Genomic DNA, 125064 nt, shown 5'->3' with positions numbered 1-125064 from the left:
TGACTGTTGGATTTGATGTGTTGGACTTGCTTGAACGGAGCTAGTAAAATACATCTTCAAATTATAGCTGTCTTTGCGAGCGGGAAAGATTTGGAGAATCTTGTGTTCTGATCGTCTACCAGAGTATGCTAGTCGCCGGATCGCCGACCAACATGAATTCATCTAAACTGCTGCTCGCTTGTTCTACTTCATGGCAGGTGAAGGCTCGAAGTTGCTAAGTTAAGCTGAAAGAAAATGTAATTTCTGACAGTTGAGTGACTAGGAACGAATCAGTCAGAAATTACTATTCTGATGGCACGATTGAGAGGTTTTAGCATTCTCAGGGGAGAGTTTTGAGTATTTAATGTTTTAGCGGGGAATATTAATCATTCTAGCTCAGTCAGTCTTCCTGTTTGCTGTCAACAATTTAGTTAAATTTTTTCTATGGAGTATGGGTTTCTTTGTTCCTCTTCCCCGAGGTTCCGTGCCACTGCATTAGATGGGGAATACGTTTCCACATAATTTTTGGCCACATCTAAGAGTGGTTTTTTAGTGGTTTTTCGTATCTGGCGTGGTACACTTAATTTTTCAAGCTTTTCAAGTTAGACTTGCTAGCATGTTCTATGTTGTAATAAGTATATGTTACGTCACATTGTTGTTGTCGGATGACTGACTGACCATTCCTCAATAAACTATTTCACATTGAATGTTTCGTGATAGTGTAGTCAGAATTTAAACATGATGTATAAGAAGTTCTCTCAAGAGAGAATTGAAAGCACAGAAATATGAAATGACATAATTCATATCAGGCGAGGGGATCGGTAAACATTTATCCCTAGGGGGATGGGAGGCGATAAATGATAAGTGGTTCCTATGCGCAAGTTTTTTTTAATGATTCTTTAAATAGATATCACGGAAAAAAGTTTCAAAATGTAGTTTGGTAATATGTGCCACGTCCTCTCCACCGTAAGAAGAGTGAAAAAAAGCCCTTGCCCTCCGTGATACGTCATGCAATCGTGACTCAGTACCGCGCACAAATAACAAAATGATTTTAAAACAGTGGATCCTTCACGAAAAATGTCCGAGATGTGAAGTATCCGTAAGTGTAACTTGCCGTCAAAAGATACCCGAAACTTTTCTTGCATTTTGATGCAGCACCTGAACTGAACAATCAAAACAATCAAAAACAATCAAAAACAACCAAAAAATTTTCATGCAGCTCAACAATTTAACCCACAAGGAGTGACTGGCATCTAATTTCTCCTTATAATATCATACATAAGATCAAACTTAAAGGTCAAGAGGAAAGCGGAAATGATTAGCAACTGACGAAGCTCTCGATGGTTAATATACAAATTCTTCTTATCAGCACTTTGGGAAATGTAAAGAGAACAGTATGGAGAATATGCATAATGAAGTTAGGGTGTACAGGGTTACGAAAACATAACCTCAAAGCAAGTTTCACCTCTTGTAGTCTCCTTCGCGGCCGTTGTTTACCTCGTCACGCAACGCGCTCTCTCCTGCGTTGCGTGACGAGACCAAAAGTCACTGTTGCGTGAAATGCTTTCATGTTGCAACACAACTCCAACTCTGCTCTCAAAATCTTCAATACCACACTCGGCAAAGCGTCACGTAGTATTGAAATTTCTCGTTCATCGTAAGTGAACTCGTGCAGGTAAACCCCGATAATTCCCTCACCGAGTGCGTTAATCTGTAAATAATGTATGGAAAACTTGCAGTCGTGCGGTTCTGAGAGAGGCCACAGACGAGCAAGATTGAAAATCAAACTGTACTTTAACTTCAAAGAAAGTACCAAATCTGATGGTACTTGAAATGGTTCAAATTTGTTACTATAAACAGATTAACATTTGCAGTAGCTTGTTACTGCTAATTTTTAAACTGATCCAATCCTCGCATCTCAAAAAACATCGCTGCAAGATTAACTGTATCGAAAATTATACCGTGTTAAATGTACAAAATAGCATGTTACAGAATGTGCTAACTATCACAATAGGACATAGTTTGCCATTAGTGGCTTTAATAAGAAGCGTTTCTGACTTTAAGTCATTAAATTTCGAATATATTGCGATCCAACGTCAGATGGATCTTCCTCATTCTCTTCTCGACAAGTTGTTTGCATTGGAGAATATACTCGTGTCTCTCGTGAGCGAGTTGCGCGGATGCCTTACACACTTTCCCTACTACGTCTGCCGAGACAGTAGTAGTTATAATATAATAATAATATTTATTGGCTTTTATTGCGCAAATATCAATCCAGGAAAAGAAATTTTCATCTGCGCATGACATTGACTTAGCAAAATTCTATTCGATAAAAATGTTCGATAGAAGCAACTCCATCAGCCTGGGCAGAGTACGCCTTAGTGAGAGTCATCGGCATGACAATGAACAGCTGGGAGGTGCTTTTCGACGACATCAAAAAAGTGCGCTTGCATAAACTGTAAAGAGAAGTAGATCAAGACACGAGCCCTGAGGAACGCCATGCCGCAGGTCAAACGGCGCCCCGAACTGAGACTTGCTTGATCGGAACCAGTCAAGGGCAGTACCATTCAAACCAAGTTTTGACGATAATCTGTCAAGGAGAATGCTGTGATTAACGGTATCGAAAGTAGCACTGAGATCAAGCAATGGAAGGATAGTAACGTACTGCTTGTTCATTTTTTATAGAATATCGTTCGCGGTAACTTTTAGAGGTGCTGTTTCAGTGCTGTGATTTTTTCTATGAGCAGACTGCGCAACTGGGTGTAAGTTATTACTAACTGGGTGTAAGTTATTACTAACCAGGTGACCATGAATCTGATTGAAAGCATCCCTCTCAATGAGTTTAGACACAAAAGACAAGTTACTTATGGGACGGAACATCTTAAAGATGACATCAAGACCGGGTTTCTTTAACAATGGAAAAACTAGAGCTTCTTTCCAAATGTCGGGAAAAGGTCCGGAGTGCAATGAATTGTCGATGATTTTTGTGAGAACTGGGACGAGATCCTCACATTTGCTAACCAATGTGGATGGCATAGGGTCAAGAGAGCAGGATTTAAGGGCTGCGTTCTGGATAAGCTGTTTAACATCTCGAACTGATAGCATCATAAATGTAGGGAATGATGGCACAATCTCATCAAGAACAGCAGACGGAGCGTCATCTTCTGAAAGTGAGTCATTCTGCTGAGCAGCAGACGGAGTGTCATCTTCTGAAAGTGAATCAGTCTGCTGAGCAGCAGACTGAGTGTCATCTTCTGGAAGTGAATCAGTCTGCTGAGCAACAGACTGAGTGTCATTTTCTGGATTTGAATCAGTCTGCTGCTCGGTGTCAAGCTGCGTTCGGATCGCATCGATCTTCTGAACAAAGTATTTCCCCAAATCGTTAGAGAATGTTCTACTGTCCAGATTAGGTGGGAGACGTGGGTTATAAGGTAAATTATAATCGATCGTATGACTTCCAAAGATAGCAAATTCATAGCTTGGTTATAAAACAGGTGAGAACTTCAATCAAACTCATTCGCAGCGCTCCCTTGTAACTGTTTTACAGCATTAAAAGAGAAAATTCCCATTTAATATTCGCTATACCAACCGAAAATCCTTGAGTAAAATGGAGCAATTTTTCAATGTTTACAACTGTAATAAAACCTAGCTCACAAAAATTGGCATTGCTCAGGGCATTCATAATTAAGTATATTGGGAAGTCTCCTTCAAATTTGTAGTTATTAATTTATTCCTTTTCCTGTTTGTTCCATTATTAACTAAACACTATTTATAGCGGTAGATACAGTAGAAACCCGCGATATCGAATCTCCTGCTAACTCGAACATGAGCCCTTTTTACCCTGAATTAAACCTTATTTTTCCTGTCATTTACCATCAGCAAACTCGAACTCGGTGTATTTGGACTCCCCGCCAAATCGAAGTAATTTTATTTCCGTCAGCCCAAATTTATCCTAGTATCTTAGACTTAAAGTAAAAACGACAGCCGACAAACGTCAAAGTGTCAGAACTTGGCTGATGAAATGGTCCATGAACTTAACAGATGTCCAACCACATTTCTTGGAATAGACAACATGACAAACGGCTACCATGGAAAATAAGAGAAAAAGTTTACCTAAGATAAAGTAAATAGAGATGTGTTTGGTTTTTTAAGAGCGTGGGACTAAGTAATAATTGGAGTTTCTATAGGGGAACGATTTTTAGGCCTTCAGATCTTGCGCTCCGATGTTACACCAATGAGCCACAGACTATGATGCCCAAGTGTGTTACAGGGTTCGATGAAAAAATACATTGTCGGGAAATTTGGTGTGTTATTCATACAGTGAGACATTATTTTAGATACCTAGCACATGTTTCTGAAAAAGTCAATAATTACTTAATCTTCTTTACTAAAAGCTATCGAGGATCTCTTAATTAAGATGTCTCTCCCAATGGGAAAGAACTTGCAATGGGTTGAGTTCACCAGTCACCCATTGTCTCGTAACGTCACCGTGAGAGAGATGTCAGTAATTAAAGCTCTCTGATTAGTCTGCATTATCCGATATTAAACTCTGATCGCCGAATAGGAGTTTGCAGACTTGAAGAAACCCCTACGGCGACAACAACGAAAACGTTCCGAAAAAAAATTCAATTGGCATAACAGCTCTGCATGTGCGTTTTAAAACTTTGTACACTTTCTGGCCGTCCAGAGCGAAACAACGTCAAAACAACAAATTTAACGTAGTCTGAGAACGAGAGCCTTGACGGTAGATCATTCACTTTTCCACTTTAAATTCAACCCTGCATTTACATGTGTTGCTGAAGGTAAAATCTAGTTACACTTAAGACTGTTAACATATCGAGCTACAAAGATGAACATAGTACTGGGCACTAAGTCTAACAATACAAAGCCAGTAAGGAACCAAAGTGCGGTCAGTTTGCTCGAAGACCTTCAAGGGGGAAAAGAGAGGACCCTGGAAACGAGGAGTATGCTGAAACGAGTTACGTTACTATAGTCGTCATTCGTCTAGGGAAAGAGAAAGGTTGAGATTTACACTAAGTGATTCGTTTAAACTCTCCAGGGCGTCCATGAACTGAATGTTAGTCTTGCGGTCATCTTTTTAAAGTATCAAATGGAGAGGACTCTTGGACCAATAGAATAGAGTGGACTAGGAGATCAAAAGTGAAAAAGTTGCAGTTGCACTTTGGTGAGGTTCACATGAAGTGCTTGGACAGTTTGGCTGTTCTGTAATCAACTCGAAGTTGTACAAACTGTTGTAAAACAGCTTTGTCTAGCGTTGCCTAAAACAAAACAGGAGGAATAGCGGTAAGTTTGATGTACAATATTTACGTGAAGGTTTGGCATCGAGCTCCCTTGTACACGAGGAGTATATCCTGCTAAAGTCATATAAATCTATCACAGTCCTAAGAAAGCGAATTCAAAAATTCCCTTCTTACAGCGTTTTAGAGATTCCTGGGTAACTTAACCATTCCAAACTACATTCAAACGAGCTGAAAAGTCAACTGTGACCATTACCATTAACTCTAAACTACTTCTGCAGTTTCAAGTAAGCACTACACGAGCTTCAGGAAGACATATCAGAAAGATTTTTCAAACTTTTGAATACCAAACCGAAAACAGAGTTGTTCATTCACATACTTACCAATTGCTCTTCTGAACAGACTTGTTTCAGGTTTTCTGGTTGGACGACTAATAAGTTCGTGAGCGAGTATAACTTGTCAAATAATTTGACTAACAGGGGGATCTAATGAAAAAATAAAAAGGATCAAAATTATCATTTACTTCACAGGGCTGGGTTGTAAAAAACGACATCAATTAAAACTAATCAATACAGGGTTGATGTAAAGTTTTGAGTAAGTTCAGTAGCTTTGCACGCAGCCCCACAATTTCGTTCCTGTTTTCTTCGTTCAGACTTGCACTTTGATAAAACCCCCTCGAGAGTAACCGTCCATACACCATTTTATACATGAAGAATCAAACATCATAACGTTTACTCCAGTACTTACCGTCTTTCGAACAACCGGCCCCTTGGAACACAGAGGCGCACTAGAATGCACAACGCTATATAACATGTCTGAACAACAATTCTCCCCCAAAACATTCATTCTATAGGATGTGGGAGGCTAGGAACACTGTAGTGGCCTGAGATTAAGGCGTCAAAATTCAGAACGAGTTGTCACTGGGTACGTTCTGAAACGGGGTAGTTAAATTGCCCTCTGTTCATCCTGTTCCACTTCAATAAGGAGAATAAATGGGGACTGAAAAGCCAACAGGCTAACACGACAGTACGAATACTTTTAATTACCTTGAACTCCTTGATACAGCTCCTGTACTCGCTTATATCGCATATTGCCACCATTCCTCCTAAAAAAAAGACACGACAATGAACACAAAGCTCACTTAAGTAGCCATGACAAGTGTGTGTCTTTTGCAATAAGAACGAGTGAGGCGCGTTCTTCGAGCTAAGAAGAGCATGAAACGAGAAAACGTCAAACGTGAAACGAAACGAGCGTGAAACAAACATTGTTTACCTATTGAAGTGTATTGAAACTGTTGTAGATGTTCAAACACCTGACGGTGAATTCGTGTGCCGAATTCTGTGAGAACCGACTCCAAGTTCTTTCCATCCATCGATTCCTGGATGAACTTCCGCTGGGAATAAATGAATTCACAAGTCTTGGCGCACGCCTGTCAACACACAACAAAGAAACATTAATAACACACGAGGATAGCAGATGAAACGTACTGCATTTAATTATAGATCCTTTGTATTGTCGAAAAAGAAGTACCACAAAAGTGAAAAAAGACGTTTGCACCAAGGGGAACTGACGACCACTTTTTCTTTTTATTCTGTTGCAAAGTTTGACCAGATCGCTGAAGCGTACTTTGCTACCAAATCGTATGGCGTTTGCAGAACATCTTCTGTGTGAAGGGATGTTTTAAGGAACAACACGAACTCACTGCTCACAATCCCCAAAGATCAAAGTGGACTTCTCACAGATGAAAATGAACGGATACGTCTATGACCTAAACTCTTTACACCCTAACATCAGTATGCACATTCTCCATACCGATCTCTTCACATTTCCTAGGGAGCCGACAAGGAGAATTTGTTTGACAATCAAGAGCTTTTTTAGTTGGTGATTATTTCCTTTATTCTTGTGACCTTAATGTTTGATTCAGGTGTGATATTGTAGTGAGAAATTAGATGCTTGACACTCTTGGGAGGGAGGGGGGGCTGGGGGTGGTTATGAGTTAAAATAGCCTTTAACCCTTCTCCTCTATACCCAGATCTCGCGCGGTCAAAAAACCCAATGGAACCTCCGTAACCGCTCTCCAATAACTACTGATGATGAGTTTTCTTTACACTTTACAGCTTTGATAACAATTCAGTACCGTCGTCCTCTCCACAAGTCCCACTCCATGTTCTTCAGGTCTAAAATCTGATTTCTTCTGCTCTGTTGACAAAATATTCTTAATCCAACCTGACATTGACGTGAGAATCCTGCAAAACACAGTGGTATGATTGGTAACTGATCATAAAACTCAACGTCTTCTTTCTTCAAAATATATATCAATTCACTGCTAAGCATATAGGAAACGATAAAATAAATTTACAACAACTAGCCGAAAAACTAAGATGTAAATAAGTACAGCGTATTCGGAAGCACGACAAACTTTCAAAACAGGAGAGAGAGATGGGGGGGTGCAAAACACAGAATATAAGATGTCTTAACTTTCTCGGGAGTGAAAAGTTATACTCAGTGAGTGTACTAATGTAATTTTACTAAGGTTCTCAGAAAGTTTCGGTATCACTGTAAGCTGATATCCATGGCGAGTGGGGAAACGATTTGGCGACTTAAGTTGCAGAGTGAGTCGAAATAAACGTCCATGGCACATGTGACATAACTCCTAGAAGAGCAGATACCCTGAGATTAAAGAGAAATTACATACATATGTATAAGAACACTTGATTCTCGAAGTGAAGCCTAGAAACTCTATCCACGATCCTCGAATGTTTCCAGAAGCAAAGTTCGTGTTAAGATTATCAACTTAAAATTTAGCGATAATGCAGTTTACGGTGTAGCCTGTGCCAGGGATAAAAATACAAAAACCTTACCGGTCTATACCAGAGTCCAGTTTGCTTTCCATCATTTCCATTATTGCCTTCTTCTTTCGGACGCATTCGGCATAAACTGGCGAAGATCTGTGCAGAGGTTCTCATAGCGTTTTTAATATTGTAAACAATGACATGAGTGCGTTTAACGGAAGGCATTAAGTTGAGATCTGGTTTAGTGGGTAAAACTAGTCGAATCCGCAAACAAAATTCATCTAGGCATCCATTTAACTCGGTGACTTCTCAATAGAGCAATTTTAAATTGAAATTCGACAAATATCCGAGCATTGGTATTGCTATACTTCGCTCGATGATGATTCAGAAACTCGTACCACTCTCTCAACCAATCAGATGCAAAATTAAAACCAATCACGACTTGGTCACCCGCGTTTTCCCGCGCTGTAAGAAGTTTACTTGTTTTTTCCTTTGAGTTCTCATTGGCTCCTAAGAGTCTTTTCTTCCTTAACATTGGCAGCTGTGATTAATTTTGTTTTCGTTTTCTAACACTCAATCGGAAAGCGCTCTGACACATCAAAATGTTAAGAGCCATAACTTTCTATTAAACCGCTAGCTGGCACTTGCTATCGAGTTTGATGTCGTAAAACCTCAAACTACCTTCAATATTGTGCATCAAATACTCACGCGACTAGTCCTATCACACAGTCCGTGAAATGTTTCTCAAACAGATGAAAGATGGCATTGGCTTGCTCAGACACTTTGAAAAACAGGCTCTCCGGCGGTGCCTTAGGTTCCGCTGAGGGTATTGCTACCGAATAAAAAATTGGTTTTAAACTTTTATTAAAAGAGGGAGCCAAAGGAGACTTGGAGCAGTGAAGCAATTGCTTAAGAATCCATTTAATTCTTATCTCTTTCATAAAGAGGCACATGCGAAATAAACTCTGCGACAATTGTCTTGCTCAGCAACCCATGACGTAATAGAGGCCCAGCTTTTTTCCCCACCGCTTGGTAATCTTTTTGAACAATTAGTTCAACAAGTTCCCACAAAAAAAGTATTCTTGACTTTCTTTTGCGGAAACCGGGTGAACAGTTGTTTGTGAACAGCACGATGAGGTTTCGACGCGCGGCCATGACAATTTTCGATCGGTTAAGTTACTCTTTGGAATATCAAACGCGGTTGAATATGAGTAATTTATACCAACTATGGTCCCATCACTTGACGATCTCTTTGAAGTAACAGGAGCTGCATACAATGGTATTTTTAACTTAAACAATTTTCGTTTTCGAAAACTAAAGGAACACTCTTTTTTGGAACAGTGGTTTGGCGTGTCGGCCAAGTTATAATCATAAACGTGGCGTTCGCAATTGAATTTTTGAATATTCAAAGACAATTTTTGAACAATCTTTGGAATCTTAAAACGCATCTTTAACGGACAAAAATTTCCTGACTCAGTTTACTACTTGTATTTGATAAGATACCTTGGAAGGTGACGTTGAGTGCGTAGTCAATGTGCTCGGTACACAGATTGTATAGCAGTTTTTGATAGATTTCCACTCCATTTGCTGCCATGTCAGACGGAGAAGACAACTACAAGAAAAACACTTTACATTAGAGTGTGATATATAAGAGGAAATTCAAATATTTGATTAGGGATCGAGGATCCCAGTATGTTAGTCTCTCATCATTCACCGTATTTCATTCCATGATAGGCCCTCCTTAGGAAGATTTCAATAAACTTGAGGGTTTCTAAGCAACCCATTCCCGTTCGGATCTTAACTTCCGTGACCGAATGTGCCAGGAGAAACATTCGCAGCTCCGCTTTTTCGCTAGGATACATCTTTATATCAATTTGAAATCACTTATTGTATTTCATTCTTTGATAGGAAGCTTGAGACAATGTGTGCTTTCAGTCTCTCTTGCACTATATCTTATACATCGATGGAGATTTTTTTAGCACGGCACTCATCATGGGAATAAGAACAAAAAAAAAACAGAATAAAAGAATACAAGGATTTCATCACCCTCACCAGCTCACATCTTTTCAAAGCCATTTTATTTTCTTGCAAAAGACTAACAGCCACATCTTGAGACAGAAGAGTAGTCTCTTTACTGGAGTCCATGGAATTCGCGTGCATTCTGAGTGGTATCCTTTTGGTCAATTCCGTACTCAAAAGACTGAAAACAAAATCGAGAAACCGGAAAATCATCAGGGAAAAAATATTCAGTATTTCAAGAAGAGAGCACATTGATGTTTTAATTCAAATCTGATTTGGTGTCCAAAAAATCCTCCGACTAGTTCCAATCCTCTCGCTTTAATTTTCTTCGCTCGCCCTTGCTTCACGCTCGTTTCCACAAACCGAATTCCTAAAATAGGCTTAAAGCTGCCAGAGGAGGTTTATAAACTAGACATCAAAACTCATATTTAATAAACATAACAGTCTACACACGTACCTCGCACCAGTGATCCTGTCCCTTTTTTCATGGTTTATAGAATGGTAGTACTTCTCCAAAATAGCAGCTGATTTCTCTGACAGGAAAGTTAACTCTGTTCTATGACACAAAAGTAGTTATGTCAAGTATTGTTTATGTTGTACAGTACAAACAGCATGAATCAAGAACTTTTAAAAAGGGGCTCTGAAAGAACTGTGAGTGCTCAGTGTACAAATTAGACTACGAGCAGTCCCTACTTTTCGGCATAGTCCCTCGCGCGAGTTCAAACAAAAAAAAGCAGTTAAAAAATTGATGTTAACGCGCTGTGCATAACGCTAAGAGCGAGGCGCACGAAATGAAGGGCCCTCCCTCCCCTGAATCCGCGCGCCGCGCTTATATTAATGTTTTCTTTCCTTTTTTTACTGATTGATGTTTTTCAGATTCGCGCGCGACGTAGTTTTAGACAATTTCACAACTAACCTTTTTTGGCATTCGCAGTTACCTGTGTCAACATTGTGTTAAGGAGCATTAATATAGGAGCACAGTGACAATGCATTCCCTTCATTGGGAGTGGAAAAGAAACCTATCTAACTTGCTGTTAAGTGGCACCCACTTGATGTAAGATGATAAGTATTCACTGAATAAATTTTTTCTCAGTCTTTCCAGAAAATTGGAATCTGATCCAAGTTTGTAACCAGAGAGTTTTTCTCCAAGTTTCTTGGCCCTGTAAAAATGGATAAAATAGTAAGAGATGACAAGTTCAGGTGAAATGGTCAAAATCCTGCTACTTGATAGTGCAAGAAATATAGCAAAAATAAGGGTCAAAAAAGGAAACATTATATCCTGATTATTACCTTTCGTACAAGTTCTGAAGGTTTTTCAGTGACTGTTCCTTGTCTGAGCCATAGTTTCTGAGTTGAGAATCCACATGTTTCTACAATGAAAAAATAGGTCAATTTGTTTGTAATAAAGGGTAGATGATGTTGAGTACTGTAAAACACTCATAACTATTTCATGTGTAAACAGAATGGGAGAAAGTAATCAAGATACTGATAACAAAAACAAAAACTTTTCAACGACTTGTGAAAATCAAATGACTCGATTTATACTGAAGTTTTTCAAGAAGAAAACTATGATTCTGAAGATTCTTTCCATTGGATGGCAATTAGTTTTAAAAAGATAAATGTGAAAAAAAGACGCCACAAACGAGGATTATTAATACCTTGAGCACATCCTCATGAATATTCTGCACTAGCTTTCCCATTACAACTTCAGCATTATTGCTAAAAACTTTGTTAACCATGCTATGAACCCGTTCACAGAGCGGTATCACATCTTGAAATACATCATAAGACAGGAACTGACCCTTTAGTGGAACAAAATAACATGAGTATCATGATAACACATGAGAAAAAAAAAAGAAATGACCTGCTGATAGATACTTTCCTTAAACTGTTCTTTTCATTTTCATTTTCATTTCCCTTCAGTTAGATTCTTAGGGAGGATACTTTCTAGCCTGTAGTGCAGTCATGTTAGCGTTACAAGCTCGTGATTCTTTTTCGGGTCGGCCGTGTTAGATATAGGGTTGTAGTGGATGGTGTGGGGGGGGGGGGGGGAAAGTGGGGAAAAATGAAAAGATTTCCCCACCACCTCCCCTTTCTTTTTTTACCACCCCTGACCACTTTGGTACAAATTTCTTTCTCTCACCAGCCTTTCACAAAAAAATTAAAGGCGATCTTCTGACATGGTGATTTTGTAAATGCACTTGTCTATAACTGACTATGAATAAAAGCCATATATACTGGTCAGGAGGTAATATACTTTACCTTCTGACTTTGTCTGATAAAGGAATCAATGCAGTGAGAGTAGCCCTGTGGAAAAGTAATTCATTATTAAGAAAAAAATGTCACTCAGCAATATATATCAGAGTTTTATATCACAAAGCCTTTCTCAAAGAGTGTCTTTAAATGACATGATTAGCACCAAATGATCATCAAGGATTGAAACAATCAAGTCCTTGAGCCACCAGTAACTAAACAACCAACAAGCACAAGAATAAACAATGATTGAATAGCAAGCAGCTGACTCACTACTCACCTTGAAGGGAAGCAATGTCTCTGCACAATCTCTCATACCACTGATATTTCCCTGATGATGGGCTTCTTCAAATTCTTCAATCAAAGCGACTTCCACTTTATCATGGCATTCTGTATGGATAAACCTATAGTTACTTAACACTTCAACACCCTGAAGTGCTAAACAAGTAAACTGCTTTCCACAATATCCATAAATTATCCAGGAAACAGGTACTGAGCATACTCAAACATATCTAAGTTAGAAGTTGTTTACAAAGAAAACAACTTCAGAATAAGTAAGTATTCCTTTTCTAATTTCTTAATCATTACAGTTTGCCACTGCTATATTTCAATTAATCAAAACACTAACGAAAAGTATGGAACTGCAGCTACAGGATCTCCCTACTAACAAGCAGACTTAAAAACAAGTAAATGCCATAAACTTGCATCTTATATGAGTAACAGCCCAGGTCATATGTTCAAGTACAGTGGCAGTTGTATTGTATATTAAAGCCTACATTGCATACCTACCTTTGATTCTTTCTTGGACATCTTTAAACCTAAAACCAAATAAATTGTACTTAGTGTGGTCGCTTTCCATTTCTTTAAAAACAATGTAGGCATTTTTAATCTCTTGATATGATCACACTCAAAATCTCAAGCAGAGTAGAACTTAAATTAAAACTTTATTGAAGGAATAATTATTTCAAACTGACTCATCTCTGTCATGCTTTCAAAGGTGCTATTTCTAACCCCTTGTATCATTAATTATATAAAGAAATTAAAAGTACATCACTTGTCCTACCTCTCAGCAGGAAGTTCGTGGGCAATAAGTGCCAGCTTTTGTATGATGTTTGCTGCTTCATGAATCTGCAGCAAAAAAGGAAAAAAGTTAAGTGTTGATTTGCCACTAGAGTTACAGTGTATCACTTTGTGAGATCTATTTTTTTTCTCATGGAGCTTATTTTTCTGCCATCAAGGGCTGTCTGCAAAACTGAAAACTCCTAAAATTCCCTACAACAAAGTTGTTACAGGCACTCCACTGCTCAGAATCTAATAATCCAATAACCTCTTACCCTAAACTGGTCACTAAACACAGTTGAAACATGTTTTCCTGTAGCAAACTCATCGAAATATTTCATGAGTTCTTGCGCCTCAATTGCTCTGGACCTTGGAGTGTTGATTCCTTCCAACTGGTCTCCCAGATGAACCACTTTGGTAGCCACATAGTTTATTCGGTCATCCAATTCTTGAAAGAGGGAAGATGCAGTCTACAAGAAAAGTTAATGATATATGAATAAAGTCTCATTATCAAAGCTCACAAATCAGACTAGTTTTAAATCTAATTTTACCCTGGAATATTTAAACAAAATATATCATATACAGTCAGAAGACCAGTTAGATATCTAGACTGTACTGCCTGCATATTTATTGTGGTTCAATTTTATCCTTGGTTCAAATTTTATGTTTCTTTTGTTTTTGGGTGTTGTATTGTATGATAATGAGTTTGAAACAAAGGAAAATAAAATTTGAACCAAGGATAAAATTGAACCACAACATATACACACCAAAAATCACATGCAATTGACAAAGATAATTTGCTTGAAAATCAAGAACTTCTTGAAATGGTGATCATTTCCTTTATTGTCTTGACATTACAATTGATTCAAAGTTGAAACTGTAAGGAGAAATTAGAAGCCAATCACTCTTAGAAGTTAAAGGGTTAACAATTACCTTAAAAGTTGATTCCAGTTCTCGAGATTTCTGTTTGTGTTGTTCCTGTTCTTTCCCACAGAGTTCTTCAAGTTTGTTAATTCTTCCCTGCATCTTCTCATCTAGAGCTGTCAGTTCTTTAATAGTTTTTTCAAACACGTCACACAAAGTTCTAGGATCAAAAGCTCCAGCTCCACCTTTTGACCCTCCACCATCCACAGTGCTTGCCAGACGCTCCACATATTCGTAAGCATCAAACTCCCCCTATTGTTTGCATTGAAGCAGTAGAGGTCACAGTGCATATGAACTAGACTGATAACTGCCAGTAAGTCATTATAGATTATAACACAATTTTGAGACTGTGTAATTTGGTTTTAATAAGCATGTGTAAATTTATCACAGACAACAAAGTTAAATGTGCCCATAAGGTGAATGCAATTTGTATTCTTTGAAAAATTTATAATTTCGACAGTGTGCGCTTTTTGCAATTTGTAATTGTGTCACAACTTTGCACCCATGTTACATAAAAAATGCACTCATTTTCAGCCATTCAGATGTGCACTATTTTTTCATGGATAGTATTATGGTTGATAGCAAGATACAGTGTAAGGGCTCAAAGGAAAAATTAAAACTTCAAGAAACATTAAATGTTTGGTTGTTTAAAAGATTTGTCAACAAAATGAATATCACTTAAATGACCTTCTTGTAAATTTGAAGTGATCAATATATGATAAGTTGATAGGTCTATATATTCGGGGACAGATGCACAGATGACATCACCCCCAACAAAATTTTGGTTTGTAGTCACATAAAACAAATAGATTCCACGTTGCAGTGGGTCTGTACAGTAGTAGATCGCAGATGACATCAAAATGTAGTAGTCAGAGCATCATTGACAAACTTGGCTCCACCTCAAGTGCCACTTTTTCTGTTCTTACCACATTTGATGTTATCTGTAATCTTTTACTGAACAGACTCACAGCAACATGGAATCTGTTTGTTAATCAGTCAAGTTTTACAAAGGCTTGGATTGGGGTCAAACGACTTATTTCCTTTACCAAAAGATCTGGATAGTAGCAGATATGCCACAAATTTAAGAAAATATGTGGCATTTTTTAAAAACATATTTCGACAGTTCTTCAGTCATCTTCAATTTTGATTTATACTAAGTACAAGGTTGAATTTAAAGTGTATAACAAAATGCTGATTGGACAAAATAAACAATAGAAACAAAACAATGTATGCAATTACAAGGAAAGTTTCGAATGCTAATTTAAAAAAGTCGTTAATTTTCTTAAATTATTTAATTTAATATTATATTGAAGATTAATAAGAAACAATCAGTTTCCCTCCTTTTCAGTCCAACAAGAATAAGCAAAACCTACTCTTATAATCTAAATATTGAATGCAAAAAAAGGAAACACTTTTCTAAGGGGCAGTTTGAGAGATCATTTGCTTAAAAAGAAACCTTTTGATATTCAAGATCGGAGGAAGTTAGTGACACACACAATAAATTCATCTCTACAAGCTTTTAAGTCTCTAATAAAGCCCTGTATGACTGAAATACAACAAACCTCAAATTCTTCAAATGAAGCCATCCTAGGAAAAGAGATGTAAGGAATTTATAACGCCAACATGTCGAGCTTCCGTACAACTCAGGCAATTTGCGATACACCGCCTCTCTCCGCCATGTTTGTTTTCGAGCGCCGTGATTAACTGGTTCCTAGTCTCCCTCGTAAAACCCGAAGGAACGCCTTGCAGATTTACAGGTGTCAAAGTTAACACATTTGACTTATTTGTAAGGATTAATTATTACAAGATACGGAATTACTCCACGTCGATCTTAACTCAAGAAGAACCACCTGTTACAAAACATTTAACAAACCAGTCAGCCAGAGACTAGAGTACTTCCGGGGGAAGGACACAACAGTTACATTGCGTGACCTTATCATTTAATACTTTGCATGCTTGAGTAACTTCGTCGATGTATGAACCCGATGATCAGCGACTTGTTGACAATGATACACTTTCAGATCTTAATATTAACCTGAACAAGATGGATAAAGCTTCTAATAACATTGCGGTGACAGAGAGTGCAGTAAACCTGACAGAAAATGAAGACGAAAGGTGACTTCAGCTTAGCAATTTGCGCTTTGGGTCTGAAATTTATCAGTGGTGCTGATAATGAAATTCAAACGGAATTAAACGTCGCGTCTGATTTCTACAATCCAGCTTTTATGATGCTGTCGCATGATCATCGCAATACATAAGATCTGTTATTTCAATTGAATGAAATTTTTTGAAGAGTGTGTTGTTTTCATCTGTAGGCCTTGTAACGATCACAGAGAACAGCTTTGTGAAATTCTTCACAGCAGAAGGGCTCAATATGTCATCATAACATTGGTTGTCGTGGATATGATCATTGTTATTGCGGAATTACTCATTGACTTGAAAGCAGTTGAAGGTAGGCACTTATCTATCGACGATGGTGTTTTCATTTATTTTGATTTTTTATTTAATGCCTTTGGTAGCAAAAAAATAGCTTTTTAAAACATCGATTGAATTGTTACCACAGTGCTTTGTTTGGGTGAGAAGACTTCCGCTTACTTGTGACAGTTGTTTAGCGATCGAGTAGTGTAAAATTACAGGAAAAAGTGAAGTGCTTTCTTTCTAAAGTTAACCCTTTCACTCCTAGGAGTGACCAAACACATATTTCTTTTCACAAGATCAATTCATTTAAGCATTTTCACCGATCTGTGTCAATCACAATTTTGCTTGCTAACCATAGAATACACCTTGTGCCTTTGCTGTTAGTGTTAATGTGTTTATGTAAGTGCAGTCAAACCTGTACTAAGCTGCCCAGTATTAACCCTTTAACTCCCATGAGTGACTGAGACAGAATTTCTCCTTACTATATCTATACAATATCATGCAGACAAGTGATGAGAATAAAGAAAATTATCAATCATAGGAGTACTAAATGATCTAATAACAAATTCTCCAAACTAACACAATAAGAATCATTTGGTAGACAGTAAGGAGAATTACTTGTGAGATCATGGGAGTAAAAGTGTTGAGCAGTCACCCTGTATCAAGTGGTCAGTCGTCCCCCAATTAGGAGGTCACAACAATCTATTTTTTTTGTCTTCCACTTGAATAGAATATTCATTTAAAATGGAACCACTGATAAAATAAAATTAGGAACAATTTCCATTATATAGTTTATTCCATTTTACGTCATGGAATCAGTGTTAGTACTTTGAGTTCAAATACCCTCAACATATTGCAGATTGTTTTTCTTCTTTGAACTATTAGGACAAATATTACACATAAACATCATGCAAGTCAACCTGTATTACACAGTCACCTTACCATTCCTCATGGGTGTCTGCTTATTACAGATTCAACTGTTTTGTTAAATAAATGACTATTTATGTTGTTGACCCATACACAGAATATTACTTTTTGTTACAGTTCACCATGAGAGTCATGCACCACATATCCTGCATTACATCAGTATTGCCATCCTTTCAATCTTCATGATTGAGGTATTATTAAGATTAATAAGTTACTCATAACCTCAGTGTTCTTTAGTGCTCTGCATATGTTTTCCTTAACATCACCCTTTAGCTGATGAATTGGTCTGTTCTTAATGCTTGTTTGCAGGATAAGGATTTCACATCAGAAGGCGAAGTCAGATATAAATCACTTCTGAGAGTTAGAGGATTAAAATAATTAATTTTGATACACAAAAATTTATGATGTAAAAATGATTGATTGTAAGTTCTTTCTTCTTTTTCTCTGTTTAGTTGTTTGTAAAGATCTACGCTATGGGACTCACATTTTTCAAACACAAAATGGAGGTTTGTGCATTTACATTTATTGGAAACCTGTACGTATCAAACAGGCAATTGAAAAATTGTTGCTTGTGCCTGCTTGATGCATGGTTTCCACTTGATAGAGGCTTAAATGGCCTCATGAATTTTTTCAGTCAAGAAAAGGGTCATAATTAACTGATGGATGGCGCTTTATTACTTGCATAAATTTTATATACCCTTCCCTTCCCCCCGTTGATCCTGCATTAGATTATTGATCTGCCCCTATTTTTGCACCAGCCTTGCTGCTCCCTCCAAGGGAAAATTTTGTCCAGTCTATAATAATCATTTGTCATACCCCAATTAGAACAGAGTCAGTCTTAAGGCTCATTGATAATTAACCCTTTTCCTCCCAAGATTGGGTTGTTAATTCTCCCCTCTTCCCTCCTGGTGACACATACACTTAATGATGGTTTTTGTGGCTGCTCAGAAGGGGTATGCATGAATACAAGTTCAGGTTGCACAAAATATGGGGAGAAAACTGGGATTTAGACCAGCACTTGCTTCATACCAGAAGTTAGTGAAGTATGGAGTCATTGAGATATGGGTTCCTCTGAAATAGGTCTTGATCTAAAGTATACAAATAGTTGAAAGTGATGAGAATTTATTGAAAATTATAACAAATTTATCATGATTGTTTTCTAGATATTTGATGGAATTGTAGTTACAGTATCGTTTGCCTTGGATATTGCTTTCAGGTTTGTGGATTAAGTCTAGGGCTGGTTATTGTTTTGTTTTAAGTTTCTAGACCAATACCATTGTGTCGGCTGTATTATCATGTGTTGTGCTGGATTCATGTTGTGCTAAATAACTTTGTTTTGCTTTGACACGGATTGGATGGATTGAGATAAGTTGATGTCTGCTTAAATTTTATTGTTACAGTGGAAAGGAGGGAGCTGTTGATGGAATAGGTCTTATTGTTCTCCTTCGGCTTTGGAGAGTCACAAGAATTGTCAATGGTAATGTTTTACTTTGCATAAAATTAATAAATTGGTACAAAAGCATCCTACAAGAATCTGAGGGCACCCATTGTGTTGTTCTACATACATGTATAATTATCAAAAATTATCCATTTTATTAACCCATAACATAAGTATGCATATTCTCCATACTGTTCTCTTTAAATTTCCTAAGGTGCTGATACATTAAGTTCATGAGAAGAAAAGAAATGATCACAACAAAGAAAGTCTTGATTGTTGAACAAAATTTTCTTAGTCAGTGTAAATGTTTCTTTTCAAGCTAGAGTTGAATCTTAGTTCTTGGATTGATACACTGGCATACTATAGACACTAAACCTATAGAGGGTCTTTCTTTCTTTATTCTTTTTCCTTTTCCTTGGTGCAATCCTATATCAAAATTGCCAACTGAAATTATTACATGAAGAAATAACCAAAGTATTGAGCAATCATAGCCTCAAAAATAATCTCAACTTTGGAAACGAGCTTGTTGCAATTAAAGGAACCAGAAAGAAGGTAAAGACTAGTGATAAGTTTCATTTTTAATCACACCTAGGTAACTTAATTGAAAAGTAAGTTGCTGCTTAGCAATGTTGGCAGGTCTTGATTACTTAATTGAAAATTAAAGTCTGAACTTGTCTTCTACTCCAGAAATGATCTTGATAACACAGGGTCTTATCCTGAATTGAAACGCTAATTATAATTTATTATCTAGTAAAAAGCACTTATCACGGTTGTGTCAATCTAATCAGAAAATATTTTGCAGCCTTTGTCAGCAGCAGTAACATTTAGATTTAATGGAAACGGTTACAGTCAGCGCTTTAGGAAATGAATGGAGAATGGCAGGAGAATGTGCATACTGATGTTAGGGTGTAAAGTGTTTAAACAAATCCACATGTTCAAAGCAGGGCTCTTATAGTTTTGTTTTTGTTTGTCAGTCAGTCCCAAGAATGTTATACAGTCATCTAACATTGTGTGGGGAAATTTCAACAGGTATAGTTTTGTCTGTGCAAATACAAGCAGACAGGAAGATTGAAGTCTTGGAGAAGGAAAACAGTGAGCTAAAAGAAGAACTTGAACAGCTGAAATCCAAGTGTGAACAGTTAGAGGTATTGGTAAAAATAATTTTAAATGAAAACATTATCTGAAATGAATATTTCGGCCCATGTTGACAATTTTTAATTGGTGACAGATGTGCAATGCAGCAATTTAAGCAAATATGAAATATTTTATTTGCATTTATTTTGCTTTTAGGTTGAGCTGAAAACATTTAAACATGAGACAGGCCCTGATGCAGTCAATGGAAATCAAATTTGAGAAACATTAAATCTGATTAGTAACCTGATAGCCAGACAGAATAAAGACCTGCTGGCCAACTGAATGATTGAGTGACTAATCATTAAAAGGACTGATTGACTGACTGACTGGATTACTGGATGATGACTGACTGATAAATAGATAGAGAGAGGGAAGAACAGAAAAATATATATGTGGGAATTTCTGAACCAATGGCTTGTGAATTATGTTTTGCATTGTACAAAATACATGAAATTTTGTTCTTGGGTAGATAACTATTTTCTTAGAAACATTTTTCTAATTTATATTAAATTATCATTATTCAATACCTACATTTATCAATTTTAGTATGATATCTTCAAAAATAGTCTATTTTATGCATATTGTACACCTGAAAATCATGGTTTTATAACAATCATTGTTACTAATATTTAGAGGAATGAAAAATTCAAGTTTGCATCAGATTTTGCATTTTCACCTTTTTATTACTGATCTATTCAAGATTGAATGAAATTTGTTGGATTATCACATATCTTAAAAAAAAAATTCATTTGATTGATTGTCTGAGCAGTCCACCCAATACAGATGGGACAAATTGACTCGTGTTATTTTTTGAGAAAGTAATATTTGCAATCCGATGCTTCACAGATATGCACATTCTTTGAAACTGTGTGATAGAAAATTATTTTGGAATTCTAATACTTGAAAAAGCAAAGATAATACATTTTTTTTTTACTTTCTTTTCATTAATTTTATTTGTTCCTTTAGGTAGCTGTATTTTAATGTAGAAATGTAATTAAGGACATTTTATAACATTATTTATCAATAAAGGGCAAAATTACTGAGCGCTGATTGGTTGAGAGAGAGGGCATTTTTTCTTAATCGAGGGCATTTTTAGTAATCAAGAGAGGGCATGATTACCTGTTAATGATTGGCTAATCCGTTGCATGGCAACCGTTCGTTATCTTGAAATTTGTTAAAAATAGACTGCGCGCGTGATTTTCCTTCGTATAAGTTTTGCCCTTTATTGATAAACAAGTAATCCCATGAGACCTCGTACTCTTAAGGATTAATTGCACTTGAGTTTTCAAAATTTTGGAAAATTTTGAAAACTCTCGTGCAATTAATCCTTAATAGTACTTGGCCTCATGTGATTACATATACAAAGTGAAGGTAAAGAGTTTTCGTAAATTGTGAAATTAAAGCAGTTTTTTAGTACTGAGTTTTAGCATTTTCAACTATTTTCAATATAAGCGTAGGAAACCACGACGCGAAGCGGAGTGGTTTCCAGCTTATCGAGGGCAATTAGGGCGCGCGTACTATTTGAATTATTTTATAATAATTATTGTTAAACTATAGCATGGTCATTTCCGATCAGAGCAAAGAAAACATGACAAGAAGCCATTGAGAACACAGGGTAGAGAAAGAAGCAAACTCTCTGAAGTGCGTGAAAAGGTACTTGAGCATGTCGCGGTTGGTTTTAGTTTTGCATCTGAGAAAGTGACGAGTTTTCTGGAGTAATCTCAGATCGAAATAAACAAACAAAACTAATTCAGGATTACCTGATATTATTGACATAAGAAAAAAAACTATTTTGTCATAGGAGTACGTACAAAACATTTAATGCTGGAACTGTTTAGTCCAAATTATGGCAACAAGAGAAAAACGATGAGCGTAATACCCACCAACTATTGTCATTGTTCTTTACTGTTCTTTAGCAAACGCATTCTCAGATCACTCTGTCAAGTTTACTTCAATTTGAATTTTTAAATAATTTTTAATAAGTTTAGCATATAGGCGAGAGAGACCGAAGAAAAAGGTGACTTATTTTTCGTTTTGTGTGTAAATAACGAATTACAGGTTTCCAGTTTCTTCAGCCAGGTTTGTTCGAGGAGTAGGATTGCCGGACGCGATCACTCATTGTTTTTATCAGCCTACGTGTAGCCAGACCCTTTCCCGTAAGGCTACACGTAGCCTGTTTCTATGTATTTAAAGTGTTTACTAAGCCAATTTTTAGTGTTGCTGAAGACGTCAGCCTTTGAGTAATTGTCTGTCTGATTGTATTGTCTAATCGAGTCGCAAACACGCGAAAATTTCCAGGTTTTCAGATAACAAAAAGAATTAAAATGTCTTCATCAAAGTCAGTTTTCATTCCGTCGCAGTTTTTGTACCCGCGCAGTTAACCTAATTACTTAAGAAATGAAGATCGTCAAAGTCATGTTGTTGATGTTTGCTGTATCGTTGGGATGGGGACGCGATCTTGAGCCTCAAAACACGAGGAAACAGCCACAGGTAATGATTCTCTCTTCTGTCTCTTTGACTTTGGTAGAGTCGAAATAATACGGTCTACTGACACATGCAGAAAGTCTGTCGACTGTATCTATTGACACGTAATATTCAGGATCATTCAATGCTTCTCCTCTGTTGAACAGATCGACCGATTTACCCCGCAAAAAGAATTCCATCCCATGCACTTAAAGCCCATCATTTTGATTTCGCGATTCACCTAAAAGAGGTTTTTTATTAGAGCTTTTCTGGATTTCCTTTCGTGAGTTGTTTCTATGTTGCCTCTCCTAAGGAGTATCGAACACGTAATGAAATGTTCTTCAAGACTTTTAAGATTAGTAAACCTCGGCAGGTTACTTCAGCTACTTTTCTTATGGTTCACGTTTGTGTCTTTCATTTTTTGATGAACAGCTTGTATATTACAAATTCTTCACACCCATGAAGCTGATAGCAGAGGCCTCGTTCATCCATCACCACAACTCCATCACTCCTCGTCTTCTCACCTTCCTTGGCGCTCCAAGCCAACTCTATCGTCTGATGATTGTTCCTCTGATTCCTCCTGGAGTCATTGACGCAGATGCTAAACTTGTCGTCAAGATGGCGGTTGCTTTAGAAACAAAATATGGCCAAGTAGAAAGTGACCCCTCTTTCGCTGTTTCTGATAGTAATCGCTTCATTGGTGTGCTAACAACTGATAAATTGAATTACGCATCTTATAGTCCATGTCGTGGTATCGAAGGAGATAGCGGGCTAACAATAACGAAGCGTAATACAGATAGCCCTCTCCCAAAGCCCTCCGAATCCTATTACCCAGGAAGATTCGACATACAGCTGAGCCTGGCTGACAGATGGGGAACCTGTTTCGTCTCGCTCGATGGCGGCTTTAGCAGAGAAATGATTTATCAGAACAAGCTGAATCCTAAAAATGGCCTGTTCTTGGAGATCTATGGCGATGACGCAAAAGAAAAAGAAGGCATCAAGTACATTGAGCTGACTATCCTACGAGAAAACTGACATTTCTTGCTGCTCTCATGAAAAGAAGGAAAATGTCTGACTCAAAAGTTCACTGTACTTGTTGAGATCGTGCTGATTAAAGATGCACCTTGATCCCACATGTTAAACCAATTTACCGTTCTCTGTGTGTGTGTTTACTTTTCTCTTGTGCCTTTTCATTTCGAGACGTAAACCCCTTCAATATTTTTGAAAAATTCTTTTCTTCCCCTTCAACGCGATTTGACCACGCGCTTTCCTTGAAAATTGTCTTTCCGTGATAGTCTTGTAGTTCCTGAATGAATATCTCCAAAGCCTTGCGTAGACCTTAATAGGAAAGTCTTTTTGATCGGTAAGTTAGCTACTGCTAGCCTGTGAGACAGCTTTAAGAACTTTTGGTTTTTAGAAACGAACAACGGTTTACTTGCAATTGGTTGTTAGAAACGAGCGACGCTTCTAGAGTCGTTACCGTAACATATAGACAATACTGTTGTCTCGGTGTATACTGATTTGATGTAATTGTGGTCATGTATTTCAATTCACACCACACAGTCAAATTCTTCATGGTCTCCAACGAAGGTCGCGTTCGATATGAACCTTTGGTTCTTTTCGATTCGATTTCTTTCATGGAACTCAGGCAAACCGACATTGAGATTGTTGTGGAAAATGAACACCGCTATTTGAGTGATAAAGATTTCTCAGCAAATTTTAAGCGTATGAGCCTGATCTTAAATGTAAGTTTTTTCTTCTGTTAACTCACAATAAGGCCTTTCGGCGACATTACTCGGGACTTGGGGCGAAATGACTTAAGCTCATAGGAGATAGTTACTACTTCAGGCGAGATGACTTTCAGGCGACATGAGAGGTTCCGGTCAGCGGATCATAATTTTGGCGGGAACTATAGTAAAGGTTGTGCTTCTGACTGATCGGTTGTTCGGAAGAGAGAAAAATGTCGTCTGCAGCAGCGATTTCTTCTGTGGTCGATGAATCTGCAAGAGACGAACCTGCTCCGTCTGATGAAGATGATCCTTTTGATTTGCCACCTCCTTTACCACCGCTTTCTCCTTATCGCGACGAAGACGAAATGAACCAAAATGGCGACGCAGATGGAGATCAGCCGGATGAAGGGGAAGGAAGCAAGAAAGAGTCAAACGCGAAGCGGAAAGTAAAAAGATCGCCGAGGCCGAAGCTAGACGAAATCAGGTAGAAAAAATACACTTAAATGAGGAAAGAGAATATATCGACTCGCCATCAAGTTCTTTGCAATTCCGCTAATAGATCAGCCCACCGTGAAATCGCAATTGACCAGGATCGAATTCTCACAGGGCTCTCGGATTATTTCATTTGACCCACGCTCTTGTAAAATGCTCATCATATTTCTTTGATATCTGAAATATTTGACAAGTATCTCAGAATAGAAATACGATACGCCGATAATTAATTGGAGCTAAGGCAATATGAAGGCATGGAGCATGAATGAATGTAGTTCAATTTTTTTCATTAACCCCTTGTAGTATCCCACTTCATATAAAGTAGAAGATTAAAGAACTGATTTTGTATAAAAAAAATTGTGAATTTTGCATTGTAGAGCTAAGGAACTTGAAACTTGATTTTATTTGGTAATTGAATTGTCACAATTTGATTGCCTTTATGTGCTGCAAGTGACCTTTTGAAGAACCCAGTATGCAGAGTATGGCAAAACTCAACAACATTTTACATGTGTAAAGACAAATCTTAGGTGTAACATGTACAGTAAGAAGGGAAATAATTGCACACACGCCATACTCTGGAGACAGATAAAGAACTTATACACACTGGTGTACATGGCCATGGGTAACAAATACCCCATCCACACCAGCAATACATGTTTAGTTGAACTGTGTGTAACTGAATGAAATCAGAAACAGAAAACTAATGCATTTCTGTGGGTACTGACAAGGAGAATTTTTTGAACAATCAAAGAGCTTCTTAGATTAACAATCATTTCATTTATTCTCATGATCTTAACGCATGAGCCAGCAGTGATGCTGGAAGGCAAAACAAGATGCTGGTCACTCTTGCAGTTTAAAGGGTTATTTGTTGTTTTTGATCTAATCATTATTGAAATCTTCTAAGTAACCTTTACCAGAGGAAACAAAACATTTTAACCTTTGTGGCTCTTTCTTTTGGATTTTTATAGGAGCCTAACAAATATATATATATTTTTTTGCAGGTTGTGCAGTGACCGTGGTCTTCCAGCTTTAACCCACCTTTGTGATGGAGTCAATTTCAAAGGGAAAGGTCATGAGGTACACATGATCTGTAAACTTATGATCTGCTAGAGTGGTAGAGTATTGGAGCATTGAGTGGAGAAATGCTAGGATGATTCCTCACAGGAATTTAAGTTTTTTTCTTTGTTCCATGCTTGTGACATGATGAATATCAATTTTCTTCGAGAAAAAACTGGTCAGTATAAACTATAAGGTGGGAGGCATTGGTAAAATGGTTTGTGTGTTGGACTTGAGGTCAAGAGGCTTGGGTTTCAGACCTTGCTGAGTCATTATGTTTTGTTCTTAGGTCAAACCCTTTTACTTTCACAGTTCCTCTCTCTGCCCAGGAGAGTAAATGGGTACCAGGGAATTGTCAGGGGGTAACGCATGGACTGGCATCCCATCCAGGAGGGAGAAGTGATACTCCTAGTGGCTTCATGCTAAGGAAACTGGAATAAGTTTCAGCTGGATGAGCCACTTGGCTTGAGTGCAGACTTCATCTTTTACCTTTAAACTATGAACAAGTTTATTTTAGTCAACTTAGAGCCCTTGATTCTTTCAGGCCTCGGATCTGAAGCTACTGTTACAGCGTTATGAGCACTGGGCACATCGCTTGTTTCCCAAGTTTCCCTTTGCAGATGTTGTTGATCAAGTGGAAAAGTTGGGCAGTAAAAAGCTAGTTCAAGTAAGAATTTATAAATATAGTTCACTTTCCAGGATCAGAAGAAAGGTTCATCTTTATCTTGTCTCTAAATCTGCCCACATTTGAAATGGGAATGTGAGGTCACAGCTCAGAGGTTGTGCTGGTATATAACCTTAATGAATTGGAAATAGCAGTCAACCTTTAATGCAAACCACCCTCCCTCTTACCAAGTAACAATACTTACTGGTAAGTCTGTCTTTCAAATGGTACCAGATCATTAAAATCAACCAGAGTGCAAAACTGATATGATAGATTGCAGTATTTTTCAATCCAGCCATTGAAATGTTCAGTACAAACCAATGGTATGTCAATATGCTTTTTGACTGGTGTGGTTTTCACAACTAGGGTTTTGGTGATCACAGTTATGCATAGTCTCCACACTGTTCTCTGTACAGTTCTTGTGGTTCTGACAAGGAGAGTTTGTTTAACAATCAAGAGCTTATTCATCTGAGTTGCTGATTTATCAAAAGGAACATGTTTTGTCATTAACTGTAGAACTGTATCAAGAGAGTCAGGCGAGGTGAACATGACACAATTGATGATGGAGAAAAATCAGATACAGAGCTTGATGCACAAGAGAGCGGTATGAGCATTATTACCTTGTACTAAACACTTTATTCAATATTCCTCTACCAAGGAATTAACACGTTTTGCCCAAGGACTTTTACTCTGATCTCCTTTATGGTTATAGCTCAGTCTTGTCACACAGCTCATACTCTCCTGTGTTGTGTGACAAAGCTAAATATCTGCTTCAGACAAGTCAGAAATTGATTATTCTGGATGATACATAAAACTTTCTAATTATTGTCATGTTTTAATTTGTCAGTGGGAGACAAAGTGTTTGGGTGGTTAGTCCACTGGGCTCTGGGGAGAAGAGTCTGGGTTAGAGACTGGGGGGGGGGGGAGTTTAATTATGTTTGTTCTTCAGTGAAACACTTTACTCTCCCCATGCCTCTCTCCACCCAGGACCCAGGAATAAAAATAGGTAGCAGTGAACTATCAGGGAAGCCTGTTGAAATGCTAGGGACTGACCTGGGAAGCAGGGGTTGGAAATAGTGATACTCAGCTCTGGAAACCAGGACAAGCTTTGGTTGGATGTGCCACTTGGCTTCAGTACAGACTTTGCCTTCCTGACTATAACTTGGAAATTAAAATATTTTTTTTTATTATTAGTGGTATCCAGGGATGATGGAACACAGTCACAAGTTTCTGCTACTCCTGTTTCAAACAATGTATGTATAGAAGGTCAATTTGTCATCTTTTATCTCCTCCACAAGTCAAACCTTTATGCCCTAACATCAGTTTGCATATTCTCCATAATGTATTCTGTACATTACCCAAAAAGTACATTTTCCGAAGGATGAATTACAACACGTAATTAACATTTTTTTGAAACATTTTCTAATTATTTCAGGTTCAACCATTTGGTGTACAAGTTGAGCCAAGAAACGGGATGGTAAGTTAAGAATTGTTTTTCATTATGACAATTTTCCTCAGCTTTGTTTTTCAGCTGATGCACATTAGCTTAATGCAAACTTCTTATTCATTTTCTGCCTTAAAGGTCATTTTGACTCCTGAACAACAAGAACGGATGCGTTTGAATAGAGAAAGGGCATTGGCAAAACGCAGAGCTGCTCAGGAGAATCAGACTGCTCATGAAAACACTCAAATAAGTAAGTTTTACTCTTGAAGGGATTTCAAATCAAGTTATGAACTACCTTGTCACTCACGTAAAAAATTACTGAATGCTGATTGGCCCAGACGGAGGGTATTTTTTTCACAGACTGAGGTAATTCTGGAAAAAATATCAAACCCTCAAAAATAGACAAACAAACAAACAAACAAGAGAAGTCTAGATTCCCAATATTTTCAACTTTTTCTTGATAAGTCACAGTATACCATACTTTTTGTGGACATACCAGTGAATTTTACTACAGTTAGAACCTTCTGGTTCAGGCGCTAGAAAGTCGAAATCAAAGGCCGAAGTGGTGAATAAATGACTGAAGATGTTTGAAAATCATATATGTGAACTGCGGTTGAAGAAACGAATATGGAAGCGATCCTTGCAGGTATTAACACTACCTTAGTAGTAGTGAAAATAAGACCTGAAAAGAATTAAGGCCCATACGGGATTTGAACCCATGACCTCTGTGATACCGATGCAGCGCTCTACCAACTTAGCTAACAAACCATCTGTCATTAAGATGATTTCAAAGAAACCCTGGAATTGGTGAACCCACAAAGATAAATACTTTCAGTGAGACAAAGAAAAAATTATAGGTCCTAAGAGGAATCGAACCTCAGACCTTTGATGCTCTACTACTGAGCCACAGAGACTCTATGGTGAGCGGGGTATTTTTCAGAACAACCACAGAAAACTAAACTCAGTGTCCACCTTGAATGTTGATAACATGTTTTTATTCCCTGATAGGTGACCAGACAACCGTCATCGAGGAACCCTCGCCATCTAATGAAGTTGTGGAGACTGCCAAAGACGCTGACAGCAGAGCAGGAAATGTTGGAGTGGAGAACGATTCTTCTGCGCAAGCAAATGACATTGAAATGTTTGATAATCAGGTGGACGTAACTGTAGATGTTTCGTTACCTAATGACGGAAATTTGGAGTCAGCTGATGGCGCAGGAATGGGTTGTGAGAACAAGAATGTCAGAGAGGAAGATATTGAGATGGAAAATGCTGAAACAACAACGAATCTTGAAAATAGCAGCGATATAGCTAAAAATCGAGAAAACTTTCCCACAGTGCAAGATACGAATGTCAGTAAAGGCATTAAAGAGAATGACTTGTCAATCTCTTTCAACAAAGGAGATGCAGATTCAGAGACTACCTTCCGTGAAGACGAAACAACTTCCGCTTCACGGATGGAGGATATCCAGCGAGAAGGGGCACATGAAACACCTGAAACGCGGCCCTCAGAGCAAGGCCCCGCTGAAAACGGGCTTGATGGGGATCAGAACACGGAAATGGAACCGGAATCATAGATTTGAATTTCTAGATGGACATAAACCGAAATCCTCTATTATTTGTTCGTCTTAGAGTCAGAATGTCCTCTGGGTTTGTTGGTGAAGCTCAAAACAGAATAGTATGTCAACAGGATACCCGTAAATGAGTAAGCTTTGTTTTTTAAAATTCTCGAGTTTTTCTGTTCCCGAATTTGGGTCCTTTTACAAATATCTGTGAACGTTTCGATTTTATGTCGCTTTGTTCCTTATATGTTTCCTTTGAAATTTTGCGCGGGAAACTAACGCGCGGCCAACGTTTGACCGCTCTGTTGCTCTAGACCATGCAACATGCGCATGCATTATTCGGCAATGATCATCGGTGTAGCTACATGTCTCCACCTTAATCTGCTTCGTGAATACCATTTCTAACACTAGTCGCTGGGGTTCACTTTCTCCCTGCGGTTGTGTTACGGGGGCAAAATTATTTTTCAGGCATGATGTTCAAAAAGGAAAGGCATTGCGTCACATCACCGGCCGATGTTTCTCGACCTTTAAATAGCTTTGTTCGAAATTCCCTCGATGACATTTATGTAAGGGATTTCCCCTTCTCTAACCTTCCCTCGAAGGTATTTGACTTGCGCTTACGCCTCCGTTGTGCGTGAGAACCATCAAGTTCGCGAGACCTTCGCATCGTCAACCATAAGAGAAGTTCATGTTTTGTTCGTTGTAGCTGCGTAGAAAAATCGAAATAAAATAGCAACCTTCAATACGACGCAAATTTCACTTCCGACATTTGCAACGTCTTAGTTGTTTGTACCGTTGTGAAATTGTGAGACAATAATACCCACATGACTACCAATTAAATATATATGGTTTTCTTCCACGTCTTGATTCATACTTGGGCGTTGGTTGGGGACAATAATCTTTGCGTGTGTTTACTAAACGCCTTTCACCTCAACATCATAGACATGGGCTTTTCCCATGGAAATTACAAGTAGAATTTGTCTAATATGCGAGTCCTTGCATTCGCAATCATTTCCTTTATTCTCAGTACCTTGATGTTTGATTCAGGGTTGATACTGTTGGAAGAAATTAGATAGTGATCTTTCCTAGGGACTTTTAACCCTTAAAAGGGTTGAGAGTCGATTCCTACGTAGGTTGCCAGGCACAGTTAGATTAGTTACACCTTTTAATAAAATATTTATTGTGTTTCAGAATTCTTGAATACTCTTCCACTCTTGTGTTTGATAATAATATTAAATATATATCAGCCCATAGAAAGCACTTACGGTGATATTGGTCAAATATACCCCAGTTTAAATTGAAATAAATACAAAACAGAACCCGTTACGACTGACTCAAATTGAGGCCCTAATAAACCACGTACCATTTGCAAACAATAGTGTAACTGACAGGACATTGAAAGGGTCGAAAAGAACCCGTCAGGGGTTAATGTGAGGAAGTTTTACGACGAGAAGAAAGATCGGAGATGACAACACCGACAGAAAAAAACAAAGATGCCGCAAGGTAACCTGTAATTTTTAGAGCGACTTGACGAAAATCCAAGTTTTCTATAGTGAGTAAGGGTATTCTCAGTTCTTTTACATCATTGGTGACAGATTTGTTGAAGATTATAAAGAATAGCATAGCATCTTATGGTATTTTTACAATCTACTTAACCTGATATATGTGCCCCACGTTACAAACGCAAACCGTTAAATTTTGAAAGAAAAAAAAGACTAACTGAGCCGCTGGATACCATTACCCACTTGTTTTCTGATGTAAAAGTATCCTGGCTACTATTTCCCACTTATTTTCTGGTGTCAAAATATTCTCTGTTTCCTCATTTAGGCCCAGTAACTGACACGCTACCTGTCACACATAAGTCACGCTTCTAAAATACACGCCACGCTGCTAAAGCGCCGTTGTCATAATCACCAAAGACAAACAGTGCGACAAATTCTTCAGCAAGAACAACACAATGGAAAACTGAACTAGATTTTTTTGTGAAATAACCACACTTAAATGACTGTTCTCAAAGATCGTGACTTAACATCGATCGGATCTGAAAGCTCTAAGTTGTAACAATGAAAGTCTTTAGATAAATATCTTGCTTAGAAATAACTAATATCAAAGAAAAAAGCTGGTTTTGTAACCCTGCTGACTATAATACAACTCATTAACTATAATTATAAACTTTTCTGCAACATTCAAAGATAACCTACGCGCCTCACCCTGCGTTTTTCGCATTAATGATGCCCTAATGATTTCAAACACAACTATTAGTGTTTTAATAAAGCACATTTATATACTATAGGTGACTCCCAATAACTCGAATCAGATCAGAAATACGGAGTATGGAAAAAAACAACAACAAATGGGAAAACTTTGGACAAAAAATTACTTAACCTTACAAGTTCAATTCAAGTAAAAAACAAAATGGTGGTATTTTACATTCATTATAGAGGAAGACTTTCTTCACCAAACCAAGCAACAGATCTCACAACATTTTGTACCGTGCTTTGACAGAATTTGGAGTTATTGCGAGTAAAATTGTAAAGGACCTGAAGAGTAAAATCTTTCCGAGTTGACAGGATTTTGATCTCTACTGGTTTTGAGTTTTTCAATGTAATAAGTTGCGATTAACCTGTACATCTAATTCAGGCAAATTAAATTTTGGTTCAGATTAGCGGGAGATTCGAGTTACCAGGAGTCAATTGAGGTTCAGGTCTTTAAATAGAGCTGAGCATTTTCCCACTATTTTAGTTTTAACCGAAAAATGATTGTAAATCTTCCAAAGGCAAACCATTCCATAAAACACCAGAAAATTCTCGGGGAGGGGAAGGAATGCTTTGTCGCAGAAAATTTAGCCAAATAATGTTACAAGCATTTGTGATAACCTTACTGAGAACGTATATTGTTTGTATTGTCAACATGTTTGAAAAAAAATTTAAGGAAAAGATGAGTGACCTCATTTTGTTAGCGATGTTCCTCCATGGAAGGTCCCTGTGGCATCCAATTCTGATCGCCGTACCAGGAACTTATATCACGCGAGTCCTTCCTGTGATATCCGCGCTCTATGAACCACGAATCTTCGCCCTTCTGACGCTCAGTTTCACGTCCTTCTGCACGCCGGGTATACCAAGGTACATTATTCAACCTCTGAAAGGCACGATCGTGCGCTCGATCGAAAAACCACGACGGATCTAATGGACCTTTGTAAGGCTTGCGCTTCGTATCACAAGGAAACCAGGACTCGTATTTGTCGGTGCTTCGTTGGAAATCTCGATCTTCTGCTCGGCGCTCATACCACGGCTCAGACCGCTGATAGGTGCGACCTTTGGCGCGCTCAAATAACCAATTAGGAGGTGGAACGGACTCAACTGTCTCGGAATCAACGGAATTGCTTACTTTGTCTTCTTGCATGTCGGTATTTCGCCTATTCTTTCTTTTCTTTCCTTTGCTTGACTGAGTGCGATACACTTCGTCGGACAAAATCGGTCCTTGAGGGGATAACTTCTCCTGAGAATTTTTTGGCAGATTAAATCTCTTTTCCAACCACTCTTCAACTGACAACCCAATATCTTTTGGTGGAATTGGGCCTTCGGATGAAGATGTATCTAGGGAAACTTTCCTATGATTCGCCTCTTCGTACGAAAAATCAGACCTTACTTGGCCATCTTCGCCAGAAATCGGACCTTGCGGTAACTTAACATCACGCTTCACGGTATTCCTATTCCTATCCTTCCACCACTTATTATCACGTGGCCGTTTCGGCTTTTCATCGGTTCGCTTCGGTTTCTTAACGGAACTCTTCGGACCTTGTCGTGACTTCTTCTTTCCAACATCGTAAGTCGATTCTTCAGAAACTATGACGAAGGCCGTCTCTGTGGTTTTGTCCGAATCATCCGAAGTTTTTTCCGCGCGTTTTGGTTTAACATCTCCCTTAAGCAACATTCTCAACATAAGATCCATGTCGAACGTAAAGTTTGTAAAACCAGCAAGCGCTTTATGCTCAGGTACCACTGCTATTTCTGACTTCTTAACTTCTTCTGGCATCTTGCGTTCTTTTTTATTTACCTTCTTCTCAGTCTTCGAAAATATTTCTCTTGCCTGGACTCTTCCATTTTCCCAATCGCATCTTTCGGTCGATTTCTCTCTGTCTTTAGTTCTCTTGGCCTTTGCCGAGTTCAAATCACGCATGTTAAGTTCTTTTTCTTTACTATCTCCTGCGTCGTGGTGTGTTCCAGAAGTCTTTCCTTCATTGCTTCCAGCATCAAAATATGGCTTTATCAAACTCCACGGCCAATTGATCGTTTTTCCTGGCTGTTCAAGAGCTTTCTTGGGAACATCACTTAACCACTTTCCAACATCTTCTAACTTTTTCCTAAAAGACACTTCGCCATCAGTCCACGGCCAATGACCCTGTCCTTGTTGGTGTTCAATGGCACTGTTATGAACATCGGACAACCACTTCTGAATACCCTCCAACTGCTTTTTAAAGGACCCCTCGCCATCGCTTCTTTTTCCTTTTTCCTTGGTATTTTTTGGACGTGACGCTTCTTTTTTCACGTTATCAGACCGCATCTTCCATTCTCCTTTGGAAAATTTACTCTTTGCACCTTCTCCCTTTGCCCTCCGTTTTTCTTTATCATATTCAACTTGCTCAGCGACAGAGTCATATTCTTTTTTTCGCTTCCTTTTCTGCTCATCCTTTTCCACTTTGATCCTCAGTTTTTCGTTGGCCCGTTTTCCCGTTCGTTTCCTTCCCTCCTCTTTGACCTTCCAAATCTTTTCCTTGCTTTCTAAATTTTTCCTCTTACGGGGCAGCTCTTTGCTCCGTAAGTTTTCTTCCTCCTTAGCCTCAATCTCAACTTCTTTGAGTACCCTTCCATCATTTTCCACGGTCTTTCTTAAATCTTGCCCATTAGTTTTGTCGTCTACGGATTCATTTCTTAGTTCATCTTTATCTTTTAGTTTTTTACTCTCCACTGTACGCCGAGTGTTTTCTTCCTTTTTCCTCCGCTTTTCTTTATCGAACTTGGCTTGCTCTTTGACAACAGAATCATATTCTTTTTTATGCTGCCTATCAGCTTTTTCTCGTTTCTTCCTCGCCTTTTCGTTTTGTTTCTCCTTCTCCTGTCTTTTTATGTTACGGAGCTCGTTTAACCATTTTTTATACTCTTCTTTTGCCGCTTTCTTCAAGGACTTCAGTTCTTCTTTCTGTTGCCGCAGCTTGTTCTTCTCTTGAACAATTTTGTTCCTAAGGCGCTCCACTTCCTTCTTCTTCTCTGCACTTAAAGTTTTCTCTTTAAGCTTCAATTTTTTCCTCTCTTTGGTCAACAGTTCTTTTACTTTCTCCCTAAGCTCCACTTTCTTTCTCTTCAATTTCTGCTTTTCTCTTTTCAGTGCCACAAAAAAATTGTTCATCTCTGTTCTGTTCCTTCGATGACGTTCTTTTTCGGAAGAAATCCTTTTCTTCTCTCGTTTAAGTGCCTTCCAAGAGCGCCGCAGGTTTTTCTTCTCTTTCTCCAAACGGCGCCTTTCACATCGCATCTCTGACACCAGGCGGTCAGCCTCCTCAGCACGCAGCTTAGCCTTCTTTTCTTTCTTTTTTAACTCGCGCCGGAGAATCCTCTGTTTGCGAATCTCTTGCCCACGAAGCTGCGTCAAATTTTTCAGCTGCTGCTTCTCTTTGCTGAGGAAGTGTCCATCTGATTGAACAGAAGTTCGGTTTCCCTGTCCTCTCTTCTTCAAGTATCCACTTCGACTGTGACGTTTCCTCTTGACAATAGAGGCCTCTTCGCTTTTTTTCATAACAGATGCTTCGTATGACTTTACAAGATGAAAACCCGCAACATTTCCTTCCGATTTTCTTGATATCTTAGTATCTTCTTTAGTTGGTATGCTAGGCGCTTCCTTAGCATAGGATTCGTCGTCGTTAATCCAATTTCCATCACTTGCACTGTCTACGTACGAAATAACTTGGAGGTCTCTTTGCTGCGTTGTTACTGTAGGGGATAAGGTGTTCGCATTTCTTTCTAAATCTATGTTTGAATAATACTCCGGAGTTCCGTGGCCAAGAGGGAAAATTCTGTTAGGAAATAGAGGATTTTCAAAAGGAACACTTATTTTATGGAAATCTTTGCATATTTCTTCAGAGGGGCTATCGCGGCCTTTACTTTCTCCGTCTAAAGACTGCGACTTCTCAGTTTTCTTATATTCAAAATTTTTATCGGTTGTTATCGGAACTCGCACGGATTTTTTGGCTGTTCTATCCAAGAATTTCTCAATAACAGAAGCAGAGTATGACATTATAGAGCGGTCCTCAGGGAGAACACTTAACTCCTTCCTTTCACTGGGATAAGTGCACTTTCCAGTCTTTGGCTGACAACTAGCATCCGTTTCTCCCTTCAAATGCGAATCTACTGTCCAACGTTTTCTAAAGTCCGTCCAGACGTTGTCCCACGTATGCTCTTTGGTTCTACCTTGAGACTTAATATCTAGTCCTTTGGAACCAATGGTGCCTACAGAGTCTTCGTGTCCCGGCGTTTCTGTTTCAATTGATAACTTTTGACTTGTATTTACGCTAACGGTTCTGAACCCATTCCTTTTCCAACGGTGAAAATAATCCTTCCAGTACCTGCAATAAACGTAAGACAACTTCAGAATCATTCAGTTACCCTTTGAAGTAGCTTCCTTGTTAGAACAACACTGCGCAAATATAATTAACCCTTTACACCCTTACATCAGTATGCATATTCCCCATACTGTTTTCTACACAATTCCTAAGGTGCTGACAAGGAGAATTTGTTTATCAATCAAGAGAATATTTAGTTGGTGATCATTTCCTTTATTCTCATGACCTTACTGTGTGATGCAGGGGTTAAATAGTTGGGAGAAATTAGATGTTAGTCACTCTCAGGGGTTAAAGAGTTAAGCTTGTTTTTACTTTGGGTTCTCGCTAGCTCCTTGAAATATGGGCTCTGATTGGCTGCCGTGATCACTTCAGTTTTACGACACTCTCTCGAATTGCGCTCTATTGATACACCTTGTGAAAAGCCCAAAAGTCTGGAGAGCAAAGAAATTTACTTGATGACTTTCTCCTAAAAACCCTGGACAACACTGGACCTTTGTATATAAATGTACTCCTGTCTTGCTTAATACAACTCATTACTAGTCGCTGGTCACAGAGCTGAATAAACACTAAGTAGTTGACATCGACACGCCTTCCCTATTCCTCCAAAGACAACTGAACACAGCTAAGCTGCACTTACGTATCTATCTTGATGCCTCCAGCCACAGCCTTTCTCAGCTTCGAGTTCTCGTTCATACGGCGCCACAGATCAGCAATTTGTTTTTCCTTTTCGTAGAGCCTCTCCGTTTGTTCGAGCTGTTCTTGTAAAGCTTTACTCCACTCACTGCTTCCTTTATTAGACTTCTCATCCTCATACTTCAGCCGCCAGTACCATGACATGACTTTGCTCATGCGCAAACGCTGTTTTACACTTTCGTGCACGCTCATGAGCTTGAAATGTTTCAGTTGGAGCTTTTCGTGAAGTGCTTTCGTGTCAAATAGATCATCTATTTCCTTTTCATTTTCTGACTCTTCATGAGTTTCAAGGCGTTCTTCTAATTTCCACATTTCCAGCTGATCTAGGAAATCAACTGATACTTCATCCAAGGGCTCCATGGGATCGGAGTTTAGTGGAAGAGAGGCTGTCTTGGGCCCAGGTCTCTTGATGCTCCCAGACATCTCCAAGGCTCGGTTGCTGATAAAAACACTCAACCCTAAGCAATAAGTGGAGATTGAATATGAACCTTCATAAATTTATGAAAACAATATGTATCCTTCCATCAGCTAAATCTTTTTTTTTTTTTTTGGTTGTGGTAATGTTTTGAAGCTGTCTCACAGGTACAACCAAAAGTGAAACAATTTATCTCATAACACCTAATCAAGCAGTCAGATAGTTGATATACATACATATATTAAGTGTAAAACAGTGCTCAATACATAGGAGTGGTCTCACTCTCTCTATCACAGCTCAGAATTTTCAAAACATTATCCTAGCCATGGGTGGAACCTCAAATCAAGAGACTCTTCATAAATTTGAAAACATTAGCCATTTTCCTAGTTTATATTTCATTAACGCCAAACTTGTTTCCCACCTGAAATATTAAAGAGTCATCTTTCATTCTTTACAACCTACCATCACTACACACATTCTCCTTACTGTTCTCTATACATTTGATAAGGTGATTACAAGGAGAATTTGTTTATTGATCAAGAGCTTCTTTGGCTGGTGATAACTTCCTTTATTTGTGTGACCTTAATATGTGATTCAGGGGTGATATTAGAAGAAGGAATAAGATGCTCCTAACTCTTAGGATAAAAGGGTTTACCAAAAAATTTGTTTCCATTAAAAAAAGGCATCCTCCAAACAAAACCCTTGCAAAATTATCATTCTCTGAAATACATTCATTACAGTAGTTAAAGAGCCATTATCATTATCATTATGCCTTACCATAGCCAATACTGAATCCCAGAGCAGTTGTTACACCCAGAACTACGAACAAGGTTGGAATATCAACATGGAAGATATTGAAATTGTCACTTCCTTCTGTCACAGTATGATCTTCCATTGGTTCATCATCCTCATCTCTTCCTTTGTCTTCATCAATGACTTCAGACACTTTTGTTAAATCAGAACTGTCATTTTCAACCTCATTGTCTTCATCCAAGTCACTAGGATTAAATAAATCACTATCAAATGAGAAAATGCTGCTTTTGGACACAACCATTTCATCATGTGGTTCATTTTCATGACTAAGGTCTTCATAGTCTTCATTTTCATCTTGTTCAGGGATTGTCTCAATGGCATTATCTTCGTCAGAACTGTTTGAATCATTACCAAAGGAGAAAGAACCACTCTCTGAGAGTAGAGGAAGTTCTTGCCAAACACAGGAATTACTGTCTGTTGATTTAGTGAGGGAATGTACACTTCCTGCATGATCAATGTCCAATTCAGAGGGCAACTGATCATCATTGCCTTCCACAGAAGAAACATCCTGGTCGACACAGTAGTGATTTGAAATGATCATAATACCATCATCTGCAGCACACTGGCAAGAGCTTTGTTGAACTGTTGAAAGCTCATCTCCTCTCTCAGATTCTTGACCAAGATGTAAATCATTCTGGGTTTTGGTTTTTGTTGTAAGATCAGAGTCCAGGTTCTTCTCTTTGACTGGTGGTTGATGACACTGAAATCCACTGAGGACCTCAAACTCTGCCTCTCCTTCACTGTCATCTGTAGCACTGGGTGGCTCAAATGTGGAAACTAACCCATCAGCATTTGAAGGTGACTTGGAATAGGATACAGAGTTCTTCCTTGGCTGAAAAAACCAAAATCTAGCTTTGAAATTTTGTTTCCTAGAATTTAATTTTTCTGCACACTAGTATAAGTTTCTTAATTCAATAAATAAATTTAAAAAGACATTAAACAATTTAATAAGATAATACATGGATGAATAACAAATTCAATTTAAAAAAAGAAAGAAATAGGCTGAATTAAGCTGTTTTTTTATGGTTTCTTTCAAGTACTAAACATTTCAACAAAGGAAACCAAATAAAACTTTTAAAGCAAGGAAATATAAAAACAAAGAATGCTCTTCATTCACAGCTCCCTGAAATTCTAAGATTTAACCCTTTAACTCCCAGATCAAATTTATTATTCTCCTTCCTGTCTTATCGTACAATTCTTATAATGTTAGTTTGGAGAATTTAGTATTGGATCAACTAATTATACACAAATTGATATTTTTCTTTATTCTTAACACCAATCTAGTTGATATTGTATTGATATTGTAAGGAGAAATTTTGTCTTGGTCACTCATGGGAGTTAAAGGGTTAAAAGAAACAAATTGCTTGGCCAGCAATAATTTCTTTAAACAGAATCAGCACCAAATGCTATTGGATCCATACAATTACTGTATTTATGACAGTAATTGTTATAAATATTGTTATTTATATCAGGTATTGCAGTAATTTTGGAATTTAAAGTAAACATTTATAAGATCATTATTAAAAATAAAGTCAAAAAACTTCTCTGCTTAAGTAGGCATGGCTAGTAACTTAAAATGATTTCAAGAACTTAGGTGGAGGCAATTGCTTAGCATTGAAACACATTTCTCAGTTTTTGTCAATATTCTTGAAACAATCTCTGGTAGCTTGAAAATCAATGACTCCTTATAGCAATCAATTAAAGTAAACATTCTATTTTTCTTTCTTTCTTCTTTCTCTGCACCTACAAATTTCGTGGCCAAATAAATCTGAAATTAAGATGATCATCTAATGATGAATTCAACATTAATTTTATTTACATAAATTGAGTCAAAATTATAGAAATTCTACTTATCCAAAGTGAATTCTCAACATAAGAATCTGTATCACTAAAAATTTTCTAACTTAAGATCAAATCAGCCAAATAGTGAGAAGGCAACATTATGAAGCTGACAATTCCCTTGATATTTCTATTAAAATTAAAATCACTCCAATTTAATGAAGAACTTTGACCTTGACAAAAAAATTATTTAACAAAAGTTACAGTTTGCTCGGCAACATAATTTTTCTCCCAGTGCGGACTGCTGAATGTAACAACAGCAATGGGCTGAGAAAAGGAGGTAGAGAGTACAACAAATTTGTTATCATTTTCACGTTTAATAATAAACACCCGGCTTATGTAATCACAGGTGTAAAACGAACGTGGTTATCACGTGGTTATTGTTGACAGGAGAAAAGGTAAATACGACAAGTCCAAAATGCAAATTTATGGAGACTTGGGGACGTTTTGTAAACAAACAGCCAAAATAATAGTACGCTTGTCTAACTAGCAGTGTTGCTAATACACGGGGGGATTTTGTAATACCCAATATTGTGCTGCGATTCACCTAAATTAATGCAGGTTTCGAACATCCTGAATTTACACTCCAAATGGCGGAAAATCCCGGCGCCAAAATTTTGGGCGGTTGAAGCATTTGCATTTAGAATATACCCCACCTAGATAAGACGATTTCCACAAATTTACCTATGTATAAGGACTAGTTAAACTGAAGACATATTCGTTTTTAAGCACGAGAGTGTGGAAAACCAGAACATTTCTTTTGCTGAAAACGACAAGAAACTGAAGATGCACTTTACCTCGATGTCAACTTTTCCATCCTTATCGACAAAAGTCCACTCGTTTTCAAAATCGTCTGACATTTTGGAAGCCATGACTCCCGCAGAAAATTAATCACATAATGAAAAGACGACTTAAACAAGAGATTTCTCTAAACGCCGCTGCTTACTAGCACACGATTCTGAGATATTTTCTATCAACAGTCGAATGTTTTGGTTTTTGCTCAACTAAGCGTTTCATGTTGTCAATCCGGGATAGTGGTCATGTGATAGTAACTAGCCAATTACAGCATCTACATTTGAATATTTTTTGCTCCTGTTTCACGCCCCCTGTGAAGCTAACCAATCAGATAAAAGCTGGATGTAAATAAAGTTTACGTTCTTGTAAGTTCGTGGTAAAAGTGATGCAATTTTTGTTATTTGGAACAACTCCTACGTGCAGAAAAGTATAACTGCCACGTATACTTCAAATCGCTTCATCTGAAGGATTAAATGTCAATAATTTCTCAAATAACTCACTCTTCGGCACTTTAACTTTAAAAATGTACACAAGCAGAGCGGTTTCTCTTGCGGGAAGAGCGTCAGAATTTGCATATAGGAAGGGAAAAAACGCTGGAAAATTGCCATTTTTGCAACTGAACAGTTTTCAAAATATGCCAAGAAACTGAAGGTGTCACAGCATATGTTTTTAAGCTGAAATTTTTCAGCTGTTTAAGTTGGCATTTAAACATAGTCTCATAGACATACTATTTCTCGATATGGACAAAAGATTGGCTGAGATAGAGAAAGTTGTGAAAAGAAGAGTGAAAATTTGACAATAAGAAAAGAAAACGAAATAAAGTTAAAAGCCGTTTTGATATATTTTTGAAAACAGTTAATTCTCATGCATAGGGCACCCTGAGAACACTCTTGAGGTGAAGTCTAGATAGAGAAAGTCAGTCTGCTTCAGTTTTTTTTTTTTTTGCCGAGTAAACAATGCAAAATATTAGCTTGGTAAATAGGAGTATTGAAGCACTACAAGCATTAATCTTATAATTTTCTTCAATAGCAATGTCTTGCTTTTCTACACAGCTAACCCAAGGTCATGGTTAAGAAAAAACCCTTTTTAGGTGTGTTCCCTTACTATACATTACTTGAAAGAACATCACCACAGCTACCTCTTGTAAATAAATATGTGTATTGTAAAATTTCTCCTTCTGATTTCCATGTACATAATTATCCATTTCAAGATGCATCAAGTTGCTAAAATATCATGTTTTTATTTGCCTACTTTTATTTCAAATACAAATTATACAAGGTAATTAACATTGCAGTTCACTTTTGATAACAAGTGTTGATCACAAGAGTATCTGATTTAAGTACAAATATTAGCTAATACAGAGTGAGATAGCTGGTGGTCGTGAATTACATCGCTTAAAAAATCAACACAAAAATTAAAATCCCTTGGAGCAAGAACCATTACAAAAGTTTGTTTGACCATACTTCTAAGTTCCAAGGCATTAATGCATGCATTTTTGGCTCCTCCTGAACCCCAGGGAACCCACTAGGACATTGAGAAGGAAAAGGACTTCAAAGAACATCTGATGTGTAACCACAATTTGTCAGAACGATGACAAAGGGCCTAAGCTTGAAACATCAGCTTTGAAACTCTTTATGGTGGCTAATTTACACTATCAACGCCTTGATAAGACTAAATTACCCTGTTACACTCTCCCACCAATGCAGCACCACAGTTTCTTTAGAAACTTACCCTCTTTATTCAATTGTTTTGAGAATGGTTTAGCAACATATTCTCTTTGAGGTCATTTTTCTCAGTTCTTACTCAATTAATTCTATCAAGATGGCCACTGCAGTTCTTTTCACTCTACATAACTTTTGCTGGTCTTCACTTGTTAGCTAGAAATGGGTCGCAGGCATTGTGAGAAATTTTCTGTAGATTTCATGCTCAAAAGATGGCAAAAAAAATATTTTTATAAATTCTGTACACAAAAAGTTCACACTCAGGGATTGGACCACATTTGCAATTCAGACTTAGGTTGTTCTGCTTCTGAGAAATGATTGCAAAAAATGTAGGGGAATCTCTTTGATGAGCAAACTTGAACATTAGCAAAAATCTGAAAGATCTAATTAGACTAGTTTAAACAATGCCTTTTAAAAATTTGATCACTGAGTAATGTTTAATTTTTACAACTACCAATAAATGTATTAGAATTATGTATCATGTAGGAATCAATCACATCATTCAAATTCATTTTTTTCCTCAAGCTTCTGTTTGCTACCCAAAAAAGGAAGGCAAAAAAGTGAAAATTCAAAAAAAAAAATTATGACCAATTTTTTCCAAGTTTCATTTCCTACAGGATACGAATTGTAAGCCATTCCCCAAAAATTTCACTCCATCAAGGGTTTGTCCCATATGATATTTACCCCTAAAGCACAGTCTATACAGTATTCCACCCCAGCAGGACCGAGTGCATTTAACTTCTTCAGACAGAGTCATACTAATACTTATATTGCCATCACTGTGCAATTAAGCTTGATTCCACCTTGATTTTCACCTTATGAGGCTTGCGATCGCAGTATTCAGCTTCACGATGTCATTTTCGGGATAGAAGTCACCAGCAGCCCACCTTAATTCATATCAGGTACCGGTAAATTCTTGGAGACATCACATTGCACATTTCATTTCAGCGAGCGACATAAGAGAGGTTAATTACTTTTCAGATGCTTTTTCTTCCCTTGCTTTTTCTTTTGCAGAATTCTCACTTGGACGATCTTTCTTTTGGGCCGACGTTGTACTCTTTGCCTCAACTGCAGCTTGAATGGTGGCGCTATCCTCCTTCTTTGTACCATGTTCACTCACGTATCTCTCGAGCAACGGTTTGTAGATATAAACACCACTTGTAACTCCGACTAAAGTCACTATAAATAACTGATGTAAAGGCATTCTTCCGATGCTTCTAATGAAGGAAAGTACCATTTTAGGACCAGATCGTTACGGTCTATCAAATATCATCAGGCGTTACTCGTTAGCGATAGAGTTGAGACTAGGCTCCACACTATAGGAGCGCCTTGTTGATTTTGATACCGAAGGTGAAAATGGAGGTCGAAGAAATTGGAGGACCTGAGCTCAAAAGAAGAAAACAGGCTCAGATGGATAAGGAATCAGAGCAGCCATCTTCTATCTACCAGGGAGAAATCACTATGGTATCTCCAAATGTTATTTACCCGTCAAAAAGTTGGCTGTTTCCGGCATTACTCCTCTTTAGGGTCATTAATGCTGTGATGATCCAAACATTTTTCGTCCCGGATGAATTTTGGCAAGGACCCGAAGTAGCCCATAGAGTTGCATTTGGATATGGATATTTGACGTGGGAATGGAAAGAGGGTCTTAGAGGCTGGACTTATCCTTTGATCTTTGCAACAAGCTACAAGTGCTTAGCCCTATTTGGGATTGACACCGCCAAGTTCCTTGTTGTCATTCCCAGGGTGTTGCAGGCATGTTTTGCGTCGTGTGGCGACTTGTTTTTGTACAAGTTAGCAGCAAAGAGGTTCGATGTACAAACTGCTCGATGGACACTTATCTGCTACTTGATCTCGTGGTTTACACTTTACTGTGTGACTAGGACGCTGACAAATTCCCTAGAAACCGTGTTGACAACAGTAGCACTTTATTACTGGCCTTGCGGCAGCAAAAAAGATAGCTTTAAACAAGTGTTCAAAGCTCTCTGTATTGCAGCGTTTTCTTGTACTATCAGACCAACAGCTGCAGTCATGTGGATTCCATTGTGTGCTTTTTATTTATTTTCATCACCAAACAAATTATCATTTATTATTAACTGTATTTTTCCCATTGGATGTCTGGCAATTTTATGGTCCCTCATTGTGAACAGTTGGTGTCATGGCACATGGACACTGGTGGAACTCAACTTCATCAAATTTAATGTTATTAATGATATGGGAACATTTTATGGAAGTCATCCATGGCACTGGTAGGTAAAATTTGGACTCACTTCTCTAGCTTGGAGCAGTTCTTTCCTTGAATAAAGGAAAGGGAGCTCTTTTTGTAGGGTACAATATGTAAGTTGTTCTTCAAAAATTATGCTTCTGCCTTGGCTAATACCTACATATTTCACAGGTATTTCACCCAAGGATTTCCTGCTGTGATGTTTACACACTTGATTCCATTTGTTGGTGGTGTTTACAAATCTTCCCAAAGACAGCAAACCTTGACTTTGCTAATCTTGTGGAGCATCGTTGTCTACAGGTTTGTTGCAAATGGAAAGAGAACCCTGAATCTTTCTTTTTTAAATAAGAGCAAAAACTTTTGTGATAATATTTTGTCAACCTCTGAACACCTGGCGATGAAATATTGGGGGTGTTTAGTACAGACTGTTCTGAGTGAAAAGTGCACCATCCTGATTTTCTGCAACATTTGAATTATTAGTCAGTAGGATCAGTTGTATAGTTAAATACCAGATTATAATAAAAACTATTGTTTTCCCCTTTTTTCCAGTTTCTTGGGACACAAGGAGTTTAGGTTCATTTTTCCAGTGGTCCCCTTAGCCATGTGCTACTGTGGTTTCTTTCTAAGCTTCCTTTCTGGGTATCAGTGTGAGAAAAAGGATCATGCATTTAGTAGTGGTTTTTCAAGGAAGATGAAATCTGGTTGGAAAGCAAAGATAATGGTACTATTTCTAGTGCTAACAAACATTCCATTGGCTATATACACTAGCACTGTTCACCAAAAGGGAACTACTGATGTCATGGAGTACATTCAAATTGAAAGCTCCAAACTGAGAAGTGCTAATGACATGTCTGTATTATTTCTGATGCCATGTCACTCGACACCATTTTATAGGTACAGTACTGTTTTTAATTTTTATGGTTGCTCCTGTGAAACTGTTTTCAGCTTTTTTTGTACATGTATTTGCTTTCCTTTTCTTTAGTATCTAACTACCCCATTCCAAGCTTTAGTTCAAGGAAGATGACTGAAAAATAGGAAGTTCAAAAAATTTTTTTTGCATGCAAACAAGATAGGATCCACTAGGTTACAAACTTCATTGTTTTTCTCATTTACCTCCTTGTAATTCACTCTTCTCCATGAATTGGAAGCCTAACACAAGAAACAGATTTGACCCATGACAGTAGTACAAGTTACTGGGAATTACTGTTCAAACTAGGTACAACATTATAAAAGTTTTCATGACTTCTAAAAGGAATTTGATCTTGTTGGAAAGGTCACATAAAGGCAAGATGTCGAATCTTGATGTTAAGGTAATTTACCTTGTAGGGGACAACCTTGTCCTATTGTGAATTTACCTGCCTTCAGCGAATTGTTAAATAAATAAACTTGCGAGAAAATACACAGTTTCTGAGCATCAGAATGCAAAGAGAACATAGTAACACTCATAAAGAGTAGATTGAATCTAACTGAATCAGAAGGTTATGTCCTACTTCATCTTTGGTTGTGGATGAATATAAACCTAATAACTCATTAAATAACAGGGTTTTTTATAGTTTTGTACACAGAAACATAAGCATGAGGATATTAGAATGTCCCCCAAGTGATGAGGCAGGGTACATTGATGAAGCTGATCTGTTTTACAGAAATCCCACAATGTGGCTATCAGAAAAGTATGGACTCTCTTCAGGTCATCAGGATCAGCTTCAATTTCCTACACACATTGTCCTGTACAATGTGCTTTTACCCGTTAGTTGATCTTTCTTCACCATACTTGTATCATTCTCTTAGTCTTACAATTTTAAATGAAACAAGTCTAAATTTACCTTAGATGAAAATCAGGTAAGAAAATGATTCTTACAGGTGAGCTGCAATTTGCAATTTTAGTAGTTGCAGAAAAAAGCCTGGAAAGATTCAAGTTTTGATGAGATTCAAACCATGCCTCCCAGATTCTAGTTTAGCACTACTACCAACTGAGCTACAAGACTTCTTGTTGGGTGTCATCATCTCTTCTCCCCAACCCTTGTTGATTTGTAGTCTTGTAAAAATTCCCAATCATCAGCAAACAATTACTTTTTGTTCCACCATACAGTAAATTACCACCAACGGCAGTAATACTGCCAACCAAAAACTTCCTTTAACCTGTAGGAGTGACTCTCATTTAAATTCTCCCTATATTATCACCCCTGAATCACACATTAATGTGATGAGAATAATTAAAATGATCACCAATTAAAGAAACTCTTTGATTGTCAAACAAATTCTCCTTGTCAGCACCTTAGGAAATATATAGAGAACAGTATGGAGAATATAGGTACTGAAGGTTTTAGTCTGCCAGTAACCATTGTTCACTTTTTGTACCTCCTTTTTCCATAATTTTGTTGTTGTTTTGTTTTACTTGTTACAGACTCTTTGTTTTGTTCATTCGTAATTTAGTGTTTTTTCTCCATAGGATGTAACAAACTGGTTGGGAAATTTTAATTTCAAAGAGGTAACATTGTTTGACAACCACACTTTTTTATTGTAATCTTAAGTCTTAGATACTTGTAGTTATAATCAGTGGTTATATATTTTAGGGTTTTGCCTTGATCAACATTCTAAAATTTATACTTTATTGCCTGGTGATGTTAAACTGCCTCCCTCACTTTAAATGATTTGAGGTTTCTCATTATGATGGAAGATATAAGTAATGACATATCAATCAAATTATTGCATCAATTTGGATTTTTTTTCAATCTCCCACCACTGCCATTAAATAAGAGATGGCAGCCATTTTTTTTTGGTAGGAAAATATTGAGCATTAGCTCGCCAAAATTACACCTACTTTGCAGGCTAACCATTCACAAGAACATATGTTCTGCATGATTGTTTAATCTTAAGCAAGGGTTATAATGATAAACTTTGAAAGCCGCATTTTAACCAGTGAAATTTGTTTTGGTTTTTTCTGTTGCAGTGTGCAAGATTCTTTCACACCCATTTCCCAGAGGGTCGCATTGGATCTGAAGTATTGGTGTACTGCCATCAGAACACATAGCTAACATCATATCAAATGAAAACTTTTTTAATTTAGTGCTTTGTATTGTGTGCTCTCCTCTTGTTTGGGTTTTTTTTTCTTTACATAATGAACATAAAAAAGAATGAGTTGAGGGGACAGCTGTAAACAGGCCACAAGTTAAAGAGTTTTGTATTTTTGTGCTCCATGTGCAGGTAACTAGAAAAAAATAAAATATCCAGCCATTTTAAAGATATATTGTCTCCAAACCCTCTGAAGTTTTAGCAGTGAGATGTTAACACTTTAACTGTCTCAATTTTTGTTCTGAACAAAAGTAGTTGGCAAAATCACTGACCCTTTGAACTTCTAGGCCTGATCTTTTACTTGAGGCCAAAGAGGACAACAGTATGGAGTACAGGGGAATTTTTTTTCTTTTTCAGGTGAGCCAAGGTAAACATTAGGCAGGAAAAAGATGGGGTTTCTCACTTTTTTCATTCCCCTCACACTTGACTCCATTCATTTCAATAATATAAAACAATTAAAGCTTGTCCTGCAGCCAGGAGAACAATTTATGCTTTGCATCAAGCTGGGGATCGAATGAGCTTCAGTTTGAAATCCTCTTGGGGCCTGGGAGGTTCTTTTGCACACCCCATGTTAAATCTATTAATTAGCCAATTTTCATATCTAATACACCAATGATCAGAGGCTTCTTGACGACAGAAACTTATTTAATTTGTATTAAACTAATCATTACATATCACGAAAATCTTACTTAAAGTAAAATTAAAAGTGGCATGTTTTTCCATGATTGAAACACATGAAAATTTTGAGGCAAGAACATTCTAACAAGGTCAAACATTTTACCACCAATAAGGTAACTTGAGAGCAAGCATGCAAAGACAGCTATCTAAGACTTCCACAGTAAAAAAAATTGCATTTATATGTACAAAATATAACTAACAGGCCCACAATAAGTCCTGGAGAGGCAGACATTGACAGCATGTTAAATCTGAAGCAGCCCCTTGATGATTTTGCAAGCGCTTGATCGTATTGTTCATGCACCATTTAAAAAATGCCTCTGACAGAGTGGACAAGAATATGATCCCTGTTTTTATCATTACATTTCAAATCCAACTTAAATTCATTTCATAAATGTCTGTACAATATGTTTCCTGAGCAAGGCTTTTTACTTCACTTTCTTCCTGAATAAGAGTATATGTGGCTCTGTAGAAAAATTGTAGAATATGGGTTACAACTTTTAACCGTATTCTTCGCAATTAACAGCTTCTTATACGACAAAAGTTATTGAGATTTACAACCAAGTTACCTATTTTAAATTTGTAAATTTGCCTTGGTGAGGGCATGGGATCATTTTGGAGCTCAAGTGTGTTGTTGATTGTTCTCTTAAATTTGTATTTGGCTTGTGCCTACAAAGTTTGTCACACAGTTCAACAAGAACATAGCCAAAACGGTAACAATGGCGGAGAGATTTCTATTTCATTCCACGCATTTACTAGGTACAACTATTCTTAAAACAGGTAGATTTGAAACGTAATCAGAGACAAGTCACAGGCAATAAGTAGTCTTACTCTGTTTCTCATTTCTGAAACCGTTACACGTTGTTTTGAAGCTGTTTACCTGGTCCGTGTCTCAAGTAATGTACCCATCCTTGTGATTGCTGAACCCCCAAATTTCGCCACTCTTGTTCTGTCATAAGCCTCTGAGGAACTTTCTTAGCGATGTCTTTTGGTAAGATAACATGTCTTGTAGGTACAAAAAATAGAACACGCTATTAGGAAGAAGCTGTTACACTATTTGTAAGTTTGACCAAGCAGCTGTTATCACTTCTTCGCGTTTCGAAATCAAGGAAGCAAACATTACTAATAACTACTCTGGATTTTCAAGTCTTACCTAAATTCGTATTCACCTGCGTCATCGGCGTATCTTGGGGAATAATAAATATCTCTCACAGACATTCTGCGCGAAATTACTAGCGGCAAACGTTAAGAAACGAAGAAGACGTAGTGAAAATCGGTTACAACCGAGAGTCGGTAACTGTCTGATTGAATTGAAAAATTATGAACGTGTTCTTTCGTTGTGATTGGCCGAAAGTAAAATGATTGCACAATTTCATTGGTTCATGATTTTCTAGCCCAGTCTTCCGTTGTTTGTAACGCAAGGCATGGCGTGACAAATGAACGTCTCGAATGACTTTGTTCATGTAGTCTCGTCTTCTGTCTTCTGATTTTCTGTTTCTAAGGGACGTCAGCCAGGGGCTTGAGAAAAGTCAGCAGTTTCAGTGACAGTAACCATCAAATAAAGTGGTGGTTGTTGTATAGGAAATTTGTTTTGCAAGAGATGTCTTGGATTTTGATGTGCTTGTGGTGCAAATATTTTTACGTTGGACAGTTCCAATGTTTTCGTTTTTTTTTTAATTTCAGACTCAAAGTTTATTGCTATAACTCTGGTTAAAATGAGAAACATTATTACGGTATTTTGAAGGGGAAGCAAGGCATTGCAGACACAGAAAGAACGTTGCTGGGTTTTCAGGTTTTTGTGAGTTAGGAAGGTTCACTAGAGTCAGGCTCAAAGCAAACCTTGAGGAAGTGCAGATTGGCAATCCAAAATCATGTCCAGGGTTTATTTTTGCCCTGATTTATGTGATTCAACCCTGGCTCATAAGAAGGGGCCATTAATTTTTTAGAGAGTAATGTGTTAAAAACTCGATGGACAATGAGTTGCTTTGGGGCCAAAAAGACATTTCCACAACATGCAGTTCAAAGAGATACAAACTTCATTTATCCCATTAAACATATCTTGGACGGCCTTTCGCTTGTGGAAAATCAAAGGTATGCTTAACTCTCGACAACTTTTTAATAAACAAATTTCCATTTGCTATTTCTATTAATGCAGCAAATTAAGCAAACAGTACATTTTATGTAAGAAAGCTCAAAAGTGCAGTCAAATAAATAATTTGAATTAATTGATGAATAAATTATGTTGTACATTATGAAGTTCCTTGAGTTCATTTATCTGAACTGTGAATCAATGAAACACAAATAATTACATTTGTACAATCAAACAATTTAAATGAACTCTGGAAAATTTACATCATAAACTTAATATCATTAATATTATTATTTTTTAATGTAAAGGTTAGCATTAGTACACTGTTCCAGCTTCATTCCATTGACAGTTACTACAATGGCATTCTTGTGTTCTAATTCTTGTGCAGATCCGTCCTTTCTCTTCTAAATAACAAAATGTGAGGCTCTGAAAAGACACAGTCAATCATAAGTAGAATCTTGGATGTACCCAGTTCCCCAGCCCCTCAAAGCTTCAAAAGACCTGTATAGTACTAATGACCTGTTTAAACTGGTCCCAAAAACTTGATAATGAAGAAAAAAAATGATCATTGCAGGTGCAGTGCAATTAAGTAATAGAAGAAATGAAGCCTGACAAATTTCATTAAAAAATTGTAATGAAAGTTGATGATCTTAAGCATTGCAAAAAATTCTTTCAATCCCAGAAAAATAGAGGTTTTTTCAACACTCACTTGACCATATGAAGTACGTCTTTCCTGTAGATTTAACAATTTAGTGCTAAATATGGAAAATATTCATACAGCAAGGAGAAATAGTATACATTCAACTCATTCCATCTAACTCTTAAAATTAATAGTGCAAAATATTCTCATATTATTGGAGGATTACCAAGGGTCAAACACATACCCACAACCATGGAAATGACAGTTTCTCTCCCTTTCTGTCTAATGTTTTTTTCAAAATATTTCCATATATTTGCTTGCAATTAATTCAGCTGAAGAACTTTCTTTTCACTTCTGTTAAGAGACGTTTAATTGCATAGAGTCTACTACTCTTGAGGGGGAAGCGGATGAGAGAATATACTCTTTGTGGTCAAAAATTACAAACAGAGCTCTCCTTGCTAATTTTTCAAGTTTAAAGAAAATTCAGAGAGGATGAACGTCACACTTTGCAAGTGAATGCTGACCAGACCAGACTGTATATGCGTTTCTGAGAGGCTCTGTAAACTTTTATGAGCCACAAATTAAGACAGTGCAGTACGTAACAAAATCTAAAACTCACCAGGGTCATGTTTCATGTAATGTTCCCAACCCTGAGATTGTTGAACACCAAGACTTCGCCATTCAGTTTCTGACATAAGATGCCGTTTTGGGACAAGCTTAGCTATTTCCTTCGGCAACAAGACATGTCTAGAAAAGCAGGCACCAAATGATCAACACAAGTTGGTCTTAACGAAAAAACTTACATTTTCACGGGGAGACGCGTAAAAGGAAACGTCGCCATTTTTTTTTTTTAATGAACCTTCGCCTAAAATGATCTGTTCTTACAACACAAGACTTTAAACGACAGTTATATATTCAGATATTTTCCCAAATGAAACAAACTGGACAACTTACAGTAGTTAGAGAGTATTAGTTGGTGCCTCTTCCAAGTCAAAATTGTAACAACGACAATTGGAGAGAAGACTAATTCGTTTGAAACAGGAGCAAGTAAGAAGTAAAATTTGCCAGGATGTATTAGACTGTGTTGGTTTTCGCTTCAAAACCAGCTTACGAACCATCTAGAATGAAGAGATAAAAGGTAGCGAGTTTTTAGTGTCTTTACCTGTACTCGAATACGTCGTCGTAGTATTTCTCTGAGTAATAAATTTGCTTCACTGACATTTCGACGACCTCTGACGACCCAAACCAACTTCTTCCCGGTAAATGTCACATTAGAAATATTTGTCTCGACTTTTAAGATTGGCGCGCTGCTTTCTGATTGGCTACTCGTGTAGATTGAGTACCCAGACTGCTTTACCAATTTCAAGATGGCGGACGTTTACGTGGCCTTCTGCGATTGCAAACATTTCCCGAAGATGCTCCCTTGGTAACTATTTGTATAGGGAAATTATGTGGAAAGTGATAGCCCGATAAAAATTCTTACACACTGGAAAAAATGGAACCTGAAGAAGCGAAGGAACGTGTGCTACAAAGACTTGAATCTGACCTCACATCCGCTGACCTGCAGTGGAGTTTGTTTATTGCAGCTCTGGAAAGTTATAGACATGATAGCATATTAAGACCCTTTCCTTCTGCATATGTGGTTGGTGATGGTAATAAGAATTTTCAAGGGCTGGTGAGTGTCGGTCACCTAAAAATCTGAGTTCAGCTTTACTTTACATTTCAGAGCTGGACATTCCGTTTTCCCCTAATTCCCTCTCCACTCCACCTCTTCTCACTTCCCCTCTTCCCAAATCCATTTTTGCTTTCAGCACCTTTGACGACTGTATCGGATGGTTTAAAAAACTTTAAGGCCTCTTTGAAAAAATTGTGGCCATCTTTTAACACATACACCCAAAAGCTCTTTGGCAAAGATGGCTACTCACTTGTTAATTGTGGTACTTCATTGTAATGGACAGCACCACTAAAATTGGTCTTCACAGGTTCAAGTTTGCAGCACAGTTCCTTCATTTGACAAGCTATTGACAGAAACCAGTGAGAAGGTATATGCTCAAGAAACTTGGGATATCTTGGACTGGGCACTGGATAGAACCTTTGCACTGAGATCTGTTAAGAAATCTGTGGTATGTTTTTCAATAAAAATTTACCTGATTATGGATCCTTCTGTCCTTTTTGCCTCATAATAATTGTAAAATTGCACTCCATGTACCTGAAAGAAGTCAGATTTTGAGACTAAAATATTACATAGTTTTATTATAGATTAATAACATTCCAATAACAGCCTGGGCAATATTATGTTGGTGAAATTATCAACTTAGCTGTTACTTTTGCTGGTGCTACCAGGACTCTTATATAAAGCACAGTAGGTGAAAGAAATTGTCAAACCAGCACAGCAAATCTCTAACCTGTTGAATTTGCAGAATTTTAGGCAATTGTAGGCAGCTTTAAGAAGTACCACAACTAGTGAATGTTACTGGTGTCTGCCTGAAAAAGTAAACCCTGTGTTACATAAGTTAGTATCTTATAATTTCCGTGACAATTATTTTTGCTATTATTAATGCCAACAGTTCTTGGAGATTGAGAAAAAAACTGGTCAAGCAAGTTACTGCTCCACCACACCTGACTTCATTTTTGAAGTTGTTTACAGTGAGACAAATACTCTCAGTGCAATGTTTGATGACATGTCACAGACTCGTGATGTTTGGTATGCTTACCATGGAAGTAGAGTGGACAATTTTCATTCTATTTTGAATAATGGATTACATGCACATCTTAACAAAGTGAGTCTTGTCAGTTGTTTGCTTAGTTGAGTTACTTGGTAATCCCTCTAAGATTCTCACTGATCAAGTGGCTGGCTGGCTATGTGATTGACTGACTGACTGACTGACTGACGGACTGACACACTGGCTGATTGACTGGCTGACTCACTGACTCACTGGCCATCTGGCTGACTCACTGGCTAACTGACTGACTGATGGACTGGCTGACTGGGTAACTCTCTGGCTAACTTACTGGCTTGCTGACTGACTGGCTAACTCACTGGCTGGCTGACTGACTGATTGGCGGACTGTCTAACTAACTGTAAGCCCACAAAGTAAGTTTGCCATGGCCTGAAATCGCTCCTTTATTTTACACTTGCCCTTTCATTATTTTCCTCTGGATCTCCAAGGATGAATGGCTGATATATATATGAACATTAATAAACATGTTGAATAATTAGTGGACAGGAGATCCAGTGGCCTGATGGTCAGTGCACTGGACTCTGGATCAAGTGGTGTATGTTCAGGACCTGGTTGGATCAACTTGTTGTGCTCTTGGACAAAACACTTTCCTCCCGTAGTTTTTTCTTTTTCTCTCATAGCACCTCTCTCCACCCAGGGCCCACTTGTTTGAAAGAGGGTTAGCAACAATCCAGGATTAAAAGTTTACCTTGTCCTTGATTTATCTTGAAATAAAGCAGATACTAGGCTTACCTCTTGAGGGGTTTTACCGTAAAGTTAGCGTAAGACAAAACTGAAGGTCTGTGGAGTAAATAAAAACTGTTCACAAAGCTACAAAACAAAATAAAAAATTGTCAGCAAACCCTCAGTTAGCTTAATTGTCTTTAGACAACCTAACCAAGGAGTATATTTAATAGGTACTGGTGAATTGTCAGGGAAGCCTGATGAAATGCTTGGGGGGTAACTGTGCACGAACTGGCATTGGATCCAGAGGGGAGTAGTAATACTCCCAGTTGCTTTATGCTAACATGGAAACCGGGATAAGCTCTGGTTTGGCTGGGCAAATAGGCTTAGTACAGACTCATTCTAATCAGTTAAAGACTTATGGATCAATCTATTTATATTTCATTTTTTAAACTGAGTAATTTTGTATTATCAACTGAGTTGATAGCAGAAATTGGCCACTGCAAAGAGTTTCAATGCTGGTGTTTCAAGCACTAACCCTTAGTCAGGGAATGACCATGACCAACATTCACTTTGACACTCAAAATTTCACCTTTGAAACTCTTCATGGAGGCCAACTTACATTATCAACTCAGTTGATAATACTAAAACCTGGTTATACTCTCCCACCGATGCAAAACCACAGTTTCTTTAAAAACTTACCCCCTATGGTGTTTAATTAGCTAAATTGAGTTGTAAATTAAACCACCTTTCTTTATTTTCTTTAGACATCATTTTTTGGAGAAGGGACCTACCTGTCAAGTGATCTAACTGTTTGTATGAATTACAGTAGTTTTGGTTCAGGCTGGAAAAACAGTGCTATAGGAGAAAGATTAAGTTGCGTGGCTGTCTGTGAGATCCTGGACCATCCAGATGTGAAGTGTACTATCAAATCTAAAGCAAATGACAACAGACTAACTCGTTCTAGGGCAAGAGCAAGAAACAGTGAGGGAGGAGATGTCCCAGAGAGATATTATGTGGTTACAAACAACCAAGTTGTTAGAGTGAAATATGTGCTGGTGTATGCTGAGAAGAAAGCACCTACAAGGTATAGTAAATGTAGCATTACAATCATTAGTAATAATAAAATTTATTCTTTCTCCTAGATAGTTGATACATTCTCATTTGTGCATTCTTGTTACTTGGGTAGCGGAGAATTAAACAGGAAAGAACAATATTAGATGACTTTCTAGAACACTTTTTGATTGAGTGTCATAAATCCAAGACCAAAATTCTTATGACATCAGGCAATCAAAAGATAGGAAAAAACCTTTAAGAATCTATGAGAACTTAAAGAAAATCCACCAAACTCCTTAAAGCATGGTAAAATGTAGGCACTCAAGCCATGATTGGTTAGTTCTGCATCTGATTGGTTGAAAGAGAGGTGCAAATTTTCTGGGCCAATCATAGGGCAAAGTGAAGCAAAACTAATGCAATCCCAGATGACTTTTGATACTCAATTGAAAATTGCTCTTATACCAATGTTCACTACTTTGGAAAATTTTGTTTGACATTTTCTGCTCGGTTACATTTTGTGTCCTTCTTTCTGGGGTTTATCTGAACTACTAGTGAACAACTTACCTCCAAGATCATATGGGCAATTCTCCCATCTTGTTACCTTTCATTTCCTTGAAAGTATGTTAAGAGAAGCTGGTGCTATATCAGGATAGTACCCTCCCACTGATCATTTTGTCTCTTCTCATCATTTGTTTGCAGGATAATTTATTAAATTTGAGAAGGAAAAGCACTAGTTCATCACTTCTGGGATTTAAAGGATTTTCATAAACTTTGTTGTGTGACAGACAGATCCCTACATCTCTGTACATATTTTGTGGAAACTGTGGTTATGTATTTTCACATTTAAATTTCTATCCTAATTTTGATTTATGGTAACTTTCTTTTGTCTCCTGATCCAGGACTCAAGCTCGTAACTGGCTGATATTCCGATATCCATTAGCCTCAATCATGGTTGCCTATATCTTAGTTTTAATTTGTGTGGGCTTCTCCAAAACAAGACTTTTCCAAAAGTTTTATAGGAAATATTTCAAAGGAAGCTAACTTACCTAAGGTTAAAATATATTTTTAATTCTTTCAAGGGAATATTTAAAATTATGCAATACTTTAGCTCAGTATCTGGCAGCTAGGAAATGAAGGGTGTGTTTTTAGGGTATTAGGAATTTTTAAATTGTTCTAGATAGTTTAGTTGTTGCATTGAAAACAGAGGCAATTTTCTGATAAATGGAAGGAATTAACATCAATGAGAGCTACTTTCATTCCCTCCCAGTAGGTTACATAATTAGGGACATTATTGAAAAGAAATGAAGTAATGAAATTTTTTTTGGACCTGATGAACCCCAGCAAATAACTTATGAATTATTTTAGAACCAAAGATCTTAATGTAAAGGAAATAGCTACTTTTAGTCTTATAAGTTTTGCTATGTTCAAATGTTTAAGTATAAAAACTATTTCAATGTATAATTTTAAGTATTCAGTGTATCACTGCATCTACCTGACAGGGTAAGGACCTTAGAGTCTTCTCCTTAGTTATTACATAACTTGCAGTGTTGATGTCCTATTAATAGGGAAGAAAGCTGTATTCCAACTCATAATCAGGGTGAAGAGAACTTCACCAAACTGCTATGTTTGGTTTGAATCTTTGAGGTGAAAGAGAAGTGAGTGAGCCAAACTTGTTCGTCTTCAGTCAGAGTCAGAGTTTTCTTTTAAAAAACTGGGAATGGGGAAAGCCCTGGAAGTGCACTCAAGAGTGAGCAAAGTATTTTTCTTCCCACTCCCCCCCCCCCCATTCTTCCCTTTGCTTTCCTCTTACCTATCATCCAAAACCTCTTAGTAATTTCTATCTCTTTCCACTACAAACTTTTCATTAAGAAGTACATGTACTGAACACTGCATCACAGTATCCCTTGGCTGTGATTTACTTTGCATTAAGATTTCAAAATGCAAGAATGATTTTAAAATTGTTACAATTTAATACACTCTAATGCAATTAAATATCTTATTTTAAAACAATGTTAAATATAGGCTGATGGTGAGTTCTAACTAACACACATTCTTATATGGCTTGGTCACACGAAAAGTAAGTCCACAGTTTTCTCACAGTTTGGTGCAAAATGAGAACTATGCAAGCAATCAAATTAATGCTTTGATTTTCCTTGGTTGAATCATGATAACTACTATGACCAAAACACTAGGCAAGGCACTGCTACCTTACAATTATCAATAGCCCTCTTTACAGGGTAATGTCTGAATTCAAAACCAATGTCAGTGATTACAACAACCAGTCTTAGTCAAAAAAAAAATGAAAAGAAGCCAAGGAGAACTTGCAGTCATGGCACTGGATTTGTCATTGAAAAAGTAGTGATTCTTTTTATGGTTGAATTTGATTGGTTAAAAATCTTTGAGCTCTCTCAAATCAGTGATGAACCTTGCCTTGTCCTGTTCCAGTCCAAAGCTCTTTAAGTTCCACATCACAACCAAGATCTCTGAGAGCTGCTTTAGCTAAATCCTCACAATCACCCATCTTGCCATGTGCTTTCCTGATCAAGCTTTCAGCTCCTGCTTCAAGGATGATGTCACAGTGATCAGAATTACGAGCCACCAGGTTGCGCAGAGCCAGGCAGGCATGTTTCTGGAGAGAAGAAACGATCAAGTCATTTATTCCAGCCTAAACTTGACTCAATCATAGTGTTAAACTACAGGTTGACTCACAAAATAATAGTTATTTGGTTCTACAAAATCTTAGTCCAATACAGATAGTTTTCAAACTTGTCTTCAATTTTTTCATACAACTTTGTTTAGGCGTGCATATTCTAAAAAAAATGTTCACATAATTTATTCAAATCATAATGGGAATTATGAAATAAACTTTTTTTTCATTATTTTACTGATGCAAATTTCCATTGGTGATATCTGGCGAGACAATGGTATTTAGTATGATTAGCCACCCAGAAAGACACTGCTAAAGAGCCAATCAATTTGAAGCTTCAACATCCCCATCTCCCCAGGCAACCCACCGGCATTTGACCATTGTCTGTACCCAGTGGGATGAGGAATTTGAACCTTAAGTAGAAAGTCTTTCCAGCAGAATACAGCTGGTATGCTTTTAAATATGGAGGTGTTTGAGGTTAATAGTTCATATCCCTAAGTGAATGGCTCAGACAAATAGGTCTAAAAGGTCCAGTTTTTAAGCTCAGTCAATGTGTAGAAAGTCACTGTTGCTAATTTTGCCTTTTACAAAAAGACTGGGTGGAGTATTTGAACTCAGGAGTGGGAATTTGAACAAACCAATGCTCAAATGCCAGGGGGGGGGGGGGAGGGGGGATGTTGAAGCTTTGGATTGATTGACACTTAAGTTGACAAAAATGTTTTTGAGAATTTGTAAACATGTTGAGTTTTACTCAATTTATTTCGCAAAGGAAAGCAAGAAAGAAGGTTTTGCACTTCAAAGCATGAAAAATAATGTAGAACAGAAACCTGAGGGAAACCACAAACTTGATAAAGCATACTACAAATGTCCAGTATTAGATAGAAATATGGTTTTCATAAGACATAATTTCTAGCCATAACTTATTCTTGGAGGACAACTGTGAATAACTTCAATCTCTACACCCACTATTCCACTGAACTTAAGGCTTCTACCTTAAAGAAAAATTTTTGCTTTTTGTAAATTGATATAAAAACCTTTACCTGTACTCCAGCAACATCAGGATGAATCTGCATAGCCTTGACAATGGCTTCCACCCCTCCAGCAGCAACAATAGCTGAACAGTTAGGGGGGCTTCTCAAAGCAATAGAACCTAGAGCTGCACATCCTTGTTCTGCTACTGTTGGTTGCTTAGCATGAGTCGTCATGGCAGCAACAATGAGTCCCAGGCCACCAGCATCAACGATGGAAGTCTTGACATCATCATTTCCAGCTATGGCTCTTAGAAGAGTGCAAACCTGCTTAGAAATATTCTATAACAAAGAGTATGAGTTAGAGCACAAATGTCACTAAAAGATTCCATCAAGGTTTACCCTTTTTCCTTTTTTTCTGTCCATTTATCAAGACTTCTCCATCTTGGGCAGTGCATTCTGAATTGCAAGAGGGTGGGTGTCAAGATCCCTTATTTTTTTCTTCAACACTTTAAACTCAAATATAAGTATTCATAATCTCCACACTGTTCTTTTCACATTTCCTATTATACTGAGAATGAGAATTTGTTTGACAATCAGGAGCTTCATAAATTGAAGTTTGTTTCCCTTATTCTCATGACCCATACAGTTGATCTAAGGGTGGCAGTGTATGGAGAAATTAGAAACCTTTCACTCTTAGGGGCTAATGGATTAATGAAAACTATCCTCTCACAGTGCCTCTTTCAACCCAAGAATATATATGCAGTTAAATGCAATTTAACAGAGTTAACAACAAGGAGCATTAGCATTCTCTAGTAGTCAGCAGTTACTTGCATATGCGCATGCATCTGAATACTGGGTTCTCTTTGTTTGAGGCATTCTTGTGTATGCTTTGAGTGTGAACTTGCAACATTGTGAGGGGTGTCAGCTCATCACCCGAGCAGTTTTCCCCACCCCTTCCCTCCCTCTTTCCACTGTTTATTCAGTGTGACAGGTACCTGTTTCCCTTTCCTGCATGGGGGCTCATGGCTGGGTTGCCAAGATTTGCTAGCCATGGGAGAAGTCTCCATCTAGGAGCTGGCTGCCAATAGTGGAAGTGATGCAGTTGTTAAATAAATATTACGTACAAAAAAACACAATTGATCAACCTGATAAGTAATAGGGGAGGTAAAGGGGGAGGAGAACTACACTGTAGCAATATTCCTAGTGGCCACTGAAACTGTGATTAATTTTGGTGGCATGGGTTCCTTAAGCAGATGTTACACACAAATGAAAAACTTATTAAAAATACTTCTACCTACCTGGTTAGAAGTATGGTCTTGTAATAACTTCAGAACCATCTTCAGTCCACCCATATCAACTATATCCTTACAGTATTCATTCCTCACTGCCAGACGACTCAAGGTGACACATAACTCACTTGCCACGTCCACATCTTTGCAATGTTCCATGATACCCAACAGTACTCCAAATGCATTTTCTGCCACAATCAACTTAGCATGCTCATGCGCTTTCCCAAAAGCTACACTCATGTCATCATCAAATGTGAAAACACGCAGGGCCAGGCATGTTTCCTTCACGATTTTTCCTGACTGGCTGAAATCTTTCAAAATAGCGACTAAACAAGGTATGACACCATTAACAACAAACGTCTGACGATTTGATTCACTCTTGATGCAAGCAACTCTTATGGTTTTAACAATTTTTTCAACTAAAATCTCTTCTTTAAGTTCTTTTAAACAGTTTGAGAGAAATTCAATCATTTTAACATCAGCAAGATCTCCTTGGCCACACAAAAATGAGCTCAAAGCATCAAGACTGGCAGCAAGGTTATCCTTGTTTTTCACTAAGTAACAATGGTTGCAACTGGAAAAGAGTAATTTGAAGGCATCTCTGCTTGCTGCAAATTTTCTGTTACTTTCGCTCTTATTGCATTCAGTGGAGAAATCCTGCAATCCTTTCCAGAGTAATTGAGATTCATCCTCTTGTAAAGATGTCCATATCATGTCCAAGGCATCTACAGTTAGAATTAGACAAAAAAGTCTTGAGTTTAACCTAAGATGGCTGCATGATATGCATTATAGGTCAGCAGAACAATCTTAATTTATTATTATTTTCACTTCTGCTCAAGTAGTTTTCATCACCGCAAAGATCTCTTTCATATTCACATCTTTTTCTACAGTTCACATATATGATTTTCATATATTCACAGTTATTTATTCATCACTTCACAGGTTTATGTGGAACCAACATAATGACCAGCTCCCAGTTGGCTTGTTAGCTCAGTTGGTAGAGCACTGCATTGGTATCGCAGAGGTCATGCGTTCAAATCCTGTACAGGCCTGAAATTTTTTCAGGCATTATTTTAACTACTGTTCAAGTAGTGTTCATTACCACAAAGATTGCTTTCATATTCAAATCTTTCTTTATATATCAGTCAGTACATCAATCAACCAGTTTTTGATCAATTTATTGGTTGCTAAGTGTTCACAATTGATTGACAGTCAGCTGATAGCTAGCTAATAGTAGCAGCTGATGTTTCAATCTTCAAATATCTGTCTTTCTTCTATCTCAACCAAGACATGGACCCATTGTTGGTGGAGTGTCCATCAATCATTGAAAAACTATCAGTTCACTATAAGCTGACCTTTGACTGACGACTTAGCGCCTAGCAACCAATAAATGGATAAAGTTTGCCATATATCCCCTACATTAATGCATCAATCAAGGCTAGCAATACTACGTACAATCCAAATAGCTAATGGTAAAGCAGATTAAATGCATAGCACAGAAATGCGTAGCATATATACTACACTTGCTGGTGTGTTAAAATTTTTCAACTGAGCATTTTTATATGTACAGTTTAAAAATCAGCTGATAACTTAGCTTTTGGTGTTGTTATTTTTGCTTTTCCTGTTCCAATATAGGACTAACGTACCTTTCACAGGATTGCTGTGTTTAAGTTCACCTGTATCTGGATCTTGAATATATGATGTGATCAAGTTCGACAAGTCAACGCCCTGAGTTTTAAACTGATCCTTCGCATCTTCTATAGCCTCGTGCAAATCCATTTCAAATTCTTCTATATTCTCTCTTACAACCGCATCAAATGTTTCTTGTGTAATTTTCTTTGGTTGTGCCATGGTAATATGGGATACTTTCACCACAAGAGCGAAGATCTACCTTTAACGATCAAGGAATCAACGTTTCAAACGGTACGAACTAAATTACAGTTTTCCGCCATTTTCTTAACTTCTTTCTATCAACCGCTGACTAAAACCTTGTTCGGATGATTTCATTTCACGTGACGTTTCACGCAACTTCACGCAAACAACACGTTTTTTTATGGCTAGTTCCAGGCTTCTTCGTAAATAATTTATTTCATCATCATTCTTGAAAGTGTAGCATTTCACAACAGTTTATTGAGAAAGATTGGTGCTGTTTATCGCTATTTCCTTCTTTTCCCAAATTATTAGACAGAATGAAGAACTTAGTTTTGTGTATTTTCTTTGTTATCTATTTCTGGAGCTGTGTGTTTGCAGTTAACATTTCGACCACAGCTAATACTACCACAACAAAGCGATCGACACCTTCGACAACTCCACTTTTTTCGACACGTTCGAAAAGTTCATCGCCGAGTACTACCGTTCCGATTACCACAAGTAGCAATAGAACAAGCACGTCTGTTCTACCAACTTCGTCACCAACACCTGAAACGACCTGTTCACAGAAAAACACTTCGTGTGGTGACTGTGTCAAAGATATCAGTTGCTTCTGGTGCGCCGCGGATGTAACATGTAAGAAGTACGATGCGGGCATCAAGATTATTCCTCACAACTGCAAGGGAAATAAATGGTATTGGAAGCAGTGTTTTGTTGCAGGTAACGTTTTGAATTTTTATTGTACGATTTCTTCAAAAGGTAGATGTCAACGAAAGATAGGAGTGGTAGAGATTCTTCCAGTCGGTGATGTATATATGTAAGGTTTTACACTAATAACTAACGGCGTAATTTCTTCCAGTCGGTGATATATATATTGTAAATTTTACGCCAGTAATATAATTAAATTATATATCAATTTATTATAATTAATCTACCGACTGAGATAGTGGCGTAAAACTTCCAGTATATAAACTATGAGTCACATATAACGCCGTTATATATATTCCCTGGTCGAGAGGTACACTGGAATAAAGTTGAAGTCGAAAGTGATCCGTTTTCTTTTCTCACCGATTTTCTGATCTATCAATTAAATTGCTTCTTTATTTGTGTTTAAGGTTACTTTTGATAAAGAGACATCACTAAAAGTAACTGTAATAAGGGTTATAAATGGGTCCTGCTTTGGGTAAAATTTCTGCACAGCCCCATCCTACATTATGCATTCAGTTCTTGGATAGAGAAAACAATGACATAAACAATACATTGCCATTGGGAAAACAGATTTGTTTAACAATAGTATGGGGCTGTGAAGAAATTTTACCCTGCTTTGAACTTCATTGAATAAAGACAGTCAAACTCTAAGGCCCAACATCTATGAATGGCTGCCTTCTGCATTGACTCTGTCATAATGTGTTGATTTATTTGAAACTTCAGCATCACCCCCCTTTCCCCTGGGGTACCTCTCAGGTATTTAAACTTTTGAAGATCAGCTCATTTAAATCCCCCCTTCTCCCTGTCTCCCCCCGGGCCAAAATTCCATTCTAATGCCCCACCCAATGTTGAACAATTCTTTGTGTGATCAGCAAATGTTGTAGAATGTAACAAAGTCTTGTATTAGTTTTTGGTGTTGCTGTTAGGTTTTCACTTGTAAACATCATTCTACAATATGAAAATTGTCTTTCTAAGCCAATCACTCACAAAAACAGACTCTTTACCTTTAAACTCCTCCATTACAATATGTGTATTACACTGGAGGAACTTGGCATTTCTAGTTCAAATGCCCCACCCCACTCAGGCAAGGTTAAAATTCTCCACCCCCTGGACATGGATGACAGTCAAATGCCTATTGGTTACTGGGGGGAGGGGGTGTGGAAGCTTTGAAGTTGATCAGTGCATAAGCAGCCAGCTGTAACTGCAGGCACATTTCACAGACAGTGTTACTGAAAGTAAATTATTAGACTTGCAGCCCAGAATTCCTGGGCTTGAGTCTTACTCTGACATGGCAGGGATGACTACAGTGTATCTGTACTTCTACTTTAAACTGTGTTATACAGCTTTCTCTTGTTTTGTTTTTTATTTTCTGTCTTTTCTACCTTTCCTAGTGATTTTAACATCATTGCTCATTATATTTCTCTACTTTAGGTTCTGTTCTAATTTATGTCATACCAAGTGTGGCTTTTGTGGTCCTGGTGTTAACTGGCTGCTGTATTTACTGTCTGTGCTGTCGAAAACGCAGACAACTGAGTTACCGAAAGGAAGACAGAAAGATGCAGAAAAGACGAGAAGAGGCACAGAAAAGAAATGCAGAGAGAAGAGCAGACAGGAAAATCAGAACTGATGCAATTCGTCAGAAATATGGACTGCTTACAAATGAAGATGATGGTGAACTCGCATAGTAGGGAGACAAAACCCAATGCTACTGAATCAGTTAAAGAGTGGTACTTTCACCACTGCAATTTTGTTACTTCAATTTTGTACTTGCAAATATTTTCAAATTTGAATCATAATTGCTATTAATAACCCTTGGAGACCCCAAAAGTAACTAGCATCTGATGTCCTCGCATATTATCACTCCTGAATCAAACACTAACATCACAAGAATAAAGGAAATAATCACCATCCAAAAAAGCTGTTGATTGTTAAACAAATTCTCCTACTCAAGTGCCTTAGGAAATGTATGGAGAACAGTATGGAGAATTTGCATACTGATGTTAGGGTGTCAAGGGTTAAGATAAGAGAAAAATAGTGAGTCTTTTCCTATGAATTTTATAAGGTCTGTTCTTGATTCCTGTTGATGAAATAATGTTATTGTAACTATGAGACATTTCCCCCTTTGGTTCTGCATGCACCTTGGCAAATTTTGATCAGATTTGGCGGCAAAGTTGTCAAATAAATCAGTTTTGACAGATTTATCCTACAGCAGAGCATTTAAGCAATCCTAGTGTGATATAAATCAATGATAATGTATTAATATCATTATTAAACAAACTTACTTTAATAATTATTTCAAAAAAATTATTTAATCATTTTTAGAATGGTGTGTCTTCATTCTCCTCATTATCAGCTAGAGATGAAGGGGAGAATTTTGTGATAATTTCTTTTAAAGTTATGTCTTTAACTGGAGGTTTACATGGTAGAAAGAAGTATTCTTAATTGACAACACCTTCATTAATTGTGTAGAAATGATGCAAAGAATGTAGAGTTGCTCTGTGATCATATTAATTGATGAAAACTTTATCACTGGACTTTGAAGTGGAATCTCTAACATTTAATTTTCAGGGAGTTTTCTCTTTTTACATATTATTTATAACTAAATGGATTTCCAAGGCTGTTAACAAGTACACTACCAGTTGCGATGGTTGAACAAGGTAACCTCAGATGTATTTTTATTACAATCTTGTTTGAACTGTCAGACCTGGAATTGATGCAGATTAGAACTTTTTGGCAGCCTGCTGTATATCTGGAGGTTTATTTTGCAAAAGTATAGTGAATGCGTCTTGGGGGGCAACTCACTTGCTTTGATGTGCCACCTACAAAGAAAATTTCCTACAATGTTTACTGTATTTATGAGACAGATTAATAAAATTATAATAATATCCTATCTCTCTTTAGTTTGGAATTAAATATTGAAAAACAAGCATAGTTTTTACTCAGATCATCCTTACATTCAGCCTGAGAAGCAGGTGCAAGACGAGAAGGGGCAGGGGGGGGAATGCACAAGGTTTGGGAGGGTTCCTCTTTTTATCCTCTCCCTTCCTGCACAGGTTATTCCACTGTATAACCTCTAGCCTTCCAACAGTACCCATTAACTTTGCTGACATGTCAGCTTGCCTTAACCATTCCTCAACTCCTGGACAGTCTTATTTGGTCACTTCACTGACACCCTCAGTCAATTCAGTTTAGTGACTCTTTTATATTCCTTACTGTTTAATTACCTTTCGGTATAGAGTAGGTGTAATTTTTTGGCAAAGTTGTTGGCAAGTGGACCACAGTGTTGGTGAGTTGGCTGTCAGCCAGTTAACATGTCCGTTAAATGACTGGTCACTCTTCAAACAAGCTCTCCTGTGACCAAGCTCTTCACCATCTACACCTTATCAGTGAGCTTACAACCCTTAAATCATACAATTTTGTAAACAATATTAGCTCTGATTTATTAATGAATGGAAAATTGCGATAAGAAGGTCAAAGTATGGGATCATACAGGTACAAATTACTTTGAAAAGCAACGAGTTGCTTCCAAGGAACAAAATACACGAATGACAAGACAGCACCCAATCCCATAAGCACTTGAAGATAGATCGCCACATTGTGTGAATCGATCATGACGACTAAACTAGATGGTCCCTTCTCCGTTTCGACAACTTGCGAAACTACGAAAGCCGCGTACAGTGTAACGATTAACACAGCAACAATGATCTTCGTTCTGTTTACATTTTTCGATCGTTTATGCAGCAACATGGCGCTGGTAGCTGCACTGACTGCAATCATAGCCAGTTTGAATACACCGTAACTTGCCCCGGAAGCAACGCCAATATTGAAGACCATTTGGTAGCAAATCACACCCACAGATCCATTAAGATACTTAGGACTGCTACAATCGATCGGATCTTCTCCAAGCCTTGCAAATGCTCTCCAGAACTCCACGTTTTCCTTGATGTTGTATTCGAAGCATTCCATAGACACGGAAGCATCATCCGGTTTGCAACCGTAGCTCACGTCGAGAAGTAAGTTTTCCCAAAACACACTTGAAGCAAGGGTAAACATTGTAAAGAACAGCCCAAAAAGGCTGGAAAAAACTTTCCTCGTCAGCTGTTCTGAGCGGGTCAGTTCAATATCCTTCAAATACCATCTTGTAAGTCCGCTATCAGTCTTCTTCGTGATGACGGCGGAGAAGGCATTCGAGACAATCCACTGAATCAAGGCAGAAGCCTTCTCCTTACCGCAAAAGCTTGCTGCTTCGAGGATGACTAAAGGAACACAGCTTGTGACAAGAACCAGAAGAGTACCTATCAGGCCGTAATAATAACGCTTCATAGTAGATTTTCAAGGGAATTAATATAAAGGAAAATCAAAGTCCGACCCTATGATCTTTGAGTCTGAAAGTCTGGTCCACATGGATGGTGAATCGTATCTCTTTAGTCACGCAATAACGCAGTGACAAAACTACATCTGCGCAGTTAACTGAGCTTTTTTTTTTCTTTTTCGTAAACAATTAGATTAAACAATTCAGCAGAACTAAAATATTTGAGGCATCACAACAGTAATTGCTAGAACAGAAGTTTTACGCGTGAATTTTCACAAACGAAAGAATGGATGAAAAACACAAAGCGGGAAGGAATAGAGGAAACGAGAAAGCGAAACGTACTCAAGCACGCTGCTAGATTGCATTAACTCCTTTCGGTAAAGCTGCTTTAACCCTCACACATTCACCTTTCTTCGATTATCGTAGTATCGGTTACTTTGACCGACTCGCAAATAGCCTTAGCTAATTTAAGGTGCGTTACTGATATCTAGGCCAACAGCCTAAACTAAATTTAATTTAGTGGTGGGAAGTGTTTACAATTTAACATATTTCACTATCACGAATTAGGTCGAAAATGAAATTATCGATTAAAAGTCGAATATCACACTACTATTTACATTAATTTACCTTTTTACAATTGTTCCAGTTTTTAATTGTGTTCGTTTGTCAGGATGCCAAAAATATCATGGAGTTTTATTCGAAAATATTTTCTTGGTAGATCTCTTATGCAGGCTGGTAACTCATTCCCACAGCTCCAACTGCCTGAACTAAATTTAATTCAGTGTCAGAAAAAGCATTTTTAAATTTTTCAGTTCGGAAATTTTTGGAGGGAAGATCGCGTGTTATGCAAATGAATGTGCGATACTTTGGTGAAAAACGGTGATCAGCCACTTCCATGATACATGGAAATGGATAATTATTTTCCAGTTCCATAATTTAGAAAGTTTATCTGTCAAACGATAGCGTCAATAAAGAGAGGAACAGCATGGTAGTTTCTGTCAGCAAACGATATGACGAGCATGGCTCTTTTTGTTAGAGTTACAAGATCTCACTATGTTTCAAATTTCCGCAATGTAAATTTGAAACATTCTAAAAAAAGAAAAAAAGTCTCCTCCAGAGGATTTTTTTAATTTTTTTTTCTACCTATCATCTTTCTCAATAATAAAAAAATTCCCTCTGTATGTGACCAGAACTTTCTCTTCCAGAGACGATTATAGGTACAAAAGGGGACTGACATTTGAGTTTCCCCTTCTTTCATTTTGTTAAGGTGTAATCATCCGATAACCCCTAAAAATGAACCCAACCCAGTGTGTGACACTGATCGGAGAAGGGGATCATGGTTTCCACAGCCATGAATCTTAGCAAAGGTACACAATTGTGTTGTTTGGCCTCTTGAGATGTCTATCTTCCGCCACCGGAAGCCTTCGTTAGTGGATCCGCAGCATGATCAAGCGTCTAGCGAGTCGGATCATAATCGGGAGGTCCTGGGGGCAAGTGCTATTCGGACCACCAAAAGTACCCGTTTATTATTAGTCCTGAGTTCAACTCCCTGTGAACGCTCGTAATTAGTCTTAATTGAATTCAATCCTAACAGATAGGGCTTTTATTCACAGTTCTTTGTATACGAGGTGGAAGGAAAAAGACTAGAAAGATGGGGGAAGGATAATTTTGTATAACACTCTTGAAAAGAATTTTTTGTCTCAACCCTTTTGCTTACAAAAGAACATAGCAAACAATATTAGAAATAATAAATAACAGGACTTTCGACTAAATATCTATTTTTATTTTAATATCTTGTGTTATAAATAGCTAAAATACGCCCTAAATAACAAATATGACAAAATATCAACCAACTTTAAACAAAACGTTTAACATCACAGCGATAAAGAAAAATTTCCCAATTGCGATTACCATGCCACTCTCTAACGCCCTTCGCCTGTAATAATTAAATACTAAAAAATTGGTCAAAACTTGCGGTAAAAGAGCGAAGTTTCGTTATTCTCTCAAATTTCCCCCCATTTAACAAGGAATAAACAACTTCACAAATAAAGTTTCAAATATAATTCGAGCTAAATTAAAATGCCGAGCAAGACATTCCTATTAATTAAGAAAGGAATTCATGTACAGCATAAACCTGACCTGCTTTGGAGAAGCTCGACACGGTTCGCCCTTAGTCATAACCATTTTTGGTCCCCTGTAATAACCAATTTGGTCCCCCGGCCAAACTGATTATGGTCCCCAAGCCAAACCAATTTTGGTTCTTGAGCGAAACCGATGTTGATCCCCAAGACATAACCGATGATGGTCCTTGGGCCTCAACCGCTGAGGTTCCCTAGTGTGGACCAATCCATGGACTAAACAAGGGCGGGGCAACCTCCTCCCCCCACAAAAAAAAGAATGAGACGAATAAATAATAATCTGTATTAACAATGATAATTATAAAGATGATGATGATGATGATAATAATAATAATAATAATAATAGCGGCCAATCGAAACATAGGAAATATCACCAGAAGTGAATGAGACCTCAACCGAAAAAAAGGCAGAGAGACTGTAGCGCGGGAAGACGCAAATTACCGAGTTGCAATTAATTTACTTTTTAATTTAATTGGTCGGAAAAGAGACGCAAATTCCTTCACGAATCACTGAGCGAAGTACAGCGAAACCAATCTGATCCAGAATAGTTTCGAAATTAAATTTAAAATTGCTCTCTACTGTTTTGTAACTTTACCTATTTATGTAAGCTTTTGACAACATATGACGGACTAACGACTTTTCTGAGCCAAAACCGGACGCTTTCGAGCCCTGGCACATAGCATATTGTCGATCTACAAGCTTAGGATCACAGATGACCGGATGGTATACGTGAACCAAGCCAGGATCCGCCGCACGGAACACGCTAATGTCTTGATGCCTAACAAACTTCTCGTACAAATCCACATCTTCCAGCCCCCACCCCTGAATTGTTGTGTCAAAACCCCCAACAACTCGTAAATCGTGGTTGTAAACAGCGACTATGCCGAACGCATAAGCTCGCCAGAATCCAGCGTCCTTGCTCACTGTGAACTGGTCTTTGGGAACTGTATGATTGGGATATGTGATCTCGGAATCAAACTGACTAAACACCATAGGATAATACACTTGTTGACCAAGTATCGTGTTCATACGAGCGCGATACAGAAACTCGGCATTAAAAACCAAATCGACGTCGCAGAAGAACAACAAAGCACTTTTGTCAAACTGGTTCGCCCCAAGAGAAAGAGCAAGGCCGCGTGAAAAATCTCCTATTGCTTCCAGCCACAATAGATCTGCCTCAGGATACCTCGTTTGGTAGTCTTTCATTACAGTTTTGTGCTCATGCGCAGGAGTCACGGAAGGAAAATATACCACCAGAAGTTTCGCGTTCTCTCGTCTTTTCAGGCAGACGTCTTCGAAATTCTTCATAAAACGGCGGAACGTTCCAATGCGACCGGTTAGGGGGAGGATAAAATGCACCGAGGGGACCTCTTTTAGAAGGGGCTCGGCCCTGTAGACCATGTTGCCAAATGGCAATTGTAGAAAGGCGTGGTGACGCACGTGTACAGTCATGCGCCTCCGGTTGTGTCCAATGTGCCGATGATACTTCATGAGCATGTCCATGAGGTACTGTGCACCGTACAGTGGATGTACTCGCATGTACCCGTGATTCATTTTTTTAAATTCAAGGCTGCGATGAAGAACTCGCTTTGCCTCCTCATTGATTAATCCCATTGTCTGCCCAAGCACGTGATTAAGTCCGTCTTTCCACGGGTCGCGCATGCCTGTTTCAGGCGGCTGAAGCGTGGCTAGGGAGTAGAATTTTTGCGCCGTGAACATGTCCCAAGGCTCATGGTATCTTGAACTAAGCTGGTGATGAAAATCTCGCGCGCCTTGGAGGCTGGTTTTTTCTTCCGTTGACAGCGAACTGATCGTAGAGTTCAGCAGTAGATCCATGTTCTTGAGGACTCTTTGCAGCTTAGTTGCTTGGTACTGAAGGTCTTGAATGCGTATGGACATGAAATGTGCTTGCAAACGGTACATGTACGACGGTTGTTTTACCGGGTGAAGGGTGATGGCCTTACGTACCGACTTTGTGTCCAGGTTACCATGAAATGCCTGCGACTTGCTTTGGTTGTGGTAGAACAGGGCTTGCATCTGAAAAAAAAAAGGTCAAACTTGAATCAAAACAGAAAAATTGCACAATTTTATCTCAATTCAACGCTTTCAGAACACAAGTGAACATCTCTTTTGGGAAACGCCCGTTACAAGAGGACACGTAAACAAAAATTGATTAATAAAATGTTCTTCGAACTTTTGTGCTTATTATCCCTGATAAGGGCAGATAGACCCATGGTCTCTCATGCATAGCTAAAAATTATGCTTCAATGCAGTTTGCTACAAATTTATAATCGAACAATGTTTGGCGTTGTATAGTAAATGTTCAGCAAGAAACCGTTTTCAACATCGAGGCTAGTGAAAGACTGAATCAAGAACAATACTGGATGAGGCCACAAAAGATAAAGACAAAAAGATGCAATTAAAAGTAAGTTCCTGATGGGGTGATATTCATAGGTGGATTACAATTAGTGAACACAAAACATGAACTCATTAAACTAATGTGCTTCAATCTGTAAAAATATCGTTGTTAAAGCGAGCAGAAAGGTTCCATGGTCCATGAGCAGAAAGGGGACACAACAGTCTTAATAATAAGAGGATTTCCAAATGATTTTGTTGAAACAAGATCCTTTCACCAGAAATCTGGGACGAAGTTACTTGCGAGAGCTCATGCATACACGCGTATGCTATTTTTATATTCGAGTTGTAACCTCAACACTAACCGAGACCGTCACATTGTGAAGTTTCCAAATAAGAAATAAGAACTACAAAAGGGACCTTTACAACTGTTTTGGCATTTCAGAATTGGGATGGAAGCGGGTTTACAAACTTTCGTAAGAACTATTTCCTAGCAAGACTAGAGGAAACTAATGCCCCATTCACACCAAAGCTTAAACATGTTTAAAGGTTGTTTTGTTAAACACAGTTTAATTTTTTTTCTCTTCATAGAAACTATTTAACCGAATATTTTTGACTTGAATGTAGCACATTGGAAATACAAGTTAGCTAGTACTTGAATCCAATGGAAAATCAAGTTTTTCAGTTCTCTGTTTATAATTTTCATTCAATGAAAACCAGTTTAACAAAACATGTTTTGCTGGTGTGAATGGGGTATAAGTTATGCTGAAGCGTGTTACGCACAAAACTATATTGACTGGCGGTACAAAGGTCGATGAATTAACATAAAGTTGTCACCAAGGGAACGTTCGGGAAACATTACAGACCATTACAATAGATAGTACTTCAACTTTTTTCAGTAAAGCTGTTTAAGTTCGTATTTTTATTGAGCTTGGTTAATTTGCTTAGTGTATCTTGCCACCGTCTTACTTAAAAATAACTGTGCTTGAGATTTAGTTGTTGGAAAGTTCACTAAAACTTGACTTACCCAATGCTTTTCAAAAACAGAATTTAGATTCATTAAAAAATTTCAGAGGACCATTGCAGAGCTGAGGAGAAAATGGTTTGAGAATGGAATCCCAATTACTCAGCACATTAGCTTACCCTGTAACATAAATTATGATGTTGTTCACTATTGTTTCTTAATCCGTTCAAACTTTGGTCTTTTGGTGTACATCACATGGTTTGAAGCTCTTACTTTATCTTGCAGCCAATACAATAAAACAATTTGCATCATTTCAAAAATTCATGGTGAAAGTTTCAATATTACTTTGTTTTGGCAATGAAAACGTCATTAGCTGTAATAGTCTGAGTAAAGAAAGCACTCTGAATTCAAGGTATTGAACTAAAGGAAAATGCAATTTAAAAAAAAACAAAAACAAAACTGGAGCAAACTTGTTACATATTTGCCATGAGCCATCCTCAAAGGTTGGGGCAAAAATATGATTGAAAAAAATAATTTACTATCTTTTGTGTCCCTACAGCCTAAAATAATGCTCAATAAATTTAAAATATTAATCTAAACCCCTTTTTTTTAAGTGGTCCTGAACATATAATTAAGCTTTTTCAAAAACCATTCCTGGAGAATAATTTTCTTCTACCATTTACAACCTGATAAAAGAAATATGCAAGTTCCAAAACTCCTAAATTAAGAGTTGAAAGTGTTGCCATGGGAAAACAAGCAAATGAAAAAAATGAATTGTTGGTGATGATCTGGAATTTGTGCTATACCATTGTGAAGCTAAAATAAACTGTGAAAAATTAGAAAAGCTATTTATCCAACAAACAATAGGGCCTTCCTTGAAATAAATGTCTGAATATTCAATCAACTAAAGTGCTATTTGTACATCTTTGAGTAAATAATCAATTTGAGAGGGAAACAGCAGAGCAGCTGGAAAAACATGAAATTTAACTAAGAATTTTAAAGTAAACAACAAAGCTTTCTTTCCCCTTCCCCCCACACAAAAGAAAGAAAAATATTAGCCCTAAATTTTTCTTGCATATGTTAATCAACACTGGTTAACACTGATATTGTTTAGGTTCTTAAGAAGGGTTATGTAATTTTTCAATAGAATTTCAATTCTTAGCTTTGAAGATGGGAAGAGCCAAGCCAAGACAAAAACCGTTGATAATTCTAAATTTGATACAACTTAGAGGTAATTCAGGGCTCAAATCATGCATTCAATTAAATATAATTTTTTTAAAAAATTAAGACCTTTTAGACCAACTGCATGTATTATCACAGAAACTACAAAGGTCAAGGTAATCTTCTTTTTTATCTACAGCAATTCACATACACCACAAGCACAAATATTCAAAAGGCCTATATAAACAGTACTTTACAATATCTTCAACAATTTAAGTTTACCAGTAAAGAAAACCAACTTTTTGGAGTAACTTACGAGAAACTGAAGCACAAAAATAGTTGCTGTTCAAGCAGTGTATACCCTGATTTCAGTATACTTGGTATTTGCTGTATTTCATGAGAGTCAAATTAAATTTAGGATGGATAAACTGAAGCATTGATATTGCAGAATGGCATAAACCCCAACAGATTGTCTTTAGTGGTGCGGGGGGGGGGGGGAAATAAGTGCTCTAATAATTCAAGAGTATCTGTTTTGAATTATTATTCATAAGAGAAGAGAATTCATGGTGTGAGTTTAAATTCTTGATTAAGAACTCAACATAACTGCCCTGGTCAATTCTAAAACCTGAACTTCTCAGTCTAGTTTTCAGTGTGCTATTGAAAGTAAACAAGAATTCCAAAGCACTATAGATATGCCCTCTCACAATTCAAGAGTATCTGTTTTGAATTATAATTTATAAGAAAAGAAAATTCATAGTAAGAGTTTAAATTCTTGATAAAGAAAGATATACTGTATTTCTCACTCACAGAAATGTCAGAGTAACAATTTAAAATGACACAGACTGCATCATTTTAAATTAGAGCCTGATCATCATAATTGTGTTGAATGTTTGAGGTAATCATGGAAATTTTTTGTAAATGTATTCTGTGACTATTTTTATTATGAACATCTCTATAGACACCAGAACAATTCAAAGAAAGAGAAATTAAGTCTAAATGTGAGCAGAGGGAAGGTGTTAATCAAAAGCAAATAAGGAACACAGGAGCTTGAACTTCCTGCATCAGACATGTTTAACTGTGACATGATAAATCACATAAAAAATGTTCTGTTTGATACCTACACAAAAGAAAAACACGGAAAATAACTTTTGCCCCCGTCTTTTTCGACCCCCAATTTGACTAAGCTACCGCCTCGCACTCAGACACCCCATCCCCTCCCCATCTTGCGCCGTTCACCCCGCCGTCCGCTTATCTCTTGATCATGACCACAACAGTGAGTATGTTAAAATTAATTCCGCCGCATACTTTGTAACGCGAGTTCATTCCACTCTACCGACGCAACTTTAATATAGCAATAATAAATAAAGAACAGAAAACTTACCTCAAAAGACCAAGTGCATGGAATCCCCACAAAACGTTTAATACATCGCCCAACCTCCACATCTTCATGCGATGTGAGCAAATGTTTCAAACAATATTCGATATGAGGTACAACCTTCTTCAAAACGCTTCTGCTTATAATGACTCCTGGACCACCCATACAAAAATTGTCTCCAGAGCCCAAACCCAGCAAGCCTTTTTCATCTTTAGATCCTGTTCCAGCTTGGCCAAGATAAATGTCCTGAGAACTATTTAGGGACTGAAGAAAGCTTGCAAGTTTCTCGGTCCTAATGTAAACATCATCATCCGAACGCATAAACCACTCAAACTGGTCGATATAGTTGTCATGCATGTACTTCAACATCATCATGGACTTTCTCTGAGGAGGGTATGAATCGTCCACGCCGGGTAAACTCACAACGGGTAATTCCATCTTAGTCTGGGACGTGCCGCTTGAGAAGAACTCTAACTTACCCGGGACGTTTCGTCCCCACGTATCATGAACTGCCTTCGCTCGCGAATCGAGAAACATCTCAGCCGTCATAACTCCAATAAAGATTAAATGTTTGGAGTTAAGCTCTTTAGACAATGTGCTCGGCCGTACGTCTCTGATAAAGTTCATATGGCAACGCCGCGACTGGACGGGCAGAAGATTCTGCCGGAGGAACAATGCCACAGTGAAGCCAAAAATCAACCCGCCAAACATCGTAACAACTCCTCTGATACTCATATGTCTAGATTTCATGGCTTACAAAGACAAAAGTCCTTCTAGACTTTAGAAAATAGATAAATATTTTAGCAGTCTTCGAACTTTACGAAGGTATAAAGGACCAGGGACTGAACATTTTAGTGAACAGTAAAGGTTTCAAGAAGTCCGCTCTCTCAGTGCCAGCCATGTTTGCTATATCCTTACGTCACCATTCACGTGCAAAATTCTCGAATATTTGCTCCAGCTTTCCGTCTCCGAGGGAACGAAATATTTGGACGCTTATCTTTCTTGCACTTTGATTTCTCCCATCTTTCCGGCCACGAGAGCGTCCTGTAAACTGCGCTTTTTCTTGTTTAAATTGTTGACTCCAGTTCAAGCCCATTGAGACATAAATAAATCATTTCGAGGACTCTCATTGGCTAATCGCCTAGTTTCACCGGCAACCATAACAAAAGAACCGACAAGAAGTAAGCTTTTCCACGCTTCGATAAATTCGCACCGTCTTCTGCTGATCGGAAAAGAAATAAAAAGAAGCGACGACAACAAGCCAGTAATTAAAGCTACTCTTGGAACAACAAGTCAAACTGAACTTTCCAGCAGCCAAAATGACTTTGTTCTTTCTATCTATTAGCACTTTTTGGTCGATGTAGTGTGAAATACATGGCAAACCGAAACTAACTGCTCATGTCAAAATTTATTTCCAGAAGGCGATCATTCATCTATCTTTACATCTAAATGACCTTAAAAAAATATAGCACCAGGAAAGCCCTCTATAACTTGCACTCTCCGTCTTTGCGAGATCTTGTCCAAGGGTAGTGATTTTGTCATGTCAAAAATGTTCCTCGATTTCAACCCCAATTTAGCCTAAACAAACAAAGACAGTCATTTTGAAAAGCTCTTGATCAAGAGGATTAAACGCTTTGCACTCAAGTGTGAATAATCAAAACATTCTTTCATATGCTCTGATGCTTGTGTTCACTTCAAGGGATCGACAGGCTCACAACTTTGATATGACTGTCTTATCGCTCTCATACAAACTGTCAAAAGTTTAATTGCAGAACTGGCTCCACTGAAAGTTGTTACATCAAGAACATAAATTTCCTCGCCTTTTTAAAAATATTTTATATTGCGATCGAAGGCTCTCTGCTTGTGATTTCATTAGAGCTACTCTTATTAGTGTACTGGTACTTCGTTTCATTTTTTTTCTCCTTTTTTTTCATCTTATAATTAATTTTTTTCTTTGTCATGCAATGTTCTCTATTCTGGGAATAGACTTGAATCGCTCCCCTCTAAATCTGGCTTTACATCGTCAATGAAATCATATTAAAATTGAAAATCTTCAAAGGGGGGTTACTGGGGGGTATAAATCCTATTTCCTGATCTTGAATAGATATTTTCAAGTCCCTCCTAATTACCTCAGTCTGAATAATGCCAAATCCACCCGAGTTCTCGACTGCGGCCGACAGCTGGTTTATTCCCGCCCTCGATCCTCCCCATCGAGAGTCAGAGTCGGGGTTGAAGCATGAAGCAGTATGCGATTACAGTCTAAGAAATACTTTATCACCGAGCTTCGGTGAAAATCGGAATTTATCTGTGCAAATTTTATAAAATACAGAAAACGAAAGTCTTCAACGAAGCCGAGGTAGATCTCAAAATCGCTTTCGACTCCCGGGTGGGAGTTAACATCTTTATGGCAAAAAAATATCCGACCTCTTTCTGACCTGACGAATGTTTGATTGGGAATGAAAAAGCACGCGTTCTAATCGATAAGCATGCGACATTTTCTTTGAGCAACCGTTAAAAAGAACCCCCTGTATTTATTATATTTTTGCATAATCATTATATTCCCACTCGCGAGACGAAAATAATTAACAAAAAAAACGGAAAAAAGTTGTTACAAGGAACCGGTACTGATTTATCGCCAACATGGGGGTTGTAGGCGAATGTTGGGGATCACATGCTTTTCAAAGGGAACTGAGCGAGGATCAGTCGTCTCCGAAAGAGTTCAAAGATGGGATTAGGGAAAAGTGTCAGCCAATTAGGAGAGATCATTGAAAAACTACAGAGTCTTATAGGTGGATCAGGAAAATTTTATCACGACACAATCAAAATCTCACGACACCCCTCCCTCCCCCGTCAAGTGGGCAGGAATTCGCCAGCAGTCCAGTAGCCAGCGGATTAGTTATCAAGATGGCGGCTTTGGCTGGTATTCGAGTGGTTGAACTCGCAGGACTTGCTCCTGCACCGTTTTGCGGGATGATTCTAGCTGATTTCGGCGCGTTGGTCACGCGAATAGACAAAGTAAGAACTATGTCCACTACCGATAGACTTGCTCGGGGAAAGAGGTCCATATCTGTAGACTTACAGACTCCTGAGGGGATGGCCATCGTGCGTAAGCTGTGCTTGAAATCCGATGTTTTGATCGAGCCTTTTAGACCTGGAGTTATGGAGAGATTGGGATTAGGACCAGAGATACTGTTGAAAGATAATCCAAGATTAATTTACGCTCGATTAACAGGTAGTCTCTATAAAGTAGAGTCTAAGTGTTAGTTGCGGTAATTAACAACAGCAACAATCTGTAATTGGAATAACAAAAATTACAAAAACAAAACAAAAAACCCCCAACAGCAAAATGAAATTCATGATGTGTGTCCTTTAAACAGCAAGTGTTTAGATTTTTACCTATATTTAATTTTTATTCACTGCTGGTGAAGTGACATCAACACTGTGGATTGTAAACATTCAACTCATCAAAAAGTAGACAGTAGGTAATATGAGGTGATATTTGTTAAGTTATTTTCCCCAATTTGCAAGCCTTGTATATGATGCAATGATAGTCAACTTACAAAAGTTGACTCAAGTTGAGAGAGCATTTTGCTGTTGTTATAAAACAAGAGACACTTGTTTGTTCATAGAGGTGCTCTGAAAAGTCATTTTTATTATGTCCACTTACTCACCAATGTGGAGGTGAATAGGGGACAATATTTACCCAGTTGCAAAGTGGTGAGGTAAAAATTTACCACTTTCACCAACACTGAGATGAATAATTATTTCAGTACATACCAAATTAAAATTTAACTGTTGATGTCTCTTTGGCTAGGTAATTCTAAATTAGCCAAAAGTCGACAGCATTATTCACCTGTGTGGTGTATGCTGAATTTAGATTTTTTTCCCACACGAAAGAGAGGGGGTTGAGTTAATTTCACCTGTATTAACCCCTCAACTCCTGAGGTGAGTAATTACATGGGTCCATGTTGTCATTCATGGTTCATGGAGTTGAAATTCCTTTTTCCTTAATATTAAGGGTGTTATTAATAATAAAATCATCATGCTTAAAACTGAATTGCAAAATTAATTACAATTCAAAGGCTATGGCCAGACAGGATGTCATGCTAAGAGAGCTGGTCATGACATAAACTATGTTTCCCAAACTGGGCTGCTTTCAAAGCTTGGACGCAAGAATGAGAAACCCACTGCACCCATCAACCTTCTAGCAGATTTTGCAGGTGGAGGACTGTCATGTGCTTTTGGAATTTTGCTAGCTTTGTTTGAGAGATCTCAATCTGGAGAAGGCCAAGTTGTTGATGCCTCTATGGTAAAGTGTTGTTTATATTTTTATTATTGATATAAATAATATGAAAGAAAGAGCTGTGCTTGATGTTTTCTGTTAACCCATCAACTTACACATGTGGTTAACATGTCACCCTCATGTAGTAATTTTTATTTTATTAAGTCAGTTTTTAAAGATTTCTTTTGTTTATAACTGTTTTTTTTAAAACTTTTTTCTTTTTTTTGAAGGTTGATGGCGCAGCATATCTAGGATCTTTTATTTACAAGAGTCTTGATATGGGATTCATCTGGCAGCATCCTGAGCGAGGCAGGAACTTGTTGGATTCTGGGGCACCTTTTTATGATACATATCAAACATCTGATGGAAGATACATGGCTGTTGGAGCCATTGAGCCCAAGTTTTATCAAAATCTTATTAAAGGTTTGTCATTAAAATTTGTTCTTTGCACCATTAAGTTGTAAATTTAAATTAAAAAAAAACATTTTTAAATGCTGTGATTGGTCATTGAATACCACTGAATCAGATGATTGGCTATTTAAACAAGCAGTGGCCATTTTCTTGAGCAAAAGGTATTCTAAAGATCTTCAATTTAGCCACATTATTTTATGAATCTGACCTTAATTTGTAAAGGTTTGAAGAGAGTCTTGCTATAATCTTTGACTGAATCGCTAGATTTATACAAATTCCTTACTTTTGGCCAGTCATCAAAAGTTACAACATTTTGGGAGAAAAATGTAGTTAAGAACACTTGAATTGCAAAATTTAATGCCTTTTTTTCATTTTTGCCTATTGAAATTGGGAATATAAACCCCGCAAAATACCATTGCATTGCATCTAATTTCTTCCAGCAATTCAGATGAATGCAAAATTAAAGACCTGCAAAATAAACTACCAATAAGGTAATCACTCCAAGGATTTTAAGGGTATAAGGTTTGCATTTTACTGAAGGTGATAAATTTTTTTTAGGGCTCCAATTGGAAGAAAAACTTCCATCTCAATTTGATATAGATCAATGGCCAAAGGCTAAAGAGGAAATTACCAAAGTGTTTCTAACAAAGACTCAGTCTGAGTGGTGGGAATTATTCAAGAATCTTGATGCTTGTGTAACACCAGTTCTCACTATGGATGAGGCACCTTATGAACCACACAATGAAGAAAGAGAGACATTTATTTGGAGTGATGGAGCATATGAACCTACTCCTGCTCCCAAATTGTCCAGAACACCAGGCTGTTGTGAGAGCAGGCCTCAGCCAAAGACTGGGGAACATTCCGTGGAGGTTTTACAAGAGATTGGTTATACAAGAACAGAAATTCAACAGTTGATTAGTAAGGGTGTGGTTGATTACATAGACATGAAATCTTCTCTTTGACAAGGTGTAGGATGCCTTTTTTGACCATTTAATAAAAATTTTCAGGTTCAGTTCTGGGGACACAAGTTTGTGGAGGGGTATAGTTGTTCAAGTTCGTACAATTTTGAACAGAAAAAAAAAAAAAACTTGTAAATAAATCCTATTGACACCCCCCCCCCCTCCCACCACCATCACCATCATTCTCACAGAGCATGGCTGAAGATGAGTATACCAAAAGAAAAAAAACCATCGGAATGGGTTTGAGGGGGGGGAATTGTGCGATCACTCCGTCCACAATTCAGATGGTTCATTGGATAAAGCAGACGAAAAACTTTCCGCGTTACTCGAGAACACCATCCAGTCCTGAAATTGTTTAAGAGAGTTTGCCATTGTAACCTCCTAAGGTCACCCAACGATTTAAACAAGCTGCCCACCGCTTGCGCGAGTTCTCTCCCTAATCTCATACACAGACCTTTCACAGCCACGCAGTTGTAAGTTACAGTTACACAGTAGAATCTGGGTATGAGATTATTTTCTCCCCGCACTAGCCTCATCCCCCGATAACCTGTAAAGAAGTCTGAGCATCAGAGTGAAGTTGTCTTTGTTTGTGACGTCTGCTCGGTAAGTTGGAGCTATCAGCGATAACAATTATTTGCCGATTATTTCTTACCCAGGGGATAACAAAGCCTGTTTCAAGCGTTCAGTTGGTACAAGGGCATAGCTAGCGGAGGGGGGTTCGTAGGGTGCTCGTGACCTCCTCTTTGTAAGCCTTTATTTGTCACATCAAGTAAAACACGGCGTGGAGGTTGACATGACAATCTGGTGGAGTACCCTCTTTTTGACACAGCGTGACCATTCCCCCCCCCCCTCCTCCTTTGAAAAATTCTGGCTACGCCACTGTAGTAAAACGAAGCGTGATAGTAAATGTTGCGACAGTAACAGAGGAGTGAGCAAACGAGTGAGATTTGTGAATTGGCCCAAACATTCCTCGTTTTCGATTTTCCGTTAGTAGCCTATCGTTTCCTTAATTTTACGCTCTTTTTGCTACGCGAGCACCTGGAACAGGTTAGTAACTACACTGACTAAACGGCCGACTGTAACTCTCATGTACAAAACATCCATTGTATCAAAAACAATATTGACGACTTTTTCTTCTTTTTACTGGTATGTGATGTGTTGTGCACGCGTCTAATACTTGTCTTCACTTGTTAGCCACGTGGAACAGGTATATAAAATCTCACGCAAAATATTAAAGTGTTGCCCCTCAAGCTGTGATATTGTTAGCCATGAGTTTTTCTCTTTTTTTGGCTTTTTCAGATTCACTTGACCAAACCATTCGATTAGATTAAAAGTTAGCTATTTCAGTGACTTCTTTCATTGTTGCCTAATATTCACTAATAGGTCTTTTTTCGTAGATGTCGTGTCCGAACCAGAAAAGTGCATCGAGATGGTTGTCTCAGTTTTCAACTTCAAATAAATAATTGAGAACAAGAAAGTAACCAGAAAGCATGATTCGAGCTAAAACAAAGCGTAAATATTTGTTTAAAGTTTAGAGGCTACGACTGAAACCTGGTACGGATCCGAAAAAGGTGTACAGAGTCAGGATTTGAAGAACTGAGCGGCGTCTTCCAAAGAAGAACTCTAAGGAGTACCCACCCCACCCTGGGCAAATAGTGATCCAAACCACTGATCCCGCAGTTTTATCACATCATCGATCCATACAAGAGGACGTTCTCCTTCAGGTGAAAAAAGACCCTGCTTACAACCTCTTTTTTGCAACTCTTTTTTTCCATATGTTTGGCGTGTTCAGTATTAAGCCTTAAACAAGTTCCTACTTGCCGCGAGTCTAAGCAAGTTCTTGTTGCTCCGGAATTGAAATTGACACATGTTATTCCAAATTTTCCTTCATGCATTAAGCTACTATAACTACCTGAGGCTTCCGTTTCCCGTATGTAGTGTTTGTTTACTCAGAACGGTGTTTCAGATAAGCTCTTGACTTGGCTATGTGCCTGGTTTCTGAGCGATGCATCTGGCTAATTGGCCAGGAGCCATTGTTTCATCTGGCTTTAACAATAAAAATCACCCCTATTCACTGTCTCTGTTTTGTGACCCAAAGGCATATAATTTTGTGAGAACAAAAGATAGGCCTGGTAAAAGCCTTACCCAAAGCAAAATATACATCGTTTATGGCGTGCGTCTGCTATAGCTTACTGGTCAGTATGTTGTTGCGTAATTATTCCTGAAACGAAACGTTCCCCGATTTAATTTTTAATTTTAATGGCGAATCTAGTAATATATACCTTGAATAAAATTGTTTACCATGAACTTAGCGGATAAGCGCGAAGGCATACAGCGAAGGCGGGCCCAAAAATTAGAAACTGCGCCCAATAATCTTGCGAGAGTTCGACCTGAAAGGAAACTGATCCAATATCCCGTGTACTGCTCCCCAGGCTATGAAAACGTTGGCTGTGCAAGCTGATCTGGTCCTCTAGTTCCACTCCCGCCGTCTATATCTAAAACTTTCAGAATGCTATACTTTAAAACGTGTCATCAAACTATAACTTATTAGTTAAGCGTGGCGAATTCTCCCGATCTCTGACTCTGTTAGAAAACTTGTAAGGTCAAGGGTCTCGAAAATTTTCGTCAGATAGGGCTTCTATGCGTTTTCAATTTTCGTATCGGTGTGTCTCGCGGAATCGTCGGATTTTTTTCTTTTTCCTTTTTTAGTCTATAATTGTGAACGAAGACTGTCTGCCTCGGAGTGTGGTAAATATTTTTTTCACTGAACCCCTATAGATTTGATAGCCAAATATAATGCTTCGTAGAAAGTAAAACCCAACAGCCACAAGAAAACAAAATAATCTGAGCTCAGATAAGAGTGACAAGGCTTGTCAACACTTCTGAAGACTTTCGCAGTCTAATCAGAGTTGCCCGTGTAGGAAAAGTACTAGTCTCGCATTATTTCACCAAGAGCATCGGCATGGCATGGCCAACCCTCATGACAGACACCATTATTGAAAACCCCTGAAGCAAATTGATAATACTTAAAATAAAAAGGAAAATTCTCCCGACCAGTCCTGTTTTTTTTAAGGGCACAATGGATTATTTTATTCAGATTTCTCTGAATCTGCGAGCAATTCAGTTACGTGAGCGAAGATGGGTTCCATGTCCCAGACGTGGATTGATTTGTACGCGCAAAACGAGAATGATTTGTTGCTTCATTTTTCCTGATCAGAAAAGTCACGGTCTAAAATACGTATACGATAATTCTTCGTAGATCCGAACAACTCTGATATATGTAAAGGGCTGGGAATTTTGGCATCTTTCACAGAGGTCCATAAATAGCAGCGCTGCAACGTAAATTGCTGGGATGAAACTCCGTGTTATTCCTTCGTTTCAACCTTCCGGAGTCTCAGGAGATATCGAGCGATTGAAGATTTCACATTTTGAAGCTGATAAAACTGTTCTTAAAAAGCTAAACTGTTTGAAACTGATTATGAAAAGGGACCGAAAAAGCTCCGAAAAGCCTGGAGGTGGCATTGACAAATGTTACTGCGCTCACTGAAAATTTTGTCAATTTTGGGTGACAAACGTTTTGCAACGAGTCAGATTTCCGCACGTCAGCTTCTTGTCCCGTGATATCATTTAGCAGCGCCGTTACTTATCAAGCCACTGCCTTGCGTAACAGGCTCGTCTCAGATGAGATCCACAAACTGACCCCACATCATTACAAAAATATTTTTGTAACCGATTCCAAAAAAAGATTGCCCTTTAAGAGAGAAACAAGATTTTTATATTGAGTTACATAGTATGAAATGTCGAATGACTTCCCTCTTCCTTAGTCCATTGTTGAGTGGGTACAATTTCCTGTTTCCTGAAAACAGTGGGTCTATTGATGTAAAGTGCAGTGAGGGTCATTTCAACTCTTTCCTCTCATAATTTTTTATTCTCCATCATTTTAGAGTCTGTCTGCTGTCCACAAAGCGCTCCAAGGACAGGCACTTTAGAGGCATCCAAACAGCTTTCCTTTTTTTTATTCCACAGAGCAACGACAGTAACTTCGTTCCCAGGGGTCGAAAAAAAAATTACTGGAAAGACACGGCTTTGTCCACCGCCTCACTTGAAAAAAAGATTCTTAAAAGCCTCAAGTAAACCAAGGGTTACCACATCTTGCGTAATTTTTTTCTCGCGTCTCTTGTTGTTATTGTTGTTTATTATTTTTCATTATTATTTTATTTTTTATGGGCAGTTCTGTCCCGTTAAAGTTTAGAATGGTGATGTTAAATGAATTAAGTTAATGAAATGGTAGTACGAGTATTAGCAAGTTAACACGGTCATATGTTATCAAAATACTATTATTTGTTTCGGAGCTCAGACCCGTTTAAATTAGTATCCAAAACGTATTCCATGAAGATAGTTGAAGTATCCTTTTTCCGTAGTTAAATCTTTGTAATCGTAACACTTGAGTTTAGAGAGTACAGCATCCTTTCGAGAACGGGTAGTTCTGTGTTTTTGGAGTGTACACTTTTTCCATCTTTATCCGATGCTCAAAATGGCGATGACCGCATAGGTAATATTACTGACTAAGCTATCACGCACGTGATTAAAGTGCAAACTCGTTTTACCGGAAACTCGTTGACTCAGTTGTTTCATTAACACAAAACGCGCCAAATGATGACAGGTTCTTTTGTTTTCGGAGCACGTACAGCGATCGATTTCCAATCGATAGCTGCGAGTTATTGGGCCACGGGATCATGACGTCAAACCTTGCCCCACCAAGGAGAGCAGCTACACTTACCCAACTAGAATTTCTGTAGTGCGTCATCGGGATTCATGTTTTGAAATTTGGTACGGTATTGGAAGGTCCAGAATACTTAACTAGACATGTTCAAATTAGTCCCGGAACATGCTACATCATCCGACATTTAGGGGAAAGGTTACTTAAGAGATTCAAACGTGCACTGGATGCGTAACTTGTGAGGCCTCTTCGCTCGTAAACATGTACACAATCTGGTTCGTGGGTCATCGATCTACAACGTGGTCGTACTTGGTTGTCCTTTTAGTGTTTTGCTCCATTCTACAGCGAACAACAGCTCAGTTACATCTGTTTATTACAAAGGAGGATGCCAACACACATCTAAGTGAGTATACGTCTTTCAAGAAAGGTAGCAAGTTTGTAAATAGTTCGCAAACCATGTGGATCGAGGGAGAAGAATCATTCGCGATGGCTTATTCTATATTTCAGAGATGAACTTCCAGGGAAGATTGTACCTCATTCGCGATGGAGAACCAACCACTATGGTGCAGAATCCTGGTGCATTTTATCGTTTTATGTCACCGTTAGATTCATCGGTTTCAACGATTCAGCTAAGCTGGTTTTCATCTCCGCAGGTGAGTACGACGTGATAAGCGAGAGTGATATATATACGATTGTTGGGTGTTTTGATTCTCACTGGAGTCGAACAAAGTCCATCAGCCTGTCTCTGTGAATGATTTGTCGACTTCGGGTTAGTGTTTAGTCATAGTTATTATTTATTTTAGTTTGTGCCTCAAATTGAGGAGGAAAGAAAGATTTCCGTGCGTTTCTGATCATTTGAATGAAAGGGTTCTCTTAGCATCCTAGTAGCACAATACTCCACTTTACGCAATGCTAATTTTGTAGTGTATTTTTTTGTCATCTTACTTCATTCATGTGACGTTCCGCGAACTATTTTCGTCTTAGAAATCAGATGATTATGTTCCAGAAAACATTTTCATCATTGAAGAGTCGTTCTGATGAAAAAAACTTTGCCAAAAACGCCAATATTATAAACACGACGAATCGGGGTATTTTGTTTTGCATGGCCGGAATGCATTCTTTCTTCCCCTATTGTTCGCTTAGCAATGATTATTAACGATCGAAAATCGGCAATTCTTTCTTCGGTTCGAGTGCTGAATGCTTCAGATCTTCCTGTTCTAAGCTTTGAAGGAATCAAATGAAAGGTATTAACGATATCGGCGATCTAAGGGTTTCGTGTTGACGGTTTTAGCGTGGACCATTAAGTATTTGTCGTTGTTTATTTAAGCCGGACTGATCGCTCTCTGTCTTGAATGAATGGAATTGTAATGTGGTGTTTTTCAAATTGTAAGCGATCGGACAAGCCATTTGGAGCATTTTATCAAAAAATGTGATGTATGCTGATGTCTGGAAAATTTCTGTCGAAAAGGCAATCTAGAATATGACTCAGGGGGATAATGCCGTTGATTTTTTTACGCCAATATTCTAAGCTTAGAATTGGCAATGAACTTTAGGAATGCATGTGGTTGTGTTTATTGTTCTTTAAGAAGATTTAGCAGAGGCAAGTCTGTAAAATGGCCGTTTTCCAGTGTTTTTCTAATTATTTGCTCCCGTTAAATCATTCAAACGTGATCTTGCCACAATATCATTTCCTACTCCTTGAACTGCGAGCCTTCAGAATTGGATTTTAGTGTAGTTCCGTTGGGCTCGAGCGTTTCCTGTTGTGGCCTCTGAAAGGCACGTAAAAGCTTGTTTTTATCATGGATAATTCAAGATTGCGGAGGAAACAGCTGAACAATATCAACTTGATAAGCCAAAAGCTTGTTAAGACACGGTAGGGTACGATTTAAGATGTGATGAGGGCGCCTTGCCAAGCAGAGGAAAACAAAACAATAACGAGTAGTCATTTAGTCTAACCACTTGGTTTGCAATAAAGTTGGCGTCCGTTATAATCATTTCATCCATAATGGCATTTCCTATTATGCTACAAGTTGAATATTTGACTCTCAAGAAACAATTTAATGTTTATGGTGTCAGTTACACAACTTAAATATCCTTTTTTTTGCCAAAGCAAAATAACTTGAGAAATTGATCAATCATGAAACCACAGATTCAGTGGCTTCCATTTAAGATTCTGTGCGAGAGCTACAACCAACATAACTCTATTGGGAAATTTCAGTCTGAATTGTTTGATTTTCAAACATGTCTTAGTTTTGACAATCAAGCATAAAGAGGTAGTGTTGCAATAACTTAAAGGTCCTCTGATGATATTGTTTCAGGGCTTTGTCCAAAAAGCCTTAGCTGAAATTAATTATTTCAAAAGAAGAGATAACACTTGATTTTTTTAGGAGTTTATTCACTTTAACCCTTTAACTCCTAAGATCTGATTGTTAATTCTCCCCTCTATCTTCTACACATTTCCTTGAATCAGTGATGAGAATTTAGTGTTAGATCAAAATAAAAACTTCTACCAGACACGTTGGAGTATTCTAAATACCTGTTTGCAGGATAATGTATGATTATTATGGGGAGAAATTCTTTATTAATCACCTCAGGGAGTTAAAGGATTGAAAAAATTAAAATGTTGTAAATTTGCATGTGAGCATACTGGCAGGAGATTGTTGGTTTGTAACAAAATATCTAAATAAGCTGGAAAACTACTTTGGGTATTGTATCAAATGCAATTTTCAAAACCAAAGAGCTTTAATATTCTACTCTGTTCTTCAGTTTTTTTAATAAAGTTCTGCTCGCATAGTGGGTTGGAATTGGTGAAAATAAGAGGTTTTGAACCATTGGTGACAATTTCATCCTCCCATGTTCACCTGATATTATGAAATAGCAGAGATACTCTTTAAGTCTGTTACTCACAACCAGGAGGCAAGTGATTAACACACTTTTCTCTTGTTCTCCTGATAACTAAACTGAGTACACAGAGCTATTTCATAGGTGGATCTTTCCGTAGAATTAACTTTTTCACTCTCAGAGGCTACATAAGAGGAATTTCTCCACATATCTTTTGGGAAATTCTGTATGATTCAGCAACAATTTCTCAGAAGCAAAATTATAAGATGTGTATGGTAAACTGTGCAAAGGATAGCTTGCTAGATCTTGGATATGTGGTGGTTATGGTATTGATGATGTCTTCTTTTACAGGTCTCACACTATAGCATGAACTTCAAATCAAGTGATCATAGTATCATGCCTGATCCTCATGCAGCCACTCCTTTGGAAGGAATTGTTCCACAATCTCAAAAAGGTGTGAATGACCTGTCTTTACAGGTTCACATTTTAGTGTTTTATACAAACACTGAATTTTAAAGTGATCCATATGTTTGTTTGTTTGTTTGTTAGCAGAAGAAGTTAGTACAATACATGCAGTGAGAGTGCATCTTAACATGTTTTGTTAGCATTTTAAGTTACCTTGATAAGTACTCTCCAAGAAATAGTTTGAAACATGGGAGGGGGGGAAGTATACTTGATAAGGAAAATGATTATCAATGGACTAAATGTCCTGTACAAGGTACAGTTTATAAGTATATACGCTACAAACAAGGAAGATCCTTGCTAAAACTGAATTTCAACTAAGTTTTTCATAGTATCTTTACAAAGATACTTCTTTCTCTCTTGTAAGCAGTTGCATAGAAAGCGTTCTTGCTTCCAGAATGCGATTCTTGTCAAAGGGAAAGGCAAAAACTTTCTGAAGGGACCTGTTGCTTCTTACAAATTCTTCACACAATGAAGTCATATTTTCTTAATTATTAATTGGTATCCTAGGGTGGAGTGGGTGAATGTTTTTTTGTTTTTTGTTTTTTGTTTTTTTTAATTTTTTTTCAGAATTGTACTTTCCTGAATAAAATGTACTGATTTGTCATGTTGTTTTGTCTCACAGCCTTTCAGGTTTCCTTCTACTGTCCTGGTACTACCGAGGGAGAAGTTGATATGACATTTTCCTTGAACTACACCAGAATTGTTTCAGGCTCAGTGGATACGGAGGAGATCAAAAGTTTTATGCTCACAGTGAGAAGACGATGTGAAAAAACAGGTAATTGACATTGAATAAGACACTATCATTTTGCTTTCCTGCAGGGTTTTTTTTTTCTCAAATTCCTTGTTTGTTCAGATCAGTGTCCTATGAGACATTCAAACAGAGCCTAACTGAAAATTACTCAGTCATCATTATCATTGTTGTTTTTGCCTTCTTGCTATTCACTTTGATGAAACAATTCTTAGCTTGCCTGGACAGAAGCTTCAAGATTTATTTTTGTAGATCAATTATCATTTTTGACACTTTACCCTTCACCCCCATGAGTGGCCAAGACATCATTTCTCTTTCCAATATAAATATGATACCAAGCAGACAAATGATGAGATTACAGAAAAATGTCAACTTGGATTATTAGTTGATCCAACACCAAATGTTTACATGAAATTCTCTACAGATGGAAATGACAATTTCATCGAACAAGTTACATCCTCGCCATGGTCACGTAGTAAAGTTGTGGGAATCTGTGCAGGCTTGACGACTGTTATTATATCTGTTGTTGGGCTGGTGTTACTGTTTCGTTATTGTATGAGACAGAGGAAGTTGAAGATAGAGTTTGAAGATGATGTGGAAATGTATCGCAGCAGCAGCAGGTTTGTTACTTAGCAGTCTGTCCTTTCAATGGTTTTGCATCTTTGAAAGCTGCTGACTGTGAATTCATTGGCTATTGTAAAATAGGGTTGGCAATTTTTCCTCTTTGTTTTTTTTCAGCAGTAGAGTCAAACCTTGATTATCCAGACCTCAATTATCTGAATTTCTTGATCATTCAAACTTTTTCCCTGGTCCCAATTTTGTCATGAATTTTTATTAGTCATGATCAAGATCCGTAGCCCTCTTTTTTTTTAAAACTACAGTGTTGAAAAGTAAAGTGAAGGCAAGTTTTGCTTTCAAAAAGCAAAAGCAGAGCTCACACGCGTCATAACTAATGAAGAACATTTGATTGAGGTCTGATTGGCTTAGAGTTACTTTGTTGCTACATGAGATTTCACACTCTATAGGCTCTTTCAGTGTGGTATGCAAGATAAAAAAGTTATTACACAGCATCACGAATGGTTATTCACAATCATCGTGTCCTTGAACCATGAGCGATATTTTCTTTCGATTAAATGTCGCTTTCTTAATTTAATCAGTTTTTGTTCCTAACTGATATTCATATTTTCAACTATCCGGACCCTCGATTATCCAGACTATTTCATCTTGTCCCAACAAGTCCTGTCAATCAAGGTTTCAGTTTTTGACTTCTATCTCCTGAGCTCATTCACAGACAAGTGATAAGATAGTTTTCTTATGAATAGAACATGTTATGTATTGTGTTTGTAAGTCAACAATAGGTTTTAGAATTGTGCTCTGAGGTCATCTAAGGTGGTGGGAGATTTTCTACTAAAGATGTTGAGTGAAATTGATTTTTTAACTTAAATGTAAGAATCAGTGTAAAAATTTCTATGACACAACATTTTTGCAGTGAAACTTCAGGTCTTTGTATCGCGTACCCTTATTCTTTTATGTTTACTGAATATATTTCCTTTGATACCTGACAAAATTCTCTTTTGTAAAAAACCAGTTCATCCAAGATTTACAAAAAAGAAGAGCAACAAGAAGAAGAAGTTGATGAAACAGTGGATTCTTCAAAGCCAGGACTGTTTTACAGCCCACCAAGGCCTAATTATCAACCTCCAGGAGGAGGAGGAGGAGGGCGTGGCCGTGCTAACACAAGTGGCAGTGACTCCTCAACAACTGATCTGATTATTCCCGAGGAAAGTAGTGATATGTGTATTCAAAAGCAATCAGAGGGAAGGTACAGCAGTAGAGATGGCAGACACGGAGTAAGACATAAACATCGACGACATGAACGACAGTGGAAACATGGAAGCTTGTCTAGTATGTTTGTTTGTTTGTTTGTTTTTTTCACATGGGTGTGTTTGGGTCTGTTCGGAAACTGTACCTTCTGGTAAATTATGTCAGTTGATTCATAATTATGTAAAGGGTTTCATTTCATTCTCTCTTTATTTGGTGCAGATACAAAATACACTTGGATACAAGAGAGACCTTTGTCATCTTATCATGAAACAGAATCTTTGTTGGAGAGAAGAAATAGTAAGGGAGTTTTTTATTGATTTTTGTTTTGGTAAATCAAGTCAGTTGTTACATATATTTTGGTTTTAGTTGTCAATAACATATTGACTGCACTAGTGTGTCCTTATTACAAGTAGATGTATTAGTTTTTTGTAACTAATAAAGATTTTTTTCACAGCTCCTGATGAAGCTCAGAATACTGGAGGACTTTTTACAGTATTAAATGAATTTTGGGCAACAGAACTTGCAGATGTTTTAATACCAAGAGACCAAGTGTCAGTTGGAGATCCTTTGTATAGAGGTTAGTTAGATGCAAAGAACTTTGGATGTTATTTCATTTCCTGGCACATAAACTTGCTTTTCCTCTTTTAAATTTTGATTACTGAGCAACGTGACTGACAGTTAGCCCCTTGGGTTTAAGTGTAGTTATTAACAGTAAGCTTTTAAGATCAGATTGGCCTATAAACATACAATCACATTCCAATTACTGTAAAGAAAGAGGTAGATTGTTTCAAGCGACAATTGTCATGTGCCAATTTATTCCAAGTGTTCCAAATGGTTAAAAATAACTGTCTGTGACAAGGAAAGTTGATTCATTTGTTCACCATTGGAAATTTATTTTGCAGGAACATTTGGATGTTTGTATAAAGGTTCTGTTCGAGGACTAAGTGAAGAGCAACCTCGCAAGAAAATGGAAGTGTCCATCAAAGCACTTCAAGGTAAGACCAAACCTGAAAATCTTCTGGAGTTTGTGTCTAATACAGTGATCTGGTGGCATCTGGAGTAGGATAGTGGAGTAGGACAGTGATCTGGTGGCATCTGGAGGAGGATAGTGCAGAAGCACAAATGACCTTTGTTAGGCTTTTCAAAGACAAAGTGCTAATACTCCATTTAGTAAATTTGAGGAGTTTTTCCATTTTACTTGTGGATTTGTTAAGTGCAGAAACAAGTAATGTGGGAGTTTGATATGCAAAAATTGTGACATTATCATGGTCTTAGTTTAGGGATAGCATGCATTATTTTAAAGGAGTTATTTTTGTGCACTTGTGTGAGGTTTTGGTTGGCCATTGAGGTGTTTGAATAACTTTTTGTGAGTTTTGTAGTTCCCTACTGCATTCTTTTCTTCAACTAATTCAATTCTTTTAATGAAATATTTTAAGTGCAGTACAGAGTTCTGTAGAGTTGTGTTTTGACTCAGTTTTATCCTTCACAGATGAAGCAGACATGGACACCATCACTTCTTTTATGCAGGAAGCAATGGTCATAAAAGGCTTCAAGCATCCAAATGTTGTGGAACTGGTGGGTGTGGTGCTTCAACGTTCAACGCCACCTTACATCGTAACTCCCCTAACACGAAATGGAGACCTAGGACACTTTTTGAAGATTTCAAGAGCAACATCTGCAAGAGTACAGGTGAGAACACAAGAACAGCATCAATAGGGAGTGTGGAGACAGTCTACTGTAAGAAATGGTTGGGATTGTTGGCCAGAAATTGGTGTACCTCTGATCATTAGACCAATGAAGATGACAAAGATAAAGAAAGTAGAATGTGTTAGATCTTTAAATAAAAACTTTGAATTGATTTTTTTCCCCAGACAATAACCTCATGCCAGCTTATTGAGTTTGGAATTGAGATCTGCAAAGGAATGGATTATATCACTCAAAAAAAGATTGTTCACAGAAATCTTGCAGCAAAGAACTGCATGTAAGTATTTCTTATCTAAGTTTGCCTTGTGTTTCATATAGTTGCCTTTTATCTTAGTTTTCTTCTTTTTTGCTAAGAATTTAGGCGATTCAGGTTTGTAAGATCATGAAAATAAAGATTTTTCAAACATTTGCCTCCAATCTTATAGGCAATCTAATTTTAATAGTTTTCACTTTGCAATTGATAGTCACATGCCCTAGTTTACTGCTGGTGTAAAGAGGCTGTTGCTCTGACTGAGTATTTGGGTTAATATATTTCCCTGAATTTTGAGATGATGATTTATAAATTAAGAAGGGATTGGGTTTTCCATCTCAGGAAATCAGACTTATCTGAAAGTGTTTTCCTCTAGTGTCAATGATGATTTGAGTATCAAGATCACTGACTTCAGTTTGGCCAGAGATGTGAACACAACAAACTTGAATGACAAGGGAATACGGTCCAGATTACTTGTCAAATGGACAGCACTTGAGGGTTTAGCAGAGGAGGGTGAATTTTCAGAAAAAAGTGATGTGGTATGTTTCATTTCTTTTTCACTCTTTGAAGATAAATTTGGTTTTGCCTGGCTTGTCAAAATTAGGACTCTTAATTTATATTGCAAGCGCTCAGCTGGTAGTTCATCATTAGCTTTAAACATTGCATAAAGATTAAACCCTTGAGGAAGAGATGAATTTGAAAATTGTACTTGCAAGTTAAGAACAAATCAGTGTGCTTATTCTGCACAGTGTTCTCTATACATTTCCGATAGAACTGCATAAGAGAATTTCTTTAACAATAAAGAACTACATAAGTTAGTGATTATTTCTTTTATTCTCATGACCCTGATGTTTGATTTAGTGGTGATACACTGAGGAGAATTTGGATGCTTACCACTCTTAGAGATCAAATTCTTATGAGTGGCTTATAGAGGAATATATCACCATCAGTAAAGAGAATTTGCTTGTAGATCATGGAAAGGAATCAGGGATACTTGAGCAATTGTTATCACAATGACATTGACTTTGCACAACAGCAACATATTTTACAGGTTGTGGCCTTGGTACAGCCTGTTTATTGATGTGCGTCATTGTTGTATAAATGACTCATATGTGGCATTTATTCCTTCACAGTGGTCATTTGGAGTTGTTTTATGGGAGATTGTAACTCTTGCTAAGGCACCGTATCAAGCAATTGACAGTTCAAAAATGGAGCAGCATCTGCAAGCTGGACATAGATTACCACAACCTAATAACTGTCCGTATGACTTGTAAGTTTTGTTTCTTGTGGTATTTCCATACCAAAAAAATGAGCTGTAAACTTAAAATTTCAATTTTTCTCTTTTTTTTTCCTTTTTTTTTCTTTTAAGGGAGTGATTCCCTTAAATAACTCATCTTTTGTTAATAATAAAATAAAGAATGGGTGGGTTCCAATAGTCCACATTGATATCCTTCTGTGAAACAGGTCTGAGCATTCAGAGGTTAATCCTTTATCTCCTAGAAGTGTTTAACCCATAACTTCTCCCCATAAAATCCATAAATTATCCAACAATCAGGTACTGAGAATACTCATACTTATCAGGTCAAGGTTATCTTGATCAAACACCAAATTCTCATAACTAGGTTATAACAAAATGTGTAACAGCTGGAGGGGGGAAATTAACAATGAGATCTTGGTAGTTAAAGGGTTATGGCATTGTTTTGACCTTCACTGTGTCTTTTTGCAGATATTTCTTAATGAAAAACTGCTGGGAATCCAGTCCAAAAGCAAGACCAACATTTAGTCTGTTATTAAAGCAATTGGAACACTACTCCACAAGGCTGGTGCAAAATGGACTCAAGTTTGAATATCTACCAGAGTCTGACTGTTGATGAAGGGAAATTTCTTGCTTTTCTGGGCTTATTATTACCGTTTAAATATATAATTTTTGTACTTGTGGCTGTATCATAGGAAAAAAATAATTTTTGTACATTGTATAGGTTTATCAAATTATAGCCATTTAAAATTCAAGTAGCCTTATTTCAGGTATGTTTGAAGCATGGCAGTTAAAAAATTCATCGGTTGTTACATTAAAGGTGGCTGTTTGGGTGGGTCAGTTTTTTAAAAATATTAAGCCACTATTTAATGAAACTGAAGGCGAAGTTTTGCTTTTGAAAACACAGACATGTGGGAAGACTTTCATTTTACAACATTGTAGGTTATGGGTCAGTATTTTTGTAGGATTTTTTCAGTGTTGCTTGTAGCACTTTTCTTTTCCAATGTTGTGTTTCACATGTCAATTATTAAATCATATGGTAAAATGAAAACTCATATTTCATTGGGAAGTTTTTGTTTCTGAAGGAAGCCCCTGTGCACAGGAGCATAATCTTCTGGAGATAGATCACAATTTTTGATTGTAAAGCTGTTCTTCAAATTAACATGCTGTATTTTTCATAGTGATTTACCATTGTTTTGCTGCTATAAAATTCTATGCATTTTTTTTTCTCTTGTGCTGTCTGGTAACATTGTTAAGTTTCCCCAGTTACATTTTACTGTTGCAGTATAACTGTGGTTGGTGGCATTCGTTGTTTGGTTTCAAAGTTCACATGTAAGTCATTTTGTAAATACAGTATCCATTGTTCCATTTCCAATTTTTCAGGGACATGTTTTATATTCTAGTTATGCTTTGTTCATCTTGTTTGTTGAAAATCAACATTTGAGTAGGTATCATAAAGTTTTACCCCTTATATTGCTTCATCAGGTCATTCATTAGAAAACTCTATGTTTGTTGTTTGGTAAATCATATTTGGGTTAATAGTATCAAAACAAGTTTTAACTTTGTCCACAGCATGTCATCAAACTGATTGCCTTCAGACCCTAAAGAGCTTATATTATTAATTAGCTAACCTACAAAATTAAATAACTATAAATTGTTATTTAATTAGTAAAAAGGGAGTATTTTTCTACTAAGTTTCCAAAAAAACTCCAATATAAACTTCTTTTAAAACATCATATTTGCTCACCAATCTTAACTTTGGTGGGTGTTGAATGTTTTTCAAAAAGAGTAGCGCAAGTCCCCCTACCAGATTTGGACAATTTAAGGGCAACATAAAACTTTTTGCAAATAAGCTCAGTGTTTATGGTTTTGGAAAATGTAAATTATGTTTTCCAAGCCATTTTCTGAGACATATTGTTAGAAAATTCTGTTGCAAGCTATTTTGTACATTTAACACAGTAAAATTTTCAAAACAGTTTGTTTTGCAACATTGTTTATGGAGATGCTGGGATTGGATCATATTTGCGAATTAGCAGTAGAGAGCTACTGCAAATGTTAATCTGTGTATGGAGCTTACTAGAATTGTAGTTTTCAAATGTGTTCTTTTGGTTCACGTTCAGATTTGTACAGTGTAGTTAGTTTTTTTTTTGACGGGATGTTAGTAATAGAACGTCTCAAAAGTATAACAGAACGAGCGCATTTTTCTTTAGCGTATTGCATAATGTATGGCTTCTCTTTATAACTTAATCTCATAACACGGTTGTTAATAGTGGTTGGTTAATTTTAATGCAGTAAAGTGTTGTGGAAAAACGTTGTTTCGGAGCCAAAGTTGAGCCGCTTGCTTAAAACATACCTTAGCATGAAGATATGTAGATACAGTATTAATAAAATGTTTTGTAAAGAAATAAACACATATCACGTTAAAAGTAATAGCCAAAAATATATATGATGTATATAGTGATTTTAAGGTAACTGTGTCTTTGAATGGTGGATCTTTCTGGCAATAAACATGTAATTTAGCATTTCTTGTTGGGCATGAATTGTTATACGTTATGTCAGAAATGATTTAGCTTTGGTGATGAGACTCTGAAGGTCACTTCAATTTTACATCACATATTAGAGTTATGTTGCAATATTGAAGCATTTCATGCAACAGTTACTCTGATATGCGGTCTTTTCACGCAATGCGGGAGAGAGCGCGTTGCGTGACGAGAGAAATGACAGTTGCGAAGGGGAGGTTATGTTTCGTAACCCTGTACACCCCAACATCATCATGCAGATTCTCCATACATGTCTTAAGACTCTGACATAAAGAATTTGTTTCGTAACCATCGAGCGCCTCGTCAGTTGGTGATCATTTCCGTTTTTCTTGTGACCTTTATATTTCATTTTATGGATGATACTATAAAGAGAAATTAGATGCCTGTCACTCCTCGTGGGTTAAAGTGTTAAGCTGCATGAAAATGTCTTTATGCAAGTTCAGTCCAGGTTTGCTGCATCAATTAAGGTTTTGGGTATCTTTTGACGGCAAGTTACACTAACGGTTAGGATACTTCACAGCTCGGACATTTTTCGTGAAGGATCCACTGTTTTAAAATCATTTTGTTATTTTTGAGTGGTACTGAGTCACGATTGCATGACGTATGACGCAGGGTACGAGCTTTTTTCACTCTTCTTACGGTGGAGAGGAGGTGGCACAGATTCAGACAAATAATAAATGTTGCAATTACCAAATTATATTTTGAATCTTTTTTGCGTGAAACTTATTTATAGAATCATTTTTTAAAAAAACCTTGCGCTGCGGAAACACTCGTCAATTAACGCCTCCCGTCCCCCCCCCCCCCCAGGCATGAATATTGACCGGTCCCTTGGCCTGAAACCATATAAATTATATCATTTCACATCACTCAGCTTTCAGTTCTCTTTTGAGAGAACTTCATTTCATGTTCTATGTCTTTAAGCCTAACTTTAAAGCTTCTTGCCTTCACCTGCCATGAAATAGAACAAGTGAGCAGCAGTTTAGATTAATTCCTCATGAAGATTCACGTTGGTCGGTGATCCGGCGACTAGCATACTCTGGTAGCCACAGGATTCGCCAAATCTTTCCCGCTCGCAAAGACAGCCATAATTTGAAGTTGTATTTTACTAGTTCCGATCAAGCAAGTCCAACATATAAAATCTAACAATCAGAGAGGGACTGCCGGCCATGAGAATCGAAGTGTTTATTTAGTTGAAGGGAAAAAACAACTGCCCTTCATTCAGTATGTCATAATAATTAAGAATAACTAACATCATCTTAATGATTGTAGTAAAATAAATGGTCTAAGCAACAATTTTTTTTTAAAAAAATAGGTACAAATACCTGAAGTCTAACGAAGTCCGGTAGAAATTTTTGTACGAAAATGTTCCCAGTAACCGTGCTCGGATTAACCTTCTTAACTCCTAATCTACGATTTTTTTCGTACAAAAATAAGGGATATGTGGTCTTCCCTTTAAATTCGAAGAGGTATTTTTAACTTGAGGGCCATCATCAAATATCAATCTAGAATCCTAAACTATACAGTTGTAGACTGCTCGTGTGACCAGCTATAAAAATCTTTATCGTCAGTAAAAATAAGAAATTGCTAATTTCCCGTGGAATTAATTTAATGAAGTCAAAAAAATTAGCGTTACCCCGAAGTCGATATATATATTGGGCATGAAGATCACTTCATAAAAATACTTGAGAGAGTTCCACGCAAAAAAACCAAACAAATGAAACCGAAAAAAAATTTTGAAAACCTTTGAAAATCTTACCCTATTAGAGAAAACGTTTTATCATGCTTGAGATTTCTAATGATTTCCTGAAAAAATCAGAACAGTTATGTACGAGTATACTTTTTAACCTTGAAAAAAACTCTGCGCATTTGACATGATAGAGAGCCTCTTAGAAAAACAATTACTCTATATTTGCTAGGGCTACCCGACGTATCACTTTCGAAAGAATATTACTTAAAATTTGCTTTGCTTAATATATTAATCACTTTCGAAAAACATTAGTTACAATATGCTTGGCTTGATTATTTAACTACTCCCTTTCTTGAAAGGAATGCTCTTTGAGTTTGTTCGGTAACTGCTTACTATTCATCATCTCTACTTTATGAATTGTTCTGTCCCTGGTGCGCTCTTTACAGGAATGTTTAACTTTGACAATAGCTGAGTACTTGAAATTTAGCTCGCACACGTCTCTCGCAGATGGCTTCGTCTTTCTATATGATGGCAGTTCACAGTTTCTAGCTTTTCTCAGTCCAGCACATTCCGTTACAGCGGGTTTACTTGATTTATGGCTATTTGGTTGTAGGCCAATTTGCAAAATCAAACGTCACGTTGTCGCCAATCAGCATAAAAGACGCCCACTTAGAGATTTCTACAAAGCCATTGTTTCTCATCCATTTCCTAGCCTCGTGAAGAGATTCACTGGCGCTTTCACCGCGGAACAAGTGCTCGTAGAAACAAGTCATGAACTTCTCTGTGGCTGTGTCATCTAAGGCCCACCGTGCCGCCAAGACTGAGCGAGCCCCGGATCCTAAGAACGCTCGAACGATTCCAATAATGCCCTCGGCTTTAATCTCTCCACGTGCACTGTGACAACAGCTAAGCACAACCAGTTTAGCTCGCAGCTTAATTTCTGAAATGTCCTCCATCGTCAAGAGGAAGGCTTCTTCTCGTGGAACATAGTCAGCGGGACACTCAGGAGAAAGGACAATCTCTCCTCTTTCAGCATCACCATGGGCAGCTAAATGGATCAGACTCACTGAATGTATTGCTTGAAGTACAGCCTGCTTTGTCGCACGATCTCCAATCAAAGGTGTCACGCCAAGAAGGCTTCCAATCATCTCTGCTTCCTTTCTTGCACATGGCAATCGTGTTATATTCTTGCGTCTTCCCTTGTAAATCACCTCTCCAACCCGAGGGTCACCCACTATCAGTGCACCTGTTTGACTGTGATAGTATGGGGGACTGTCCTGAATATGCTTGAGAGTCGTCAAAGAGGGAACGATGCGTAACCTAAATGTGTCTGATACAAAGTTTCCTCCATCGTCAGTTAAGGCCGCAAATGGTACCTGGTACATACAGGAATCAGGGACAATGATAATTTCGGGCTCCTTCAGTAAAGCGGCCACAGGAGAGATGATTATCTTGTAACACAATTGAAGATTCGTCTTGACACCTTTGTCATCACAATCGCGCAGGAGCGGGTGATTTTCATGGTAAAGTGACATTGATTCGGTGTCATGTAGAGATCGATCTTCGCAATTCTGTTGGGGTAAAATGCCAAGGCCACGGAAGCTTTGCGTAAAAAACTCATCCAAGTCAGGGACTAATCCGGTCACCACGTTTTTTTCCAGGCTCACTTCTTCATCTGAAAAAAGAATAGCCCCTGTTGCTTTGAGAATCCAGTAGCGCATATGCTTTTTTCCAACAGAAATGTAGAGGCATGCACACTCAGTTTCCTTTGCGACAATATTTTGAATCCCATGCCATGATTTTGGATCGCCTGAGATCTGCTCTACAACAGAGTAACTAGCTGCCATCAAGTCGGCTAAGCCCCTCGCCCGTCTCAGCTCCTCGACATAGAGAGCGTCTTGTGGCTTTGCCGTGGAAGAAAGCAAAAAACTGAGAAACTCGTAGGGAAAGGTGCCGTACTCCTCCAAAAGTGATGTTTTAAACTCATCGTTGTCTTTAAGAGATCCTCGCAAAGTGTCAAATATTTCAATGGTTTGGAAAAGAGACGAAAGGGCTTCTTCAAGATCAAATTGTGATACCTTCAACACCGTTAGACGAAGAAGGCATTTAAACTCAAGCAAGGTGTTTCCAATATCCCTGCTTAGTAAGAGAGCCTTCTTGGAGTATTCCTCGGCTATGTCATATTTACCGAGCGATTGAAAACACAATCCTAAATATGCGCAACTGACAACAACACCTTCTTCCGTACCAATATCCATGTGAATTTCAAGGGCTTTCTTGAAATATCCTAGAGCATTGTCGTACTCACCACGCTTATGAGAAATTATCCCAAGGCATATGAAATATTCTGCTTGTCCTTGTCTGTCACCGATTTCCCTCCAAATTGCGTTCGCTTTCTCCAAAAGACTGTCAGCCTTTAAATATTTACCGAGGGACAGAAACAAATGTACAAGTTTTACTAAAGTGTCTGCCTCTCCTTTTCTGTCGCCAATTCTCCTGTAAATACATAGAGCTTCCTCCAGGTATTCTTGGGCCTTGTCATATTTGCCAAGCCACTGGAACACTTTTCCGAGGCTGCCACAGATTGTTGCCTCTGCATGCGTGTCGCCAATTTCTACTTTGATAGCGAGAGCTTTCTCCAAGTATTCTAGGGCCTTCACGTATTTGTCAAGCGACATGAATAGTGTTCCGAGGCTTAAGTAACTTGTTGTCTCTCCACCTCTGTCGCCAATTTCTATTTGGATAGAGAGAGCTTTCTCCAGGTATACTCGGGCCTTGTCGTATTTGCCAAGCCTCTGAAACACTGTTCCGAGGTCTTGATAGATTTTTGCCTCTCCATGTCTGTTGCCAATTTCTACTTTGATAGCGAGAGCTTTCTCCAAGTATTCTCGGGCCTTGTCGTATTTACAAAGCGATATTAACAGGGATCCGAGGTTCGCGTAGCTTGTTGCCTTTGCATTTCTGTCGCCAACTTCTATTTGGATAGCGAGAGCTTTCTCCAGGTATTCTTGGGCCTTGTCATATTTGCCAAGCGATTGGAAGACTATTTTGAGGCCCTCGTAGCTTGTTGCTTCTCCATTTCTGTCGCCAATTTCTATTTGGATAGAGAGAGCTTTCTCCATGTATTCTTGGGCCTTGTCGTGTTTGCCAAGCGATATGAACAGTGCTCCGAGGCTTAAGTAACTTGTTGTCTCTCCATTTCTGTCGCCAATTTCTATTTGGATAGCGAGACCTTTCTCCAGGTATTCACGGGCCTTGTCGTATTTGGCAAGCAACTGGAACACTTTTCCGAGGTCTCCATAGATGCTTGCTTCTCCATTTCTGTCGCCAGTTTCTATTTGGATAGCGAGAGCTTTCTCCAGGTATTCACGGGCCTTGTCGTATTTGCCAAGCGGTATGAACAGTGGTCCGAGGTTCCTGTAGCTTGTTGCCTCTCCATTTCTGTCGCCAATTTCTATCTGGATAGCGAGAGCTTTCTCCTGGTATTCACGGGCCTTGTCGTATTTGCCAAGCAACTGGAACACTATTCCGAGGTCTCCATAGATTCTTGCTTCTCCATTTCTGTCGCCAATTTCTATTTTGATAGCGAGAGCTTTCTCCAGGTATTCTCGGGCCTTATCGTATTCTCTAAGCAACATGAATAGTGTTGCGAGGTTCTTGTAGCTTGTTGCCTCTTCATGTCTGTCGCCAATTTCTATATAGATAGCGAGTGCTAAGTCAAAATATTCTTTCCCTTTGTCATATTCTCCTGAGGACCACAGAAGCAATCCTAGTCGGCGATAACACATTGCTTCTATTTGTTTGTTTCCGGTCGTTTTCATCACTTTTATTGCTAATTCAAGAAATTTCTTTTCCTCTTCAGGGTGAAGTGAAAGTTCCCTGAGGTATTCTTCAAAACCTGGTGAATTGCATAGAGTGAGCCACGCCCTTTCCACTGTGCTGCGGATGCGTTCGTCAAATGATTTGGCAACTGGACTGTCCGCGCTTAAATCACCATTGTTTAATAAAATCAAACTTTCTTGGCACAGCTCGATGGCTTTCAAGGCCAAACCAGTGTTGAGAAGGAAAATGGCGACAGTTACACCTATTTTGATAGCTAACGTGGTAAATTCCTCTTCTGTGTTTTTCATATGGCCTTGATCACTGTAAGTTTGGAAAAAAATGTAGGTCAGGCATATGAAACTCGAAAATTCCTGTACAAGGGTTCATGGGTGCGAACTTTTTTAGGAATCTTGGTTTTCTCATTCCGACGGAGGTCCTACCCTGTATTGAAATGAAGCGTTTACGAGACTGAAACCGGCACTTCCTGGTTCATCTCACTAAAATCTGATTTTTATTTAATGATTGTGCCATTCGCGTTAGAACGTTTTGCTAGAAGGAAGTAGGGGTAACTGAATTTAAATGGTTGAAACCACGTTTTTTTCTGTTACTCCATATATAGCCTAAAACATTTGGTACATAGGTTTCCTTATCCTAACCTGTTTAGTTTCCACTTCGGTGTTTGTCGAATTTTGTCAAATCACTCAATGTATAGTTACAGATCTAATTGGATTCTTCTTCGACTTTTTTCATTTCTTTTCGTCAGGAATCTTGGTGATCTTAGGCAATAAGATCTTGTTACCGTTTGTTCCACAGAGGTGTTCACAACAATGTCACGCACATCATTGAGATGCTCATTACGATGTCACACAAATATTTAAACTTATTGTTTGAAGCTAGATATGTTCCGCGTTCATTTTGATACGAGTGAGGGTACCTGAATGAAATTTTCCCCGGAAAAATGAGTTCCACAAATAGTTCCACAAATTGGAACTACAAGCGGTAAATACTGGGGGAGGGGGGGGGGGAGTCCAAGGGGTCAATCAGTTGCATTTCCTGCCCCACATTTTATGATTGTAAAACATTCAGTCAGTCATAACTTATAAATACCCTACCGTTTAAGGACAGAAACTTCAGTTGTGCTGTGATCGATCTTGTGATGAACATCCAACCGTTAAAACGCAATGAACACTAGGGGCTGACGTTTCCTGTAAAACAAAGTACATTATTTCATTTTGCATGCTCATATCCATAAACGTTTATCAAAGTTAGACTAACAAAACCGAAATACAAGTACCTAAACCGGAGCACTTGAAGTTCGCAGTAAACTGATGAACGTTTTTTTTTTCTTCCACCGAGATGAACACTTTCAAGGGTAACATTTGGTAAAATAATCGTCTTGTAGAAACTCAAACTATTAACATCATCTGTTTAGCTTAGATAGCAATTTACATAGTGTCTTTGTTATTGATGATGCAAATCACACCCATTAGAAAATGAAAAGTTTACCAGTAAAGAGTCGATCATCACACCCAAACACTGAAAAATACACTATTTAATTGAACTGTGATCGATCTCTTGATGAAAATCCAAATGTTTAAAAGCAATGAACACTTATGGGCTGATGATCCCTGTACTGAAAAAGTACAATTTTTTTAGACACAAGTAATTTAAGGGGAACAATTAATATTCGGAGTAAATTGCTCAGCGTCTTTCTGTATTTTCCACTTATGAATTAGGAAAAAAGTAGATGAATTTATTCATGATTCGACTTCCATTTTTCTGACATGAAAATCCTGCTCGAAGTTGGCCCAAGTTTTTAGGTGTTCTAGACATCAAATTATCATCAACATCGCTTTCATGGCGCATTGTAGTGTTCTCAAATTGCTAGTTTCATAGCCAAAGCGAAGCGGAAATAAAAATGCGAGAGTAGCAGGGATGACTGATGAGACTTTTCAGGAGATTAGCTTCAAGGATCCCGCTTCATAAGTATGGTCCAGGTTCATGCCCCCTCCCTCCCCTCCCCAAAATGTTATCAATTGTTGTATATTTTTTAGAGAGTGTCGATCTATGTAGATCCTAACTCTATTGTCACCTACTCGTTACTTTATCTAAGTCTTATCTAGATTAACACTTAAAAGGGTAACTCTTAGTTAAGTGATCATCTTAGAGAAACTCGCGCGCACGCTTAACTTCATCCGTTTTCCTTATCTAGTAAATTATTCAGTATCTTGATCATGCAAATCACACCCACTAGAAAATAAAAAGTCTTGAACAGTGGAACAACGCGGAGATGGCTTACCTTTCTAAGGCTGATGGTTCACTTGTACTTTGATCAATCTTGTAATGAAAATTCAAGCGGTCAAAACAAATGAACACTAAAGGCTGACGTTCCCTGTAAAACAGAATAAATTGTTTCACTTTTGCATGCTCAAATCCATCATTAGTTATATGAGTTAGTTATAAAAAACCGAAATACATGAAAAAAAGAGGGAACATCATCCACTATCTTCATTCTGGAGAACGAAAAAATATACGAATTTCATTTATCCGTCCTTAATACTCTATTCCGTCCTTCTCAAGATTAGCTCGACAGTACGACGTGTGACAAAAACTTTGACGAGGTCGGATCAGAATATATCTCTACAGAAATCAATTTTACCAGCCCTGGTGATATGCGATTCAGTCGTTCGCAGAAAATTTCAATATCCAAAATGGTAGTTCGTGTAGTGTGATCTAAAAAAAAAAAATGGTATTTCAAATTTTTAATTCGACCTCGCTATTTGTGATTGTCTTTCTATTTGATAGACATTACCTGTCAGTTTTACCTCTCATAGATCAGTACATTGAATATAGCATGATAGAACACTGACACTCTAAACAAAAATGATTTGTGTAAGCTATGTAAAGGCACTAACAGTGGGAAATAAGTTGAATTGTATCATTTTTTTGAATACCCATTGAAAGCTCTCAAATTGCTGGTTTCATAGTCAAAGCGAAGCAGAAATAAAATTGTGAGAGTAGCAGGGGTGACTGATGCGACTTCTAGGAGATTAGGTTCAAGGATAACAACAACAACAACAACAACCTTTATTTATGTGTCAAATCTAAAATAGCAGTTATACAACCACTAACTGGGGACACTAAATACTACCTAAAAATTTGAGAAATTTAAAAATAAAACAATATATATGTACAATTTAAAATCTAACCTAAGTCTTACATAAAAGGCAGTTTTCACATTTACTATCAGTCAATTTAGAAACAAGGTCTATTCTACGTATGTTACATTTAAAAGATGATATGGATGTCAGTTCTCTTACATTTCTTGGTACAATTGCCCATATTTTGGGTCCCATATATCTAAGCGAATGTTTTCCAAAAGTGACAGTATTAAATCTAGGTATACCAAAATCATTATTACGCAGTGTGTACCAAAGTTGTGGAATTTGAAAAAGGCTACATATGTAATTAGGAGATAAATTGTTCTTTACCTTATACATAAGAATGGCTATGTCCTGTAGTCTTCTGTTCTGCAGTGTACTTAGGTTAGCCATGTCTAATAATTTATCATAACTACTCCCCTTATCACAGTAAACTGCCCTAAGTGCCCTTTCTTGAATACGTTCCAATTTTCTAGTATCACTCGCCCTACAAAAATGCCAGACAAGATGGCTGTATGTTAAATACGGAAGAATGGCTGCCTTAAACAACTTCAGCTTGGTGTCTGTTGGTATCATATTCCTGAGCCTCATCAGGACTCCAACACGCTGGCTACTCCTCTTACAAATGTTAGCAATGTGTTCATCAAATTGAAGCCTATTGTCTATATATACCCCAAGAAGTTTTAAACACTTGGTAGATTTAACTTCATTGTCATCAATTATAATACTATCCATATCATTATTTTTATTCCCAAGTGTCATTGTCTGATACTTGTCATAGTTCCCTTTTAAGAAATTCGATCTATACCATCTGGAGGCTAATTCGGCACTTGCTATTAACTTATCATGCACCTCAGTAACATTACTGCCTGCAGCATGGAACTGGTGGTCGTCTGCATACATATTGATATTAGAATTAGAATTTACACTGTATGTCAGATCATTTTGGAACATGTTCCATATCAATGGTCCAAATGCGGAGCCCTGTGGACATCCCCTTGACCCCCTCTCCCACTCACTCACTGTGGATCCCAACTTCACCCTATTGTACCGATCAGTGAAGTAGGAGTCCAACAATTTTAGACTGTTCCCCCGAATACCATAAGCCTTTAATTTAGCAAGTGTGAGTGGATAGTAGAGGGAATCAAAGGCTTTACTCATGTCCGTAGAAAGAACACCCACCACTTTATGTTCATCTAAAGATATCTTCCAATTCTCTGTCATAGCCAGTAGAGCTGTTTCGCAGCTATGATTTTTCCTGTAGGCTGTCAGTTTATCACATAATTTATCATTGAAACTATAATTAAGCTGTTTACTAAGTAACTGTTCAAAAATCTTATTTATAGTAACTTGTACAGTTATGGGCCTATAGTTCTTTTTCTCATGGGGGTCCTCTTTCTTAAATACTGGTGTCCACTCTCCTTTCTTCCACACCGCAGGCCACTCACCCAATGTTATACATGAATTGTATAATGCTGTCAGAGGCCCTGATAGTTCTCTAGCACCCAGCTTAAATGCTTTGGGGGGGACACCATCCCAACCAGTACTCTTTCTGGGGTTAATACTTTCCAGTGCGGTCTCCACCTCAAGTATCTCCAGATTCCGAAACTGGAAGTCTTGATGGCCTATCATATTCTCTGTGATATTCCGAACACTTGAATGAGTCACAAAAGAAGAGTCAGTAATGCCTTCTGTGTCACCAATACCATCAGCAATGGTAGAAAAATAGTGACATAGATGATTTGCAATCTTACTTTGATCATGACTTATCGCTCCTTCAATGTTTAAGCTCAACTCATTAGTGGTACCCTTATTCCTCTTTTCACTCAAGAAGGGCATAAATGTTTTATAGAACTCACCAGGCTTACATTTCAATTTAGTAGTTTGATCTTTCCAATACTCCCTTATCGCCTTTCTCCTGAGTCTAGTGGCCTCGTTTCTTGCTTTACGTTTAGCCTCCCAATTCTCTCTGTTTTGCACCTTCAGATATTTCTTTGCTGCTCTTCTCTTAGCCCTAATGGCTTTTTTCCATTCGTTTGTCATATAAGGGACATCTTGAGTCCTCACTCTCATTTTCTTTTCCGGAAGATGCTCATCAACAATACTAGATAACAATGTTTCCAAAAAACTGGTCTTATCATCAGCAGTATCAAAAATTTCACCTACATGCCAGGGAGCCTGCATCAGTTCGTCCTTATACTTTTCTGCGTCAAGATGTTTAAATGATCTAAATTTAACAATCTTGCCTTTTTGAGGTTTTACCTTCTCATTCAAGAACCCATATACAAGTGCATGATCACTGATCTCTGGGTTATATACTCCACAGTCACCAAACAATTGTGGTTGGTTGGTGAGAATAACATCTATCAGACTGTGTGTAGTAATTGATCCTTGCATTTGTATCCTTGTAGGTGTGGTTATCATACAGTCAAATCCCTGTTCCACTTCAAGGTCAAGCAGTAGTTTACCCTCAGTGCTATCTGGCTTAAGCCTATTCAAATTCAAGTCACCAGTCATTATAACAGTTGAGTACTGCAATCCAGCCCAGTTGGAAATATGGCTCAGTTCTTCTTCTAGCAATAGTTGATAACTTCCAGTGACTTTCTTTGGTGGCCTATAGATAGCCACGACTATTGCATTTCTTGATTTAAGGCCAATCTCTAGTGCCAGAGGCTCGATTGTTTTGTATTTCCTTTCAATGGATATCCTCTTAGATTGTATCTTGGAAGAAACAAACATGAGAACTCCACCACCTCCTTTCTTCCTATCATTCCGGTGTAAATAATAACCCGGTATGAGAAACTGACAATCTGGGTACGATCCATCAATTTTTGTCTCACTTACAGCCATAATTTGCACAGTTGATTTGAGAATAATATCCTTCAATTCCTCAAATTTATTCTGGATACTGTTTATATTTAAATGACACACCAATAAATCCTTGCCATTCTTTTGTCTGGCAGTTTGAAGTGGGTCAATCATCAGTGTAGCGTCCTCCTGTTCCAAGTCAGTCTCCACTACCTCCTCCGAAATTGCCAACGATTCAGTAATATAATTGCTCACATCATAGAATGGTAGCTGTTCCATTAAATGTCTAGAAATACACATTGGGCAGATCCAAACTTGGTTTGCAAACTGCTGCATGCGTTTGTACTCGAAAGGCTTCACACCACCACATTTAATGTGGTACTCACTTGAACATGAAGCACAGCATAATACACGATGATTACGAGCGATAGATCTTAAGCATGTGCTGCATTTATCAGGCCCTGATACATCTGGCCAGAGTAAATGTGTGCAAAATACGCCAAGAAAGTACAGACTTACTGGGACTATCAAAGACACAGCCGCCATTACGCGTTTATGTGCGTTTTAGGATCCTGCTACATAAGTTGGTCCAGGTTCACTCCCCCTCCCTCCCCTCCCCAGAATGTTATCATGCAGTTGTTGTACATTTTAGAGTGTCGATCTATGTAGATCGTAACTCTAATGTCACCCACTCGTTACTTTATCGAAGTCTTATCTTGATTAACACGTAAAAAGGTATCTCTTAGTGAAGTGATAATCGTAAAGAAACTCGCAGGATGAAGTTCATCCGTTTTCTTGATTTAGGAACTTACTTAGTATCTTGATCATGAAAATCACACTCAATAGAAAACGAAAAGCGTGGAAAATCGCGGAGATGGCTCACCTTTTGAAAGCAGAAGGATCAGTTGTACTTTGATCAATCTTGTAATGAAAATCCAAGCGGTCAAAATAAATGAACACCAAAGGCTGACGTTCCCTGTAAAACAGAATAAATTGTTTCACTTTTGCATGCTCAAATCCATCATTAGTTATATAAGTTAGTTATAAAAAACCGAAATACATGAACAAAAGAGGGAACATCTTCCCCTATCTTCTGGAGAACGAAAAAAAATATAAATTTAATTTTTGCTTCCTCAATACTCCATTCCTTCCTGTGCAAGATTAGCTCGACAGTACGATGTGTGACAAAACTTTGAAGAGGTCGGATCCAAATATAATGCTACAGAAATCAATTTACCAGCGCTGGTGAGAGGCGATTCAGTCGATCGCAAAAAATTTCAATATTCCAAATGGTATTTATAATTTTTTAATTCGACCTCGCCGTTTGTGATTGTCTTTCTATTTGATAGACATTAACTCTCAGTTTTTATCGAAGACATAGATCATAACATTGAATATAGCATGATAGAACACCCACGCTCCAAACAAAAATGATGTATGTAAGCTACGTAAAGGCACTGACAGTGGCAAATAAGTTAAACTGTATGTATCATTTTTTGAATACAACCAGTACTTACCAAAACCTGTAGACTTCAATGCCTCGCCATAAAAAATACAGTTAACCACCTCCGCTACTCCGTTCAGTTTTTTCCTAACACATGCCAGCTGTCACTCACAAAAAATGCCAATAGAACGTCATCTTATGCTTCTTTATGTCACTTTCGCAGTCATTCTTGTCCCCAGGCTTACCGTTTCTTTTGGCCTGTGGCCCTTTTGCGCTGAGCAGGTGGAAACTCAGACATCAAATTTTTTTTTTCAACTTAACCACCAAACTCACATGATTACACTTGATTAGACAGGATGCGTTAAAAGAGCAGTAAATGAGATGACCAGTTTATTCTTTCTTAAAACTTATCATTGAACAAAGCTATTTTATATATAATACTCCTCTGGGCATAAACAAAAGAAAAAATTCCATAACTTATAATTAACTTCCATCAGAGTTAGCGAAAGGACTCCACTAACTCGGATTGGCTTTATTCTTTTAGGTCTTATTCAACTTTTGATATAAGATAGCAGTGCAAAAAAACTTGAACATGTATTGCTTGAGGAAGAAGGCAGTCAGTCATGAAAGTTCTTTTCTGTTTTCCGGGCTCATTGACAGGTCTCAACAACGTCAAGTATACATAGAGCTCAGCTCCAGGCCCTCAATATAAGCGCTTCGGCACGCGCGATTCTTAGCCTACAGGAATTTAGGAGGCCTGGAGCGACGAGAGCCGGTGAGAGGTCTGTAAGGGGCGTAGCACTGATAGCATAAGTTCCAGACAAATCTCGGCAAATCTTTCGTCAACTGTCTCAAATCTTCCCGCGGGCGAAGAAATGCGTATCCCGCATTGCTAATGGTGAGGGCCAGCTTCTTGAAAGTCCTCTTATATCAAGAATGATGTTTTTTTCGTCTTGTCACGAGTGTGGGACAAAGAAAAAATTCTGAGTCTTCACGAGGAATTGAACCTCAGACCTTCGGATTCCGGGCTCCGATGCTCTACCACTGAGCCACAGAGACTCCAGGGTGGCGAGACGCGGCGAGGTCTGTTACGAAGTTGAAAATTCCTCTTATATCCTTAAGCACTTTGAAGATATGAACAGATACCTAATATGTTATTATCGGTTAGATTGTGTTATCGTGATTTGGAATCAATTCTCTTGCATAAGAAACAAGGATGTGTATGGCAGTTAGTAAGGAGAATTAATGATTGGATCTTCGGAGTTAAAGGGCTAAGAGAGCTTACTAGGGCAGCTGGGAACCTGCTGGGGGTGGAATGTGGAAGATCGGTGTTGCTTCGGAATCAAAGCGAATTTTATATTGGACACACTTGATTTCACTCAAACCTTCAAAGACATTTTCCTCTTCGGTGTTTTAGGCGGTCTTCTAGATGTTCTTAACCAGGCTTATATGTTGGCTGGATTTGAACCCGTGAATAAATTGCTCAATGAGGATGTTTTTTTTCTTTGTACTCGAAAGCCAGGTCATCTGTTACTCGGCTTTGCAACAAGTGGGTCTGTTTGTGCGATACTGGGGATACCGAGAAAGAATTTTAACATCAAGGACCAACGAAAGGAACCTACGATTCTAGAGCCGAGAGAGTATTGGTGAACAGTTTTTGGTGAATTCCTCGGGACACCTCTGCAAACCCTGCTAACACCAGTTTAAGGATGAGTGTATCACGTTCCAGGCATTAAGTTAAGTTAACTTGTGTATTTACTACCAACAGCCATCTCTCGTTGGCGATTTTTAGAACTGACATATTGGATGGTCGCTCTACCTCAAGGGTAATTTAAGGTATCATAATAAGTTCTTTTTTTTTTCTTAATGACTTATTAATCTCAACGTACATGTTAACGGTTGCTCGCGGTTTATCTCGTGATGGCTTTGAAATACGATCACTTGGACGATTCCGCTATACGATCGACCTTCGTGAATAATCAGATGCATTCGGACTGTACCGACCAGTTCTCGGACAAAAACATCTCGGATGGCAGGTTGGTAGGCGGCAATAATGGCGCTCAGAATGCAGCGACAGATTAAGCTGGATTTGCATGCAAATACTTGATTATTGTGCTATCCTGAGAGGCCTGTTTTCCTTGTACATATTTGCGTTCACTCGAGCTCTCTGTTAGAAAGAAACTTTGTTTTCTGTGCCTGCATTTGTCTTAGTAAGTTTTTTTATGCAATCATCGGTTTATCCTGTAAGTGTTTTCTGTCTTGGTATGCAAGAGATGCAGGTTTCTCACATGTGTAAACAGAGAGCTGAAAACAGAATTTATTATGTAGTGTGAAGACCATTTCCTGGGGTGGGGTGGGGGGAGGTAGTGTCATATATTATTGGCTATTATTGGCTATTATTTCCATACTTATTACTAGACACAATTTCCATTTTTTTCGTTTGGTTTTGACTTTATTAAATTCCGTTTGGCAGGTTGTGAGGTTGTAGCAGGGTGAGTCATTTGCCAAATGGGCTGTCTTCTGTTTTCTTTTTCTTGGTTAACAAAAGATTCCAGGCTGAGATAATTTTTAATCATACACAGCCCCAAGTGCTAAGTTGATGACACTCAACCCATGCAAGAAAACCAATTGCTTATTTTTCTTATCACCAAAAGAAAACAAGGAGTCTCTACTGAAGCTTATTGGCAGATGAACGATTAATTTATGGGGTTGTTAGAGTGGTTCTCATGAAATTTATTTTTAAGGAATCAGTAGTTTGTCAAAGTTCAAATTATTTTCTGCATCATATTAATATCTTATAAAAACTGACCACTATAACAAACTTAACGTGAAAGATGAGTTGTCGAAGCACTTGATTCATCACTTTAACTAATATACTCTGGAAATAATGCAATAGACTATTAAGGAAAAGTACTTCCAGAATAACTTGTGTACCTTGTCATGCTGCCCCCTACCATACAAATCTCTAGCATGAGAGTAAAATACTTTGAACCCCCATATTACCATTACAATAGATTGCAACAGCAATACACCCTTCTGTTAATATAGTTAATATAATATTGGTGTAGGTTTCAGATATGAGCGATTCAAAAGGCTCTTTGTAAAGAGATACAGAACTGATATCCCTCTATGGTAGTTTCTTGATGAACAGTACCGGAGTAGCTCTCACTGTATTCCAGTTGATAATCGGTATCAAACACATTTAATGCTGCTGGTAATTCTGACTGCATTAAGAGCGCCTGTCTGACTAATCGTGACAAACTTGAATAAATTGATTTCTAACATTCATTCTTTGTTTAAGATCACTTGCAGAGCTGATCCCTTGTGTGTTATTAAAAATCAAAGAGCGCAAACTCATTGCAACACATTGTTTTCCTGCATTCTGTCCAAAAACTAACTCGTTACCTTGACTCTATGGAGCTGCTATTGTCTTGTTAGGGTCAATATATATTGGAGGACTAGGATTTTTTTTCCATGTCTCTACTTAATTTATGGTTGCAATAATTTGCTACATGAGCCTCACTCTTGCAAGAACGCATCAGTTTGTTACAAGAAAACATCGTTGAATATCGACTGGCACGATATTTATCATTCCTATACTTTGAGGAATTCGTAATAGCTTTTTTTAGTATTTACATTATAGTACAATGTAGATGACATGGGTATACATGAAAGAATACGCACAACGACAAATTCTCTAGCCTTTCCTTAATCTTTTCAAACTTCGTATTGGTATTCTGCTTGGTTCACGATCACGTCTGCTTACACGATGAGATTTGCGTTTATGCTTCTCTAGATTAACATTAGATAGCTCAGTTGGTAGAGCATGTTTCTCTCTAAATGGTTTACTAATAAATGTTCGTTCATAAAGAGATCTCTCATAAGTGTAATGATCAACGTAAGGACACCGAGCGTAAACACAACTCAACTATTTTAATGGCGGCTGATTGAAACACCACAAGGTCTAATTACAGAATAATAAGTCACGTGATACAGAAATATATGCTAATTTATGCAGTATCACAACATCTTCCCCTTTGAAAGAAGGGGTGTCTTAACTGAGTTCTTGCAAACTGCGACTGAGTTCCTTCGTGAAAAAAAAAACCAGCAAACAACAACAAAAACAACAACAACAGTGTTTAAAAAATAAAGCTTCCGAAAAGCACTGAGTCAAAATCGCAAACTCACTAAAACGTGCTGGTCGTTTGACAAATACGACCACTCTTTGTGACAGTATGAAGGAGCGCAAGTTCTACGTGTTCAGCAGCAGTTTTCACAATAGGTAGGGGGTCTGCTTGAAGTGCTAATTGCAAGGGCTCAGTTGCTGTTTTTGCAACTGGGTGGAAATCTAACAGGGGCAGTGATCGCAAAGGCTCAGCTGCTTATTTCGCAACAGGCGGAGAATCAGATAGTGGCACCATTCGCAGCTGTCGGTGATTTCGTCGGTAGGTTCGACCACCCGATACAACCGCATAGAAACGTGGGCCAGTCATTTTCTTGCAAACAGCTTCCGTCCACGTAGATTCGTTGGGCCTCTTCATCCTGACAGTTTGTCCAGGTTGCAACTCAGGTTGTGCTTTGCCTTTCAGGTTGCAGTAGAAAGCCTGATTTTGCTTAGAGTTAATCAGCTTATCTTGCATCTTGACAGGGGTAACAAATTGCGTGTTCTCCGGCTGAACAGCCTTTACGCTGGGGATGAGCCAAATTCCGTAGGCGTGTTACAATAGTCAAGTAGGCAAGATATGGGTCAAACTTTCCATGCGCTGCCTGATTTTCACAGCACCTTTAACCTTTCCGTTACTTCGCGGATTTCGAGGAGAGGTAGTAATATGTTGAAAGAGCCAGTCACCTGGAAACTTTGCAAACTCTGCAGAAGTACATTGTGGTCCATTGTCAGAAATAACTATCTCCGGGATACCATGGCGGCTAAACTGCATTTTCAATTTCTCAATAACAGTTCTGGAAGCTGTCGTGTCCACCTCAAAGAAAGAAGAGTAACAATCCACAGTAATCAGGTAGTGGCGCTGGTCAAACGGGAACAAATCTGCACCGACCTTTTTCCAAGGCCTTGATGGGATTTCATGGGGCATTAGTAGTTCTCGATGCAGAGCTTGCTTATACGAACTACAGATATCACATTTGAGAATGAAATCTTTAAGCTCAGCATTCATGCACGGCTTGTAAAACACTTCTCTGGCTCGTCGAAGGCAGCCCTCAATACCAAGATGGACCTTTTCCATCATTTCTTTCCTTAACTTGGCTAGTACAATGAGGCACTCACTCTTAAACAGCACACCATTTTGGGCTGTGATTTCATCTTGAAACTGAAAGTCACAGTATGGCTTGACCTCAGCCGGAACTTTATCCAGAATGCTAGGCCAACCTTCTAGGACAGCGGGCATAAGGATCTAAAGGTTGTCATGCAAGGCAGTCCCTTCCTTGAATTCCTTCGGTCGTGCTTCTGAAATGGGGAGATCCTCCACAAGCACTATCTCCTTGAGCTCATTGCAAAACTCGGTCTGTGCGAGAGTTTCGTCGAGGCTCGGGACAAGGGATCAGGCATAACCATCAACCTTCCTTTTTGGTATTTTACGTCAAGGTTGTAACGCTGTAAGCACAACAATATCCTCTGGAGACGCTTGGGAGTAGAGCCGAGGTCCTTTTTAAAGATCGCTTTAAGGGGCTGGTGATCTGTCTTAACATGCACCACATCTCGACCATACATGTACGAATTGAACCTCTCACAGGCAAAAACAACAGAGAGAAGTTCCTTCTCAATCTGAACGTAGCAACCTTCCGCTGGAGTGAGAGCTCTTGAGGCGAATGCAACGGGCTGACCCTCCTGGAGTAAGGAGGCGCCAAATCCACTGAGAGACGCGTCACTTTCAATTGCGACTTTCCGATTAACATCATGAAACTTCACCACTGGAGCTTCACAAACAAGAATCTTAATACTTTGGACTACTTCATCGTGAACGGGCAGCCAACTCTATTCAGCATCCTTAAGCTCCAGTCGCCTTAGCGGTTCGCAGACACTGGACAGGTGTGGTAAGAACTTTGCTAGGTAAGTAACCATCCAAAGAAATCTTTTAAAGGATTTGACATCTGTTGGAGTAGGCATGTCACATACGGCATGGCACGAACTTTGTTTGGGTCAGTCACAGCACCATCTGCTGTGAGTAAGTGGCCCATGAATGGTACTTGTGATAGGCAAACCTTAATCTTCTAAAGATTAAGTGTCAGATTCAAATCACGGCATCTTTGTAGGAAAGCGGTTTAATTTTGGTCATGATCCTTCACTGCTTCATCTACTGTGTCTCCAAATCCCTAAACCAGGAAATCATCGCTCAATTGCTTCATGCATCTTCCGCTGCCATATCTCAGGCGCAGAACTTATGCCGAATGGCATCCTCAGCCGCCGAAAACGGCGGCTGAGGATGCCATTCGGCATTTCGTTTTGAAAGCCCCGAGTAATTATATCACTTTATATGACTCTACTTTCAATTCTCTCTTAACAGAACTTCCATATCATGTTTCATTTCTTTCACCTTCACTTAGTAACTTTGTGCCTTCACCTGCCATGAAATAGTATAAGTGAGCAGCAGTTTAGATGAATTCATGTTGGTCAGCGATCCAGCGACTAGCATGCTCTGGTAGCCGATCAGAACACAGGATTCGCTAAATCTCTTCCGCTCGTTAAGACAGCCATCATTTGAAGGCGTATTTTACTATTTCCGTTCAAGCAAGTCCAACATATCAAATCCAACAATCAGAGATGGACTACCGGTGTCAGAATCGAAGTATATATCTGGATGAAGAAAAAAGCAACTGCCCATCATTCGGTATATCGTAATGACGAAGAATTAAGTGCTTTTTACTCACAACAGTGTTAATCTGAACATCTTAATGATTGTAGTAAAATATATGGTCTAGGTAACAAGTTTTTGCAAATTGAATACAATACCTGAAATCTAACGAAGTCCGGTATAAATGTTTGTACGAAAATGGTACTGGTAACCGTGCTCAGATCAATGTTGTTAACTCCTAATCTTGTTTTTTCGATTTTTTCCTACAAAATTAAGATAAACTTGACCTTACCCATAAATTCGAAGAGGTATTTTTAACTGGAGGGCCATCATCAAAATCAATCTAGAATCCTAAACTAGACACCTGTAGACTGCTCGTAAGACCAGCTATTAAAATCTTTATCGTCAGTAAAAATAAGAAAATGCTAATTTCAACAAAATTAGCGTTACCCCAAAGTTGATATATACATTGCGTATGGAGATCACTTTCTAAAAGTACTTCACATATGACGACTTATAATTTCTCGCAAAAAAAAACAAACAAATGAAACCGAAAAGATTTTGAAAACCTTTGAAAATCTAACCCTAACGTTTTATCATCCTGCTTAAGATGACAAATGATTTCCTGACAGAATCATGACAACTAAGTTCGAGTATACTGCTTAACCTTGAAAAAACTCTGCACATTTTATATGATACAGAGCCCCTTATAAAAACAATTACTCCATACTTGCTAAAGCTACATGACGTATCACTTTAAGTATATTACTTAAAATTTGCTTTGCTCAATGTATTAACCGCTTTCGAAAAAAATTAGCTACAATGTGCTTGGCTTGATTATTGAACCATTCGCTTTCGAAAAGGGAATGCTCTTGCGTTTGTTCAGTAACTGCTAAAAGTTCATCATCTCTACTTTATGAATTTTCGTGTCCCTGCTGCGTTCTTTACAGGAAAGTTTTGCTTGAGTGCCTCAAATTTAACTTGCAGACGTCTTTTCAGATGGTTTTCTCTCTCTGTACGGTGGCAATTAACAGTTTCTAACTTTATTCCGTCCAGCACATTTCGTCACAGCGGGTTTACATGACTCATGGCTATTTGGTTGAAGTAGACACAGGCCAATTTGCAAAATCAAATGTCACGTTGTCGCCAATCAGCATAAAAGAAGCCCACTTGGAGACTTCCACAAAGCCATTGTTTCTCATCCATTTCCTGGCCTCGTGAAGAGATTCACTGGCGCTTTCACCGCGGAACAAGTGCTCGTAGAAACAAGTCATGAACTTCTCTGTGGCTGTGTCATCTAAAGCCCACCGTGCCGCTAACACTGAGCGAGCACCGGATCCTAAGAACGCTCGAGCGATTCCAATAACTCCCTCGGCTTTAATCTGTCCACGTGCACTGTGACAGCAGCTAAGCACAACCAGTTTAGCTTGCAGCTTAATTCGTGAAATGTCCGCCATAGTCAAGAGGTAGGCGTCTTCTCGTGGAACATAGTCAGCGGGACACTCTGGGGAAAGGACAATCTCTCCTCTTTCAGCATCACCATGAGCAGCTAGATGGATCAGACTAACTGAATGTATTGCTTGAAGTACAGCCTGCTTTGTCGCGCGATCTCCAATCAAAGGTGTCACACCAAGAAGTCTTCCAATCATCTCTGCTTCCTTTCTTGCACATGGCAATCGTGTTATATTCATGCGTCTTCCCTTGTAAATCACCTCTCCAACCCGAGGGTCACCCACTATCAGTGCACCTGTTTGACTGTGATAATGTGGGGGACTGTCCTGAATATGCTTGAGAGTCGTCAAAGAGGGAACGATGCGTAACCTGAATGTCTCTGATACAAAGTTTCCTCCATCGTCAGTTAAAGCCGCAAATGGTACCTGGTACATACAGGAATCAGGGACAATGATAATTTCGGGCTCCTTCAGTAAAGCAGCCACAGGAGCGATGATTATCTTGTAGCACAAGTGAAGATTTGTCTTGATACCTTTGTCATCACAATCGCGCCAGAGCGGGTGATTTTCATGGTCAAGTGACACCGATTCAGTGTCATCTAGAGATCGATCTTCGCAATTCTGTTGGGGTAAAATGCCAAGGCCACGAAAGCTTTCCGTAAAAAACTCATCCAAGGGAGGGACTAATCCGGTCACCACGTTTTTGTCCAGGCTCACTTCCTCATCTGAAAAGAGAACAGCCCCTGTTGCTTTGAGAATCCAGTAGCGCATATACTTTTCTCCAACAGAAATGTAGAGGCATGCACAGTCAGTTTCCTTTGCGACAATATTTTGAATCCCATACCATGATTTTGGATCGCCTGAGATCTGCTCTACAACAGAGTACCTAGCTGCCATCAAGTCGGCTAAGCCCCTCGCCCGTCTCAGCTCCTCGACATAGAGGGCGTCTTGTGGCTTTGCCCCGGAAGAAAGCAAACAACTGAGTAACTCGTAGGGAAAGACGCCGTGCCTCTCCAAAAATGATGTTTTAAACTCATCGTTGTCTTTAAGAGATCCTCGCAAAGTGTCAAACATTTCAATGCTTTGGAAAAGAAACGAAAAGGCTTCTTTAGGATCAAATTGTGATACCTTCAACTCCGTTAGACCAAGAAGGCATTTAAACTCAAGTAAGGTGTCTCCAATATCCCTGCTTAGTAGGAGAGCCTTCTTAAGGTATTCCTCGGCCATGTCATATTTACCGAGCGATCGGAAACACAATGCTATATCTGCGTAACTGACAGCAACACCTTCTTTTATGCCAATATCCATGTAAATTTCAAGGGCTTTCTTGTAATATTCTAGAGCATTGTCGTACTCACCACGCTTATGAGAAATTATCCCAAGGCATTCGAAATGCCCTGCTTGTCCTTCTTTGAAGTCGATTTCCCTCGAAATCGCGTTCAACCTCTCCGAAAAATCGTCAGCCTTCAAATATTTACCGAGGTACAGAAACAAAGATACAAGGTTTCCTAAAGTGCCTACCTCTCCTTCTCTTTGGCCAATTCTCCTGAAAATATGTAGGGCTTTCTCCAAGTATTCTCGGGCCCTGTCATAATTACCAAGCGATGTCAACAGTGCTCCGAGGCTCGAGTAGCTTATTGCCTCTCCATGACTGTCGCCATTTTCTATTTGGATAGCGAGAGCTTTCTCCAGGTATTCTCGGGCCTTGTCGTATTTGCCAAGCCGTCGGAACACTCTTCCGAGGTTCCCATAGATTATTGCCTCGCCATGTCTTTCGCCAGTTTTTATTTTGATAGTGAGAGCTTTCTCCAGGTATTCTCGGGCCTCGTCGATTTTTCCAAGCGATTCCAACAGTGGTCCGAGGTTCGTGTAGCTTGTTGCCTCTCCATTTCTGTCGCCAATTTCTATTTGGATAGCGAGAGCTTTCTCCAGGTAATCTCGGGCCTTGTCGTATTTGCCAAGCAACTGGAACAGCATTCCGAAGCTCCCGTAGATTGCTGCCTCTCCCTTTCTGTCGCTATTTTCTATTTTGATAGCGAGAGCTTTCTCCAGGTATTCTCGGACCTTGTCGTATTTGCTAAGCAATGCGAACAGTGCTCCAAGGTTCATGTAGCTTCTGGCCTCTCCATTTATGTCGCCAGTTTCTATTTGGATAGCGAGAGCTTTCTCCAAGTATTCTTGGGCCTTGTCATATTTGCCAAGCGATATGAACAGTGGTCCGAGGCCCCCGTGGATTGTTGCTTCTCCACTTCTGTTGCCAATTTCTATTTGGATAGCGAGAGCTTTCTCCAGGTATTCTCGGGCCTTGTCGGATTTGCCAAGCGATTGGAAGACTCTTCCGAGGCCCCCGTAGCTTGCTGCCTCTCCATTTCTGTCGCCAGTTTCTATTTGAATAGCGAGAGCTTTCTCCAGGTATTTTCGGGCCTCGTCGTATTTGCCAAGCGATTGGAAGACTGTTCCGAGGTTCCTGTAGATTGTTGCCTCTCCATTTCTGTCACCAATTTCTATTTGGATAGCGAGAGCTTTCTCCAGGTATTCTCGGGCCTTGTCGTATTTGCCAAGCGATTGGAAGACTGTTCCGAGGTCCCCGTAGCTTGCTGCCTCTCCATTTCTAACGCCAATTTCTATTTGGACAGCGAGAGCTTTCTCCAGGTATTCTCGGGCCTTGTCGTATTTGCCAAGCGATTGGAAGACTGTTCTGAGGCCCCGGTAGCTTGCTGCCTCTCCATTTCTGTCGCCAATTTCTATTTGGATAGCGAGAGCTTTCTCCAGGTATTCTCGGGCCTTGTCGGATTTGCCAAGCGATTGGAAGACTCTTCCGAGGCGCCCGTAGCTTGCTGCCTCTCCATTTCTGTCGCCAGTTTCTATTTGAATAGCAAGAGCTTTCTCCAGGTATTGTCGGGCCTCGTCGTATTTGCCAAGCGATTGGAAGACTGTTCCGAGGTTCCTGTAGATTGTTGCCTCTCCATTTCTGTCACCAATTTCTATTTTGATAGCGAGAGCTTTCTCCAGGTATTGTCGGGCCTCGTCGTATTTGCCAAGCGATTGGAAGACTGTTCCGAGGTTCCTGTAGATTGTTGCCTCTCCATTTCTGTCACCAATTTCTATTTTGATAGCGAGAGCTTTCTCCAGGTATTCTCGGGCCTGGTCATATTTGCCAAGCGATATAAACACTGTTCCGAGGCTCCCGTAGCTTTCTGCCTCTCCATTTCTGTCGCCAATTTTTATTTGGATAGCGAGAGCTTTCTCCAGGTATTCTCGGGCCTTGTCGTATTTGCTAAGCAATGCGAACAGTGCTCCGAGGTTCACGTAGCTTCTGGCCTCTCCATTTCTGTCGCCAGTTTCTATTCGGATAGCGAGAGCTTTCTCCAGGTATTCTCGGGCCTTGTCGTATTTGCTAAGCCATAAGAACAGTGCTCCAAGGTTCACGTAGCTTCTGGCCTCTCCATTTCTGTCGCCAGTTTCTATTCGGATAGCGAGAGCTTTCTCCAGGTATTCTCGGGCCTGGTCATATTTGCCAAGCGATATAAACACTGTTCCGAGGCTCCCGTAGCTTTCTGCCTCTCCATTTCTGTCGCCAATTTTTATTTGGATAGCGAGAGCTTTCTCCAGATATTCTCGGGCCTTGTCGTATTTGCCAAGCGATTGGAAGACTGTTCCGAGGCCCCCGTAGCTTGCTGCCTCTCCATTTCTGTCGCCAGTTTCTATTTGAATAGCGAGAGCTCTCTCTAGGTATTCTCGGGCCTTGTCGTATTTGCTAAGCGACTGGAACACTTTTTCGAGGCTCCCATAGATTGTTGCCTTGCCATGTCTGTCGCCAGTTTCTATTTTGATAGCGAGAGCTTTCTCCAGGTATTCTCGGGCCTTGTCGTATTTGCCAAGCGATTGGAAGACTGTTCCGAGGCCCCCGTAGCTTGTTGCCTCTCCATTTCTGTCGCCAATTTCTATTTGGATAGCGAGAGCTTTCTCCAGGTATTCTCGGGCTTTGTCATATTTGCCAAGCGATTCGAACAGTGTTCCGAGGTTCACGTAGCTTCTGGCCTCTCCATTTCTGTCGCCAGTTTCTATTCGGATAGCGAGAGCTTTCTCCAGGTATTCTCGGGCCTGGTCATATTTGCCAAGTGATATAAACACTGTTCCGAGGCCCCCGTAGCTTCCTGCCTCTCCATTTCTGTCGCCAATTTCTATTTGGATAGCGAGAGCTTTCTCCAGGTATTCTCGGGCCTTGTCGTATTTGCCAAGCGATTGGAAGACTGTTCCGAGGCCCCCGTAGCTTGCTGCCTCTCCATTTCTGTCACCAGTTTCTATTTGAATAGCGAGAGCTTTTTCTAGGTATTCTCGGGCCTTGTCGTATTTGCTAAGCGACTGGAACACTTTTCCGAGGCTCCCATAGATTGTTGCCTCGCCATGTCTGTCGCCATTTTCTATTTTGATAGCGAGAGCTTTCTCCAGGTATTCTCGGGCCTTGTCGTATTTGCCAAGCGATTCCAACAGTGTTCCGAGGTTCGTGTAGCCTGTTGCTTCTCCATTTCTGTCGCCAATTTCTATTTTGATAGCGAGAGCTTTCTCCAGGTATTCTCGGGCCTTGTCGTATTTGCCAAGCGATATGAACACTGTTCCGAGGTTCGTGTAGCTTGTTGCCTCTCCATTTCTGTCGCCATTTTCTATTTTGATAGAGAGAGCTTTCTCCAGGTATTCTCGGGCCTTGTCATATTTGTAAAGCGACATGAACAGTATTCCAATGTTTGCGTAGCTTTTTGCCTCTCCATTTCTGTGGCCAATTTCTGTTTGGATAGCGAGAGCTTTCTCCAGGTATTCTCGGGCCTTTTCGTATTTGCCAAGTGATTGGAAGACTGTTCCGAGGCCCCCGTAGCTTTTTGCCTCTCCATGACTGTCGCCAATTTCTATTTGGATAGCGAGAGCTTTCTCCAGGTATTTTCGGGCCTTGTCGTATTTGCCAAGCGACTGGAACAGTGTTCCGAGGTTCGTGTAGCTTGTTGCCTCTCCATGTCTGTCGCCATTTTCTATTTGGATAGCGAGAGCTTTCTCCAGGTATTCTCGGGCCTTGTCGTATTTGTCAAGCGATTGGAACACTGTTCCGAGGTTCGTGTAGCTTGTTGCCTCTCCATTTCTGTCGCCAATTTCTATTTGGATAGCGAGAGCTTTCTCCAGGTATTCTCGGGCCTTGTCGTATTTGTCAAGCGACTGGAACACTGTTCCGAGGTTCGTGTAGTTTGTTGCCTCTCCATTTCTGTCGCCAATTTCTATTTGGATAGCGAGAGCTTTCTCCAGGTATTGTCGGGCCTTGTCGTATTTGCCAAGCAATATCAACACTATTCCGAGGTTCGTGTAGCTTGTTGCCTCTCCATGTCTGTCGCCATTTTCTATTTGGATAGCGAGAGCTTTCTCCAGGGATTCTCGGGCCTTGTCGTATTTGCCAAGCCGTTGGAACACTATTCCGAGGTTCCCATAGATTGCTGCCTCTCCATGTCTGTCGCCATTTTCTATTTGGATAGCGAGAGCTTTCTCCAGGTATTCTCGGGCCTTGTCGTATTTGCCAAGCGACTGGAACAGTGTTCCGAGGCTCCCATAGATTGTTGCCTCTCCACTTCTGTCGCCAATTTCTATTTGGATAGCGAGAGCTTTCTCCAGGTATTCTCGGGCCGTGTCATATTTGCCAAGCGACATGAACAGTATTCCAATTCTCGCGTAGCTTGTTGCTTCTCCATTTCTGTCGCCAATTTTTATTTGGATAGCGAGTGCCATCTTCAAATATTCTTTCCCTTTGTTATATTCTCTTAAGGAACACAGAAGCACTCCTAGTCTTCTATAACACTCTGCTTCTTTTTGTCTGTTTCCGGTCATTTTCATGACATTTATTGCTAATTCACAAAATTTCTTTTCCTCTTCAGGGTGAAGTAAAAGTTTCTCGAGGTATTCTTCAATACCTGGTGAATTGCAAAGAGTGAGCCACGCCCTTTTCACTCTGGTGCGGATGCGTTCGTCAAATGACTTGGCAACTGGACTGTCCGCGCTTAAATCACCGTTGTTTAATAAAATCAAACTTTCTTGACACAACTCGATGGCTTTCAAGGCAAAACCAGTGTTGAGAAGGAAAATGGCGACAGTTACACCTATTTTGATAGCTAACGTGGTAAATTCCTCTTCTGTGTCTTTCATATCAGTATGGCTTTGATCACTGTAAGTTTGGAAAAAAAAAGTGGATCAAGCATATGACACTCGAAAGTTTCTGTACAAGGGTTCATGGGTGCGAACTTTTTCAGGAATCGTGGTTTTCTCATCCCGACGGAGGTCCTAAATTTTCCCCGGAAAAATGAGTTCCACAAATAGTTCCACAAATTGGAACTACAAGCGGTAAATACTGGGGGAGGGGGGGAGGGGGGAGTCCAAGGGATCAATCAGTTGCATTTCC

At 38.5% G+C, this 125064-nt stretch overlaps 16 protein-coding genes across 16 annotated transcripts; 8 read left to right on the top strand and 8 right to left on the bottom strand.

Moving 5' to 3' along the window:
- Window positions 1–3869: 3869 nt before the first annotated feature.
- LOC131779291 (exocyst complex component 5-like) lies at window positions 3870–16000 on the bottom strand. Its single transcript, XM_059095821.2, has 20 exons — window positions 15847–16000; window positions 14294–14536; window positions 13636–13830; window positions 13365–13429; window positions 13091–13119; window positions 12582–12691; window positions 12311–12355; window positions 11707–11850; window positions 11339–11418; window positions 11098–11208; window positions 10506–10604; window positions 10082–10229; window positions 9533–9641; window positions 8738–8861; window positions 8099–8185; window positions 7375–7483; window positions 6510–6666; window positions 6284–6342; window positions 5621–5722; window positions 3870–5258 (listed from the first exon to the last, which is right to left on the bottom strand). Exons 1-20 carry the CDS (start codon window positions 15868–15870, stop codon window positions 5172–5174), a joined length of 2127 nt encoding a protein of 708 aa, XP_058951804.2. The 5' UTR covers window positions 15871–16000; the 3' UTR covers window positions 3870–5171.
- Window positions 16001–16061: 61 nt separating this feature from the next.
- LOC131779292 (voltage-gated hydrogen channel 1) lies at window positions 16062–21445 on the top strand. The gene is made up of 8 exons (XM_059095822.2): window positions 16062–16399; window positions 16600–16736; window positions 17747–17820; window positions 18082–18135; window positions 18793–18845; window positions 19030–19106; window positions 20097–20212; window positions 20358–21445. The coding sequence occupies exons 1-8, from the start codon at window positions 16257–16259 to the stop codon at window positions 20418–20420; spliced, it is 717 nt and encodes a 238-aa protein (XP_058951805.2). The 5' UTR covers window positions 16062–16256; the 3' UTR covers window positions 20421–21445.
- A 1018-nt stretch (window positions 21446–22463) lies between these two features.
- LOC131779317 (uncharacterized) lies at window positions 22464–23810 on the top strand. The gene is made up of 2 exons (XM_059095859.2): window positions 22464–22691; window positions 23097–23810. The coding sequence occupies exons 1-2, from the start codon at window positions 22599–22601 to the stop codon at window positions 23697–23699; spliced, it is 696 nt and encodes a 231-aa protein (XP_058951842.2). The 5' UTR covers window positions 22464–22598; the 3' UTR covers window positions 23700–23810.
- Window positions 23811–24564: 754 nt separating this feature from the next.
- Window positions 24565–30706, top strand: LOC131779269 (TIMELESS-interacting protein). Its single transcript, XM_059095792.2, has 8 exons — window positions 24565–24878; window positions 25888–25963; window positions 26487–26609; window positions 27123–27210; window positions 27801–27859; window positions 28042–28083; window positions 28189–28300; window positions 29059–30706. The coding sequence occupies exons 1-8, from the start codon at window positions 24625–24627 to the stop codon at window positions 29625–29627; spliced, it is 1323 nt and encodes a 440-aa protein (XP_058951775.2). The 5' UTR covers window positions 24565–24624; the 3' UTR covers window positions 29628–30706.
- A 52-nt stretch (window positions 30707–30758) lies between these two features.
- Window positions 30759–41006, bottom strand: LOC131779270 (trichohyalin). The gene is made up of 4 exons (XM_059095795.2): window positions 40786–41006; window positions 38114–38981; window positions 36866–37379; window positions 30759–36231 (listed from the first exon to the last, which is right to left on the bottom strand). Exons 1-4 carry the CDS (start codon window positions 40858–40860, stop codon window positions 32568–32570), a joined length of 5121 nt encoding a protein of 1706 aa, XP_058951778.2. The 5' UTR covers window positions 40861–41006; the 3' UTR covers window positions 30759–32567.
- Window positions 41007–43853: 2847 nt separating this feature from the next.
- LOC131779302 (GPI mannosyltransferase 3) lies at window positions 43854–47985 on the top strand. Its single transcript, XM_059095837.2, has 6 exons — window positions 43854–44753; window positions 44900–45028; window positions 45278–45622; window positions 46282–46474; window positions 47178–47216; window positions 47679–47985. Exons 1-6 carry the CDS (start codon window positions 43861–43863, stop codon window positions 47757–47759), a joined length of 1680 nt encoding a protein of 559 aa, XP_058951820.2. The 5' UTR covers window positions 43854–43860; the 3' UTR covers window positions 47760–47985.
- A 428-nt stretch (window positions 47986–48413) lies between these two features.
- On the bottom strand, window positions 48414–49769 carry LOC131779293 (cyclin-dependent kinases regulatory subunit). The gene is made up of 3 exons (XM_059095823.2): window positions 49629–49769; window positions 49356–49480; window positions 48414–48941 (listed from the first exon to the last, which is right to left on the bottom strand). Exons 1-3 carry the CDS (start codon window positions 49691–49693, stop codon window positions 48904–48906), a joined length of 228 nt encoding a protein of 75 aa, XP_058951806.1. The 5' UTR covers window positions 49694–49769; the 3' UTR covers window positions 48414–48903.
- Window positions 49770–50482: 713 nt separating this feature from the next.
- On the bottom strand, window positions 50483–52514 carry LOC131779268 (cyclin-dependent kinases regulatory subunit). The gene is made up of 3 exons (XM_059095791.2): window positions 52367–52514; window positions 51824–51951; window positions 50483–50990 (listed from the first exon to the last, which is right to left on the bottom strand). Exons 1-3 carry the CDS (start codon window positions 52423–52425, stop codon window positions 50938–50940), a joined length of 240 nt encoding a protein of 79 aa, XP_058951774.1. The 5' UTR covers window positions 52426–52514; the 3' UTR covers window positions 50483–50937.
- Window positions 52515–52566: 52 nt separating this feature from the next.
- On the top strand, window positions 52567–56714 carry LOC131779267 (protein mono-ADP-ribosyltransferase PARP16). The gene is made up of 5 exons (XM_059095790.2): window positions 52567–52879; window positions 53187–53327; window positions 53772–53984; window positions 55376–55695; window positions 56564–56714. Exons 1-5 carry the CDS (start codon window positions 52700–52702, stop codon window positions 56703–56705), a joined length of 996 nt encoding a protein of 331 aa, XP_058951773.2. The 5' UTR covers window positions 52567–52699; the 3' UTR covers window positions 56706–56714.
- Window positions 56715–58077: 1363 nt separating this feature from the next.
- Window positions 58078–62524, bottom strand: LOC131779265 (armadillo repeat-containing protein 6). The gene is made up of 4 exons (XM_059095789.2): window positions 62218–62524; window positions 60581–61296; window positions 59352–59621; window positions 58078–58293 (listed from the first exon to the last, which is right to left on the bottom strand). The coding sequence occupies exons 1-4, from the start codon at window positions 62420–62422 to the stop codon at window positions 58078–58080; spliced, it is 1407 nt and encodes a 468-aa protein (XP_058951772.2). The 5' UTR covers window positions 62423–62524.
- Window positions 62525–62678: 154 nt separating this feature from the next.
- On the top strand, window positions 62679–66033 carry LOC131779297 (pituitary tumor-transforming gene 1 protein-interacting protein). Its single transcript, XM_059095831.2, has 2 exons — window positions 62679–63160; window positions 64580–66033. The coding sequence occupies exons 1-2, from the start codon at window positions 62761–62763 to the stop codon at window positions 64831–64833; spliced, it is 654 nt and encodes a 217-aa protein (XP_058951814.2). The 5' UTR covers window positions 62679–62760; the 3' UTR covers window positions 64834–66033.
- Window positions 66034–66172: 139 nt separating this feature from the next.
- LOC131779318 (uncharacterized) lies at window positions 66173–67555 on the bottom strand. The gene has a single exon (XM_059095861.2). It carries the CDS (start codon window positions 67469–67471, stop codon window positions 66620–66622), a length of 852 nt encoding a protein of 283 aa, XP_058951844.2. The 5' UTR covers window positions 67472–67555; the 3' UTR covers window positions 66173–66619.
- A 1673-nt stretch (window positions 67556–69228) lies between these two features.
- Window positions 69229–76536, bottom strand: LOC131779320 (chondroitin sulfate synthase 1). The gene is made up of 2 exons (XM_059095863.2): window positions 75460–76536; window positions 69229–71635 (listed from the first exon to the last, which is right to left on the bottom strand). Exons 1-2 carry the CDS (start codon window positions 76201–76203, stop codon window positions 70190–70192), a joined length of 2190 nt encoding a protein of 729 aa, XP_058951846.2. The 5' UTR covers window positions 76204–76536; the 3' UTR covers window positions 69229–70189.
- A 1814-nt stretch (window positions 76537–78350) lies between these two features.
- On the top strand, window positions 78351–81178 carry LOC131779311 (alpha-methylacyl-CoA racemase). The gene is made up of 4 exons (XM_059095854.2): window positions 78351–78685; window positions 79536–79762; window positions 79966–80158; window positions 80705–81178. The coding sequence occupies exons 1-4, from the start codon at window positions 78358–78360 to the stop codon at window positions 81106–81108; spliced, it is 1152 nt and encodes a 383-aa protein (XP_058951837.2). The 5' UTR covers window positions 78351–78357; the 3' UTR covers window positions 81109–81178.
- A 4691-nt stretch (window positions 81179–85869) lies between these two features.
- Window positions 85870–97432, top strand: LOC131779308 (tyrosine-protein kinase RYK-like). The gene is made up of 14 exons (XM_059095851.2): window positions 85870–86228; window positions 86333–86478; window positions 89018–89120; window positions 89754–89906; window positions 90304–90499; window positions 91468–91784; window positions 91923–92000; window positions 92158–92280; window positions 92606–92698; window positions 93193–93392; window positions 93575–93684; window positions 94034–94196; window positions 94791–94927; window positions 95384–97432. The coding sequence occupies exons 1-14, from the start codon at window positions 86087–86089 to the stop codon at window positions 95526–95528; spliced, it is 2106 nt and encodes a 701-aa protein (XP_058951834.2). The 5' UTR covers window positions 85870–86086; the 3' UTR covers window positions 95529–97432.
- Window positions 97433–117776: 20344 nt separating this feature from the next.
- Window positions 117777–124811, bottom strand: LOC136280399 (tetratricopeptide repeat protein 28-like). Its single transcript, XM_066165415.1, has 3 exons — window positions 123153–124811; window positions 120506–123032; window positions 117777–120028 (listed from the first exon to the last, which is right to left on the bottom strand). Exons 1-3 carry the CDS (start codon window positions 124809–124811, stop codon window positions 118272–118274), a joined length of 5943 nt encoding a protein of 1980 aa, XP_066021512.1. The 3' UTR covers window positions 117777–118271.
- Between the last annotated feature and the right edge of the window lie 253 nt (window positions 124812–125064).

Source organism: Pocillopora verrucosa, chromosome 4 (genome assembly GCF_036669915.1).
Source record: "Pocillopora verrucosa isolate sample1 chromosome 4, ASM3666991v2, whole genome shotgun sequence".
In the NCBI taxonomy this organism is placed as follows: Eukaryota; Metazoa; Cnidaria; class Anthozoa; order Scleractinia; family Pocilloporidae; genus Pocillopora; species Pocillopora verrucosa.
This window is presented reverse-complemented; position numbering and strand designations above follow the sequence as displayed.

Bases quoted from the DNA above. Each gene is read 5' to 3' on its own strand.
- LOC131779291 (XM_059095821.2), bottom strand. From the start codon at position 15,870: ATGGCTTCATTTGAAGAATTTGAG. The intron at 7,484-8,098 runs GTAAGGTTTTTG...TGTGTTTTGCAG, and splicing joins CTGGACTCTGGTATAGACCG to GATTCTCACGTCAATGTCAG. The intron at 5,723-6,283 runs GTAATTAAAAGT...TTTTTTCATTAG, and splicing joins GCTGTATCAAGGAGTTCAAG to ATCCCCCTGTTAGTCAAATT.
- LOC131779292 (XM_059095822.2), top strand. From the start codon at position 16,257: ATGTATGAACCCGATGATCAGCGACTTGTTGACAATGATACACTTTCA. The intron at 18,846-19,029 runs GTTTGTGGATTA...TTATTGTTACAG, and splicing joins GCCTTGGATATTGCTTTCAG to TGGAAAGGAGGGAGCTGTTG. The intron at 19,107-20,096 runs GTAATGTTTTAC...AAATTTCAACAG, and splicing joins AGTCACAAGAATTGTCAATG to GTATAGTTTTGTCTGTGCAA.
- LOC131779317 (XM_059095859.2), top strand. From the start codon at position 22,599: ATGAAGATCGTCAAAGTCATGTTGTTGATGTTTGCTGTATCGTTGGGA. The intron at 22,692-23,096 runs GTAATGATTCTC...TTTGATGAACAG, and splicing joins ACACGAGGAAACAGCCACAG to CTTGTATATTACAAATTCTT.
- LOC131779269 (XM_059095792.2), top strand. From the start codon at position 24,625: ATGTCGTCTGCAGCAGCGATTTCTTCTGTGGTCGATGAATCTGCAAGA. The intron at 25,964-26,486 runs GTACACATGATC...TGATTCTTTCAG, and splicing joins TCAAAGGGAAAGGTCATGAG to GCCTCGGATCTGAAGCTACT. The intron at 28,084-28,188 runs GTAAGTTAAGAA...TCTGCCTTAAAG, and splicing joins TTGAGCCAAGAAACGGGATG to GTCATTTTGACTCCTGAACA.
- LOC131779270 (XM_059095795.2), bottom strand. From the start codon at position 40,860: ATGGCTTCCAAAATGTCAGACGATTTTGAAAACGAGTGGACTTTTGTC. The intron at 38,982-40,785 runs GTAAAGTGCATC...TGGTTTTTTCAG, and splicing joins ATGGAAAAGTTGACATCGAG to CCAAGGAAGAACTCTGTATC. The intron at 37,380-38,113 runs GTAAGGCATAAT...CTTATTGCTTAG, and splicing joins GGGATTCAGTATTGGCTATG to GGTTGAGTGTTTTTATCAGC.
- LOC131779302 (XM_059095837.2), top strand. From the start codon at position 43,861: ATGGAGGTCGAAGAAATTGGAGGACCTGAGCTCAAAAGAAGAAAACAG. The intron at 45,623-46,281 runs GTACAGTACTGT...GGTTTTTTATAG, and splicing joins CACTCGACACCATTTTATAG to TTTTGTACACAGAAACATAA. The intron at 47,217-47,678 runs GTAACATTGTTT...TTTCTGTTGCAG, and splicing joins GAAATTTTAATTTCAAAGAG to TGTGCAAGATTCTTTCACAC.
- LOC131779293 (XM_059095823.2), bottom strand. From the start codon at position 49,693: ATGTCTGTGAGAGATATTTATTATTCCCCAAGATACGCCGATGACGCA. The intron at 49,481-49,628 runs GTAAGACTTGAA...TGTACCTACAAG, and splicing joins GCAGGTGAATACGAATTTAG to ACATGTTATCTTACCAAAAG. The intron at 48,942-49,355 runs GTAAACAGCTTC...ATTTTTCTACAG, and splicing joins TTACTTGAGACACGGACCAG to AGCCACATATACTCTTATTC.
- LOC131779268 (XM_059095791.2), bottom strand. From the start codon at position 52,425: ATGTCAGTGAAGCAAATTTATTACTCAGAGAAATACTACGACGACGTA. The intron at 51,952-52,366 runs GTAAAGACACTA...CTGCTTTTCTAG, and splicing joins GACGACGTATTCGAGTACAG to ACATGTCTTGTTGCCGAAGG. The intron at 50,991-51,823 runs GTGAGTTTTAGA...GTGTCTTTTCAG, and splicing joins TTACATGAAACATGACCCTG to AGCCTCACATTTTGTTATTT.
- LOC131779267 (XM_059095790.2), top strand. From the start codon at position 52,700: ATGGAACCTGAAGAAGCGAAGGAACGTGTGCTACAAAGACTTGAATCT. The intron at 53,328-53,771 runs GTATGTTTTTCA...TAATGCCAACAG, and splicing joins GATCTGTTAAGAAATCTGTG to TTCTTGGAGATTGAGAAAAA. The intron at 55,696-56,563 runs GTATAGTAAATG...CTCCTGATCCAG, and splicing joins GAGAAGAAAGCACCTACAAG to GACTCAAGCTCGTAACTGGC.
- LOC131779265 (XM_059095789.2), bottom strand. From the start codon at position 62,422: ATGGCACAACCAAAGAAAATTACACAAGAAACATTTGATGCGGTTGTA. The intron at 59,622-60,580 runs GTAGGTAGAAGT...TCTTTGTTATAG, and splicing joins AAGACCATACTTCTAACCAG to AATATTTCTAAGCAGGTTTG. The intron at 58,294-59,351 runs GTAAAGGTTTTT...TCTTCTCTCCAG, and splicing joins CTGATGTTGCTGGAGTACAG to AAACATGCCTGCCTGGCTCT.
- LOC131779297 (XM_059095831.2), top strand. From the start codon at position 62,761: ATGAAGAACTTAGTTTTGTGTATTTTCTTTGTTATCTATTTCTGGAGC. The intron at 63,161-64,579 runs GTAACGTTTTGA...TCTCTACTTTAG, and splicing joins GAAGCAGTGTTTTGTTGCAG to GTTCTGTTCTAATTTATGTC.
- LOC131779318 (XM_059095861.2), bottom strand. From the start codon at position 67,471: ATGAAGCGTTATTATTACGGCCTGATAGGTACTCTTCTGGTTCTTGTC.
- LOC131779320 (XM_059095863.2), bottom strand. From the start codon at position 76,203: ATGAAATCTAGACATATGAGTATCAGAGGAGTTGTTACGATGTTTGGC. The intron at 71,636-75,459 runs GTAAGTTTTCTG...TTTTTTTTTCAG, and splicing joins CATGCACTTGGTCTTTTGAG to ATGCAAGCCCTGTTCTACCA.
- LOC131779311 (XM_059095854.2), top strand. From the start codon at position 78,358: ATGGCGGCTTTGGCTGGTATTCGAGTGGTTGAACTCGCAGGACTTGCT. The intron at 78,686-79,535 runs GTAGTCTCTATA...TACAATTCAAAG, and splicing joins AATTTACGCTCGATTAACAG to GCTATGGCCAGACAGGATGT. The intron at 79,763-79,965 runs GTAAAGTGTTGT...TTTTTTTTGAAG, and splicing joins AAGTTGTTGATGCCTCTATG to GTTGATGGCGCAGCATATCT.
- LOC131779308 (XM_059095851.2), top strand. From the start codon at position 86,087: ATGTACACAATCTGGTTCGTGGGTCATCGATCTACAACGTGGTCGTAC. The intron at 89,907-90,303 runs GTAATTGACATT...AATTCTCTACAG, and splicing joins AAGACGATGTGAAAAAACAG to ATGGAAATGACAATTTCATC. The intron at 94,928-95,383 runs GTAAGTTTTGTT...GTCTTTTTGCAG, and splicing joins AATAACTGTCCGTATGACTT to ATATTTCTTAATGAAAAACT.
- LOC136280399 (XM_066165415.1), bottom strand. From the start codon at position 124,811: ATGAAAGACACAGAAGAGGAATTTACCACGTTAGCTATCAAAATAGGT. The intron at 123,033-123,152 runs GCAACAGGCTAC...AGACATGGCGAG, and splicing joins TTGGCGACAGAAATGGAGAA to GCAACAATCTATGGGAGCCT. The intron at 120,029-120,505 runs GCTACACGAACC...AAGGACAAGCAG, and splicing joins CAGAAATGGAGAGGCAACAA to GGCATTTCGAATGCCTTGGG.